The 144,179-nt window shown below is 37.4% G+C and overlaps 4 protein-coding genes and 1 long non-coding RNA gene across 5 annotated transcripts in view; 2 read left to right on the top strand and 3 right to left on the bottom strand.

Annotated features, from left to right (window-relative positions):
* Positions 1-13,366: 13,366 nt before the first annotated feature.
* LOC129259069 (uncharacterized) lies at positions 13,367-29,913 on the top strand. Its single transcript, XR_008584338.2, has 3 exons — positions 13,367-14,059; positions 16,542-16,767; positions 23,231-29,913. It is a non-coding gene; the product is annotated as an uncharacterized LOC129259069 (long non-coding RNA).
* Positions 29,914-38,433: 8,520 nt separating this feature from the next.
* LOC129259068 (uncharacterized) lies at positions 38,434-47,788 on the bottom strand. Its single transcript, XM_054897337.2, has 3 exons — positions 47,404-47,788; positions 45,646-45,815; positions 38,434-44,937 (listed from the first exon to the last, which is right to left on the bottom strand). Exons 2-3 carry the CDS (start codon positions 45,805-45,807, stop codon positions 42,097-42,099), a joined length of 3,003 nt encoding a protein of 1,000 aa, XP_054753312.2. The 5' UTR covers positions 45,808-45,815; positions 47,404-47,788; the 3' UTR covers positions 38,434-42,096.
* A 539-nt stretch (positions 47,789-48,327) lies between these two features.
* LOC129259067 (coiled-coil domain-containing protein 81-like) lies at positions 48,328-63,484 on the bottom strand. The gene is made up of 12 exons (XM_054897336.2): positions 63,160-63,484; positions 61,903-61,964; positions 61,067-61,223; positions 60,120-60,376; positions 58,930-59,009; positions 58,068-58,234; positions 57,312-57,751; positions 56,399-56,506; positions 55,598-55,767; positions 55,144-55,222; positions 53,001-53,227; positions 48,328-52,002 (listed from the first exon to the last, which is right to left on the bottom strand). The coding sequence occupies exons 1-12, from the start codon at positions 63,236-63,238 to the stop codon at positions 51,738-51,740; spliced, it is 2,091 nt and encodes a 696-aa protein (XP_054753311.2). The 5' UTR covers positions 63,239-63,484; the 3' UTR covers positions 48,328-51,737.
* Positions 63,485-88,088: 24,604 nt separating this feature from the next.
* The window catches only part of LOC129259066 (RING finger protein 17-like), a 59,797-nt gene continuing 3,706 nt past the window's right edge, over positions 88,089-144,179 (top strand). The window contains exons 1-25 of the mRNA XM_064098319.1: positions 88,089-88,334; positions 90,452-90,561; positions 91,874-91,983; positions 93,072-93,136; positions 93,767-93,917; positions 94,771-94,906; positions 95,577-95,657; positions 96,109-96,209; positions 99,548-99,663; positions 100,422-100,623; positions 101,193-101,314; positions 102,222-102,395; positions 103,608-103,769; positions 105,952-106,144; positions 110,084-110,168; positions 111,097-111,171; positions 131,562-131,709; positions 132,462-132,577; positions 133,259-133,418; positions 134,387-134,502; positions 135,635-135,755; positions 136,857-136,968; positions 137,689-138,141; positions 138,517-138,670; positions 143,568-143,777. Of these exons, the coding sequence (XP_063954389.1) occupies positions 88,274-88,334; positions 90,452-90,561; positions 91,874-91,983; positions 93,072-93,136; positions 93,767-93,917; positions 94,771-94,906; positions 95,577-95,657; positions 96,109-96,209; positions 99,548-99,663; positions 100,422-100,623; positions 101,193-101,314; positions 102,222-102,395; positions 103,608-103,769; positions 105,952-106,144; positions 110,084-110,168; positions 111,097-111,171; positions 131,562-131,709; positions 132,462-132,577; positions 133,259-133,418; positions 134,387-134,502; positions 135,635-135,755; positions 136,857-136,968; positions 137,689-138,141; positions 138,517-138,670; positions 143,568-143,777 (3,534 nt within the window). The 5' untranslated portion in view covers positions 88,089-88,273. The remainder of the gene's footprint in view (positions 88,335-90,451; positions 90,562-91,873; positions 91,984-93,071; positions 93,137-93,766; positions 93,918-94,770; positions 94,907-95,576; positions 95,658-96,108; positions 96,210-99,547; positions 99,664-100,421; positions 100,624-101,192; positions 101,315-102,221; positions 102,396-103,607; positions 103,770-105,951; positions 106,145-110,083; positions 110,169-111,096; positions 111,172-131,561; positions 131,710-132,461; positions 132,578-133,258; positions 133,419-134,386; positions 134,503-135,634; positions 135,756-136,856; positions 136,969-137,688; positions 138,142-138,516; positions 138,671-143,567; positions 143,778-144,179) is intronic.
* On the bottom strand, positions 127,874-130,831 carry LOC135153870 (uncharacterized). Its single transcript, XM_064098320.1, has 2 exons — positions 130,659-130,831; positions 127,874-130,327 (listed from the first exon to the last, which is right to left on the bottom strand). The coding sequence occupies exon 2, from the start codon at positions 129,761-129,763 to the stop codon at positions 128,768-128,770; it is 996 nt and encodes a 331-aa protein (XP_063954390.1). The 5' UTR covers positions 129,764-130,327; positions 130,659-130,831; the 3' UTR covers positions 127,874-128,767.

Here is a 144,179-nt window from a genome sequence, read left to right on the forward strand (position 1 = left end):
GTGCCCCTTTTCAATACATAAATTGCGTGATTTTACATATTTCCTTCCATCTCATACCAAAATTTAGCAAAAACTGTTGAAGATCTGTTAATTTTTGTTAATTATTTGTTTTTACCCTTATTTATGGTGTTTTAAATTGAACGCGTCAGGAGGTTGCGTGGTATATCATCAGGAAATCGCTCTGTTTTATCCGACACGTAGTTTTTGCTGTTTGTGTGGGGGAGGGGGGCAGGGGCGTCGATCCGTTTTTCAGATTGGGGGTGCAAAATCATAAATCAAAGGCGTTCGATCACACAAAATGAACAAACCACCCCCCCACACACACATAGGCCTATATATATATATATATATAGGCCTACATATATATACATATATATGTACATGATTCATGAGAAAGAGACACATATCTCACCAACAAATTAATATGCGAGCGCGAAGCGCGAGCTGAAATTTTTTAGTATACTGACCTGGAAACGGGAAAAAGGTACCTGTTTAGGACTTTTTGTAGTAACTCATGAGGACGACATGTATCTCACTAACAGATAATGAGAGTGCCGAGAGCGAGCTGAAATTTATTTATATTCTGACCTGAAAGCTTGATATTCTAAGCGTTTTGAGTACCAATAATTAAGATGGGTATTTAAATGAACAATAGATGCGAAGCGCGAGCTGAAAATTTTGACATTTCTAACTGAAAAAATGACAGTTTAATGGACGTTTTTAATAAAGAACAAGATATATATCCAACAAAAGATTGTTGCAAATCGAAGCAGGAGTTCTTTTGAGGTTAAGAACTGAAAAGGGGACAATTTCACCTATTTAATAACGAAAAGTATGGGTTTTTGCTACAAAAATGATGCGAGCGCGAAGCGCGAGCTGAAAAATTTTATATTCCAATTTGAAAAGCAGACATTTTGAGCACGATTTTAGATAAAGAACGAGTTGTGTATTTCAATCTCGCTTGCTGTTTTCTGTGTAACATTATAATCTCATTATTTTATTTTTGCACATGCGGAATTATTGGGGGGGGGGGGGCAAAACGATATGTTTGCCCCCCCAATATTTTCATTGGTGGGGCGATCGCCCCCCTGCCCCCCCAGGATCGACGCCTCTGGAGGGGGGTAAACGCATGGTGATATACAAAATTTACTAATTTTGATAAAGAGATTCTAAAATAAATAAAAAAGGGAAACCGCGGCTTCGCAACATATTACAGCGATTATGTAAACCAATAAAGGAAAGTTTGACTGAGCACAACAAGGCCAGGTTTTACGCGACCACAAATGAGAAGGAAAAATATACAAGGGAAATGAAAAAAAAAAAAAAGATTAAACCATAATGAAGGAAACCACACAGTTATATACATATAAAGATCCATATAGTCATACAAGTTTAACGACGTACGGGCAGAACGTAAAATGCCATCGTAAAACAAATTAATCATAGTGAAAGCGAAGACAATAAAAGAAGACAATATTGCATGCGCGGTGAAGTAAACAAAATAGAGAGAAATATATACTAGTACGTGACAGAAGCAATAAAATATGCATGCAGAAATGGATTTATAATGCCTAAAATAATTTCGAATATTCAGCATGCCTAAAGGAAATGTCGATACGATTAGAAAATCAGTGAGTAAACGGTCATTATGAAGAAATGTATATGCTCACCTTTTTCCAAAAAAAGTCGTATGGGAACTGTTGTACAAGATTAATAACCTTCAGAAAATAATGTGCAATGGATGTTGGATCAACTGGTGGTATATTTGCTACAAGAAGAGGGGGGGGGGTGAGGGGAGTCCTCGGTATGTGATTCCGGGTAGGTCTTCTGGATGACTTGACGTTTTGTTGGACAGCATTGGATAATTGCTATACAGATAATTTAAAAAATATTCTTAAAGGACAGTCCATCCCAGAGAAATATTGATTTGAATAAATAGAGAAAAATCAAACAAGCAGTATGCTGAAAATTTCATCAAAATCAGATGTAAAATAAAAAAGTTATGACATTTTAAAGTTTCGCTTATTTTTTACAAAACAGTGATATGCACATCTCAGTGACATGCAAATGAGACAGTCGATGATGTCCCTCACTCACTATTTCTTTTGTTTTTTATTGTTTGAATTATACAATATTTCATTTTTTACAGATTTGACAATTATAATAAGGACCAACTTGACTGAAACATATAGAATTAAACAATGCTAATTGCACATGTTCAGGGAGGAATTAATCTTTGTTTCACACGACAACAGGGAGAAAATTTGAATATTTCATATAATAAAATACAAAAGAAATAGTGAGTGAGTGATGTCATCACACTGGCGTACCTAGGATTTTCAACCTCGTCAGGGGGGGGGGCAATAAAGGTCTTCAAGCTCGTCAGGGGGGGGGGGGCAAAAAGGTATTTTAAGCTCGTCAGGGGGGGGGGGCAGGTATATGTCTTTTGTATGGGTTGTGGCTCGTCAGGGGGGCAGAGTGCCCCCCTGCCCCCCCCCCCCCGTAGGTACGCTAGTGTGTCATCAGTCTCCTCATTTGCATACCAACAAGGACGTGAATATAACTGTTTTGTGAAATCAAGCGAAACTTTAAAATGTCATAACTTTCTTATTTTACATCCGATTTTGATGAAATTTTCAGTGTTATGCTTGTTGGATTTTTCTCTTTTTATTCGAATCATTTTTTTGTTGGGGTGGACATGTCCTTTAAATTATATTTTTGAACAGTTCAATGTGCCCAACCATATATTGCCAAAGAGTTGGGCAGATACATTATTTACGTACAAACACCATTGCTTAACATGCCAAATATCATGAATATACTACACAGGTCAACAAATTTCCAAAATTGTTAGACGACGAGCAAGCTGCAACACGTTTTAAAGTAATCGTTACTTACAAAATCCCAAGACGTCTTATTTCACATCACTCAGACTTGATAAACAGTTTTTCCCCCCGCCGAGGTAATTCTTTTCTCAATATTTCGCATCGTGTCATAATTACATCAGAACTTTTGAAATATATTTTTAAAATATTTATTTGCCGGGGTATTTCATTTTGTCATATACCCTCAACAAACTTCAGAACTCGGTTTGACGGTTTGGCATAGGGAAATGCGAAATATGTTCAAACTCTTAAACATGTGGAAATTATTACACAAAGATGTTAAACACAGATTAACAAGAACTGTAATTAAGAGCAATTGGATTTCATCGACGGGGGGGGGGGGGGGGTGTCAGGAAGGTGAAAATTAAAAAAATATGTAATTTCATACAAATTCAACATATGGGCAGCACCTGCTTCAATAATGAATTCATAAACCAAACCGGTATTACGTTTCTAAGAATTTCCTGTCTTTCTTCATTAAATTTCACTTGTTTCCTGTAATATAAACAAACACTCTTAATAACCTGAATGTCAAGAACTTTGAAGGGATTTTTCTTGAAGGCTGACATAAGATATATCCATCCTTGGCAATGAACGGAAAGAAGGCCAAGGTTAAGCGCCATGACGTACCAACGCGTCATCTGTGTATGCTAACTGCTTCTTTTCATTTGTAACCCAATTATCGTTTATCAAGTGCAGCCATTCAGGAAATTACACATCTGCACACTGCCACGCATGTCACACACACAAAACAGCACGAATGGCGTGTACTGGCGCTATGCGATGTGTGCAGTACTTGCACGAGTGTAAATATCGCCGTGCATGATGCACACGAATGAGCACGAAAAAGTAGGACACTCGAGATAGAGTGCACATCTGACAGTGCACGACAAGGAGCTCGGATGCCACGGATTTGCAACCAGGCATGTCAGATGTAAAGAAAAGCCTCTCAATAGACTTGGGCTATCTATTTTCTGCTACATTTGAATCCCTCCAATATCCCCAACAATGCATATAAGGACAAAATCCACGATGGTAAGAAATTGGGGGTAGACCACTCTTTGTCAATAGTATGTTCACAGTGTGAAACGGGTTATATCAAATCATTCATACTTTCTATCATGTCTTTATTTCATTCCAATGGCCCTTTTTAGCAACGGGCAAACATTGTGAATCACACCATTATTTCATAAAATTGCGAAAAAAATTACCACCAAGACCACTGAATAAGTGATGTACGTTGTAAAAACTCTGTGCACAGTACAATTTACGGTGGAACTGTGGTAGGCCTGTCATAATTACAATTTGAAGTCTGTGAATAATATGTCTGCACTGACATCGTTCAAAAGTCGATCATGACCATAATGTTTTTATTTGTACTTTCATCCCTGCTGAAAAAAGACCACCACACTGGGTTCACAAGTCTAAAACACAATGTGAAACCATTGCCACACCCTGTTAGATTTGAGCATTTCATAACAGCTTGACACATAAATTTGCATAGTCCACTATATTATGTGAACACACCCAGGGAACACTGAACATTCACACTGTAGAGATGTCTGAAGTGTGAAATTTTTCTCGCATTTTTGCTAAGTTTTTAAAGCAATTTCAGTGCGAATCACTAATTCATCCCTTTTATTCACATAGGCTATACTGTGTGCACACCGTGACTGTGGTTCGTATCCACAGTGTGGAGTGATCTCCGGACTGTTAACAATTATCACATCTTCACATGGTCAACTATGTGGGCAGACTGTGAAAACAATATGTGACACTGTGTTCTCTACATATCAAAACAATTTAGAATTATCTGTAATTTTAGCCCATACGGACGAGACTTGTGGTTACAAAAATGCCCCTTATAATTAACAATCAATTAATTATATGGAACGCCAAAATGACAAGGAATTGCAATGGATGCTCTCGAATAAAACATGTCTGTGTTATTAATCTACACAGCCAGCAATTGTAATACGTCATTGATTAAGTGGAGTGTAGAATCCAATCGCAATGAATAATCTTTCAAGTGATCAATTCGTGCTGGTGAACTTCCGATGTAAATAATAACAGTCACTTCGCTGAACCTACGATCGACGTATTGATATTGGCAGGATTGGTTTTGATATTGAGGGATCAGCGAATTTGATATGAACTCGCTCTGCTTTTACTTAATGAGCTTTGCGTGTTCGTCCCAATCAATGACCTTGGCATTGGGGTATAACGTGTAATTTAAGTTTGATTGATTGTCCGTGTATCTAGGGCGAATGTGCGTCATTTATTGTGAATATATTATGGTGCCACTACTTATTTTAGGCAGAATAGATTCCATTAATGCATGATTGCAGATTGGTATACAGCAACTTTGTCTACTGCCCGACAGTCGGGCCGACAGTGCTTAATTTATTGTACCTTTAGAATATCATTTCACAACCTCTTATGGACGTAGTAAACATTTGAGTCATCGCGAACCATTAAAAGTTTGAAATTTATACATTTTACATTTGATAACAGATGGGGCAGCTGCTCGTATATCATGTATATAGGACGTCACAAATCAAAAACTCTATCATCCCTATATTTTTCTTATTCCATCGATGGATTTTTCTCAAATTTTCACCGACATTTTTTAATAATTTTTTTTTTGCTATTTTTTTTTCGTCATGGTGAACTTCCTCTTTAATTAAAGGGGACATTATCATTTATCACACAAAAAACGGGTAGTATGAAGTTGCAACGACCCAGACTTCTAGTTGTGGTATCATTCGGTTTTCTTTCTTCCGGGTCTTGCGCCCCCCCCCCCCCCCCATTTGTGAAATATATTATTTCGCTTGTAAATTTTGCCATACTTTGCTCCACTAATAAAAAAAAGCCCCCCCCCCCGTAGCACCACCACTGCCGACAAGCATTCGAAATGAAAAACTTCCTAAACGAGGGAAATCCCAATTTCTAACGTTACTAATCACCACCCGGATATATTCGAGAACCAGGTCACAAATTCATGACATAAGATTTTTTTTAAAGGTCTGGCTCCTATCAAAATAGAAAGTAACATCAGGAGGGCGGGGAGGGGATAACATCAATTAGGAAAAGAGGTCATTCTTTCAATGGGTTTAGAGCAAGAATGCGGGTGAAGTGCAAGGCTGTGGACTTGTGACCCGATCGACATATACGTAACAATAGAGCAGATCGGTCAAGTACCGCGAAAAATGAAATATGGAGCTGCTTGGCTCGCCGCCAAGAAATGAAAACTAGTCTACAGAGGAAGGCCTTTTGAAAAAAAATCATGAAAACAAAGGATTGATTGTAATATTTTTATTTTCAGGTTGAAAGGTGCGTTGTGTTCGTTTTATCGTAGTTTTATCCATGTTTCTTCCTTCATAAATTTGTCATTTATAGAAATGTAGTTCAATTGTTGTTCCATTTTGTGTAGTTTTCTATTTATACTCGTCCATTTATTCACTGTAATCTGTTTAATTCATTAATATAATTATCGATTCATTTATGAATCGATTACCTGACAGGGGGGGGGGGTCCTTTACTGTTATGTCGAGTTCAATAGGTCTATATATGCTTTACCGGGCGTTTGCGCATAAAAAATAATTAACATAACATACTTAAAATCACGTTTTTATGTTTCCTTGTCTCTTACTACATTTTTTTTTACAATGATCAGCAAATGTCCAAATGAATTTCTACAATATCAATTCTCCATTTCTGCTATAGGCCTACCTATCTGTTTCAATTGTTTGTTCGTATTCTGGGGTTTTCATACGCTGAGGTTTTGTATTATACTGTTTTTATTCATCGTTGTGTGTGGCCGAGACAATAAACATTCATTTCATCGTAATAACAGGCAGTCCTAATCATACTCAAATAAATACGCAAACAATAACCGATTAGTACATAGGGATATTTTAAGGATTAAAAAGTCTGGCAGTCGAGACTAATGGCGTTGGCAATGGTCAGTTGAATAATTTACGATGACCAGTCACCTACTTTTTTTCCCTGTGACGTCGTTAAGGTGTCGCTTGACCAGTAGATTTCTGAGTATCTCTCTTTTTTCAGCTCATCATTCCCTAACCCGAGGGCTGAATGGGCGATGAGTAATATATCTAGGCCAAGTTTGAGGACGTGAACTTGCGACCCCTGGAACCTATTTGTAAAGCTGCACGAATGGATTGAAGTGGGCAAGATAAGTTTCCGTGTGTGCGCAACTTGCGTGCGAGCGGTGCGGGTGTGGGCTTGTGCATGTGCGTTTAATGTTTTTTTTCTCCGGTTGAGGCGGAAAAACGAGGGCGGAGTTTATTGCTTGGAGTGCAGTGCACACAATCTGGGTCATGCGTACATGCGTGTTGATTTCTTGGCGGAGGGATATCATCGTCTTGAGACAGAGCTTGAAGAAGGGGTCATGTAGAGGACAGCTGAGGACACAATGAGGACATCTCGGCTTCCCCTTCTCTCTCACCAAAACCCTCGATCCTTGTTTTTCCGATATGTGGAAATTGTAGATGTCGGCAAAAGATAGCATCGCTTACTGGTTGATTCACTGTCGATATGCACTGACTATAGAGTCAGATTTTCTAAGATATGCCCGACGTATTTTATTCATAATGAATAATTTCAAAGTGGTGTAGGAGATTAAGGAAAAACATAGGTATAGGCCTATAGATAGATAAATTAACAAACTTTCATCAGACGTAGAAAGAGGGTGAGAGGCATTGGCCGTGTGTTTTCAAAGTGTGAGCAGTATGGGGTGTATTAAAACGGCGTTCTTTTTCTTTTACTTTCGGCTTGCCGTTTTTAAGGGCTTATATTAATGATGTTGATATGTATTCATTGTAGTTGCTTTTGTGTGCGCGTGTGTGTATGTGCATTTGCGTGCGTGTATTCATGTACAAAAAGTAAACATCGCTCCAAAAGGGGACCCAGGCCCGTGTGTATAGTAAAATGGAGATGAGAAAGCGAGAAAAGATGAGAGGCAATGGGTTTAACAATGTCCAGATAACCAAAGGGGGTCTTTCAGACCCTTCCAGAAGACTAAATGCCTGTAAAATAAAATTGTTTCAAGTCTTTCAATGATAAATAAAGTCAAAAGCCCGCGAGCGGATCCAGAGGGATGGTTCTTGACTCGTCCCTTCGAATAAAATGTGTAATATAAAATCTAATCGCAAGCACAAAATAATGTTTTGAGTTACGAGTCAATGTATTTTAATTACAGTATGGATTCTTTGATGATGTTCTTTATATTGATTTGTTTTGGAAAAGGTCATTGACAACATTGTCGGTTAAGTATTCCCAGTATCTTTTGCTTATATACGAATCGGTTCAGAATGATCCTGCGATGTCCGGTGTGTATAGTTTGTTGTCTATCATGTTTTCTGTGTGCAGTTTGGGAGAAGGATTTTGCCCATGTTTTATTTCATTCTTTTCGCCTCGATGGGTCAGTTGAGTGCAGATTTCAAACACCCGCCCTTCATCGACTTCTGAAACAAAAAATTATGCCATATTCGACCTCCTTTTCTTCGCTTTCTTTTCATTTTAACCCATTTCATTATCCGCTTTCCCCCCGAAAGAACTCAATCAATATTTATAAACACTATTGACCGTTCGGTTATTTTAGCCTCAAGCAAATAACCTGCTGACCATCAGAGAAGGTGACCGACAAACTGGGCTAAGTTCGAGGCCGTGGACCTACGAACTTTTGAAGTGACCTCCACTGTAGTTCTGGGTCAAGTTTGATGACTTGACATTCCGGAGTAATCCCTTATTGTCCGGAGAATGAACAGTCAGCCCGATGGTCAGATGAACTTTTGACGCCCACGCACTGTTTTCATCGCTGGCCACCGACAAGCTGACCAATGGTCTAATTCCATTTCCTCAATGCATGGATTTTTTTTCGTTCTCTCTCTCCCTCTCTTTCTTTCTTCCCAATCTCCTAGTGTAAAAATTCAGACCCTTGTTTGGAAATGTTAACAAATACAACAACAAAAAATGCACTCTCAAGACAATCAGTCAAATCAAATTGACTAGATCAGTAGTCAGCTGAGTGCAACTGATATTTCTAGTCACAATACTGATGAATATTCTAGTCATAAATAACTCTGTCCTAGTAATATACGACTAGAAAATAGTCAATTAATATGACTGGAATAACAGTTGCACGCAGCTGAACCGATTAACTAGTAATTTTTTACTGATTTGTTTTAAGGGTGTTATGCGTGCCTGCTTGCGGCAGAAAATCGGAACCCTAGCTGGTGCATATTATGTATGTGCTTGAATTCTCTTAAATGAAAATATTGTGTTGATTCGGGTTTGTATACTTGCACGATGCAGACTATACATCCCACCGGCGAACTTGATGCGTATAGTCTGACTGAACAAACCCTTTTATGACACCAAGAAGAACATGTCTTATGAACAAATCACATCCCATGTAAGCTGCTTTAAGTTATAAATTGTGGTATGTATCAAGACAGATGAGTAAATATTGGCAATCACATTATGTGCTCAAACCCAACTCCTTATCCCGCTACTCACTCTATTTTCCAGTTTTCATACAACATTCTCTTCCTAATCGTGTTTCTCGCAGGGGCCACGGAAGCGGGAGGGGGGGGGGGGGGCTTCAGCCCCCCCACTTTTTTCCAAAGCCGTGTATAAAAACGTAAAATGACCATATGATTGTGATTTTTTTACATGGTCAGCCCCCCCCCCCCACTTTGACAACCATTCCGCGGCCCCTGTCTCGATCCATCTGTCGAACTATACATTTTTCCGTTTTGACCACAATCGTTGGGGCAAACATATTACTTTCTATTCCGTTTCTAGAAAACACTAATGGGATATTCAATTCAAAATAATTAATTATTACATGAAATGCAGTACAAAGTAGACGAAAATCCCAGCGTCGTCACTGCATACCCCCAGGTTGTAGCTGAAACTAATAATGCTAATGACCGATAGCTTCAAGAATCACACACGATACAAAACAATCAAAGTAATGCTGAATCATATTGCATGTTTAATCATGTTAATGAGATTCTATCCATGAGGATCCGACAAGGGGTTTTAAATGACTTTTTAAAATCAATATATACACCATTGTACACACAAATATATTTAGCTTGCACTCCCACACTTCTGTGGTTTTGTTTAAAAGGATATGCATCCTGTTCCTGAGTGTTAAAAATGCTTAAAATACTCCGTTTTCAGGTCAAAATATTCATTGAAAAAAAAAACTCGATTCACATCGAACAATGGGAGCGCGAAGCATAAGCTGAAATTCGAGTTTATATACTGACCTGAAAAAGGAACATTTTAAGCTTGACTTTCTAGTACAGTAATCGTGAAAACGATAGTGCCTACATTTGTTACTAACTCGAACTCGAGCTGGATTTTGTGTATGCTAGTTCTAAAACAGTATCATTATGATTTGTAGATGCCATGTATCAAGTGATATGTATTTTACAGCGTTATCTTCTATTTTATCACAATAAATCCAAATTTTGAAACATACATTTGTAGATTTACCAAAACTATAACCCAATTTTAAAATGCCCCGTATTCATTCCAACTCAAGGACCCCGGGGGGGGGGGTAAAATATATTGCTGTACACATGCGTGACAAAAAAAAACGCGTTTCAAGTGGTGTTTTTTCAGTTTTGGAAGCGGGCCGCGCGTGCACTCGTTAAGGATATAAAAAAAAAACAGATTTTCATTTAAAAAAGGGTGGTTTTGAAAGACTGGTCAATCAGGGGGTCAAACGTATTTAGGCCTATATATTTTTTCCAAAGCTTTTTTTTAAGACTAGCCAACCGTGTTTATGGTATGTTTTTTCCCCAAGCTTTTTCCCCGGGGTCATATTCTGGTGACAACTTGTTTAGGGGCAAAAATAGGTAAATAAAGCCCGCGAAAAACTTGTTTAGGGGGTTATTTTGCACACAGAGAAAAACTCGTTTAGGGGGGTGTTTGGAAATAATTTGGACACGCATGTGTACAGCAATACAGTTGACTGCCCCCCCCCCCCCCGGGCTCAAGGAAATGATATGCTATTCATATATTTGTGTTGTTTGTATCGTTCTTACTGAATAACAAATTTCGGATGCAAATATTATCGAAAGTAATAGAATGGTTTTAGTGTTATGTCAGAGCATGGAAAACATTCCTTTAAAGGTCAAGTCCACCCTATAAAAAACAAATATAGATTTGAATCAGTAGAGAAAAATCAAACATGATTCAGTTGAAAATGGGGAGAAATTAAGAATATTTCATATTCCATGTAATAAAATACAAAAGGAATAGTGAGTGGGTGACGTCGTCAGTCCCCTCATTTGCATAACCAAGATATGCATATATATCTGTTTCGTGAAATTAAGCGAAACTTTACAATTTCATAATTTCATTCATACTTGTTGGATTTTGTCTTTTTATTCAAACCAATTTTTTGTTGGGATGGACTTGTCCTTTAAGAATGTCAGGGTATCTGGGCAATATTGCCCGATCTGAACAAAGGACTGTTTAGATTTCAATACTATACCCCTCCTTTCCCGTCCGTCGACCCCCGTCGACTGTCGATTGACAGCGGTATTTCAACAGCTATCGTGGGCACCGGTCAGTCTTATTCTAGTGGTCATATAGTTCCCTTTGTCCGGCGAGTAACAACATAATTGAGATCACCCTGATTTACATATATGTTGGTCAAATTCAACGGTTCTCTCTTTTTACGAGCGCGCTCATATTTCAAAATCAATTTTTCATGCCTTTGTTCGAAGACCATTTTTGTTTTGGAGCGAGAGCGCTATAGGGGTCTCACCTCTCTACCTGATTGATTGTGATGTTCCCTTTATGACGTCTGTACCCCCCCCCCCCTCCCCGACTCCCCTCCCACTCTCTCTCTCCCTATCTCTTTCTCCTTATTCTCTAGCTCACTCTTCATTTTTTTCAAACTCCCAAATTCTCAACTTCTGTCTATTGCAGTGTTTCCAGTCTCTATTTCATATACCATCTGCCCCAGTCCGACCCCCTCTCCATCGTATACCTTCCTTCATCCCTTTGTCATGATTGTTCTTCAAATCAGGAAATTGCTCTTTTGTGGAAGGGTCCATGTTATAAACCAAGTAAAAATCATTTGGTGTTATTGTCATCATATTTTTCTTGCTTGTTAATTGCTCTAAAAGAAACATTTATGAGCGATCGAGATACATATTCGATCTCTAAATTAGTATACCTAACCATTTTTTGTGGAAAATATATTAGAAGATGGCCAGCCGTGTGGGATACCAGTTTCATTATCTCATAGATTATGGCTGCTCCAAGATTTGTCAACTTTAATCAGAAGTTGAGCAATAATGCATTTCTGTTTCTGCCTTTTATTTTGAGAAGGGTATACCTAGACTCTTTTCCAAATAAGCCTGCATGTTGAACGTCGTCCTTTTTAATTCTTCATAAATAATGTTTATCAGGCATTTGTATAGTTACACCATCCAACCCCCCCCCCCTGCCTCCCCCCCCCCCCTTCTCTCTCTCTCTCTCATCCGGGTCTCTCATCCACATTTGTATGTCCATAGACAATGCCCATCTATCGAGAAATGACCTGAAGAGACCTTGGCCTCACGTGAACCTGCACTGTGCTGCGCAGTTACACTCCGCTCCGCTCCCCTCCCCCATCCAACCCGCCTCCTCATCTCTTCTCGGGAAAATAAAAATGTATTAAAAGACCCATCATGAATATTTTGGGGATGTGGCAAAAGATGAAACGAAACTGCGTAACAAAAGCCTGGGGGTCTCGATCTTGACTCGACCAGCCGGGGTGCGGCTTGACCAACTTATTGTACATATGGTCAGCTGTGATAGCGGTAAATTCACAATGTGTAGATGTATGTTAAAAAAAAGGGAGAGAGTTCACAGGAGACAGAAAGAAGTCAAGAAAGATCGATATTTAGAAATATAGAGAGAAAGAAAGAAATGGAGTATGGTAGAAAAGATGAGGAGGTGGAAAGCATAATCAGGCCAACCAGGTAGAAAAAGGGGTAGAAGACAGTTATTGTCGTACACCAACTAAGCGAATATTCATGACCTGGCTGGCAAGAGTCTTTCGATGAAGAAATAATTGGGGGGGGGGGGGAGTCGGAGGCGATGGGGGGAGGTCTGAAGAAATAAAAGACCATAGTACGGATAAAGGGAGCACGAATGGGTGTTGCGAATAATGCAACAAGCTGAGCGTTAAATTGCATAGATTGGTCTAGTATCGAGACCACGATATCGTATGCAAATCACTGTTAAAACAGTTCCTAATTCTTATCAGGTCTTCGTACAGATTTCTATTTGGTTTGGGAACCAGGAGTAGTGGTATATTCATACATGGTAAGAAATGTTGAGGGAGGTAAGAAAATGAGATTAAGAAAGATATAAATCCACAGTCGTGATTGCGAGGTCTGTGTCGACAGACTAATAAGTTGACCTCGAACTCATACGGCCATTTCGGCCACGGTCATTCAACAGTAGGAGAGAGAGAGAGAGAGGTTGTGCGTACCCAGTCGCACTCGCACGCACTCAAATGAATGGTCAATAACAATACTTCCGGGCAGTTTGTTCATGTTCGCCGTGCGCGATTTCGAAATTATCGCCTCGATGACCTAGCTAGATGACCGCAGAATGGTTATAAATATGGACATTCGTGCGAGCAACGAGTCAGACAATCTACCTCACACGCTGGGATACAAACGCTCTTGACCGTGCGCTTGACCATTCACCAGCCAGCCGGGCGCTTGACCATTCTGTTTCAGTGGTCAGCTGCCCGGCCAGTCGGCTTGGTTGGAGTACGGCCGATGGAGGGGTCACTGTATGCCCGGTGCTTGGACTTCTTCGCGGAAAAAAAATGTTATTGTCTCCTGCAGATCCGCAAACGATTCTCATGCAGTCTTCCATATCTCGATCTTCCAGAAGTGAACAATCGTAAATGTCTTTCCGCCAAATAACATGGATTGATACCGCATCAACTAGATTCAAACCGCAGACATTTCTTCCGTGTAAACATGACTTTGTTCAGCCAGTGTGGTCGCTTATGTGGTGATGTACGTTGTTCATCTATGGTACGACTCTGCCATGGGAAGGAGGATGACATCATTTTGGCCACCACCAAATTCTTTGTGGACCCTTGTCCCATGCACCTCCTGGTAAGTTCGTTCAACTTTCACTTTCCCTTGTTATGGACTTCAGAAAATTATTTTATCCCCCCCCCCCTTTAATAAAGTAATATTGGAGGCCAAATATGTCAACTTTTTTCGAATTTATTTTTCTTATGTTTATTGTGTTCTTTCCCCATATGCTTGAATGGTGGGAAATAATTATATTTTAGTTTTCTAAACTATATATTTTAGTTACCTGAACTTGAACCTAATTCCCAGATAGTTATAAAAGAATTTAGCACAAATTGTACTGATATAATTTAATTATTGAAGATCAATATTCTGAGATTATTTGTAACCATTGGCTATCACAGTTAAAGGCCAAGTCCACTCCCGAAAAATGTTGTTTTGAATCAATAGAGAAAAATCAAACAAGCATAATGCTGAAAATTTCATCAAAATTGGATGTAAAATTAAATAAGAAAGTTATGACATTTTAAAGTTTCGCTTATTTTTCACAAAACAGTTATATGCACATCTCAGTGTGACATGCAAATGAGAGAGGCAATGATGTCCATCACTCACTATTTCTCTTGTTTTTTACAGATTTGAGGACCAACTGTAATGATTCATAAAATGTTTAAACAATGGTAATACCACATGTTCAGGGAGGAATAGAACTTTGTTTCTTAGGACAATAAAGAGAAAATTAGAACATTTCATATTTCACATAATAAAATACAAAAGAAATAATGACTGGATGACATCACTCTCTTCATTATTTTGTAATGTGCATATAAATTTTTTGTGAAATTAAGCGAAACTTTAAAATTTCACAACTTTCTTATTTTACATCCGATTTGGATGAAATTTTCAGTGTTATGCTTGTTAGTTTGTTTCTCTTTATATTCAAATCAACCTTATGTTGGGGTGGACTTGTCCTTTAAACAACAATTAAGTTTCAACCAAAGTTTGAATTAAACGCAGGTCCAGAACACAGGCCAATATCAAACAGCTTTCATGATTATTCTTTTTTTTTTTTGCTATTTCAAAACCATGGGTTTATTTTTATCACTGGTCCAATATCGTGGACCGACCATGGTTGCCAGGGCTTTAAATGTGCTTTATACACGTGCATCTTGGCAAAACTAGCAATAGAAATTTAGTATTGTGGTGTTGGACCTAGGTATATCGGCGTCCAATTAAAACAATAAAAATTGATAACCTTACAGAATCGCAAATCGCTTGAAAAAAGACTTCATGATGTCCTCCCTGATCCTTGCCCATCGAAATATTATTGCGCCCCTGCCTGTAGTGTAGGCCATTACTGAGAACATTTCATATAGGCCTACCTGTAGTAGTTAGCATTAGTATCCTATAATTCATGTGATAAAAATAATTATCTCAGATATTATTATTCATTCATTTTTTTATTTAATATCACATTTGAATATGAACAAAATATATATCAGGCATCAGTTTAACCAAAGCGGAGGTTAATAAAACCTTCTTCGTGTTTGTATTGACTGTTTGCATTAAATCAGTGGGACATATATATCATATTCCGTCATTATCTTTTTTACTATTAAAAAATCAAACATATAGCTTTCCCATTGATTGTTTGTTTTGGAAATTCAAGAGAAACTTTTGCTTCAGTCAAATCAATCAGGCTTCGTCACCCCACTCAGTGAAATCGCCATTCAGTGGCCTGGATATGACTGCAATAATATGCCTTCTCTGAATATACATACACAGAGCGACAACATTGACAGTGTCTTTTGAAAATGAACAAAGCGGCGTTTGCTCTAGCTTTTCTTGTCACGCGACGCTTCTCGTCCTCTCTCAATCAATCTGATAATGAAATCCAAGTGTGTGCGTTTTAGACTGACTTCTGCGATCCAAAAACTTGTTTCGATCTCGTCGTCGACGAGGGTCGCATTATCCTTTTCTCGATGATGCTTTGGTTTTAGTGGGAGTGGCCAGAGAAGCACTTTGCCCGCCCTGCGCCGCAGTCTTTGCCCACATGTACTTTGTGCTAGATCTGCACGGTTTCAAATCCAAACCCTCCGTGCGTGCTCGCGCGGTCGGAGTCGCACACTGCTGCCGCAAAGCATGTTTATCCATTTTAGCTGGTGACTCGCTGTGGTCGGCTGGAGTCTGTGATTTCTCGGAAACCTCTGCGCTCGTTGGAAGACTGAGAAATACTTTGTGGTATAAAGAGGATATTAAGAATAGTTGAGTCAGACTCTGGCAGGCTTTGGTAAAGGTGGGCCACAATTTTTTAGTCGGCGGAGGAATTAAACTGAATATTACTTTGTTGGATTGACTGACTGTGATCAGGCGGATTAAGCCATAATGCCGTCGAAGGTCATATTTTCACGATTGTAGGAAATTAGTTTCTATATCATTTATGCCATTTATGTACCTCGCTCAAATGTTATTTCCGTGGGTTCTAGTCCAAGTATTGTTCATTTCCATGTGCACCGCAACCATAGCAGTAATCCTTTGTTTCTCATCTTTTCTTGGACAGAAACCGATGCGCCTCCACAGTTCTGTAATTCAGGATATCTGAAGTCAAAGCCAGGGGCTTTAGGCTCATCGTCAACGACATCCTAACAGGACGATCTCCCTCGACTGCTGGGCCGGGTTAGCTACACGACATTGTTCCGTCATCAGTCCAATGACGAAATGTTCGTTGAAGGGCGTGTAGAAGGTCGGTGACGAAGGGTTCTTTGAACAAAAGGATGACCAAATTGGTGAGTTGAATTTTCACTTGTTGATTCTGAAGTCATTCTCTAAATTAGGTTCTGTGCAGGAACATCATCACATGAACATAATCTATTATCTTCCTATTTTTAGTATTATTAATCAATACCATGCACGACTATGGATCTTGACTGGTACGAATGAAATTTCAAGTTATTGATATTCCAGTTTTGTAGGAATAGGTAATTGATGAAATCATAAACACTTGGTAAAGACCGATATTCGAAAGCCGTGCAAATTTGTAGAGATTTGTATTGGTAACTATCAGACGTATATATGATATCGCCTTATCAGTTCGTATTATCATTGTAGTTGTGTATCGTTGAACTTCGATTCAAGAATACCATGAACATAATAAACTCAGTTTGAAATTACTCTTTGAAAGACGAAGATTTGTATTCATGTTGGACTTTTATAAGAAAATTCATCATTGATTTTGACTCAGCTGGAGTTGTAGTATTAGAGAGAATTAGGTTCTGGTATTATCTCTGGACAAGGGATATACCAGAAAATGTAAATGATATCACCTTTGGTCCGCCCATACCTAGAATCGGAAAGCCTGCGGTTCCTCGCTCAAAACTCGTGCGTCAAACAGTGCTTCTTTCCCCGGCCAATAATGCATTCAACAGACTCTATAAACTGCAAGCCAGTATAGGAGATGAACGGCTTTTTGCACGCAAATTCCCCGTGCCTATCTGGATGAAATGAATACAAAATAGGACGGTTCAAACAGAGTTCATGCGGCCATTGGCAATGCAGCGCCAGTCAGCGAGATGGGGGTCATGCAGTCACTTATTCTACCCCATAACTCTCGGGGACGAAGCATTCTGGTGCAGCCTTTATTTATTTACCCCTTGCCCGAACCCGCCGAAAATTCCGGCAGGTCCGTTGCATTTAAAAGCAATGAGCTGGATGTTTGCATGTATACACTAGTCCCCATCGTAATCCAGTTGTCATTCTACAAATTTACGATTGTATTTCAATATTTGTATGATAAATAATACAGCAGCTATAAACAACGTACTGTTCCGAGTTTTTAATGTTTCAGCAGCAGAGCTTGGAAATTTTCCCTCTTTTCAAGCTCCTCTTCGGCAATGGACGAGACCGCCATGCTCTTTGTCTTTGTTTCCTCAGTGGGAGAGAATGACGTCACAAGTTCACATACAGTTCAACTGTCTGACTAGTCATGAAGGTTTCGGAATAGTTTCTATGCTGCCTGCGTGTATATTTCAGTCTGGGTGAATCTGTTGAAGTCATGTACTCTAATGTCATGCAACATTTTGTGCAAAGCGAGTCGAGACTTGTTTTGCACGTCGGGTTGCATAATTTGAGGTTTTCGAGAAATATGCAAATTTGAAGCGGTTGCTTGCATGGAGAGAATCTCCGGTCGAGAACTAAGAAATGTTATTTCGGAAGAATTTTCACGTTTCCATAAAACAAACAGGTACCCGAGGAGATTTTCGTATTTGCATCATCCCGATAATGATGCCGGGACGCGATTATCATGATTATGAAAGTCTTTCTCTTTTTCAATAAGCATCCTAAATCAAACTGTTTGAGGTTTGTCTTGTCCTGTTTGCACAGAACGGGGAAATACACACCCACAATACTGGGGAGCTCATTGTCAATGCCATTGTTTTCTTCCCGTGGATCTCTGTAGCCTACACTTGTTCTGGAGCCCTGCTACGGATAGGGTAGTTGGTGGATATCAAAAGTATGTCGAATTCATAAGGTCACCTCCTGGCTAGCTATATCGAGCTGGACGAATTTGACCCGTCCGAGTTAGCAATGTATCTTCATTAAACGCTCTCCGTGATTTGGCAGTGCGGATGCAGTTCCGATGCTATGGCAACGGAAGCATATACAGCTGGGTACCCATTCAATATTATGGGTCTCTGTCAGTCAATTCTTATTTATGATATTTCTATGAAGCAATAAACACACGAGGAGTGAAATGGGCGTGTTTTGCCTGTTTCGTTGACCAATGAGCTGAGCAGCTAGCCCCGACCAACGTTGAACCCTGCTTGGTGACCTGCATTCGAGCCTCCACTCCTCTCCGAGTGACCCCTTATCAAGTAACCCACTTGTGCCATATCAAAGGATCCGAACAGAATCTGCCAGTTATTGGTCAACATGCGTGATGCATATTCACGATAGTGAACTGTGTAGAGTGACCTACATCACAATCTCACACGCATGTCCACCCTTCTTTGGCCATGCACTCAACTCAACAAGCATCACATTTGCATATTCATAAATATGAACTGACCCAGTTGTTAACCGTGTTGTATATATACTATAAACTGACCTACATTGCCCATCCTGGTTTGGAAACCAACTTTTGGCCATTCACTAATTACGAAAGCTCTGGGATGGGCGGCTTTATCTCTAGGTGATCTTCTTGATGCTTGACACGGAAAATATATGCAATTTAATTTCTGGACAGATCCTAGAAGACTGCTGCGACATCCGTCAGGTGAATGTTTATGTCACGAGCAACCTCAATTACTGAAATCAGTTAAGTGATTATTTAGAATATTCTGGAAACGATATGTGGGTCCAGTATTATCATGGAGATTGTGTTTCTCGCCCCCTTCTTTACCAGGGCTTTGCTCTCAACTTGGTAAACCGGTAGCGATGATGACTGAAACTTAAAAAGCGAAGCAAAAAACTAAGCAACCAGTGCCATAACACGTAAATCTTTGACAATATTATATAAGGGATTAAATTTTCCGTTTTAATTGACCTAGCAGTGAATTTGTACGCCAAGAGTTGACATCGAGGACTTTTGAAAGGAGGATGCATTGAATCGAATTGGAACTGACCTGCTTTTCGTTTCATTGACATCGATCGCGTTGAAATGCCCTACTTCCCAAGCAACTAGCTAGATTTTGTTTTTGGCCCTGCTCGATGACTGCTGTTAACAATTGTTTTCTTTCACAGGAAATAACTAATACAAAAAAATACCGCAGCAAGCGCAAACTGTGGGGTTGTACATCCAGTCCTCCAAGAATAAACCTTTCCATCCAACGTCTTGTGCGATTCTAAGGGGTTGGGACATCAGATTATACATAACGCAATTGGTCTATACTAAGACAGTCTTCATCTTCTTCATCTTTTTACGGATGTGTGCCCCCGCCCCCGCAAAAATTGAAATAAAAAATAATGCATCGTGTCTTCTTTTATTCTGCTCGGTTAGAGGTGTTTTCTTTTTCGTATTCTCGTGTCCATGAATTGCAACACATATAAATATCGTGACAGAAGAGTTGTGTAAATTTACTTTTCAACCAAGACCTTCATGGCTTCATTGCAATGCGACATACTCCACGTGAACCTGACAATATATCGATTTTTATCGCGGTTAGGTATGGGTATTATGAGTACGGTGAATCATCGCTTAGTCATAGTCTATGTTAAACCAAAATGAAAGTACCATCTATGTTATCTTTTCGTCTTTAAGAAAAACCGAAACGTTTTTGTGTCCGACAATCAGGATTGGTCCATGAAATCTTTAAATTTGACAGAATTAGCAAGGGTCGGTAAACCCAAATAACATTTGGCTTTGGGCTCGATCGCTCTTCTGCATTATTTATGTCGATAACCTGACGATTGAAGCGCGATAGTTGCTTGAATGTTGCCATGTCGTCTGTGAGATGCATGATTTGGCGGGAAAATAGGGTTCAACTGAAGTTCATTATTCCGCACTGCCCCTGCTGATAATGCGTCAATTCGCTGATAGTGCTACCTACATATAGCTGCTTCGATCTATCATAGAGTTCTTGTGTGGCGTGATAACACACATAAACATAAGTTGTTTTATTTTTGTATTGGGCATGTCCGAATTCTAAACAGCAATTCATCATATTCATGGTTATGTTGGTTGGTTAAGTGCAGTTATGATCTGTATACCGTTTTGAATAGATTTTGCGATGTAAAATCGTGAGATGCTGTCCATTTTCTGTTGGTACTCGACAACTTACAACCAATTACCTATTTAATTACTTCATGTGAAGATAAAGCAAGATTGTGGCCAGCCACACCAACTGAATCGATCTGTATCGACTGAATCCATTCGTAGTAAGTCAAATAGCGATCATGTTGTTTTTATTTAGTCTAACTCCAAGTCAGTTTCGTTGATTAACCTACTGCATTGAGTAATTCGTTCAAGTAGCATATTTCATCACAAATCTCCTGATAAATCCACCGACCGTATCGACGGTCTTTTGTGAACCCTATTGCCCTTTTATTCTCGTTACGTCACACTTTTCCACTGACTAATGCTACTATTGATTACGACTTAACCTAGAAGCTGGTATAGATCGGAGGTTGTAGCATTTGTTGTGGTCATGGCCCGGTTCGTTTGTAAATTCAATGCACTTCGGATTTGGACAGCCCATTTTATCCCCTGAACAATGAACACTGCCCATTGATTCTGTGAAATAATAGGGTGGAGGCGTTAGGGGTATTTGACGCCTTGCTTTCGGTTTAAAATAGAAAGATATGAAGACAGAAATTGCGTTACTACGTACTTACTTCGCCTTTTCGGGGACTATTCTAGGCCAATATTCTCTACTTCCTACTGATTTCATAGACCCAATGATTGCAAAAGTATTAACATTATTTTGAACAGTACATTGATGTAGTATAATATAGTGGTGTACTGTTTTAACATGTTTCATGTTCATTGGCATCTTTCTCGTAATTAAATTTTAAGCATACTTGACCTGAAGACAATGTTCGGTTCATACTTGTGCAAGTCACCCCCCCCCCTTCATACTTCCTCTCAATCTTGTATCACAAATCTTTGTTTTTCTTCTGCGACTCGGGGGGGGGGGGAACCCGTCTTTGCTTGAAATCAAATTCCGATTTCATTCATTTATTTTTGTTGGGCATGTCACCTCGAGCATTCGTTATGTCGTACGGACGCCATCAATCGGTGTCGTGCGAAGCACATTGTTCGCATCAATTACCCAAATTACCATCCATAGGTAGGATGAGTCATGAATGAGTCGACCACGAGATCTCCGCCTCCTCCAAACTCTCGTTGGTCGTGTCTACTCACCCAAGCCCAGGTAGAGTTCATGAATGAAGTCATCATCATGATCATGCAGTGTTAATTGTACATTCATCGTCAGAAGTGTATTGTCCGCACTCATGTACACTGTGGTTGCAGTGGCAACATTCTACTCTGTGTCTCATCATGGACCTACTACATGGTCTCATGAACCTCAAGAGATTGGATGACTTAGATGGGTGCCAGCCACACCCTTATTTTCTTCAAATACAATCATGAACTGGGAACTTTGGGTATATATATATACACAACAGACTTCTGTTTGTTTTTTTTAAGATTTTTTTATTGAGAAACTTGCTGAAAGTCGCAGATCATTTTCATGGACAGCGATTGCGAGAAATTGTGAAAAAAGTGAGCGAAACATCAAGGATACTGCCTTTCATGTATCACGGTTGCTTGTTTTCGAATATTGTTGCTTTCTTACCTCCCGGCAAGTTTGAAGCTCGCATCTTTTACCGGAGTTCCGTGAATCTCGGAGGGATATTCAGTTGTCTCAAAACGTATTGTGCTAAAACTGGGCTTATCTTCCTTTGTTAGTTATTAAGACTGATTTCTAAAAATGCGAACTGTGGAACACCCTCAGCGTATACGGCCAAGTAAAAACACAGCACTATTGATTGTCTACACAAAGGGTCACAAATGCCTAATTCCTAGAAGCGCTGCACTTCATGGTCCCCACTGTTTGTCAAGGACCACTGTTTTACTTCAACAATGATGTGGAGCTTGAATGATTTGCTAGGTTTAAAGTTTTGTACATTCATTATTCCATCAATGCGTGCATTTGAGTGATTCCATTCGAGATTACATTTTCCCGCTATTTCTGTATAATACAATGCTAATTGACAATGTGATAATATAATATCGCCTTCGACTTGTTTTTCGAAATAGATTAAGGGATTTTTTGTTATCTCGACAACCCACCAGGACCTGATGATCGGATGCCGCGGAACGGTTTTGACAGTACATTCCTGGTGGCCGTTTCATAAAGCTGTTCGTAAGTTAAGAGCGACTTTAAGAACGACTGGTGATCCTTTCTTGTGTTAAATGGTTATTCATCATTAATTATTTAGCGCGTAAGAAAGGTTCACCAGTCGTTCTTAAAGCCGCTCTTAACTTACGAACAGCTTTATGAAACGGGCCCCCGGTCTGATATTCTAGAAAAATTCAAGTTGTATTGACCATGTTGATACCAAAGAAAGTAGTGAGCGAAGTATCCCTCCGCCTCCCCCAGCAACGCCCACTCACGCACGCAATTGACCTATCAATTTATCATACATTCTGAATAATTGAAAACAGTGATGTAAGGTAAATAGCGAATAGTTGACAGCATTTTTATCGCATTGTTATCATTTATTTGATCGTTTTGTCTTGTGCATTAGGTTGACATTCACGGAGGCAACATGACCAAGCAACTTCGACAGAAGGTGGGACACCAGCTTCGTAAATCGTTGCGTCGGCCATCGCCTCACTACCAAGATGTCGCCATGCCCCGATGTCATCCTCCGTAGCATCGCCGAAGTGGTCTAGAATATCACACCACGTGTGGTGATATTCGTCGAGCCATGAATTCCTCGTCAGCTGTGTATGCGCTCTGCCAAAGGTGCTTGTACGCCAGGGTACTGCTACATAAGGCAAGCATCCCGAAACCTCAGTCAGCTTATACACCATCCCCAAGTCCGTTCCTGGAGGAGCTCATACCCGCTTCGGGAAAATGCTGCTGTGTCGTGCGATTTTTTTTTCAGGTGAGGCCCAGTCATGCGGTTATTTTAAGGCGTCAGGAAGAACAGATGCCTTTTCTACTTTTGCGGTTCAATGATATTTGGCGGGAAAGGATAAGGAGATGTAACACTTCGGAGGTCAGCTGCGGTAACGACGTGAGTTTTACAGTGCTTTCTATCTAGACTGATTAGCTACGACCCTTTCACCCTGTGGATTGGATCACCATCGGAAGGTCTTCTGCCTTGAAAGATGTCGGATCAGATTCCACTGGAAGAAGAAGGTTGTCGAAGTTTAATGCTGTCTGGAGAGAAGTCTGTTGTCCGCGTTGGAGTCCACCTTTGTAGTTTAGTTGTTTTCCTCTGTCCTCTATATTTTTATCTCTCTCTCTCTCTCTCGCTCTCCCTCTCTGTATATCTCCATCACACTCTCTACCCCATCACACTGTCTTGACTCTTTAGTAATCACATTATACACTCCCTTCTCTGCACGTAGTTTATTAGAATATTTCTGACAATTTATCTTTATAACCAATTAAAAAAGCAGCTTTGTAATTAATGATTAAACTATAAGCTATTAAATAATGGACTTACATCTATTGTGACGTTGTGTTTCCTCTATAAGAGGTTTGTATTCGCAGTTTTAGTAAAATTGTTAAGTGATATTTGTATTTCCTTTTAAAATCTTTTCTATAAACTGTTTCTAAAACGTGCATGGATGTCATGCCTCCCAGTCCCAGCTATGGTCACAGTTACGTGAAAAGTATTGCCAAAACTATTTAACTGATGTTGTTTTCTTTGTAAAGGAATCATTGTTAAATATTTTACTATAGAAATTTCTTTGAAGTAGTTGTTAGTGTTGACATGGTTTTTGAGACAGGCGGTTGCTCCTGTGTCAGCTTCTCGACCCCATCAACCACTAGTATTATGTTTGAGTTCATATTTTGCATGAAAACCTAAATATTGATCTTTGTAAATTCGCATTAACTCCTAAGTAAGGTACCGTAATCATCCAGTGCAGATAGAACTGTGCACAGCATCCACCTTTTTTATAGTTTCTTTTTTACCTTCGAAGTGCTCGTATCTCTTGCTCGCTTTTCTTTTCTTTCTTTTCCTTCTTTCTTACAGGGTTTTCGTAGATGATTTTATCTATGAATACCTCGCAGCCAATTGAAATGCAAAAGGACATCTCAGGTATACATTCTTAATGTAGAAACGGCTCTGACAAGTCCAAATATGGCGCGACAGTATCTTTCGATGTCTGTGTTTTGGGCAAGTTTCCCCTTGTGCGCGATGTATGCAAGTGCTTAATTTTAATATACTAATTCGCTTTTCTCATAATGCTAGCTTCACAAATATGTGTATCATTATAATGGCTTATTTCAAAATTCATTTTCTCATATCAGTGTTGGTCGAGGTAGGGGCATCTATTTGTAATAACACACATAGCATTTTGGTATAGCGCATGCGCAAGCTGACGTCAGTAGCTAATTAGAACTAGGTTAAAGTAGTAGTATAGGTCTGGAAACTTTGTTTTCATTCATTGACGGTGTTTGTTCAGAAATGCATCACCATTAATGTTTATTGAATGAAAGCATAGTTTCAGAAGACCTAGTATTTTTTGCAATTCTTTGTAAACTATACAGGTAGAGTAGAGTTAGATCGTAGGATATAGCACCGAAACACTGGATCTGAAATATGAATGTAAAGTTATGTATTGTATGTAATGCTGAATCAGAGTAACGTTTATATATTTGTACTGAATATTGTTAGGAGGTGTAGGAAGGGAGTTATGTACGCCTTATGACGGTTAGAAGAAGCCGGAATGTAAAGCCACACGAAATTGCTGCAAAAAACTGTCGTAGATTTAGAAATGAACTTTTTTATGTATATTGATATTTGAGTGTGTTGTAGTGTACGAGAAATGACGCGTCGGTTGTTTTGCCTGCGTGCGCGTCAGTGAGTATTAAAGAATTAGGGTGAGGTGTATGAGAGTGTGCGTGCGTTGTGTGTTGATATTTCCGTTAGACATAGCGTGTTCAAAAAAACGGATGACGAATTCAGATATGATAGCCCGTATTGTACATAAATGTAGGATAAGACAGTCTTTTGTCTAAATGATTTTGGTCCTATATTATATACTAGTATCGATGCTGAAATAGTCGTGGTTTATTTGGATATGTTTATACGTATGCTGAAATGTCTTATGTAAAAATCTGCTTCTTAAAGAAGCTTGTTTTATTAATCTAAAAACCGTTTTTAACTTTCTTTTTAGAAGCGGATTTTATTTTGCAAAACTGTTGACAATGGTGCTGATTTGAAATATTTTTAGTAGATTTTCATCATTTTTTCCCGTTTCTCTACCTGCTATTAGTGCGCGTATCAGGCTGGAGTTGAGACAACTTCCTACGCCGCATTACCGGTGACGTCATCATTTACCATGGCAACCCTGATAAACTTTTAGCCAATCACAGGGACTAGTCATTGCTGTAGAAACACATTTTCTTTTCTTTGCACTTTCACTGTGTCTTTTGTTCATTTTAGAAACATTCTAGATCTCATTTGTAATATAAATATATCCATAATAGTTTATGTTCGCAATTTCCACTGAAATATTTTTTTAAAGAAACGTTAATTGTCGATTATTTATATTATTTTTATTATTTTATTTTGAGGTAAGTCCGTCATTATACCCTGCTATTTTCATGTAACGGGGGGGGGGGGGTTGACCACTGTCCACATATTTGATTAATGAAAATAAGACGATTCGTTCAATAACATAATCGGTAAATCAACAGATCTAGGTCCGTGGAATAGGAGGTTTAATACCATAACATGATATGCTGCTTTGATATAGAAATGCTGTTGTACCTACTTAGTTTGCTGCGAAGGGTTTAGAATTGGATGATTTGAAAAATGACTGACATTGTATTAGACTCTTGTTAGTAATCATTGAAACTGAATGTGATATCGTATGATAGATTATGCTGCATTAGTTGTTAAGATGACAAATTATTGTTTTGCATAAATTGTACGGTATGTTAGCTGCAGAATGAATGCTCGGAAAATTTTTGTGATATCCAACATTGAACAACAAATCAGATTATCGTTTTCGAAAGTCAGATTGCTTCGGGCACGAATGTGAATTGTCCCATGTGATTAGGCCATGAGATACCTAAGTTCCAAATTTAACGGTATTTACAAAAAATTCTGAACGGGGCTTGGTGGGTGTAATGATCTAAGTAACATAAATTAAGTATGGCTCTAACCAAAGTATAGTTCAGTCATACCACGAATAATATGCTGCTATGGAGACCGTTTCAGATGTAACTTTTGGTGTAGACGGTCCCCTATACACCACGTTATTGCTGCATGAAGGAATGATATTTTATATGTTACATCCTTCATAAATGTATAATGTCACATATGAGTTCCTTTCGGTTAAGTGCAGTTCCTAAACTCCAAAGTTTTTTTAAAAACAGTTGTGATTTAATTTAAGCCTCACAAAAGCATGCTGCATAAATTACAAATATTTGGATGATATGAATATCATGGTTACCTGTCTTAGCTTTAAGGAAAACGCGTCCGATTGCCAAATGAAATTATGAAGAAAGCCATCCTCAGAAATTTATTTTTTCTTGATGGCTCTTAAATGTTATTGTTGGGTTGAAACTTATGTTTCAAAGGCAATTATCTCGCCTAACCAGTTTTCATCAAAAGTAGATTAACTCTTTGTAGGGCAAGCTATTTATCAAACTTATTATTTTCCAAAATGATTATGCTGATGATTATGCTCCATACACAATGCTGCGCATGCTCTTTATTACATTCTATATTTTTATCGAGTCCTATATAATGTAAACGAGCTTCATTAATATGCTACTTTATATGCTTGCATTAATTTAAATTTAAACTAGCTAATAAGTATTTAACATGAAGGTGGAGAGATACAAGTTCTACGTACTGCTGCAAACTGTGTCTACGCGCTGAATACGCAAAATGACCAGTTATACACCACAGATCTGCTGCAATGTAACTTAAAGTAGTTTGCTGAGAGGCCGTTGTCATATCGACTTCAAGCAAATAGATATTAAACGCGATGGACATTCGTATACGTGTATGGTAGCTTTAAATCTACTAATTGCTGCAACAAAATATTGTCTAAATTGGTTGTGTCCGACACGCTATATAGACAAAGATTACACCACATCAGTGCTGCGTAAAACCGTAGATATAGATAACATGAAAATCGTTAAAGCGGATCGCAGACCTACTAAAAAATTGTACATATTCGTTCCTGATCATGAACAATTAATATTGTTTGTTTTCCGGTTTGTAAACCGAGATTCTTCATTTTGATAGGGCTGAAATTTGAGGAAAAAGCACCGTTTCACCCATAAGGCGAAATCCTCCCTTTCTCCAGCGAATGTATGCATGCACTCTTTGTATTTTATAACTTTTATTGCCATATTTCACCTAGTACCATTATGTTGAAGTTGTCATCTTTTAGATAATGCCTATATATATTTTGTGCCATTGTAAAGTCCAATTTGATAATGTATATAATGTTGTTTGCATATAATACACTCATATATTTGTGTGACTTGTGAACAAATGTGAACGTCAAAAGTGACTTTACTGTACAAAATGGAATTCACTATCCTATCTAATTCAGTTGTACTGAAACGAACTTGAAAACAAATTATTTCGTGTTATGAACAATGAACATACATTCTGCAAATATTCTTCCGAAAGTGTGGATTTTCTACAAATCTTTCTTCTTAAATGTTACGATTATTTCCCGAGTATTGAAATACTAAGTATTTCAATACCTCATCTCGTAAGTGTCAAATCTGCAAATGATTTATCCATTGTCTTAGGGATAATCTTGCATTTTATTCGTAAATGTGGGGTTGTTGTTTTTTCTCAGAAATTGACAATTCTATAATACGTAGGAAATAATGAACGAGGATGGGATTTAAGTGTGGGTGTGTATGCGTAAGCTCGTCCCCGTTGTTGTGTTTTTATACATATATCATCCAGGGTACTTTTATATTACCCCCCCCCCCCCCCACAGAAAAAAAAACCGTCTCCAAATTGGCTAATACACATGTTTCTCTCAAATGAAAATTGCATTTAGATGTGTGACTCACTATTATTATTATGTATACATTAGCTTTGGTATGCAACAATTATTATTGTATTCAGGGTAATTTTCTAAGCCAACTAAAAGTATATGTTTCTTAATGTGAACTATCATCATGTAAGTGCTGTAGAAACGTGAGAAAAAATCGTCTTTTTAAGACAAATATTGTTGATAAAAGGAAAATGTGAAATGTGCCATTGAAAGTGAACGTAGAATTAGCGTTATCACACTTTTTTTGTTTCATGCTGGTGTTCTATATCCTTTATCTCTTTATAATTTTTGTTATAGTTGATGTAATAGAAAAACTACCAATTAGCATGTGTCGTGATGTCTGATACAATTTTCCCCATCACTTGAGGTTTTGCGTCCACGATTTGGGGGTTTCTCAGGATGTTTAAATTGAGAGAAGATTATTTTTGGTTTTTATCTCTTTTTGTATATCTTATTTTAGAATTAATATTCATCTTGTAGATTGGCGATATAGGAATAGGTATAGTTGTGATATAGTCATGGTAGTGATAGTGTATGTTTAGTGTATATTTAGTTTAGTGTATTATTTACATTTTGTTTTATTCTCGTGTGAAATAATGGTACAAGTTTCAAATTTTATACGAAATTTGCATCTTCGTATTATGATTATTCACAAACTGCTCCGTCGATATATCTGTAATTTTCTTTCAGAAATGTATTTCATTTTCGGGTGATGCATATTGGGAATGCTGGGCATTTTCTCATGGTATTATTGTATAATTTGTCTATGCTGTTACCATGGTTACTGTATAAAAAAAAACTGCGGATATCCCAAAATTTAAGCCTATTGGTATTTGAGTAGGAAATAGTCGCCAAGGCTGTGGTTGCAAGTCTGTCTTGAACTGAACTTCTGGCCAAATGCAAAATTGTTTTTTTACAAATCCGTATAACGATTTATCACGATTTGTTATTGTATATAAAATTGAGCTCTTGTCACAATATTGCCGTGATGAGAATTCTGCGTGTCCGAGCACTTGATTTGCTCATTGCTCTCAGAATTAATGAATTACATTGATTTTATGAATATTGGTGTTTATACAATTATCCCCCTTTCATAAAGTAACAATGTTGAAAATGCCAAATTGGAAAGGGGAAACTTTTATTGCACCGACTGTAATTAGCATCTGTAAATTCTTTATTTTGATGTAAATAAAATGATTTGAAAGCTTAATCAGTTAATCGTGTATCTCACGTCCCCATTTTTACACGAGCATGTCGAGAGAAAATGGGAGAGATAGGATGATAAATGGATGATATGTGGGTTTGTGTGGGAAGAGAGTGAGTGAGGCTATGTGTGGGTGGGTGTGTCTGGCTGTTTTTGAGTGAATGAGAGAGGGGGAGAGAGAGAGAACATTGGGAATCAGGTGAGATAGAGCAGAGAGAGGTGTGTGTAAGGCAGGGAGAAATAAAACGATCCAAAAAACAAACATTTAGCAGATTAAAGTGATTGGTTAACATTGGTTTGACTTTTAAAAAATCTGAGCTAGAAGGTCACATTTGTCACCTGTGTGTGTGATATGTTACAAAAATGAAGCCCAGAAAAAATTGCGTTCGAAAATAATTATTTAGTGCTTCAAAAATTGAAATATAAAGTGACCGAAAACACCATCTTAATTTCATCCCATACACTTATGTGTACTATTTAGGCGTCTTGTAGACGCCTTTTTACAAAATCGGGGTTTGCCTTGTAGTTTTAGCTTTTCATTCTCAATAATGGTTGTTTTCAGGGTTTATTAGTTCTAATACATGCACTTGTACACATTTTTCATCTTGGTTTGAGAATTTTTTTAATCGGCTGCTCACAAAGTTAAACAATACCTTTAAAGGATCGAAAATAAGAGTATGTTTATCATGAAGTAAATTAAATACGTGTGCCTGAAAACTACCTCATCCCCTCCCCTCAAGGAAAACATGACTTCTCATGAGATTATTGCTCTCTCATATTTTGGACAGAAAAGAAAACCCAAAACGTGTATGTTGTTCCAGTTTGTCTTCAATTCTATGAAACCCCCTCCTTCGCACTGTCCGATAATCTACCTGGCTACTCCCCCCCCCCTCTCTCTCTCGGTTCCGTCTGTTTTACTCTTTTATTCTCACTCGCTCTGCTCACTCGCAATGCCTAACTTGAGGTTAATTCGGAAGCAGGTAATGTCCTCAAAAGCTATATAGAAAGCGGATTGACGCCCCTGGCCATGGTATTTTTGAAGCGCTGCGAGGAACAGTTATGTGTGTGAGTGACGTGCGTGTGTGGTGAGTGCGTGTGGGTGAGTGAGAGAGAGAGAGGGGGGTAGCCAGGGAGATAATTATCAGACAGTACGGATGAGGGGGTTTTAAAGAATAGAAGACAACAACATAGTAACAACATACATTTTTTCTGAGCAAAATATGAGAGAGCGAATATTCTACCATATTCTCATGAGAGGCCATTTTTTTCAGTGAGGATGGGCGGGGATGAGGTAGTCTGCAGGCACAGACCCTGACTGAAATTGATCAACGAAAGTGCCTCCACGCAAAGACTAGCGCATATAAATCTTGCTGTTTCAATTCACGAGTAGGGTGCCCATTCAGACCCTTAACTCGAGTTTGGAGTTTGCACAGCAGACTCGGGATGAGGGTCCGGTCGTCTCATTGCACGAAAATGTTTTCCGGTGAGAATTGCCCTTATTTTCAGTTCTTGGAAATTGGGCGTTTGCAACTTGTACAATCTGCAAATTGGAATAGTATGCGGAGTTTGGAGAAGGAGGGACGGGGGAGTGTTTTAAATCAGATTATGATAATAAGTATTGCGTTTCGACTACAATAATCACGCAATCATGATGAGGAACAGTCATTGTCATCTTCATCAACGGCATGAATGAGAATCTACCAACCTACAATCTATTTTAGGCCAGAAACGATGTAACATTTCTTCTCTCTCTGTTTTGTTCAAAATAAATTATTTAACTTCGTTATTTTTCTTGTTGCTGCTGTTCCTCTGTTGCGCACTGGAAATCTTGACGTCCCTGACCTAGAAACTTGTCCGTTCAATAGCTGTAATATTGCCTCATTATATCCGCGTCTGTCTGGTCGTCTTACGCACGTGATCAAGAGCCTTCGTGACCCAAATATCCAGGGCAAAACCAGGTGAAATAGAACGATCGAGGAGCACAAGCCAGGGACATACCCCGTCATTGCCGTTTCACAGTCATGTTGTAAGCGTCAACTGATCGGTGGTTTGAAAGAACAATGGATTTATAACAAAGGCTCAGGCATACTCATGGAGGGGGGGGGGGGAGGGATGTATTGACTTGTGGTTTTGGGGGGATTAATTTTGTACTTTAAATGTTTTTCAACATGATATCACTGAATATCTGGTTACTTGCTGGTTTTATCCCTGGTATGCCGAATCAACATGATCAAAGACAGAAAAACATTTCACTCCATGATAACATCAGCCCTATTTGTTTTCTTTTAATTTATTTTCAGTAATGTTTTTCGCCTCACCCATTGCACTACATGATAAGGATGCCTGTCCCGCCTCTCAATTTCGACGAAGTACACTCTTAAAGTCATATGCATTCATATACGATCCCTTTATCTATCTAAACTCTCGACATGCAGTAGACATTATACCGCCACGCCCCCTAGTCTGCTGGGCAAACCCTTCATTCGAGTAAAGGGTCTGAATTGCAGCCTACTCATGCCTTGTGTACAGAATTTAAACAGCAAGTTTTGTATGTGCTAGTCTTTAAGTGGAGACATGCACACTTGTTGATCAAGGTCAAGTTCTGTACCTGGAGACTACACGCCCCCTTCTGTTACCTGTTAAATATCTAGTAAAATTAATGTAGAATTTTTTTTTGCGAATTCATTTTTTTACACTAGATTATAGCTAGGGAAAAATACATGTCTATAAATTATCATCGAGAGCGAGTCATTTAGCCTCCGATGCGCGCAACCGGATGGGAGGCATTGGGATGGAGTGATGAGGAGTTTTCGCTTTTCATTTATTTTCCGAGAGAAGAAAAAGTCAACGCCTTTCTCAGCATGCCTGACACCCCGATTCCACCAAGTCGCCAACAATCAACATGATCAACTAATATTTCCATTTCCCTTTTTAAACATGTTTTATGTCTCTTGAAAGTCCACAAAAATTTACCATGCAATTATACAATCATGTACTATAGAGATGTTCGTCGACTGATGCAAATTCGAAGGGAAGGAATACGAAATACAAACGCGATGAATTCCTGTAAGCAATAGACAAGCCACACATAGGAGGAATATTAATGCGTCCATGTTAAATAGAGTTGTAGTTTGTTTTTGTGTTATGTGTCTGGATGAGTATTCGTGTGTTTACTTATATTTCACCTCGTCAGTGGTGTATCTTGGGGGCAGGGGGCACCTACATGCCCCCGGCGCCATTTCCCAAGGGGTGCAAAAAGGGACAAAGCGAGGAACAGGAGGGAAGGACAAGAGGAAGAAAATGGAAAGAAAGATGAAACACCAATTTGAAAATTTAAGTTTACAAACCACCAATTAACTGCTGTCGCCAAAAATAATTATGGAAGAGTCGGCCTCTCAATGCTTCGACGTCAGATGGGGGAATCGGTGCCATTTCAGTGACTGCCTCCTTGAGGGGGGAAGGAGCCCCATTTAAATATTGCTTGAGCGTTTTTTACCCCTAGATTGGCAATTGTACCTCATGGACATGATGGAAGTTTTCCAAATGGCCTTGTTTACTTTTTTACAAATGAATTAAAATTAATGAAGAAATGTGCGTTAAATATACTACTAGCATAGTGCTCGTCGTCAACCCCGTCATTGGACTTTTCGCAGAACTCCGGGGAAACTCTCTACAACGCCCCAATTCCTTTGAAATGCAATTCAAATGAAGAGCTGAAAGTCTATGTCGAAAGTTGGTGGACCAGGATAGCATTGGAATATCTTGACTCTGGACAACAACATATTTGCAATTGTTCATCCGGTGCAAATCTCCAGATGATCTGCTGTCCCAGTCCACCAAAGCTCTCCAGTGTGATTTTAATTGCATTTTCAAAGGAATCGATGGCATTGTAGAGAGTTTCCCCGTACTAAATGAGAAAACTACCTATTGTCAACACCATCATCATCGTCATCTTCAATTTATGATTGGGGCAATTCTTGGAAGGGCACGTGTCGGATGTTTTATCTGACAGCTTATAGACAATGCTAAAACAGCCAATCAAAATCGAAAAAAGTTGCCGGATCTGACAACTTTTCAGACGGCAAATGTTAATGAAATACTCCTCTGGTTTCAATTTTACCTTGTTCTATAGATCACCATGATCATCCGAAGATAGTTGTTTCTGTTTCTTTTTGTGGCAACTCCCGTAGGATCTCGGCAGGACATCGTTTTGCTGGCAAACGCCAAGCTGGTATATAACCAGTTACCTATAAGAAACCTTTTACGTCTAGGTTAATCAGTCATAGTGGCTGACGTTATAGACGACAGATATCACTCTCGGGACTTTTTATCAAAGTGGAGACAATGGCAGATTTGGATTCGAACTCACAACCTTGCGATTATAATAATAATAATCCGCTTTCATATAGCGCTTAATACATCGGAACGACGTGCCTTAGCGCTTTACAGATATATTATTACAACGGTCATCGGATTCAATCAGTCATTCCCGCACACAATGTGTGCACATCCTCCACTCCCTGTGGAGTATTCAAGTCAGTCGCCGGTGAGGCGCACACAAGCTACACTGGACAAGCTACAATGACTTTCACATCCTACCGGGTACTCATTTAGCACCTGGGTCGAGAGTGGCAAAGTGTGGATTAACGCCTTGCCAATGGACGCGAGACCGCGGTGGGATTCGAACACACGACCCTCCGTTTACAAGGCGAGAGTCAGAACCACTACACCACGGCTCCTCCACATTATGAGTCCAATGCTCTAACCACTGGAACACACGACCCGTTTGCTTTCAAAGAACTGGAAATAAAGAACAACTATCTGCACAATTTATATGTTTGCTGGAAATGATAAATAATATATGTAAACTGAACTGCAACCATGGTAACTAGAAACTGAAACAGTATAACCCTGTCTTGCAAACTTTTGAATGAGTGCATATCCGTTATGTGTTGGTCGTGAAGGCTTGCAAATTGTTGAATGTTAATACCATATCAGGCAAGATTTATTACGTTAGCAAAAATGTATTGATTCACCGGGGGAGGGGGGGGGGGGCGAGGTGGACATATTATAGGCATAGCGGTGAATTGCCAGTAAAGTTTCTCACGAGTATGGTTCTAAGATATCAATGATACTAGTATCCGATATAGGAAGTAAATATGATAAATGTAAATACAGTAAATGAGAAAGTATGAATAACATAACAATAAATTATTAATTACAAAGGTCCTGGACCTAATAGATAATGAAGAAATTTTAGATATTAAAGATATACAGTGATGATGAGGATGGCAATGACGATGTGGTGATGATGGTGATGGTAGTGGTGGTGATGATGGTGATGATGATGATGATAATGATGCTGATGATGATCTTGTGATGATGACGCTTGTTTGCATGATGATGATCATGTTGATGTGGATGATGAAAATAGTAAGACTGATAATGGGCATGTTCCCCTTCATTTATTTACCCTCTTGAATTCATCTTCTTTCATCTCTTCGTTAAGATGGGCATCCCCTAAAATACAAATGTATACTGAGAAGCCCCTGTTAACGAGTTACATTATAGGGGGTTCTACGCGTTCTTCTTCGTTAATGGAATGAATGAAATAATTGAAAGGGTCAATGTCAAAGACCCATATAAGGTGTCAAAACACCAATAGGAAGGGGTAATATTTAATTGGATAATTACTTGAAATGGGGTAACCGTCTGGTGTAAATGGAAAGTACGTGACACGGTAAAAAATAATGATCTGATGATAGCATTTCTTGCTTGATGACTGGCTGATCGCAAGGGAGGGGGTTATGTTGATTGGATCCGATGTAAAGCAGATCTGCATATGTGTGTGCACGAACAGACACAACACATCTTCTACAATTTACACAAATATGCATATATACAAAATAAAAGCCCTTGCAAAGTCTATCTATTTTTCTTGATTGATTTAGCGTATGGATTTATTTTGATCAGTTGGGCCCTGTCTTTTTTGTAGTTGTCTTTTTTTCTCTTTGGCAATGAAGTATTCCCGTACACTGTTAGAAAATTTATCCTTAAAATAAAAAAAATTCCTGCAGCAGAGTCTCGAGAACACCTTTAATCTTACAGGAAATTGGTATTTGGTATGGAATCTTACAAATTTCCTATAATAAAACACCCTTTTCCCCTTTTTAAACAGATATGTTCTGTTAAATTGCAGAAAAAATCCTGTTTTATGAATTTACAGAATGATTCTGTTATTGCTTTCTGCAAAATCTTTTTTTTCCTGTAAAATCACGGTTTTTTTAACAGTGTATAAAATAGGAAAATTGTCATGAATTAATATATTCAATTTATTGGGGGAGGGGGGGGGTCAAAAAACTAAGGCCCGTTTCGTCAGGCTAAAATTGTATGGCATCTTATCCATTTTAATCATATCCCTCACCCCCCTGTGAATTATTATTATCAGTCAAGACAATAATTTTGTCATGATTATACTAATACGTTTAGGTCCACATGCTCTCATGCAGGCAGGATATGGCCGCACCCAGAAAAAAAAATCGAAAATGAGAGAGCGAATCGACCGATCTTGTCATGGATGCGCTTTTGGATCTTCTAAAGTGAATTTGAAGGATTTCTGCACACTTTTCAAAAAAATTATTGGGGGGGGGGCAATTAGGCTTAGAGGAAGGCGAGTGGCGATATTCATCTTGAAGTTTTATTCGACAAATCAACATCTCGAGTCACCGGTATTGACAGATGAAGAAAGTTTGTATTGATGACCTTGCCCTATTCATAAATATTGGTACATCCGAGACACAAAGTGCATTGACACGACAAGTAGAAGCAGTGGCGTACCTAGGATTTTCCACAGGGGGGGGGGGGGGCAAAACCGTCCACCAAAAAATTTGACAAGGAAAAAAAAAAAAAAAAAAAAAAAAAAAGGTCTTCGATCACAAATAAAGGATTTCGTACCAGAAAAAAATTGACAAGCAAAAAAAAAAAAAAAAAAAAAAAAAAAAAAGGTCTTCGATAAAGTATTTCGTACCAGAAAAAAATTGACAAGCCAAAAAAAAAAAAAAGGGGGGCATTAAAGGTCTTAAAGCTCGTCAGGGGGGGGGCAAAAAGGTTTCTCAAGATACGGGCAAAGATACGTTTTTGCATGGGTTGTGACTCGTCAGGGGGGGCAGAGTGCCCCCCCTGCCCCCCCCCCCCCGTAGGTACGCTAGTGAGTAGAAGATAAAGTCATTCCTATTTCATATTTGACAATGTCTGGTGTATACTATTGCGGGCTTATTGGCTGCCTTTTTCTTTTTACATTTTACACAATGTTTTGGGCCTATTTTACCCATCAATGCGCATAGAGTCTTCCGATTGTTATGGGCTATAAATTATAATAGTATATATTTCAATTATTATTATTGTTTTGTTGAATCGTGTTTTTTTTTTTTTTGTTACCATCGAATTTGCTTATATCTCACCCGTTCGATGTTTTTTTCTCACTTAACTGGTAAGGCCTCACACAATACTTAATCTATGTTTTTCTTTCTCGCTCGCTCCGCTTACTTACAATGTATCCAACAGACTGCGCCTTATTAGGGCAAGAATTTTCTGCAAATGGATATAATGCTAATGAAACAATCATCAAGTGGAAAAAACAAATGAAATAAATTCCGTTAAGAAATTGAATTGAAATCAAATAATGGAGAAAAGTAAATCGCCAATCTTGTTATTTTTGCCACAAAAAGGTATTCATAGAGTTGAGTTCATGGGGTGCAATCAATTGACCTGACTAACTTGTAGACATAGGACCATGTCCTAACAATAAATATCTCTTTAAATTGATATTTATGGTTCTAACAAGTTGGGTTTATTTTAAGCGGATACTATAGCACTGTCCAAATGTTAACGAAAGAGGGCTGTTTATTATTACGAGAGTTGTGTCACATTGTACAAGGAAGAAGGGAATATGAAGAGGAAGGAGGGGAGGAGGAGGAAGAAGAAAAAGAAGAGGAGGAAGGAGGAGGAGCAGAAGAAGAAGAGGAGGAGGTATGAGAAGAAGAATGAGGAGAAAGAAGATGAAGGGAGAGGAGTAGGAGGAGGTGTGGAAAAGAAGAATGAGGAGAAAGAAGAAGGAAGAGGAGTACGAGAAGAAGAAGAAAAAGAAGGAAAGAAAGAAAGAAGAGGAAGCAGGAGAAGTAGAAAGAACAGGAAGAAAGATAGGATGATATGAAGGAAGTTAGTTATGATCTCGGAACCCATCTTTTTTTTCAGAGAAGTATCCAGTACACATCGTTTCCTCAAAAATCCAGGCCAATCTCAATTTCTTCTCTCATTCTATCCCTCAATCCTCTCCCTTCTGTCTTTTCCTTTTTCTCTCCCACCCTCCACATCACCTCTCTCTATATCCCTCTATCCCTATATCTCTCTCTTTTCCCCTCCATTCTATTATAGATTCTATTTTCTACATCAAACCACCCCTGGCCCATTATCACTGCCAGTATCATAATCCTCACTCCAGCTCCACATTTGCACGAAGTCAAATAGTTATTACATTCAGATATGAATATTTTATTATAAGAATTTTCCACCAGACAAATTGATCTGTTCCCTCAAAGAAACTCATCTACACTTCTAGCATCGTATGAAAGAAACCGCTATAGCATATTAGATATACAGAGAGAAAAAAAAATCAGAAAGGAAGCAAATAACAATATGATTCATATTTACATTATGGCAAGATAAAACATATAACAATAAATATAATAATTTCTGAGATTATGATTGTCTTCATGAAAATGTAGGTCATGCTCTCTTAAGGCTGTATTAAATGTACAATGGTTGCGTAACTAGCCAAATATTTTGTGGGGCAAAATAAGGCATATGGGACAAACTTGAGTAGGGAGAGAGAAAATATTATTCTTTTTATGAGAATCAATTTTTTCAAAGTATGAGATCATATTTCACCCTTTTCTCTTTCTTTTCCTTTTTTTCCCTTGGTTTTAAATAAAATTTGATTGGTCTTGGCCCATATTGCCGCCCATTACTTGAAAGAAATGTGTGATCATTACAAGGATAGGAACAGACCTCTTTTCATAAATAAAAAAATAACAATTCAAGAAAAATATTAATGTATCATTTATGACCTTGAACAACTCATTATTTCAATCAGTCCTCTCTTGATAGAGTTTGTTCTTGTTTAAGAATTCGAACCCGAGTACTTGAATCAAGCAATGCAACAATTCCTTATCTTGAAATCATTTGCACCCTCATTCGTACACAGAGATAGGCAAGTTGATTGACTGTATAATGATTTACATAAAATATTATATTGATCTCGCACCTCGACGTTTGATCTTCTTGATGACATATTGTGCCATTACTGGCAACATTAATCATAATCTTGATAGGCAAATAAACCAGGGTTCCCACATTCCAGGTAATTATCTGGGCTCCTGGTAATATAAACATTGTTTCCATAAAACAATTTTCAATATTCATATTCATAGAAATGTTTGCTGCATTTTGTAGGTAAGAAAAAAAAAGTTAATGCTTTTCACTTGCATTATTGATTTTACTCCAGGAATTGTGTAGACAAAAGAAAAATATTTGACGATTCCAGAAAGTGCCTCTGAATTTCTTCATTTTTTTGGAACTTTGTTTTTGACCTATGGAAAGACCAATACAACTCTGTTTTCTTGTTTGTTAAATCGATGATTCACACACAGGCCTACGTGATACCTCAGGAGTATGATGCTCAGGCACGCCTCCTAGATGAACAAATTATGACATAACTGGCTTACCATAGCATCAATACACTCTCTAAAAAAATGTGTCCCTGATCTTCAAATATGCCTTTTCTAGGATGGCCTCCCATCCTCTATACAGGAAACAAGATTTTGAACTTTGGAGAAGTTTAACTGCCAAAGTTTTTTTTTTATGTTACCATGATGGTTGTCAGTGTAAAGACAACAATATGTTGGATTACTCTTAACATGTTCTCAAAGCAAATTTACATTCTGACTAAAATGTACACTGAATAATAAATGCTTTAAATTAACAGTGAATGAATCAAGAATATCATACAAAAGTGCAAAATGTGTAGAAAGAAAGCACATTCATACCTCTAGATATGCTCATTAATATTGCAACAGAAAAGTGAACTATCATGATGTACTGAGCATATATTTCAATATAAACCAAATTCATATAAAAACAGAGAAAGGTAGGAAAATTAAGACAATGTCCCTTCATAGAAAATGAACTTCAAAATAATAAATGTAAGATTTTGTTTTTGAATAAGGTAAATATACTCAGTTCTGTGACAAACAGTATCATAATGCATGACACAATTTTGAGATGGTTAGAACATAGAATTAAAAATGTTAAGAAGAAGGCTTCAAATTAATTGCAGTTTCTCATAATTCAAATGAATAAAGGGCAAGAATGATGTTAAAATTTGGCACAATCAGCGAAGACTCGCGACAGGAACTATTTGTTTATAACTTTATACATTGCTACCTTAACAGATATTTACATGCATTCTTAAAATAAAAATAAATCATTCCCCTACCCATCTTGGCCTGATCTATTGGTCACATGTTGGTATGGTCAATTGTAAAACTCAGCCCAAATCTAATTGCTCAGCTTTATGAACTAGCAATGCCATGGAAATATCGATATCACTTGAAAATTGGTTTTGTGATTTTCATGACTTCAATTTAGCAAATTATTGATGTCTGTCAACAACTAAAATAGTCTTCTTCCCTAATGGTGCATGGGGTAAATACCCCACGAACACACACACAAACCATACAGGTAGACCGGGTTCTAAGTAAAAATGAACTTTAGAATTCGGGCCATTCTCTTCCTAGCTCCAGATATGAACTTGATGAATTGCCTTCAAAAAAGAACAAGTGGAACGCCTCTGGCAGTCTCGCCTGCATTACGCGATTTTAATATCGCAGCAGTGCTAACTTTGAAAACTACTATAAAATAATCATTCACAAAAACACCATTCATATAATGACATAATACCACGTTCATTGACCATAAATGACATTTGAATGGTGACTTAAGACTTGTCAACTACACCCATGTCCACATTTCATTCACTCTATCTATAAACTTTCAAAGTTATGATGGTAATTCAACAAATACCCCCAACTTGGCCAAAGTTCATTGACCCTTAATGACCTTTGACCTTGGTCATGTGACCTGAAACTCAGGCAGGATGTTCACCAATACTTGATTAACCTTATGTCCAAGTTTCATGAACTAGATCCATAAATTTTCAAAGTTATGATAGTAATTCAACAAATACCCCCAACTTGACCAAAGTTCATTGACCCTAAATGACCTTTGACATTGGTCACGTGACCTGAAACTCGAGCAGGATGTTCACTTATACTTGATTTACCTTATGCCCAAGTTTCATGAACTAGGTCTATATACTTTCTAAGTTATGATGTCATTTCTAAAACTTAACCTTCGGTTAAGATTTTGAAAATAATTCTCCCAACATGGTCAAAGTTCATTGACCCTAAATGACCTTTGACCTTGGTCATGTGACCTAAAACTCAGGCAGGATGTTCAGTAATACTTGATTAACCTTATGTCCAAGTTTCATGAACTAGGTCCATAGACTTTCTAAGTTATGATGTCATTTCAAAAACTTAACCTTAGGTTAAGATTTGATGTTGACGCCGCCGCTGCCGTCGCCGCCGCCGTCGGAAAAGCGGCGCCTATAGTCTCGCTCTGCTATGCAGGCGAGACAAAAATCAACTGATGGAAAAAAATACTGTTGCCAAAGTTGGAGACTTGGAAATAACATAAACTTTTATACTAATTCATTCCCACCATTTTATTAAAAAGACAAAAGATATAGTAGTTTACCCCAACATCAAGTTGGTTTTATTTTTAGCCGAAAATACAAGAAGCATAAAATTTGACGAAAATCCAACTATTTGTAGTCACATGCAACCAGATGCCATAAAAAAAAAGCTTCCATGGCCTTAGTCAGAGTGTAATTGCATGTAGAAATTGTCTGATCTCCCAATGAATAATTGGTTTTAGGAATTTGACCATTAATGACTGTTGACATGATATTTCATAGCATTAGCTTTTCAGAGAGCAATATCTCACCTCAATAACCTGTCAAATGACATAGCAGAGTCATTCTCTGAACACATCTGACAGAAGAATTTATGATTAAGACATATTCGATGTAGGGATTAGAAGCAGATGGGAAAGTACATCTCTAAAACTACTATCTGCATTATTTGTAGATGCAGGAGTTGGTTCACTTGGCACTGGAGCAAGAGGGGCTGGATCAGGAAGAGAGACTGGATCAGATGGATCAAAAGGGGGAATCTCAACATCCTGGAGAAGCCGTTCTTTCTGCTTTCTCAGGGATACAATGGCAAATTTCTGGCTGATTCCAAGTGTGTTCAGAAAGAAAAGTTTGCAAACATTCTCCTGCCAGTCTCCCAACTTGAGTGTGTATTTCATGTGCACCTTGCGAGTCAGCTTCATCTGAGAAGCTGGGAGTGTTCGCTTCTTGACAGCGGTCTCTTCAATGCAGTCTTCCATGTATTGACGCTTCTTCTCCCAGGGCATTTCTTTGCTCCAGAACATGTTGAAGATCTTTTCCCGCATCTCCTGAGGCACACGTTCCATGCATTGTTTGCGACAGTTTGTGCAGGGTTCCTTGATCTTTCGGGCTGGGATGACGTTGCCTTTGTCATTGACATAGGTCTGACCGGCACAACGCATGTCGGCTGTGTCACTAGGACGATACCTTGGTTTGGTATGACCAACCTGCCCAGAGGTTGAAGGAAAATCTTCAAGCTGTTCATCCTTCTCCTCTGCACAGTCCTCTTCCCCATCATATGTTCCTGGCATCTGTTCGAGAGGCATTATGGGCACAGAGCAGTGAGGACCAGCAGAAACCTGAGCCTTCCTTTTTGGTGGTGTGTAATCTTCATCATCATCATCATCATCTTCATCATAATCTTCTTCACTTGACGGTTGATAGTCTTTATCATTTTCTGCATCTGTAGGTTCCATAGACACTTCATCTTGATCATCCAGAATGTCACCCTCTGGACCATCAGCAGAAGAAGTAGTGGCAGGTGATTCCTGAGCTGTTGCTTGCATTGAAGAACCTGAGGCTGCCTTCCCAGACTTACTCTCTGCCTGTTTCTTCCCAGCAAGCCTGGTGGATGAACTCGGATTGCTTGCTGTCAACATTTTACATTCCTCAAAAATTTTCATTTCCTCGCAGAACACCCTCCTGTACATGTAAGTGCTTGCAGGCTTTGTGCCTCGCATCCAACAACACTGACGATAAGCAGCATACATCTTGGAGACGTTCCATGACCATCCTCTGGTTGAAGAATGGGTCTGATACTCTCTACCCTTATTTGGATCTGCCCAGCAGTTGTAGATGATGTGCTGTCTGATATCTTTGGCTGCAGCAGGGGGTAACTTGGCAAGAGTTCCAGACTTCTTCCTCTTGGCTGGATCAAAATCACCATTTTCATCCTGCTTTGCAATGCAAGAAGCTATGAAATTATGACTAAGGCCAAGGGTGTTGACAAAATACTTGCGACAAACGGGTACTTTCTTACCATCCACCTCAAAGAAATAAGTGAATCTGTGAGGCCTGCCGAACCTTGTTGCAGCCCTACCCCTCTTAAGTCTTATCCTAGATTTGATGACAGGCCTTGATTCTGTACAGCTGAGGACATACTTCTTCTTTTCTGTCCAGTCTTTATTAGGATCCCAGAAGTTGTTAAATAGGCTTTGTCTTTGCTCTTCTGTGATATGCTCTGTGCAAGCTTTCTGGCAATTCTCACAAGGCTCTTTCATCTTCCGTGATGGCCTAACTTGCCCTTTGAAGTTCACATACTCCTTTCCCCCAAATCTCAAGGCATGGTACTCTTTCAACTTATCTTTCAGGCTGCATTTTGGTTTGGTATTGCGGATACGTTCTTGTTCTTTCTGCCAGAGCTCTTTGATTAGGCACTCAAGAGCACTGACTTGTGGCGTAGGAGTGTAGTCCAGAGGGCGCTCTTCATTTCGCACTTCATCTGGTCCCTCTAATCTCTGCTGAGATATCCTAAGCTCTTCATTCATGAGCTTACGATAGAAGTGCTTCTTAACCGTTGTTCTCTGTTGCATCCCGCACTCCTGAACATACGAGTCATACATCTTGGGAAGGCTGACCTGTTCCTGCGGTCTGTTCAAGATATTCAGCTGGATATGCCTCCTTGCCTCTTGCTTCATGTCGTAGGGGATTTGGTTCGCAGCTGGATGCCTTCCTCGTCTATCAGGTATCACTTTCCCATCAACTGTCTTTTTATGCAGTGATATGATGACAAACTTTTCTCCAACAGCAAGGGTGTTGAGAAAGAATCTCTTGCAAACCTTCTCCATGATGCCATCGCAAGTCAAATGGTAATGGAAGCTGATTCTGCGAGCTTTCTGATCCATATCCCTCTTGGATCGCCTCCTCTGAATAGGCTGAGGCAAAGCATGCTCGATGATGTACATTCGTCTGTAGGTCCAGTCCTTGTTACTATGCCAATAATCATCAAAGATCTCCTGCCTCTGCTCCTCGCTGATCCTCTCAGGACATCGCTGCCTGCAGTTCTTACACGACTCCTTCATCTTCCGAGCTGGCATGACGCATCCATTCGAATTGATATACGGCTGCCCTGAATTACGCAACCTCTTGTTGGTGTTCCTCTTCCAGGCCCCTGGGTTCCGAGCCCTCTTCTTAGGCTGCCCACCTTTGCTTTTCTTGGACCTTTCCTTAGGTTTAGGCTCAGCTGGCAGAGGGGCGGTCGTCTTTGGGAGGTACTGCGGTTGGTTGAATGTCACCAGCCCTCCCCTGTTATCATCAAAGCTATGCAAGTTGATGTCATCTGTAGCACTGGTACTGCTGCCTGCTCCTCCTGGTCCTCCAATCCCTGGAGGTCCTATGTACATGCCTTGCATCCGATCATGGGGATGGTGGTGGTGGTGAGGATACCCATCTCCCGGGACCTGAACAATTCATCAAGAAGGAAAAAACAAGCAAGGAAATTATACATCATGCAAACTGTGTTTTTATGAAAGGAATAAGATTAAATGATGAAATACATGATAATGCATCAGGAGTTGAAGGTTTAATGAAAATATGTGGGAGGTGGGGGATTCTTCAGAAATAAATCTAATTTACAATTAACATTTAAAGTTTTTAAACTCTATAGTTCAAAATATAAAACACTTGTACAGTATAGTGCTCTTTATGTATCATGCATCATCTACTTTGTAAATGCAACACAATTGGCAAAGACCTATTTACACTTAAAAAGAAAAATTGTATCAAGTACATGTATATCATTTATCAAGACTTCTGAATAAATTAAGAATTTGAATAAATTTATGAAAGTGCAAGCCTATCTGTAAAGACCTTTCAAGTCTACAAGTTTATCAATTATAACAATATAGCAAAATATGTATTCCAATTCTTCATCAAGGTTATGAAATATTGGTACTGATCCTGGTTGACACAGGTCTCACACATGCTGTAGGCTCATCAGATTTTCTAAGACTCAAGGATTTATCCGTAATTAACTAATAATGCAACAGCTACAGCAGAGAAATAAGACTCTGGACCGGCCAACACTATTACCTTATTCCAACAGCATACCATCAGTCGGATACGAGTCTGTTTTGATGGAGCGACCATATCAATATTCAACCACTCACCTGATAGTGGGGCATGTAATGCTGCTGGGCTGAGGTCTGCGGCTGGTGATAGTCGTCCGGAGGGAGGTGGACACTGCCCTGGTAGCTGTTGACTACTTTCAAGCCTTCCTCGGCTAGCAGGGGCAAGTAGCCCATGTTCTGGTGGATATGCTGAGGATTCATCTCTTGGTCTGCAGAAAGACAAAAAAATATATATAAATGAATCACGAAAAGTAAATTCTTTGGGAAGCACAGAGAAATTGATTTTTTTTTGTGTCAGTTCTAAATCCAATTGGAATTTCTGCAGGTATTGGCTTATTCTCCAAAAAAACATGGACATCTTGGGAATTTTGGAGATTTCCATCTACCGGTTTATGCACATTTGTCATTGTGATCTGGTGATAGTAGACTTCTTGTATTATTGGTCCTTAATGTATTCCATAAAACTTTGGCAATATCTGTTTACATGTTTTGGAAGAATGGATGCCAAATTCCAGATTTCGTACATTTTTAAATAGGTCCTACCATATTGGGAGTTCATAAACAATAAGTAATTTCACCCAAAGAAGTTAATCACTAATTTAACTAAAGAAAAAAAAAATCATTAGACAATTCACCCTGCTGACAAGCCTTCGTCATTGTGTGCATCTGTTACCACACGTGGCAACTTTCTACAGAATATACCCGTCATAATAACAATCTCCTAGTCAGGTGATTGGTTAAACCCTATCATGTGACCAAACTAGTTCCAACCAAAGTCACAAAATTGGCAAAAATGCCATGAATCCCGACATGTCACAAGCCGGATATAGTATCCAGAGGCATAGTTTTCTTAACTATTTATGCCTTGATAGGTGGGGCTTAAAGGACAGGTCCATCCCAACAAAAAGTTTGTTTTAATAAAAAAGAGAAAAATCCAACAAGCATAACATTAAAAATGTCATCAAAATCTGATGTAAAGTAAGAAAGTTATTACATTTTAAAGTTTCGCTTTTCACAAAACAGTTATATGCACATCCTGGTTGGTATGCAAATGAGGAGACTGATGATTACGTCATCCACTCACTATTTCTTTTGTATTTTATCATTATGAAATATTATTTCTCTGCTCATTGTCAATGTCATGTGAAAACAACGATGAATTCCTCACTGAACATGTGGAAATTGTTTATTTATTAATATGGTTCAGTCAAGTAGGCCTAGGTCTTTATTGTTAAATCTGCCAAAAATGAAATATTGTAGAATTCAAACAATAAAAAACAAAGAAATAGTGAATGACATCATCGTCTGTCTCATTTGCGTGTCAAAGAGTTGTGCATATCTTAATAAATCTTATCACTGTTTTGTGAAAAATAAGCGTAACTTTAAAATGTCATAACTTTCTTTTTTTACATCTGAAAATTCTGATTTTGATCAAGATTAAAGTTTTGAGTGTTATTAATATTATGCTAGTTTGATTTTTCTCTATTTATTCAAATCAACAGCTCCCTGGGTTATCCCAACACCAGCCTGATTTCAAACACGGTGTTGTGGCTGGTGTTGTCACAACACCAACACCAGATTTCAACACCATACTTTTACTTGATCTTGAATTGAAATCCCAGTGCATACCACACACTTTTCAACATGTCGGACTAAACAACAACAGCATTCTAACATTTTTCAGTTATCACTCAAATTCTGCACGAAAATACCTCAAAATATCTCCTATTCCCTCGCAATGATCAATTCAATGGTGTCTTTGATATATTATCGTTCTATTTTCTCGTTTATACTTACGATAAGGATGCAATCCTCGGCTCAAAAGCGGTTAATTTGACCTTTTGTCAAAACCTAGTATACGCCCTTTGTGTAGTTAACAGCCCATACACTTTGTACGTCGGATTTGTGTGTAGCAATACGCATTACATGCTACAACGTATTATCTCCTTCCAATATGTTTTGAGCGCACGGGTGTGGCTAGATGTGGCCTTTTACTCACACTATGATAGTCTTTGCAACTAGACAACTTTTATTGGTCTTCAAAATCTTCCTCGTATATGCTGGTATTGCAGAGCCCGGTGCGGAGCCTGCGAGATGCAGGTCGGGGAGGGGGTCGATCGGTGGCGGATCCAGGAAGGAAGGGGGGAGAGGCCCGCCCTTGGAGGATTTTCTTTTATTTTGTAAAAAGACATGCACTAGAAAATGTGTAAACATGGGAAACATGGGCTACCTATTTGGCGGAAAGGGTGTAGGGGTACATAGGTGCATATGCACCTTAGACCTTTTTTAAAAGAAAAAGTGGGCCCGAGTGGGGTACCCTTTAGGAGAGGCCATCAGGCTGTTTAAACACTCCTCTCAGTTGACAAGTAACTCTCATCCATAAAAGTGAGTGCACCAAGTGCAATATACTGGCTAGCCAGTTTAGCCCATTGGAGTTGTGCAGGTTTATCTTCTTCTTTCTCTCTCCTCGGCCTTCACCTAGCTCCCCCTCTATTAATCTCCCACTCCCTCCCCCTCTCTCTCTCTCCTCAGCCTTCACCCCCCTCTATACTTTATCCAGGCTCCCCCTCCACCATCTCCCTCTCTCTCCCCCTCCCCGCTCTCTCTCCCCCTCTGCCTCCCCATCTTATCTGTGTCTCTGTCTCTCCCTCTCTCCTATACAAAACTTTTTTTTTTTCAAGATCCATTTGTTTAAAGAAGATAGAGTGGAAATTGCAACAATTATAGTGACACAAGTCCATAGGCATTTAATAGCGACATAAATATTAACAGTGATAAACATAAGTAAAGAAATATGATATTTACAAGAAAATAATATCATTGCAACTAAAATGCAGATATAGATTTGATCTTTTGTGTTCTTATCATAGCTCGCTTCTGTATTTGAAATATTACTCAAGGAAAATATACAATAATTAGAATGTATGTTTACTTTCCCAATTAAAAATACATATTATACATAAATGCATACATTTTTGGGGCGGGTCAAATTCTGAATGCTCCATATTTTGTGTAAACCTGTCATTTTTGAAGCAATAGTAAAAGCACAGTAAAAATAACACTGGAATGTAAAAACAATAGAATATATATGTGGAATTTTCTGCACACGTGTAGTCTAGTGAGTTGTTAAATAGGAAAAAGTGCAACCAAAAGAAAGAAAAATAAATTGGAATCAAATATCATCTGTTTAATGCGCAGATCCAATGGAAATTAACGAATGATATATCTACTGCTTTTTCACTTACGATATTGAATGCACTGAAATGGACGGAAAAACACTTTTTTCAAATGCAGCAACATTAGACACAACATCTAAATTTACCATATTCCAATTTAGAATTTGAGTCATTATTTCACATTTTAGAAAATAAATGTACTTATGTGTTGACAATCTATTTACTGGATAACATTGTTTCTCACCGTCATGATCACAATCTTCTAATCATTAGTATGAATAATACATGATGTGTACATTACAAAAGTACAATAAATCATTCCCAACCTGCCTGGGAACCTATATTCAATGCCAAAAAGGCATAAGTACTATGCCCAGATTCTATTTCTAAATCCCTTTCAGTGTTGTAACATAGGTGATTAATATTGCTCCACATGAAAAACGTTACAAGTGGGTGTAGCGCGATTACGTTTGGCATTTTTCCAAATGATGTAAAGGCTTATCCGTGACGTTATTAATGACCCACTATCCTGAACACAACAACACATAAATGCTAATAACTTGATGAGCTTTTCGGATGCAAGAAAGGACAAAAAAACCTTCAAATACCACTCCCAGAACAATATGAGGAGAGTGCAGTTTCAGGATGCTTTGTTCTTCTACCAATTATGCTGCCAAGGAGATACACTTTCACAAATACCCGAGCCGCAGTGTATCAACCTTTCTTGAAACAGATTCATATACAACTTAAATATATGTAACATATATTGCAAAGTGAAATGTTGATAATTTTCAATCAACAAAATATTCCTAAGTGTACAAGTACATATCAAGTAAAGCTGACAGATTAAAAGACACCAAACTTTAATTATTTGAAAAATAGGTCATTTCATCTAGTGAAAATTTTCCAAAGATTTATATGTAAATCCATTACAGGAACCCAGTAATATGAGATCATGTAAGAACAAAATCAGAAAGAATGTTGGAATCTGTGAGATTTGAACCGGTGATCTCCTGTACCACTAGAACCCAACCACCAAGCCACTCCTGGTCCAAAGCTGTAAAACAAATACCTCAGCTCCTCTGATTTTATTCTGATTTGTTAATTATTTATTTGTCCATCATGGACAATAGAATGTAATGTTAAAGACTTCCTGGAAATAGTTGAAATTTTTGATAAAAACTTTAACATAACTTTGCAAAGAGCTATATATTCAACCCATTGAATACATGCCCCATTTCTAGTACTATACAGAAGTAAAGAAATTTCTGGAGCCATTGTTTAACAGATTCAACAAGATATAGCAAAGTTCCAAAATAATAAGAGGTATCCTCCATATGAATTGAATAATAGCATGTGCACTGGATCTTCACAACTCAAAGTTTTATACTGAACATACAAAATAGATAGTAGTATTTTTTTTACATCAATGTCCTAACAAGACTACTGGAGCGTTGCAAGAGACTTGCAATCGATTGCAAGTCAATTTGGATCAATATCAATCACAAGTCTGGCAATTAATTGCAAATGTTGCACTTGATTGCTAGTCTGCTTCTTGCATCAAGCAGTAAAAAACAATTTGCTCTGGTTACAACTGATAATATCAATTGTAAATTGGCATCAGAAATGTAAAATTTGATAGCAAATATTTCTTGCAACACCCCCAGCGACCCTGTTATGAAACTAATGCAATTGATGTATGATCAAATCTAAATTTAAGGCAAAGGAAAACCATGTACTATAAGTTACAATTGATTGCAAATATTGATCGTATCTCTTTGTATTCAAGAAACATGCCAGTTATATTCACTTCTTCAGAAATATATTTTCTTACACTATACTGACCAGATAAAAGAAGCCTCTTTTTACAAAAAATCTATAAGGTGAAGAAAAAAAAATTGCCTCATTTTCCTTAAATAAATGTTACCAATAACAATTACAATCTGAATGCATGATTTTGTAGCCAAGATGAACACTCTTTCCATTCATAATCAAATTTATAAGAAGCATACTTTCAAATACACACTACTATGGATAATTAATTTATTACTGCATAATTTCATATAATATCACATAATAACTCATATATATATATTTCATTTCAATGTTTCATCTGAAAATAACCACTCTAATTTGTTTAAAGATGGCACACACTCTTTGTTCACATTTTATTTGTTCTGTGAAAGTATTGGCTTTCTATCCATATATATGCATAGTCCAACAATATCAACCATTTCAGTTTTTTTTAAGACACTTGGAAGTTATTTTGCATAGAACTGCCATCTCTATCCAGGCATCTAGCAAAATTCAACGCCAGCATTTTGAAAGGTACCTTTCAAGGTACAAGAAAAAAGACTGACCATGGAAACAGATCAAGGCATGTTGATATTCAAATCTAAATATTTGTTTTCCTAATTCATAACTACTTGCATAGAAGAACATATCTCATACTCAATAAGGAATGAGAGTTCCAGCTCTACATTTGTACAATTTAACATTTTATTCATATTTATATAGCACTTCTATTTCAATGTAATATGTCCAATTCAAATTAAGAGAATATAAACACTTAACTTAATGTGAAATCACAACAAATATTGATACAAAATATGGTGTGCATGATCCCGAAATGTGCTACATCCAACTTTCCCTCTTTTTTAAATAAAAATCTGTGACAAAACTTTACCTTTTACTTTTTATATTCATATCACTAAAGAATTAATCTATCATTTTCAAATTATAAATTTTAGCATTATTCATATCACTGTATTATCAATTTATCATTTCCTGATTATCCCATTATCAGTTCAATTCACTATGATCTTTATATTGTGTGTGTGTGCTTATAAATCAAATCATTTAGATGTGCTTTTTTTTTTTTATGGAATGAGTATCATTACACAGCAATAAAGAGGATCATTTCATTATTTTTGTTACGGAATCTACCAAATATTACTACATAATTAGCCGAGAGCCAGGGATGTATCTGGATTCACTCCATATGTTAGATTCGCCGCAGTTCTTGAGCGTTCGTAGGCACTGTTCACATCGGTGGTACTGGTCGCACTGCTCGTGGAGAAGGATGCCGGGGCTCTGGAGTTTGAGCATCTGCTCCTCCTCCCGACTCTTCTTGAGGGCCGTCGCCTCCTTCCACGTATCCTCCAGGGATTTCCTCGTCTGGAAAGCCTGATCAAAGCGAGCCGCACGGTCAGCGATCAATCTACACAAAAGAAGAAAAAAAATGTATCAAATATGATTCAGTGGCAGGGACCGTATAAAAATCCAGTTAAAAGATATACTCAGCCTTCCAACCTGAAAGATTGGAAAACGGCTGATTTTGCTCAAAAATAGGGAAAGAAATTGCATTTCCTGTGGATTGCACAGGAAAACTATTCTTAAACAATAAGAAAATTCTATCTACACAAGAGCTTAGAATGGTAAAAATTCAGATTATTTTCTTGCAAAGTCAAAATGAATTAGAAGCCTACATACATGCATGCGTGGGACTTCTCAATAAAAGAATATCTTGATTGGTAATTCAAAAAGTTCCAAGTCAATGCTAATATTACAAGAAGCCAAAATTGTCAACATTTTGTAAACATTTGTACGCTTCATATATTTTCTGTGTTTCTTTTCAAAGTGACGAAAACTATTTCAATTACCTGTCCCACAAAGTTACAAATAAATTGAGCACCAAATGTGCAATCAAATTGAATCTCTACTGTTTAAGATTTAGATACAGCTGGCTATCCATAGCTAAGCCACAACTTAAAGCTAAATGATAGTAGTTGCAGTAAAACACTAATTTCGTGAGAAAGTCTGTAAAACCAAGGTTAAGTAAGACTATATCATCGTGGATCTAGATCTGGTACAGTTACAAAAACTGAACTTTGTGAAATCATAAAATCTAAGCTGAAATACGATCACACTGAAAATCGCCAACACAGATAGGCACACGTGGGACAGTGTATTATTATTGCTGGAATAAAGACCCGACGGAAGTGACCAAATCCGCGCTTATTTTGCTTATTTCTCAGCAATTACACAATTTCTTCCAGAATCCTTTGGTACATATTTTTTATTCATACAAACAGACACTTGGGTGGTCATTATATTAGATTCTGTAAAAAGTCATTTTGAGATAGTTACCAGAACTGGAATTTATCTTTAAACCAAATTAAATTAAACCAAAGTTCAGAAAACAGGCCAGTAACTTACTCTCTACGAGTCTTCTCCAGCATGTCAGTCTCTTCATTCTGGGTCTTGACGTGGTTAGACAGGCCGGTCTTTCGCCTATTCTCTACCGCCGAGATCTGCTCCTGAAAGACCTCAATGGCTCGCCGCCTCCGCTCGGCAAGCTGCTCGTTGGTGGCGTCAAACTTGCCAAAGATAGGCTCCTTAGAGTCGGGTACTGCCCCTGGCAATGGTAGAGGCTTGAAACGCACCTACAGAGAGAGAGAGAGATAAAGGTTTTTTATAGAAATGATAATCATATCTTTATTGAAGATGAAACCTGGTATTCAATGATAAATGTGGACAAAAAATTGTTAGTCGGAGTCAAACTGGAGGTAATTTGTACACGATCGTCAAATATTTTGTCAGCACTTTAACCCTAATAGTATAATTTTGATTTGTTACAATTTTTTGAAGGATGTACGGCGAGGTCCCTTCATACTGAAATTTTCTTAAGCAAGAATATTTCCTACATAATCTATTAAATAAAAAAGATTCATATCATTTGGATATTCATTAAAATAGTGAATAGAAATTGGGCAAAATTTGAAACTTCCCTTGAATGGAAAAAGCATATTGGTCAATGATGTTTAGAAAATGAATTGAATTGAAATTTAGGATCATTTATTACTTTGATTGGTGGATAATTTGAAGAAAATATGGAACAGTTAATATACCTACTTGAACAAATCATACAATACAGACACACAAATGAAAGTGTTACATGGTTGCATAGAAAATTGAAGGATATGAGAAGCATGAAATTAGAAGAAATATTAACAGTGTAATGTTAGATATTAATGGACATTTTTTAAATATTCTACCATGCGATGGTTGGGCATCTTCAGCCGCAGGGGCTCCGTCTTGGAGAACGGCCGGATAGTCTTGGGCGTCGGCAATGTTAGAGGGCTCATCTTGCCCGTCTGAAGGCGTGGGTCCGCGCTGCAGCACACCCTTGGAGGAATGCCCTCTTCCTTAGAATGAACCCCTTCCCCGTACCCCTCGCAGCAGGCCTCCTCCGGAGGGCTGAGACATCCCTCCGGGACCGCTTCTACCACAAGGGTGTAGTTCGCTTCCTCTAGCATTTCCAAGGCACGTTTGATTTTGATCTGATATATTCACGTTACCATTTTTTTGCATTTCCAGTGTTGGATAGTTTATTGTAGATAAGGGTTCCATAAATGGATGGGATATTGAAAACACCAAGCACCCCAAATGTGTTTGAGTGCATGTGTGTCCAAAATAATTGTATTGATGTTATGCGATGGATTTGTCATTATATTTGACATAAGTTGGTTAAAGATTGAAGGGTATATAAGTCAGAATTGACCAATGGAATTGTAATGTAGTGTATTATGGAATGACAGTGATTTTTATTTTGGAGGGGTGGGGTGACACACACACAATTATAAATAAACGATTCAGCAAGGAATGAATTAGTTTTAGAAGGGTGCAATGAGAAAAGAGAAGAAACAGAGAAAAGGGGAAAATAGGAAAAACATGAGACATGAGTTTAACAAATACAATGTAACTTTGTGCAGTGATGTTCAAGATAAGAGTAAACAGAAATCTAAATTGCATTTTTTTAGGGTAATGTAAAAAGAAGAAGATATAAAATTAAAGATTTTAATAAGCTGCAAATATCAACATAGGGATGGATTGGGCTGACAGTTAAGAAAAGGAGATGTTGGATTACAGCTCAACATAACAATCAAACAACAAAAGAAAAAAAACAGTTCATGGGATTGATGATTATAAGATGCCAGAGTTATTACAAAAAGAGATTAAGATATTGGTTATATTGACAGGAAAATGAAAATGAATTATGAAAAACACACATTTTTGACAACTTGAAATACAAGTTCCTAAGAAAGAATTAGCATGGTTGATGAAGGGGGACGGGGGGGGGGGGGGATAAGGTACAAAAGACAGAAAGAGGATATATATCAGAGAAAAAGAAAAGGTGTATCAGCGTAAAACTTCAAATGAAATCAAATGAAATATACATACAAATTAAAAGTTATTACACTGATCATGGAAAATGACAAGAAAGATCCAGGAGAAAGACAACGATACAGTGAAGAGATGAAGGTGTATGCATGAGTTATGCATGAGGTTGATTACATACCTGAGCTGAAAGTGCCCTCTTGTACATATCGGTTTGTTCCATCTTATCTCTGAGGTATCTTTCTCTCTGTGCTGAAAGCCTGTTAAGATTAAGCATGAATATTTCAAAAAATATGAATTACCGTCAATTTGTTCACCTTTCATGACTGATCGAGAGCTGTGTAGTATATGGCCCCAGTTCACAAATAATGGTTTTGGAAGCAAGGTTTTGAAACAATGATTTATTCAAATTTCATGCAGTAGATTTTGAGCATACATTGGAAAAGATCGAAAAGTGAATGTGATTTTGTCGAAGAGTGCAAGACAGTGCTGCGATTTGAGACGATTTATTCAAATAAATTTACAAAAAATACAGGCTCATTTGCATAAACTGCAGTATCCTTATGAAGTTAGAACACTTCAAATTCCCCTGTAACTGGCGAGGGAATATCAGGAATGAGAAACTGTTCACTTACTCCTCTGCCAGTTGCACTTGTTCTAGCCTCTCCAGGAAGTCTGTGTCTTGCTTGCGCTTGACCCTGTCCACGGCTTTAGCTTCTACCTGAGATCCAAGATGGGTGGCATACTCCTCCTGCTTCAGGAAGCGGGGCGGAGTGCGGGCGCGGTTCTGGAATACGTATGATCTCTGTAGGGTACACACAGAGGAAGGGAGATGAAAGATTAATGTAGATCAATTTAGAAAAAAGATAATAATACTGAGGATAACATAAGTGATGCTTTGATGACAAAGGAAAAGGATTGTCGCTGATGATTTATACTCATAAAAAAATTGCATAGCTCTTACTTATATATATAAAACAGCAATGTCACCTCTTCCAACTCAAACAAATTTCCAAACTGGCATTGATAAATCTATGATATCACAGCCATTTCATTGTGATGTCACAAGTTGTGATTCATATAATGCAATGTGATGAGTAGCTTTAGACAATCATTTTGAAGTAACTTCTTACAGTCTCTGATTGGTCATGAATGTTTCCGGACTGGACAAGATTTAACAAAATTTGTGGCAGCTGTCATATTTTTGATGCCTCATAATATATGATTAACTAGTTAAAATACTGGTGAGCCACTTAATACTACTGTTTCTAAAGATATATATAGCATACTTTAAGTGTGGACAATAATGTTTACGCGCTTTGTTTAGCCTTTAATCATGTTCCACACAATCTTAACAATTCATCAAAGCTTTCTTTCTAGGTACATGAACATAAACTATAATACATACCAATATTGACATAAGAGGTGCAACTTACATGAAATTCAGTGGATCTTTCCTTCTGCTTGTTCTTAATTGCCTCACTAACACCAAGGTTAAAGGCTGCTATCTTCTGGGAATGATGCTTGTTAGACATATTCTGAGCCTAAAGAATGGAAAAAAAAGTGATGATAATATTACTCTGCCTTCACATCACGATTGATTGATGTCCTCTAGATCATATCGGTCATCATCTTCTGGTCTGTCCAAATACTTTTCCACTCCCTGAGGAGCACTGCTACAACAGTATCTAAGCTGAAGTGACGGACGTCAATTATTACCTCGGTTATCAGATTCTGGCCTGCCAGCACAAGATGTATGCACTTTCTTCACTCCCTGAGGAGCATTATAGCATTAGCTTCCAGGTTCAAGAGATTGGATTTGACTGGAAAAGTTGTTGAACTGATTATACTTATAGCTGCCATTACCAAACCACTCAATTATCTTTGCTATTCAACCGGGAGTAATGATATCATTATCATGAGGTCATATCATTTGTTTGGTGAAATCATTTCTACATAACATAAATCAATCATTAGAAGAATGAAACTTGTACCAAAAGTAAGCTTCATTCTCATATTATTGTTTATACATTACGTAATTTCTACTAAGTTGGTTCATGCATCTCACTTTTGTATGATTCTTGCTTGACGATTGGACATTTCCGACCTGTGACTAGCTTGTTTGATGTGATTCTTTTTTATGATTCTATCTACCTGATCTGTTTCAAATACAAAGTACATTTACTCTGAATTCATTTAATTTATGAGGTACATGTAATTACTAAGTACAACTCTTAAAATTTATCAATAGCTAAATATTGAGAGAAAGCAACTGCATATTCTTTGTGCTCCAAAGGCACAGTCCAACTTCTGAGTTTGGTTTTGATTACATCTATCACAGATTCTTACCTGATCTCTAAGAATAGACTCTGTGTCTTTCAAATGCTGAAACTGTTGCAACAATCGATCTTGCTCCTGTTCCTTCCTCTTCCTCTCAACCTCAAACGATACAGGTACATTGCGCACCGCCCTCTGGTGGCAGAGATAGCACAGTTCCTGCCCTGCTTTCTCATGGGCATGCGAGCAAGTGGCGGATCTTGACCTCTCCATCGCCTCTGCTTCATTTGCGAGGGATTCACGGATCTCTGCAGGGGAGCGTGGAGGGGGGAGTTCCCCCTTGGGGGATGGGGGCTTGCCTGGAGGGGGTGACGGGGTGCTTTTTAGCCCTCTGGGTTGAGGGGGTGGGGACGGGGCAAGGTCATCTAGGAGGCTTAAGCTGGTTGCCTTGGCCGTGGGGATTAGTTGCCGGGATGAGGGCCGCACCAGTGTGGCCGGTTTCTTGGGAGCTTCTACGGATAAAAAGGATAAATAAATGAGTTAAGAGTGAACATTTGTTTAAAGTCGATCTCATGGATCAGTTCAATTGTCTAGAAAGTAAACTATGACACATTTCAAGAAAAAAAGATAAAAGCATAGACAGTAAAGGTCTAGAAGGAATGGTTGCATGCATTGTAAAACCGATATTTAATTATTACTTTTATAGAGATATATGTAGGGCTTATAACAATGTTTCTAAATGCTGCAAAATATTTCCCAAGCATTAGCATGGCCACCCTGATCAGACAGTCAAGCAAGGAAGGAATTATTGCTTTGCCATAATCTTACCATCTTCTAGTTCTCTCCCAAGCCCCTCATCTTCCTGTTCCGGGGCGTCACCAAGGCGCGACTCTCCACGTTCTTCAACCTCTCTGACCTCTTCAATGGCGGGCATCTGACGCTCTTTATCCTCATTCTCAAAACTGAATCCATCCTTGCCTGCACCCTGGGTGATTCTGGTAAGAAGAGAAGCACACATGGCCATACAGGTTATTCAAGAGATCGGAGAAAAAGATACAAGGGGGCTATAGGGGCGATTTCGCCCCCGAAATGCTCAAAGTAGCCCCGGAAAGTTGAATAAGGAGCCCTAGAAATCCCCATTCATTGCACTGTAAAGCTTATCCAATGTTGCAGATTTAGACAGGAATTACTGAAAAGTAGCCCTTGAGAATTAAAAAAATAATAATATTTTTTTTTTTACACTGCAAGAGAAGCAAGAATTTAGGAACCTTTAAAAATCAAAAGGCATGTCTTTCAGCAGAAATCTCATGGATGCTAACCTCATGAGAATTGTACATGAAGTCTTTTGGGGATGGAAAAAAAACAACAGTGAATTCAATTTTCTGCATGTTTATAATATAAATTTGAGAGGAAAATATTCTTTATTTTAAAAAATGCAGCCCCCCCAAATACCAATGATGAATCATTAAAGAAATGTAGATTAATGAATAAAATAATTTAAAAGAATAAAGACATATTTTTTTATAAATAGAGTGGTGGGTATAATTTTTCCTTTTTTTTTTGCTCCGTAAAAGATATAATCAATTTTACATTTAATCCTAACTTTACATGTACGTCTAAGACCATCCATGTAAGAAAAGTTACCATCATTAATCAATGTAAACTTAAATTGATGAAGCAATAAACTTACTTTGGTAGAACAACTGTACCACCTGTGGCTGGTCTGAAAACACTGGCCCTCGATAGCACAGAGTCTGCTGTATCAGGCCGCTGGAACAAAGAAAAAGAAAACAAATTTATTTAACATGTGTTTGTGCAACATCCTTAATTAAAGCCTTACTACACAAGTGATAATTGAGGAACAGAAACATGCCCCCCCCCAAAAAAAAAAAAATTGCTCCAAACATATTCTGCAAATACATGTTCATGTACATGTACATATCATACCTCAATTTTTTTTTCAATATAAGAATTTCAAGATGGCTCAGAAAAAGATGTATTTTCGAAATGGCAACAATTGCAACCTCATACTGTCTAAAAACTGTCTACTACTTCCTGTAGACAATCCTTTTTAGACATACATGTAATTGGAAAGTCTAGCTTTTTCTCCAAAATTTTTTATAATTCCAGAAACAACAAATGTGTACAAGGTTTTAATACCCCAGCAATGATATGACACATTAACCATATTTTACGTAATTTAAGGAGAGACAGATTAAATGCCATGGACAGTATCAATGATTTATACTGGATGTATAGGTACCAACAATACTGTATTAACCTCAAGACTAATTTGTAGATTGCAGTGAAAAGAGAAATGCCATTGTATGGATGTCAATGCAATAATGCAAGTCAGAGCTGTGGATCATATTAGTAAATGACAATGAAATAACTCAATGCCAACATTTTATTAATTCAGGCCTTCTGCTCCAGCTGCCATGGCAACCGCATCAATTCATCAATGCCATTGATTATCATTATACCCCCATTGCTCTCTTGACAACAATCGATACGGTTGAGGAAAATGACCTTCAATTACTCTTATTTCATTTGACAATGGACTTTTTAATGAGGATGATGCTTGTCGCAGGTTTGAATTCATAATATACAATTGATAATTGGCAAATGCTGGTCCTTAGCAGCATTCTGGTCTTGTTGTAGTAACGTGCACTCAGAGCGACATTTCCATAGTTACTTCTTCCCAATTGTTGTGTATATGATATGAATTTTATTTCCTATACTACACATCATAACTTTTTGAGGGTATGCGCATCATAATCAAGTAATGAACTGATGGCATGCATACATGTACAGATTGGGGGATTTACTAAAACTTTTAATTAAACTTTAAATTTAAGTTATTAATTTTCTGTTACTTACATTTCTGAGAGCTTCAACTAGACGGCCTGAACCATCCATCATATTGAGGAAATCCTTATAAAACTTCATCTTGACTTTGCTATCACGAATAGTCAGACGTCCGATACCGGTAAAGGTGAATTCTACATTCTTCTTAGACTGAACGCAACGAGAAAGCGCCTGAAGAACTTCGCGAACACATCCCTCTACAGTGTCGCGATCAAAGGGGCTCTCGTTGGAAAGTGTTGCAAAGTTGAGTTGAACGATAGGGACTTGACCTAAACATGACAAGGAACATGAATCAAATTATTTTCATTTGTTTTCATCTTGCAAGACAAATTAGAACAGTATATTACATAACATATATCATAATTACAAACATAATACATAATAGAAACATATAAATAAACTTGATTCAAACATGTTTTTAATCTGTACTTCAATTCACATTCAGAATCATTTGTTTAATTCAAGACATTATACATCACAGATTCATGTGCGGTAAAAAAAAAAATAATAATAAAATTATGCCACAGTGCACTTTGATTTTTTTTCATAAAATATTAATAATGATAATTTTTTTTTTCAGTGATTCTATTTTGTTTTCCTTGAAACTTTATTGACATGTAACTCCTTTTTTCTGAAGTGTTAGCCTCAAGTGGTACATGTATCATTTCCATATCAAGTTTTGGACAACATTTCCAAATTTCTTAAAGTTTACACAAATGCGTAACATAATCAGATTTTAAGAAATACTGATAGCTTGCATTGCTCCAGCAAATGATACCTCCACCAAATAAAAATTAATACAAAAAACAGTATACAATATTTCTTTTCCATCATCATCACCATCCCAAAATGCAGATCTAAAAAAGAAAACATCTCATAAAACCTTCGAGTAAAGTTATGTATGGATGTAAGCATGTTGCAATATATGACTATCATAAAGACAGAACTATCATGTGTACCTGAGGTGAAATGTTTAGTGTAGCTGAGTCCATGTGTCTGGGCAAACTTCTCTGAGAGTACAAAGACAGGCCTCTGGATGAGGATAAATTTATTATTTCCAATATCGATCTTCTTCTGGGTAAAGGTGAATGTTCCAAGAGCATGGATTTGAACTCCCTGTAAATGAAGTGTGGGGGGAAAAAAAGATAGAGACAAGTGAAAACTGATTTCGTCTAAAGGAATGGTATAGGCTACATGTACCACCCATTCCATCCAAAGCACTTTTTTTTTCTACTTTCAACAAAGATATAGTTTACTTCAATATATCTGTGTAAACATACATGTATCAATTCAGATAAAATATGTCAATTCATTTAGACTTAAACAGTTTGTTCTTATTTTTAAGGTAGAACTCTATACCTCAGCAAACACAATATTACTAGGCCTAATAGAAAATTAATTTGAGATTTTTATTTTAAAAAATCAGGATGTTTTGTATCTTTCCAAGAACATACAAAGATTTAACAGTAAACCTTGGATATTGTTACCCTGGCAGCATTTTACAGCGAGGAAGCATTTCAAGGAATGAATTCCTGCCAGGCACAGCCACTCACTTTAAATCATTTACCTCGCCTGAGTTAAGTGCAGCAAAATGTGGATCAATTTCTTGCTGAAGGAAATTATGACATGTCTGCATGGGATTTGGTGCCACTGCCCTTTGTTTCAAAGTCAGGATATTAATCCACTGGGCGACAATGCTCCACAATAATAGACTATTAATTTTATATGTTAGGCCTACAACATTCACATCACTTGTTTATAATGTATACAGATAAATATGAACAAAAACACTCACCTTTTGTTGGGCCATGTGCCGTTCCACAAAGTTCGCAACATTTTCCCAAACACTCACAATATCTACAGGAAAGATAAAAAATACATTTCATTTCATAAAATTATATCGAAATCAGGTCATGAAAAAGTCTATCCTGCTTTAATCATGTATCCTGATTTAGCACTATCCTGGTTCAGCTAACTTAGTCAGTGCCATGCCAGCATACTAATACTTTTAATGATGATGTTTAAATCAGCACATTATATCTAGGGTGAACATGTACAGTACTACTTCTACTTCTATCACAATACTCAGTAGGACAAGGACAAAAGGGAAGAGAGAACAAGAACAAGGACGTCAAATGAGTGCTTAAAGAGAGGTGACTTTACAATTTCGTCTAGATCTAAGTCAAGAACATGTAGGACTAACGTTAGGTCTAAGACATTACCCATGCCATGACCTGGTTTAAATCATCACTCCATTCAGTGCCAGTGAGTGGGGTGACACTCAGAATTATGCAACGACCACAAACCTTACAAAGTATGCAAGACTGTATGTACATGTAGAATGACATTAAAAAGCTGATTCAAGATGGTGAAAACATATTGAATTTCCGACAGACTCAAAATGCAGCCTTCCACATCAAAATCCCTGAATCGTGTGTAAAGTGAATGGGTGCACATACATGGGGCACCATTTTTTTTTGTTCAATCTGAAAATAATGTTAAAATGGCTGAGGTTTTTTAACAAAATAATTATTTCTCCCAGATTTTTATGAGATTTTCGGCACATTTACTAATTAGAATATTATTAGGAACATTATTAAATATTAAATGAAATTTTCTGTGGAATAAAAAGAAATTTAGCTTTAATCTTAAGTTAAATTATTAGGTGCGCAGACATGGCCATGCCGCCGCCCATGGCCATGCCCATGGGCCCCCATCATACACAAAAGTTTGCTTTCAGACTTTCATTTCACTTTCAAAGTTCCAGTTTCACAGACACACAGTGACAAGTCATCACATTCACAAGCCTCAATTTTCACTTCATCATCACTTTCACTCAGCCTGACCTTTATCTTAATAAAGAACAATAAACTAAGGGGCAAAAAGGGGATTTTTTCAATTTTCTAAAGAAAAACATCCCCCATCATCGAGTATCAGTATATCACATTAAAATCCCTGACTGGTTTTCCTCAGGCACACTCACATATTACACACACAGCGACTGACAGAGATCCACCCGCCCAACCACTCCCCGCGAAATATCGCGACTTACCATCATCGGAGAGTTTGGGAATCGTTGAAAACTTGTGTCGTTTGGCATCTGAAACCAGTTCTGAAAGTACCTCCGTCATTTTGGTTATTTTCCTTCTTGTTTCCTCGGTTCATATATTGCCCATGAAGTATGATATTCCTATGTTACTCGTAGTTTGCCCGGTTTAAATTCACGTTGAATTGAGTTTCGTGCATATGTAAATTCACGGGATCGTGTACATTCGCATAGCCGCAATCTGCATGCAGTTTACGTGTACTGCTATAACAATAGAGCGTTACCATGGTCGCCCAAGCAGCCGACACACACCAACACACACGAGTGACATGTAAACATTGTTTTGGAGCCTGCCTACAGTTGGCGCTGTGTTCATTTCATTCGGCATAGCATAGCACTCACTGCACTCGGGGAGTACTGTTGTGTCAAGAATTTTCAAGAATTTTACTTTTACATCATGAATAATATACATCAGTTAGATTTCAAGAATTTTAGAGGGAGACAACTTTTCTATAGGGCCTTTTACTTTATCATAGCACAAATATTAAGATTTGAATAGAACACAAAAAATTGAAGCAACTAATAACAAAAAATAATAAAAAAAGTAAAAATTACATTGATAATTAAATAAATTAACTAATTAATTAACTGATAAATAAGGAAATGAATAAATAAATAGATACACGTACATAAAAAAAAGAAAGTTTGCTGCATCTGTATCAAACTTCGCTACACGTATGCCTATGTAAGATATCAAATATTCCGTAAGCCTATTTATAAGGGCGCCCGACCCCCAATTCACAACAGGGCGGAGAGGGGGGGGGGTGGTCAGGTGGCTAAAGCTTATATTTGCTTTGGCATTTTTCTACATTGCAATTGTGTCAGATTTGTTAAAATACAATTATGATTTCACTTTTTATAAGCCAAATAGCGAATTTTAGATCCTATTGTGAAAATGCAACTTTCAGGACCCACTCGCCGTTGACAATTTGCACTTATTAATTTCGGTGTGTACTTGCAGGTGTGGGTGTTCTTTTTTTCTTTCTTTTTCCTTATTTCAACTGAACACGAAATAAACATTTTTGACGACACATTGGCAATTTAGATTTCCCATTTTATACTTTTTTTTTAAATCCTAAACTGCATTCCTATCACATAACTACTGAAAATACGTGGCATCAAAGTTATATATATCTCATTATATTTACTTTATCTAAAACTTATAATGGATTACATACTTCATTTGGCACTATACCAATGTTCATCTGAAGGGGGGGGGGGCATTTTGATGAGAGGATCGTTGGGGGCATATATGCTCGATTGAATCAGGAGCAATAATAGAATTACACGACTATAATACATCCACTATCGGAATGAGCCAAAAATAGTTGAGGGGGGGGGGGGGAGGGCAGACAGGGCATGGAGGAAAAACTTCTTTGATTTTTTTTTTCTGGGGGGGGTCGATCGACCATCCCCCTCCCCTCCCTGGTTAAGGGCATGTTCTGGACATGGCGTCGACCTTGGACCTTTTTTTTCTACCCCACCTGTTTTTTTTTTCAGGTACGCCATGGATGCGTTTCCAAACGGATGGCAAAACAAATGACTCATACATTTCTCATAATGTTATGTGTGTTTTTATTATCAAGAATCACAACATTTACAATAGATTGGCACAATAACAATGTAAAAACACAAAATACTAAAGGGGCTTGTCGTTCTGGGAAACTGTACTATAGGATAGCTATTTGATTTACATAAAACCTTTAAAACATCTGAGAAAGTAACTAGGCCAATATACGTTTACTGTCCATGTACTAAGCAAAATTACATAAGCATGTTATTATCATCATAAAAGTTCAACAAAATTAAGAGTTAAATATTATTTGAAACATCAAGGTATAAAAATCGATAATCTGGTTGATGAAACTTTCGAATAACTCGGATCTAGTTACCGATGTCATGAGCAGAGTCGAAAATGCACAAATATTTAAATTAAATAAAAAATATTCCTCGATAATACTTAATATAAACTTGGGGATTCTATAATAGCAAATCTGTTTGATCGTTGTCAGTGTGCTTTTTTGAACACCAACATCATGCTCCGATAATTTCATTGCATACAAGTCATGTAAGGAATTATGTACCAAGTTAGAATTTCATGATTTATATAGGGAGGAAGTGCTATGTTCTTTTTCGTTCAGTTTTTAATTCAGACCACAAGTTTGCTTCGCCCACCCATTTGAATGATACAAAAAAATGTGCGTTGCCCCCAGTATTCTGTTGGATTGCAAAGAAAGGTAAAATGGATCCCCGCATTAGTTGTTAATGACTTCCAATGAATATGGATTATTTTTTCTATTGTAAATTGACAATCCAATCCAATATTTTTTTTTATCACATCCTAATAAGGCATGGAATGTCGAACATGACATGTTTGTTCCCATATTAGGAAATAATAAATTTCAGGACTGGGTGTGTCATACCGTACATTTACCCATCCGAGTTATCCGAATACAAAGTCTGGTATACGGGAGAGCAACCTTTCAGGGTACCCTTTTTGTGAAACGCCGAATATCAAATTAACATTCTTACCGTCGGAAAGGAACTTTGGAAATATATATTTAATGTTCGCTTGTTTTGCTCCCTGTATTTTGCGTAATTTTTCTCCTGCTTTTTGCTTTTGCTGAATAGCTGAGAGAAAGCGGTGCCAGCAACAAAATAATTGACCGTTTCCGCTAAAAACGTTTCTAAACTGAAGGTTTTTATGTTATTGATTTCTGGTTAAAAAAAAATCATTCAAAATGAGTAAACATTTATATTATTCTTCCATGACTCAGTTTGCTGCAGCTTTAATTACTGCATTTTAAGTGATTTTTTGTTTATATATATATATATATATGAAGAGTTTAGTTGCAAAGAGGGTTAGGTCCACTTTTTACTATTCCGAGAAAAAAACATGTTTCTTATTCTCACTTACTGCAATATTCTTATGGACATTCATAATTTTGGATCACCCATTAAGGCAAAAGGGCGTTTCTACTATATAGTACAGCCAATTTTATTTTCTTGTAATGACTTGGAGAGGAAAGAGTAGGCTTTGCTCTATTAGCTCCATCACCCATTTCATTTTCTTGAAACCACTTGGAGAGGAAAGAGTAGGTTCCCCTCTTTCAGCTATATATGTCGAATTGCTGTCATATCGAAGCCTGACCCACTTCAGGGGACTATAAATGTTACCCCACATTTTTTACGATTTTTGCCAATTCATTGGAAAACTCGCCATTTTGGAGCCCCCATTGAGGCAAAAAAGGTGTTTCTGGTATATAGTAGAGCCACTTCTTTATATATAGCTGATAGAGGAAAGCCCACTCTTTCCTCTCCAAGTAGTTTCAAGAAGGTAATAGTGGCGGAACTATATATCAGAACCGCCTTTTTGCCTCAATGGGGGCTCCAAAATGGTGAATTTCAAGGAGGGGGGGGGGTAATTTCGACAGTCCCCTGAAGGGAGTAGGCTTTTATTTGCCAGTACTTCTTTATATGTAGCTGATAGAGCAAAGCCTATTCTCCAAGTGGTTTCAAGGTAGTAAAAAGGCAGAATTATAATCAGAAATGACTTTATGCCTCAATGGGGGCTTCAAAATGGTGAATTTTTCAATAAATAGGCAATAATGCAAAAGGGATGGGGTAATTTCGACAGCCTCTCGGAGGGGGTAGGCTTTCATTTGCCATCACTTCTTTATAATATATGTGGCTGATAAGGAAAAACCTATTCTTTCCTCCCTAAGTGGTTTCAAGGCAGTAAAAGTGGTAGAACTATATATCAGAACGCCTTTTTGCATAAATGGGGGCTCCAAATTGGTGAATTTTCCAATAAATAGGCGATAATGCAAAAGGGATGGGGGTGATTTCAACAGCCTTCCGGAGGGGGTAGGCTTTTATTTGCCAGCACTTCTTTATATGTGGCTGATAAAACAAAACCTATTCTTTCCTCCCTAAGTGGTTTCAAGGTAGTAAAAGTGGAAAAACTATATACCACAAACGCTTTTTTGCCTCAATGTTGTGTCCAAAATGGTGAAATTCCAAATAAATTAACAATAAGCAAAAGGGGAGGGATGACTTCCACAGCCCACCCCCCCCCCCCCTCCAAGAGGGGTAGGCTTCGATGTGCTAATTCTTTTGATGTAGCTGGTAGAACAAAGCCTCCTCTTTTCCTCTTCAAGTGGTTTTAAAGTAATTAAAGTGGCTGTACTGTATAACAGAAATGCCTTTTGCCTCAATGGGTGCTTCAAAAAATAGTGATTTTCAAATTTTCCAATAAATAGGCAATATACAACAACATGATAATAGCCACGGGGGGGGGGGGGGACTTTGACACCCCCACCCCCTAAGAATGTTAGGCTTCGATAATGCATACAAAAAGCGACATTTCTGAAATTGAAGTATTCAAGTTTGATACCTTATAAATGTGCTAAAAAGAATGATACAGAGTTAGAATTTCATCCACATGTTAATAGTATATTAATAAAGTTTTCAAAAACATTTCAAGGTAATTGATTCATTTTTCTTAGAATTATGTAAAATCATGTATTTGCAAATTTTTAATTTTTGGGAAAAAATTACAAAAAATGCATTTTCTACTTAAAATCTCTGCCAAATGACTTACTTATCCCCTATAAATAGTATCAAATTGTAGGGAATTTAATTGGCTTTCATATGACACTAATTTTATGGCAATTGGATGCTTATGTCAAAATCTATGTACGAAAATTCAAATTTTCGGAAAATATGGCGGCCATTTTGAAAAAAGCGCCCTCACAGGTTAATTTTCAGGATACAGCCTGTTTACCTCATATATTCATATTCGGCGTAAAAAACTGGTCCAGAAGCACTATATGAAAATTTCTCATTCTCCTAGTGGCACCTTGCTCAATTATAACCCGGTCTAAAGCTTTAATTTCGATCCTAGCAGAATCTTCGTCGGAGGCAAAATTGTCATTTTGCCTCCGACGAAGATTCTGCTAGGATCGAAAGCTTAGGCCCCTTTTGACTCTCTAATTTACTCAATTGGCTCTCTTTTATTAGATAAGCAGTTTTCAGCAGCTTTTTTCTGCCATATATAAATAACGATATTACGATTATATTACATTATAAAAGAGGCGAAGTGGTAATGCATTGTACTTAGTTCCAACAGAGTTTATTTTGAAGTCCAAATTTTCGACGTTAAACACACGTCTTCTTCAGGGATATATATATATATGTATATATACAGGACACTGCAGAGTAGCAATGAACATTGTGTAAAAATATAATCAATGAATAAAGGGAAAAAACACGATAATGATATAAACAAATGCAAAAAGGATAATGAAAATCAACAAGTGAAAAATAGTTATTGTAGACAGTTATTACAAAGGATATTTATTTACAGAAATGTAAGCTATATGCTTAGAAAAAAAGGAAAAGAAGTATTTCATATGCTTTTCGGCTATAAATTCAATTAAAATAGAATATATTATTTACATACAAGTTTCTATAAGTATACTTTATTTCCTCGTGATGACTTTTCTTCTATATACACGAACGAACTGGATTTTTTTTTTGTTTAGTGGCCCTGTATTTCTGGGGTTTTTTTTAATGGAGGAAAGGGGGTTCGAATCCCAGCCTTGCCGCTAATTTATGAATACCTATATAGTTCCCTGTCACGATTTGCGCCGCGATCAAACGGCGGTCGTAATCATTTAGTAATCGTTGTGAGAGATCGTATCAGATCAGTCGTGCCAATCGTATTTATCATAGCAATTTTCTGAAAGGTTCCAAAATATTTTCTTGATCAGTTACGAAAGGCCAATCGCGGCGTTGTAAAGGATCACATGATAGTGGGAACGAGGTATTAGCAATAAGAAATTGGGGGTAGAGGGAACTTTACTCATATCTTTGTCACGACCTGCCGTTGTTTGTGAAAAGGGTCTGATAAAAGGGGTCTATACTGATGGGGAAACACTGGCCTGCTAGCTTCGGAGTAACACTTCGAGCGCAGCAAGGTGGCCTTTTGCATCTCGATACTACTTCTGCCTCCATAATTATAGCAAGTCTACGAAAGAAGTGAATTTTGGGGAGTGTTTCATGAACATCACCGGAATAGACGTGTCTGATATTTCATCCCACACGCCCTGTACGCCCTGTACGCCCTGGGAACGCGGTTGGGACCCCTTATTTTCTTGGCCCTCGTCACGATGCACTTGAAAATTCTCGGCTACCTCGATGATCTGACCACCGCAGAAAACCGTCAGATCACAATCATCGATCACCCAGCTCAATTCCGGATCCTGAGGTAGTCATTTGCGATCGCCCCTGAAGATGTGAAAGAACCAATATGAGACTTAACCCAACGAAGTGCCAGGTCATGACAGTGTGCCTTGGTCGCAACCAAGAAGCTTCAAGCTCCTTGGTCGTAACCATGGTAACCCATCCTCTCCTGTCAAGTCAGTGCGAAACAGCATGGACCTATAGGTCCATGGAAACAGCAAGGAGCTTCAGATACAGGAATGTGATAATGTAAAACTCCTCGGAGTAATCGTCCAGAATGAGATGGAATGATCACATATACATAATATTCAAGGCTGCACGAAAACTATGTTTTCCACTCGTTGAAATTAACTATTCGGTGCTTCAAACGACGATCTCCTGACTGTTTATCAATATATTAGGCCTCTTCTGAAGTATTGTGTAGGCCTACAGTTGTGGCACTCTACCTCAACCCTAAATATGACTTGGATGTTATTACCCGTTTACAGCGCTGTGGCATTTCAAGGAATAAATCCTGCCGCGGGTACCTATTCATCTCACCTGGGTTGAGTGCAGCACAATTATGTTAATTTCATTCATTTCATTTATTTTATCTCAACACGGTAAACGAACTTCAGCTAATGGCTGTTCTTCTGAACGTCCGTGCGTACATATTAAAATCACATTACATGTATATATATATACAATTAAGATACATAATACGAAATAAATATACAATTAAAATATCATCAATATTACAAAGAAAAAAAAAACAGAACAAACAATTAAGTTTACATCACTCTGGCGTCCAATCTAAATTATGTGGAAAACTAGTTACTTTTAAGTCATTAGGTAGTGCGTTCCAGCTTCTGCCCCCCCCCCCCCCTGTACTGTAAACTTCTTTTCTTATAATTGCTTTTAACTAAGGGTAATTTGATTTTTAGAGACGATGATCTTAGCATGTAGTTTCAATCACTTAAAATAAATTGTTTACGAATACTCTCCGGTAGCATACCATGCATTATCTTGTACATTGTTTGTAAGGTGCGTACATATCTTCTTTCTAACAATCTTTTAATTTCTAATTCTTGAAATATATGTTCGGATGGGTACATCCAATCCACGTCTAATACACAACGGAGGGTTCTATTTTGAATTCTTTGTAAATTATCACTCAAAACTTTTCCTAAGTTGCCCCAAATTATATCACAGTAATCAAATTTGCTTTGTATTAAACTCTTATACAATATCAGTGCTGTATGTTTAGTTATGAATGGTAAAGTTATTTTGAGTAGGTACATATTTTTATTGACGTCTTGTTTCAGTTTTTCTATTTGTTTGCTCCAGTCAATGGCTGGGATTACAACCTACGCCCCTCTGTTTCAAAGTCAGAAGACTAATCCACTGGGCCATGCACAACGTACACTCCACATTGTAGAGCGTTGTGGATTCAGCCCCCCACCTTATGATCTCGGCCGTCAGCTCCCCCCAGTCTTATTAGGGTTAACTCTTCAACAATTAAGCTTATTCGCTAGAGCCAGAAACGCACTATCCGGATAATCCTCCAACCTGTCCAAGGGTAGTAGGTACCTTTGGGCAGTACCATTCTTATGACAGTCCGAGTGATATAATTCGCGACTTCTCTGACAATCCGATCAGAATTGTTTCGACGGAATAATGCACATCTTTAAAATGCCATACCTTGTCCGATTTTGATCAACATTTTCAGTGTTTTGTTTATCTGATTTTTCTTTATCTGCATTTTCAAATCATATTATTTTCAGCCTGGAGTACCCCTTTAAACTGTACATTTGTTGAAAAAATATGCTACACGGAAAGATTTTTCCCTTTATGGGCATTGTGGGTGAACCATTCGATCTCTATTGGATGTTATACAGGCTCATCACCTCTAGGCAACAAGTAGGTTATTATTTCACCTTGTGATATTTTCCCTTTGTGTATCGGCGAATGGAAACCCTTTCTGGGTAAAACTTTAGCTCGCGTTAACCAAATTACACAAGCAAGAAAACATAGCAAAATTCCAACAAAGAGGACAATGAGGACAATGATCGATAACGGATGAAGCCGCTGAGTTACAGTCGCAATTGTTTCAAGACTGGCGGCATTGTCTTCTGTAAGTTCTGTTTCATCTTTCCTTTGATTGGGGAAAGTCGTGAGACTGGCCAATGTTTTGATGACAATCTGGGTGGAAGTCGGACAAGGATCTCCTTGGGAATCAATCTGGTTATCAGATAATGGATCAAAAACAAAGTCTTTACAATCACACCTATCTTTGGGCTGTATCAATTGGCTGGAGCAGCAGTACACACGCTGGCGATTGTGTTGTATCAGAATCGTGTGTTTCAGAGTTCTATCGTCTTCAAGAGGAGCGATCAAGTAGGGCATCCTAATACCCCCTTGGAAGCATTCAATCTGCCCAAGCATGCTCCCAACATCAGCTTTGCAGTGCAATCTGCTCCAATCGTGTAGGAGGTCGTGACTACCACCGGAACGACAGTGTGCCACTCCCGGCATGAAGCCAACGTAAAGACTAACTCGTGTGACATGGCCGTGAGTATTATATGCATAGAGACTGTAGATTCCTCCATCTAGTCTCTTCACCAAATTTATATCTAACATGAGAACACAGCCATTGTCTCCTGTCGTGTTCTCAACTTTGAATCTTTTAGATTGGTCAGGATTCAGAACAACGTTATCTGGGTCCGACGAATTGTAAAATGGAAGTCTACTTCCGTATTGTAATGTTACATTAAGACTGTCACATGGATAAGGGAAACGAAGCTGAACTGATTCTCCCTCTATGGCATTTACAAATGTTTCACAACTTGCTAACGTTATTAAAGTACCAAAGGTGATAACAATACAGTGATATTTCACGATCCAGCGCATGGTATTTGCAATTTGATTTACAAGTTCTAAAATAAGAAATTAACATAATACTTGTAACCTGTTTCATACAAATGGGGGGGGGGGGGGGAACCCTTGAGGAAATCCCACTTTCTTCAGCAGTTACGACTTTGCTGATAATTGTGTTGGTGAAGTATATGCCCATGCAGTGTGACAGTAACTGGAATGTTTGGTAAACTGTTCGTAGCTCTATATCTGTCAAAGAAGTCTATATTATGGCTAACAGGTTGGCTGTTAGCCGGATGGTCCTTAGGCAAAACCAACAGGAATGATATACTTCAGTAGTCACCAGGTTAATACGATCGTCAGAGATTGATATCAAACATTACTATCCTTTAATAAGTTTTGGTGAGTTTCCTGTTTCCTTTCATCCTGTGGTAGAAGGTTGACGATAAAACATTATCAAAAGATGCATCATATGTTGCAATTAAGCTGATTGTCTCTGATCGGTTTGAACTTGAAGTGATGTTGGAATATTGAGATGTCAATTTTCTGGCAGAGGAATGCTTGTTTCCAACGCTGATTACTTGCACTCATCTGTTCATCTGAAAAGACAAATTAGATTTTAAACATGTTATATTATAGGAAGATTGAACTGATCTCATTAAACAGAGTATCTCATATCAGCTTTTGCATGCTTGGGTAAATGTGTGTGTTGTGAGGATGTGGGTGTGTGTATGTGTATGGGGTGGTGTATGTGAATGTTAGTTATAAGCAAAAATTTGTTTTTATTTCATTGTAATGTTTAAGGCCTGGGGATGTGGGCCTAAAAGAATACCCCCCCCCCCACATGTGAACTCTGTGTATCTTAAAAGGCGACTAAAGAGGACAATGGTAAAGGCGAGTTCTGGCCGTCTATTAACTTAGCCAGTTGCCCTGAATTAGGCATCAGTGATGCAGTACGAGGGTACTGGCAGAAGATCTGATCCTCAGACAATGGTAGACCTCAAGTTTACTGATGGACGTGATGGTGATCCCATTACTGGCCGTAAGACTGCGCTAAAGAAGTCAACGGAAAACCGCTTCACTATATACTTCCAAGAACAATCATGGATAATTAATAGTCACAATTGGTGGCAGGCCGTGATCTCGCCTATACGTCTCGTCTCGGGATATTGCACTCGAAGAGAGAGAATATTTAATCTTAAATATATGTACATGTGTAATTATAAATGTATTTGTTTGCATGAGGATTAGCCCGATAAAAACTTTTGTTATCCCCTCTGTTTGATATTTACATGATACTGTAGGGAGATTTGCACATTTAAAAAAAAAATCTAAATGACAGTGAAACACACTTGGATCAAAAGAAATTTGACTACAATAAAGGGCAAAGAAATAAGAATAAGTTACAAGTATGGTTGACGTAATGTTTAGAATAACATCTTGAAATTTTCTTTCACCGTATCTAAAAAAAGACCCAACACATTTTATTGTTCTTTTTTATTTGCATTATTTTGTTGCCAGCAAAAATCCCCCACCTCAAACAATGCGCAAAATATTGCGAAATTCTGTCACGAGATACTGTATTTTTCTTCTTTTTTTTTTTCGCTTTTGAAGACTGATACCGCGTGATCAACCATGTTTACCATAATTGCTATTGATCCATACAAAGAGAGAGAGAGGTGCGTGATTACATTTTTGTGTCAAAGTATTTTTATAAGAATGGTCTTGAAATTCATTGGATTGTATGTTTACTAGTCAACCAAATGCAGGCAAGACAAAAAAAAAATAATTAGATGTCATAAGCATTCTATGCCGTCATGATTTTCATTTAATTTTCTTTTATATTGTTTCTAAATGCGCGTTTCTATAAACACTTTTGGGCGATTAAGGGCAATTTGGTCACGAAGAAAAGGCAAATGCTAGTATATAGGAGAGGATGTGACAATTACTGTCACCTGTGATAAGCAACTATGTAAACCCTTCACTCGAGTTAAGGGTCTGAATGTGCAGCCTACTCCCGGGAGCCTACTCGTGCCTTATGTACCGAAGGCCCTCTGGCTCAGAATTGAAACAGCAAGTTTTGTATGTGCTAGACTTTGCGTGGAGACACACTTGCTGATCAAAGTTTCAATCAGGGTCTGTGCCTGCAGACTATATGTGACACTTTATATCTGTTATTTTTGCTTAGAAATAGTTTGGGTTTTACTAGTGAGAGAAGCGAGCGACCATAGAAATGCTTATCGCTATGCTAATAAGATATTCAGAAATATTGCAAATTTTGTATGCTCTCCGTCATCACAATTCCGTTTACATCATTCTGTGTTCACAGTGTGGAACACAATGTTAAATCATCTCCACACTGTTAAATTTGAACATTTCAACCGTGTGAATCACATGAAAACGCTGTGAACAGTCACACTGTCAAGGTGTCCACAGTGTGACCATATCTTCCACACTGTTGAATCTGAGCATTGCAGCGCGAATGATATTTTCGCATACAATGTAAAAAATTATTGCATACCGGGTAAAATTTAAACCAGCACGAGGGTTATTATGTGCCTAACAAATTTGGTGCAGTAGTTTACCCAATGCGGGAAGCATATTGTCCAGTAATAAGCAGCAATTACTTTAGAATGCGCAAAATTTTCATCACACTGGATAAATAAAAATGCCCAATGTTGGTTGGACACATTATTACCCTCATGGAGCACTTTTACCCAATGAAGCCCACTATGTGATCACACTGTGTAACACTGACACAGTGTTCAATAGACAGAGAAGGGTACCACAAACACTACCTCAATTATTAATTGATGGTGTTCCAATCTCACAATTACATGATGTAACATTTTTAGGTGTTATAATTAATGAATATCTTGATTGGACTCCACATCTATCTGTAATATCTAAATCTATAGCTAGGGGTGCTGGTATTCTACGAAAATTAAAATTTGTACTACCTTGTGATGTGTTGAAAATTATTTATTATGCTATTGTTCATCCATATATCAATTATTGTAATCATATCTGGGGGAATACATATACATCCCACATGGGCAAATTACATATTTTACAAAAGAAATCAGTAAGAGTTATTACTAAATCTAATATTAACTCGAGCTCTACCCCTTTATTTAAAGAACTAAATATTTTGCCTATTCAGAAAATAACTATTCTTCATTCATTAACATTTGTGTATCTAATTAAAAACAAAATGTTTCCTCTAAAGTTTTGCAAGATATTCATTCATAATTATAATGTCCATTTCTATTCAACTCGCCAGAAAAATCAATTTCATCTTCCCAAATTACGTTTAACCTCGTCATTAATATCTCTTTCCTACAATGGTATCAAATATTGGAATAATTTACATAACTCAATCCAGGAAAGTACTACTTTATCTAGATTTAAAAAACTGAAAAACAATTACTTGATGAAATATAGGATCCTCTTGTTTGTATGTGTGTGTCACTGTGTGGGTGTTTCTATGTTGTGTATGTATGTAAGTATTTCTTAATCGATTACTTGTTAATTTATTTTGTTGACATTGTTTTCATAATGTATTTTATATATTTTATGTAAAGGGCCAATATTCACAAGCTTCGGCTTCATTTTGGTCCTAACCATCTTATGATATATGTTTTGTAATGGATTTTATATTGTATATTGGTTTTAATAAATGAACTTGAACTTGAACTTTCCAGCACAGATGTCCCTTACAACTGTACAATGGAACAGCTTTCTGTCGATACTCCTGGCTTCATGTTATAGTTAGATTTCCTTGCTCTTTTGGGATATTTTTAATATATTTCTGATAAAGATCTATGGTATACAAACGCAAGCACAATTAACAGCTTTCACGACAAGTACAGCGAACGAGAAAACAAGAATATTATCCACTGATAAAAATCCGAATTATGGTAACTTTTATTTGATTAAGATATTTATGATTCCCAGATAAAATTGCGATTATGAATAAGTATAATTCGTTTGCTTCTAATAGGGTTAACAGCTTGGGCGAAACACATATGCATGAAATTTAAAGAAAAACATAGACAGGAATGCAGTAGCCAACTTTTCAGACATCATCTGGTAATAAATCTTTAATAACTTACTATTCTATAATCGTCAATTTCCACTCTCTTTCCGTCCTTGATATATATCGAAACAGCTGACAAAACAGTAACTGTGTATATGACCAGCTATTTTGTTTCCTCAGAAACGATTTGAAGTGGCTAATTCAAATTTTTACTTCCATGCGAGTCTGAAACCTACTGTATGTCGACCAACTCCTAATCATGGCAAACGTTCCAGACTCATTTCTCATGACAGGGGCAAAATAATACGGGATTATTTCTATAATGAGTACTTGATTTTTATTTATTTATTAGTAACAAGGTAACCATGGAAATGAAAAAAAGGCCTGGTCTGTAACTTATGAATATTGATGCCACTCCATTAATGCAGGTGTGTAGTGGGATGTAACTAAGTGATGAAAAGGAGACAATGATATGGGAGAAAGAAATAAAAGAAAACATGACATGAAATGAAAACATTGATTATGCGTGAGGGAATATGTTTCGTTTGTCCTTCGTCAGTTCGTGTTTGCAGAAGGCGGGCGTTGAAAATGTTCTTTTGTCAATCAATGCATAACTGTACAATCACTTTTATTGCTTTAAAAGGAAAGAAATGTAGTTTTCAAATACGCCAAATTCATGGATTATCTCAAATACTTGCGGGCCTGGGAATTGAATACAGTGTGGAGACATTTGATATCAAATTGGCCAGTTACGGTATTGCCTTACTGGAAATTAAACTATTTTTTTTTCATGCGTCATGTTTATTGCCACTGGCAATTAAACCAAATGTGGCAATTAGACCAAATGGTTAGAGGACGAACAGGCTGTAGACGAACTGGGAATACACTAAGGGTAGATAGCTCTGGGGAACCTTGATTTAAGCTACGCCTACCATTGTTCTCTTCATCCATTTCTTTACAATATTTAAATAAAAGAGTTGCCAAAGCTGTTGTACATGTATAACTTCACATATATATATGATTAATTGAGTATATGTGAAGAAAAAAAACGATTGTGTGTTAAAACGCTGGTCCCTAGAACACGTAAATTGTATAAAAAAGAGAAATTAATGAAATAAAGCAAATATTCACAAGATTAAAAGAATGTATCACTATATATACAGGGGAGAGGAGGGATAGAGCAAACCAGGAAATTGATTTCTGGGAAGACAGATGCATGGTTATGTATTATATTACATGGACAGACGAAGCTGAATATTAAGCATTTGGGGGGGGGGGGGGGGTAAAGAAGAAAAATAAGAAATAACAGAATGAGAAATGTGGAAGGGCAGTTGACACAGGTATAGACACTCAATGACAATTTAATCTCATTACCCACTTGCTCACATATTTTTATATCTTTTAATGGGTAATTTATGTCCTGCCCCTCGTCATAGCTCTTTGTTGAATATGCAGTAACTATCGGTTTGATGATATCACCGCCCTTTACCACGCACACCTTTACAAATACTTCATTTATGTTGTTTTGAGACTGTGGACAGAAACAGGGCCGATTCCTTATTTTAAGTGTGAATTTATTATTGCTGTATATTATTCTAATTTAAGGGAAGATAATTCTTAATCATGAACACATGGAACAATTAAGATATCATTTGACAGAATAGGATAAATGGTGATGTGACGTCATTAACTCGCTCATTGCATACATCCCATGCTTACATGTATTTTGCTTATTTCAAATAATATAAACTTACAAGTGGAACACAGTTGTCTCTCCTACAGCATTTGCATTTAGGGCAAGACAACTTTTCAAAATTGCATATTTTCATTTCAAAGCACAGTTAGGGGGGGGGAATAAAAGTGCGCAAACGGGTCCCAGGGAACGATTCTTTAAAAGGGGGTGCTCAGTGTTGAAAGTTGAAATTGAAGCAAAAAAAAAGAAGAAGAAGAAGAAAAACAGATTTCGCTACAAAAATGAAGGTAATTTTGGTATACAGTAAAAATTGACAAACAAAAAAGGGGGTTTTCACCAAAAAAAGTAGGTCACTTTGGTTACATTTTCCAGTACCCCCGCTTCCCAGGGCCATGGGCACAAAAATACCCAAACGAGCGTGAAGAGGACCTACCTCTCACTTCCCTGGTCCAACCAAAAGATCCTCCTTGGACACACCCTTTGATAGCATTGGATTAAGATATAGGCCCTGCTCCTGTCATACGTAACTCAAACTCAAAATAACAGCAGTGTAGTTATGCTGACATTGAAATGAAAAACCTTATATTCATATGTGAAAATATACATGAACGCTTTAATTGATTGATCGATACCTATTATTTCATCAGATAAAGGTTTACAGTGTAATATAAACAAATTTAATGTATAAAAAATTAATGTTATACTTGTATGTATAATATATATATATATATGTACATCTCTCTCTTTTTAATACCCGTATAGTACCCAGTTGAAATTATTGCGTGGGTGGGATGCTAAAGAATAAAAATAGGATCCTACAACACAAAAAAATGATGAAGATGCAACAATTTGGAATAGGTAATCTTGAATAGTTTTCCAATTTGCATTGTAAAAATGCAGATAATAATTATTGAAAAGATACCCCCTAACCATTCCAGCTATAATATGATTGTAACAAGTCAGATGATTAAATGTGATCTGCTCATATAATGCAACAGCACAAAAGTTTAAATCATGTCGAGGTATATAAACATGAAGTTCAATTACATTTCCCAATGTGTATGTTATGACAATTTAGGCAAACTTCAAGACTCTACATGGACTGAAACAATTGACCATACTATTATTATACCACATGCAGCTTAACTGCATAGGCCTTAGTTATTCCTCATAATATGAGACATAGGCCTAACCCAATATGAGTATTGCTAGAAACTTGTTGAACGTTGTTCATTTTCAGTTGAAATGTTGGTTTGGTTCTACAGGAATTACAGATTGATTTGCCAGAAACAATTAAGTAGTCAACAGATATAATAATAATAATTACACTTGTTTGTATAGCGCATAACACTTGATTTATCAGAAGCACTCTACAGTAATGCAGCAATAATTACAATGGCTTTAGCAGTGCAGGTGTTACGCGCACTGCGTTTTGACAAGGAATACGTTCCTACACTGTAAAAACTGTGGTGTTAAAACTGACACCAGTGGGTGTTAATAGAGGACCACACCCTCTGGTGTTAAAATTACACCCTAGAGATTGAATATAACACCAAAGAGCGTACATGTAACAATCAAAGGTGTTGCAATAACACCTATAGGTGCTAAACTAACACTGTCAATTTAACACCCAGGGGCCGCGGAACGGTTTTCAAAGTGGGGGGGGGGGCTGACCATGCTAAAAATCACAATCATATGGTAATTTTTACGTTTTTGTACACGGTTTTGGAAAAAAGTGGGGGGGGGGGGCTTCAGCCCCCCCCCCCAGCCCCCCCCCCCCCGGTTCCGCGGCCCCTGACACCGGTGTAAGATCACTGGTGTGGTCCTCTATGTACACCGGTTAACACTGCAGTTTCTGCTGTGTACCAACTAGGTACCCATTACCTCACCTGGGTTGAGTACATCACAATGTGGGTATATTTCTTGCTGAAGGAAAACACGACATGGTTTGGAATAGAACCTACGTCCTTCAGATTGAAAAGACGAAAGTCATAACTATACTAGACAACGACTCCCCCACTAGTAACTTTTTTATTTGGATGTAGGCCTATGAGCCTACTCCAACAGACCTTCTCATATAACCATGAGAACGAAGAATAAGTAAACTTTGGCTTTTAATAAGCCGTGTAATCCAAACTGAGTAAGCAAGAAACGTTACTAGTATTGCAAAGAACATGACTGTCAGCACTAATGTGAATGCATAATTACGATATTTTATCTTTGTTGTTGGTTTTCCTACTCTACTGGTAGTCATGTTTGTTACAAGAATGGTGCTTTGCCTGGGCCTACTCTGTACCGTTGCGGATTGCATTTGACGGAAGGAATTAGACGTGAATGTTTGAGCAGGAGTAGATACTGAACAAGGGTCTCCGGGGGACTTCACCTTGTCTCTGGCAAAAGGGTCCCACACAAAATCTTTGCAATCACATCTCTCTTTGGAGCATGGGTGTCGATCACGGGGGATGGGGGGGGGGGGGGGATATACCCCCCAATATTTCAAGTGGGGGGGGGGGGTGGCCTGTATTATCATCCCCCAATAATTTAGGGTAGAAAAATTGTAATAATGATGATGAAAAAATGAAAAGTTTGATAATGATGATTATAGTGATGATTATAGTATGCCATCAATCAGTTTGTTTCCCTCGCAATTTGTGTATATTGTTATTAAATAAAAACATTCTTTTCCAGGACTTTTAAACAGATGGGTGGAGGTTCAAGAGGAAAAAAATGAAATGTTTATGTACCGGTATATGATATTTTTTTAACACATGACATAAAAGGACCCCGACGAAAAACAACTTTTGTTGATAGGGTGTTCCATCCCACCAGTGGTGAATAAATTAATTTTAAGAAATCAATTAATTCAAAAGGGTGGCAAGATAAACAGGGAAACCCCATGGACGTAAATCCTATAGGGGTAGATCTTGAAAAAGTACAAATACCTTTTTTCAGATTTACCCCTCCCCACATCCAAGTGCATGGTGTTTTGTCCCATTTAATCTACAACCCTTTTGAATATTAAACATTTTATCATTTGACCCATCATATACCTCACATGAAAGTATTGAGGTTTAGTGAGCTCAATATAATATGATAATATTTTTACAAATTTTTAATAAGTGAAATCAATTAATGGTTTCAGAAAGAATAACCATTCATTTCTCTCTAAAGCGTATCTTCGGATATGAACATCGGAGGTTTTTTTTTCCATGTTATTCTTGTTATTGTTATGGACTTGAATAACTAAACTTGGTTGATTTTTTCTTATTTTGGCAAAAAGAAATCTTTTTTTAGTTTGGAAAGGGATGACAGTTTTGTATTCTATACGAGCACACTCATGCGGTATGTTAATTTCATTTTAACACATATATTAGCTGATATTACACACTGATGATTCAAGAAGATGTTGGAGAAATATCATAACATGACAGTTGAGTTTTGATTGTTTTTATATTTGTTTTTGTTTCATGCACTTATAAAGCATTTAAAACATGTTAAAATCCAGGGTTAAAATCGTCTAAGGAATGACGGTAAGCCCGATGGTGCACGAAATGAAAAATAATTTGATTAGGGCCCATGTCTTCATTGTTCCTGGTGCTCACATTGTCTGTTTAACTTTAACGAGATATATAATCCTGTGGTACTAAAACCTCCTGTTTTCAATACACTTCCTCGCACTTCGAATTATTATTTTATGTGCAATAGTATGCTTCTTTTCATGACTACTTAAAGTGATTGCCACATTTTAAGGTGTTAATATAAAACATTTCCTGTCCGTGCTTATGTTCGCATTAGTGGATTGGTGAGATATGTCTGCTCTCCATGAATTCCGAGAATCAGTCCTTAAAATGTCCCTTTTTCTGATCTCAATATCAAAAATTTTCAGGTCGCGCTTCGTATGGTCTTAGTGAATTCCTACAAACAAGCTTTAGAATGCCCCTTTTCAGGTCTGAATTTCCTAAATTTTCAACTCGCGCTTCGCGCTCGCAATATTTGATTATTGAGATGCGTATGTTAATAATCATGATTACAATGACTTCAAGTGCTTCATGTGTAATTCTAACAAAATCAGCAAGCGCTTAGCACTCGCATTAGATGACTGTGGTGAGATATGTAGTGGATTCCTTAAATATAGTCCTAAAAATCTCTGTTTGGGGTCAATATATACAAAAATTTCAGCTCGCGCTTCGCGCTCGCATTGTTTAGCGAGACAGGTACGTATCATGATTACAAAAAGTTGATTATAATGTCCCTTTTTACGTCCGAATATCAAAAATTTTAAGCTCGCGCTTCGCGCATGCATTATTTCATCAGTGAGATACATATCTGTTTAATATATGGCACTGTCCTTAAAGTGTGTCTATTAGGTCAGTATACCTGGCAACTGTGTGCTTCGCGCGCTCACTAAGTGACTCAGAATTTTTGCTGGTGCCCCCAATGCCATGACCCACGGTACGCCACTGGGTTTACTTTTAACACAAATTGAATTTAAAAAAAAAATTATATAAATACAGTACATTGCAACAATGAAGGAATTTCCTAGAACACCATGCATATCAACCACTCGTACTCCCAAATGTCCTAACATGTGATTTTAGTGGGGGTAATATTGAAAGATCCCCATCCACAAGAATATTTGTGTCAATCATCCCCCCAACCAAGAATACCGATCGACACCCATGCTTTGGAGGAAGATAACTGGGAAGAGCAACAGTATACAAGATAATGGTTCCATTGTACAAGAATGTTCTGTTTTATGATTTGATCATTTTCTGTCGGGGCTACCAGAGGTGGCATCCTCATACCTCCTTGGTAACACTGGATCTGTCCAAGCATAGTCCCAACATGAGCTTTGCAGTGCAACCTTTCCCAATTTCCCGCATCGTAATGGGTACCACCGAATTTACAATGGGCAATCCCAGGGACATAGTCGATCGTGAGACCTATTCTCGTGATGTAGTCTGCAGAGACAGTCAAGAGAATGTAAGTTCCTCCATCACCCCTCTTAATTGGGTATACACCTAACAGGAGAAAACACAGATTTCCTTCGATCCTATCCTCAACTGTCACTGTGAGTCTGGGTCCTCAGACCAGTAAAACGGACGTCGATGTCCATACTGTAATGTAATCGGACTGTTGCATGGATATGGAAAATGAAGTTCGACTCCTTCTCCCTCCATCGCACTAACAAACATATCACATTTTGCTGATGCAATAAAAAAGATTATTAGGCCTATTTGATAAGCTCCGATGACGCAGAAATTTCCTTTAAACGACGACATTGCCTTATTTTCCCAAATGAAGAACAAATCGCTATGCAGTGACTTTATGTTCTGAAAAGACAAATCGACATGCAGTGCCTATGTTCTGAAGTCTCTCAAGATAATGATGATAAATGATGATGACCTTGATCAGTGGCGTACCGTGGGTCACGGCATTGGGGGGGGGGGGCACCAGCAAAAAAATTGAGTCACTTAGTGAGCGCGCGAAGCGCGCCCAGTTGCCAGGTATACTGACCTAATAGAGACATTTTAAGGACAGTGCCATTAAACGGATATGTATCTCACTGGTAAAATAATGCGAGCGCGAAGCGCGAGCTTAAAATTTTTGATATTCAGACCTAAAAAGGGACATTATAATCAATCTTTTGTAATCATGGTACGTACCTGTCTCGCTAAATAATGCGAGCGCGAAGCGCGAGCTGAAATTTTTGTAAATATTGACCCCCAAACAGGAAGATTTTAAGGACTATATTTTAGGAATTCATTCAATTCTTCAATTCAATTCAATTCTTTTATTTCATTTCCATTCAAAAAAACATAATACAAAGTAATATAAAGTAATACAAATCAAGTACAATTTTACAGAAGGGCATTCTTACTTCGTAAAAAAACAAAACAGAAAAAACAGTATAATATAGAGCATAAATGGAAATTAAGAGTATACACATCTCATCATAGTCATCTGATGCAAAGTGCCAATTAGCGCTTGCTGATTTTGTTAGAATTACATCTAAACATGCACATAAAGCACTTGTAATCATGATTAACATACCCATCTCACTAATCAAATCTTGCGAGCGCGAAGCGCGAGCTGAAAATTTAGGAAATTCAGACCTGAAGAGGGGCATTTTAAGGCTTGTTTGTAGGAATTCACGAAGACCATACGAAGTTCACTAACCAAGTGATGCGAGCGCGATCGAAGCGCGAGCTGAAAATTTTTGATATTCAGATCAGAAAAAGGGACATCTTAAGGACTGATTCTAGGAATTCATGGAGAGCAGACATATTTCACCAATTCACTACTGCGAACGTAAGCACGGACAGGAAATGTTTTATATTAAGACCTTAAAATGGGGCAAAGTAGTCATGAAAAAGAAGCATACTATTGTACAAAAAACTATAATAACTGCGAGGAAATATATTTGGCAGTTTGGTGTATATTGACTTGGAAACGGGAGGTTTTAGTATAACAGGATTATATATCTCGATAAACAGACAATGCGAGCACCAGGAACAATGACGACATAGGCCCTGAGCAAATTATGCTTCATAAAGTTATGAAAAAAAAAATTTCTTATGTAATATAACATAACATAATTATGATATAATATAACTTTAGAATGAACAATAATGTCTTCTTTCCACTACGTTTCTCTTCCTTTCTCCCTCTTTTTCTCCTTTTCCCCGTTTTTTTTTGTCAGCCGATTGGGGGGGGGGGGGGGGGGCACGTGCCCCCCATGCCCCCCGTAGTTACGCCACTGACCTTGATGATGAAGACCTTAATGATATATTTCTTCTGGTACCGTCACTGCAGGTTCGGTGCTCTAATGCTCTACATGTAGGCCTATATGGTAAATAAAAGTAATCTGATTACGTTCTGCAATTTTCTTTTTGTTTGTGTCAGTCTATTAATCAAATGCAACATCGGCTGTGCATGTGGCTGTTTTCAAGATGTAATTGTGATCCAGATAAACTTACATTGGCAATCCGTTTCACAGTCAGAGGTAGGTATATAGCGGGCTGAAGCATGCAGGTCCACTCTCCTATGTACACTTGGTTTAAAAATTGACACCTAATTATCCCTTCGTCGAAAGTTGCTTTCATGCTTATTATTATTGCAGTTTCATCGTCGCTTCATTTTTTGCTGAAAGATATATCAGAGGTTTATGTCTTCTTACCTTGGTGAACGTAATAAAGATTGAACTGACTCACAAATATTTTTAACCCACCTCCCTTCTTTATCCCCGTCTAGATCTCCCCCTCTTTTCTCTCGCTTTAATCTCTTTTCATCGATCCGCGTCGATTCGTCGATCTTTGCATCCAGTCGTTGCATAAATTCTTTTTGAAATTTGCTCATACAATTATTATTGCATATTCAGCTCTATTGGAGAATGAATTCACGTCATGTTTGCCACATATTTTCATGGATTCATGAAAAGCAGGTATTTGACACAACTTTAAATTGAATATTATTATGGAATTGGCATATGGGCTAAGTGCACAATCATGCATGCCCGCATCGATTCGTATATAACACTTAGATATTCAATAAGGTCACTTAAGGTGTGTTAAACAATGTTTTTGTTAATTCTTTGTCCAAAATAATGAATAAATAAAAGACAAAAAAAAATCATAATAAATACAATAGAATGAAGATTATAATTTTAGGAGGCGCTAGAGCTCAGTGACTGTCGGTAGAGCGGGGGTTTCGGATTCCTGTGACCCGGGTTCGATTCGATTCCCAAGTGGTGCGCTAGTGCCCTTTGGTAAGGCATTTATCCTCATTACCAGGTCCCTCGGAGAGGACCTTAAGCCGTCGCACAGTGGGCCGGGGCGAAACAAAAGTGCGCCAAAAGTCATTTTGGGCAATTTCAGATTTTTAATTTTTGTCATGCCCAGCTGAAAGACAACACTTTGAAGAATACTTCAGCAAAATATTTCATTCGGGAATTTGCATAAAGGTTGTTAATTTCCTACCCCGAATCGTAAAATGTGACATTTTGCGAAATGCCGCGTATATGATAACTTAGTTGAAAAACAAACCATTTCACAGGAGGTTTTTCATGTAGGAATCGGAAATGGCACCCACATAATCCTGATATATTCTTTTTTCGTGTGAAAGGGTTCAAAGTAGATAAAAGACACATTTCAGGAGGTTTATAGGATGATTATTCCTCGAAATAGGCTGAAAATCCATGTTTTTTACATTTACATTAGAAACGTTTGAATTTCCGTAGATTTCCGTCTAAATTCTGTCGGCATCATTTTTCCAGATGTCTAAGCTTTAAGTCGATACCAAATTTAGCTGCCCGTTTTTGCCCGTTTTCAGGTTAGAGCTGATTTTACTTGACACAACACCCAAAAACCTGTTCAAAAACGGTCATTTTTTATACCGCGCAGTCGTCGTAGCGCACCGTATGGGTGTACATTGCCGGTCGCTTTTGCACGGCGAGGACGATTCCCCTCCCATTCCATGAAAATGACATGAATTCCGGGCATAATGTAAACAAAATAAAGGTTGCTAACGCAAATAAGGGCTATACCCACAACTCTTCCAGAGATAAAACTTACTTGTAGAATAATTTCAGCCAAAAACCCTCCTCATAGTGATACATTCGTGGTGTTATATACTCTGCGTTTTACACAAGTCAACACAGCTTGATAAAGCACGGTTAATATTTTTCAGATTTTAAAGTTTTTTTTTTTATAAATCTATTAATGATCATTTTGATGCCATAAAATCATTTTCGGCATCTCATACACACTTTTTAGGCATGTGAGAAGCATAAACCAACATTCACTCTGGTCAATCTGAAAGTAGCACACAACACAAAGTTTATATACTACACATTGTTTAGCGTAATTTTGTCTTTTCACAGATAGGTTTTAAGTAGCCAATCAAAATTTGGTATCAAGGTGACGTCACATCGGCTTTAAATTATGTTCAGTCGATTCTACGCCCAAAATTACCCTTAATCAACATGTTAAAGTAAAAATATAACTCGGAATATAATTTTGGCGCACTTTCAACCCATTCTGGCCCACTGTGCGTCGGTCCCCTGGTTGCTTGCTCACAGGCATTCGTGCTTTCTTAGCAGTCAGGTAAAAAACCTCGGTATAATAATTATAACCTCATTTTGTTCAACAGCTTGTATCCATGTTCAGAGTCTCATTTTCCACTAAATCATGTAAAATTCCACTAAATGTCGTCAATTTTGTTATTTTTTAATTCGATTTTAACTACATTAGCAATTTATTCGTTTGCTTGAATGATAGTGTTTGACAACAATATTAAAAGCTTGTTATAAGGATTTATGATAAATTCAGACTATAAATTGATATTAAAACTGGAATTTATATGAACCATATAAATGGATATAATATTATGTAATCATAAGTTCATATCTCGGGCCCTATATATGTGCCGATTCCAGCCCAATTTGGGTTGCGGAGGTATTTCATCATGCTCATAGCGAAATTAAAAAAAAATTTGTTTTTTTTTTGTGACGTCACAAAATGTTTGTTTTCATCACTTCGGTATTTTTTAGTCTAAAATAAAGTTGAACAATTAATGCTAATGCACAAATTTCCGTGCCTACTCAACGTAAACAACGTCAATTATTGAAAAATCTTTGCCAATTAAACAAGCTTAATTACTTTCAATCACCGAGCATTGCAGGGGCCTCGGAATTAACGGTTTTGAAAGTGGGGGCTGACCGTGCAAAAAATCATAATCAGATGGTAATTGTTTACGTTTTGTACACGGTTTTGGAAAAGAGTGCGGGGGATGGAGCCCCCGCAGCCCTCCGTTTCCGCGCCCCCTGCCATGGAGTCACGGGGTCGAGAGAGCGTAGACTCCCCATGAATTAATCTGATGAATTTTCAATCACTGAAGTGCCTCTAGATTTTGTTTTCTCTCATCTTTTTTTCAGGGATTCAGTTTCGGGAAAATTGTTTTGGATCTGTTGAAACACTGGTTGAAATTAAAGACATTTTCAGGGCATTTCATTTGGAAAATACACAGAGTATTAAATCCCCCCCCCCCCCACTTCGCGTACCATATACTATATACCGTCAAATTTCGTTAACGTGAACAGTTTCGTCGTCAAATCGTTGCTTTTTACCATAATCGTTGACCAAACATTGGGCTTTAATGAGAATTATAGCTGTATGAGGCGTCATCTATGCTAAATTAGTAGCTTATAAAGACCCTTACATTTTGACACAATGTATCGAGCTCCAAAATGCCCGAATTGCCGTCGAAATTATGCCGGACCCCATGTGCAAGGTAATGTATGGACTTCACCGCTTTACTAGTTTCGTCCTTTCGCCGGGGGAGGTACGGGGAGCGCGGAGCTCCCCCGCAGCTCAGTCGCTCTGCCGTGTTGGTATATAGTCTTTAGATACAACAACAATACCCGTCTGTCCAAGCCCAAGGCCAATTCCAGGGCCAGGGGCCGATTGCACGAGTCGAAAGGGTATTTCCGACCCAGGGCCAGGTCCGTCTTTCGTGTCGCCCATCTTCTATGCGTTGTATGTGGGATGTTTCTGAAATTATTATGATAAACAAATAAATTTGTTACTTGTCTTAGCTAGCTTTACTTTAAATTTAATTAAAATCAATTTTCATACAATTTCATGACACCATTGATTTTATAAACATGATAGTAGTACTGACTACTGAGTACTTCAATGCCATCATAGGCCTATAAACATGATAAACAATGATTTTGTTTATTTAACAGACAATTTATTGAAAACGTGTGCCACATGTCGCATCATAATAAATAGGCGACATGAAAGCCGGTCTTTGGAAAGACCTTTTCGTGCAATTGGCCTAGCCAGCTTGTGGACTCGGTGATGATATTTTATATTATTTTTGTCTCACCTGCATAGCACCAGCAGAGCCAGAATGAGTATATGTATAGGCGTGCTTTTCCGACGGCGGCGTCCGCGGCGTCAACATCAAATCTTAACCGAAGCAGGTTAAGTTTTTGAAATGACAGCATAACTTGAAACTTGGCCATAGGGGTAATCTAATATTACTGAACATCCTGCCGGAGTTTCAAGTCACTGACCTATGACCAAGGTCAAAGGTCATTTAAGGTCAATGAACTTTGGCAAAGTTGGGGGTATTTATTGAATTACCATGATAACTTTGAATCATTGAATGTTTATGGATCTGATTCATAAAACTTGGACATGAGAGTAATCAAGTATCACTGAACATCCTGTGCGAGTTTCAGGTCACATGACCAAGGTCAAAGGTCAATGAATTTTGGCCATTTTGTGGGTATTTGTTTGTCAAATTACCATCATAACTCTGAAATTGTATTGGTCTAGTTCATAAAACCTGGACATAAGAGTTAATCAAGTATCACTGAACATCCTGTGCGAGTTTCAGGTCAAATGACCAAGGTCATTAAGGTCAACAAACTTTGGCCATGTTGGAGGTAGTTATTAAATTGCTATCATAACTTTCAAAGTTCATGGATATAGTTTATGAATTGTGGACAAAGGGTAATCAAGTATCACTGCACTGATAAGTCTTAGGTCACATGATCAAGGTCAAATGTCATTTAGGGTCAATGAACGTAATATTGTATCATTATAAAGAGAGGTCTTATACCACTTTAAGGAGGAACAGTTTTAGTCAGAGGGTTGTAGACCTATGGAATAATCTTCCTCCATCTGTTGTGTCGGCACCCTCTATTGACTCTTTCAAACATAGGCTGGACAAACATTGGTCTTGCCATCATCAAATTCTTCCCTAAAAAAAATAAAAAGAATCCGTCCACCCTCCACGCAACATGCATGCATGTAATTTTACAAGACATTTAAAATAGTCAAGTTGGAACAAGTACTATCAGAAGGAACGACCGGAAGTCTCAACAGGCTTGCCTTCTTCTTCCGTACACTGATGATGATGATGATGATATGAATGGTGTTTTTTGTGAATAATTATTTTATAGTATTCAAAGTTAGCACTGCTGATATATTGCATCGCGTAATGCAGGTGAGACTGCCAGAGGCGCTCCACTTGTTACATATTACATTGTCTTTACATCACATAGACAGTTGGCAGCCATCTGTTTCAAGGAGTTTTTAAACATTTTTTTGTAAATTCCAAGTTTTATCAGAAAAATTATGTTTATGAATCATCAGCCAGTGTTTTGCTGTTAGGCCTCACCCTCAAGCATTCACTTATGTTGCCTTTTTTTTTTACAGGAGGTGGCTCATTATTCTTATGTAGTATCACTGCAATTGTAAATTTTTTTGGACGTTGATTTTTAATGTTGCCCCCCCCAAAAAAAAAAAAAAATTAAACTTAAGTAATTTCAATTTTTACCATCATTTTTTTTTTGGTTGAGTTTTTTGTTTGATGTTTTTGGATTGTCTGTTCAGGTGGGAGCTTTCAGCCCCTGATTCTGAAGTGTGGACATACATTTTGTCAGGCTTGCCTTGCCAGGATCTACAAATACCTGAAGCATGAATTGGTCTGTCCACAGTGTAAGGTTAGTATCACTTTCCATAGTAAAGGTGACCCACCGTCACCAGCACTTGCTTGCTTCTGTTAATCAAGGTCATTGTTAAAAATGAGTAGACAAAATAATGCCTATAGATTCCATTGCATGAACCAATAACACACTTTGATCCTCATAGAAAACATATTTGCTTCATTGATATTTAATTCGGATTTACATTGGATTCCTGTAGTAAATTATCATTGCTTCATGGTTGGTCGCATCACCTATGGAAATAATACAGCAGCCCAATATTTCGTATTGCACAGAGCAAATAATGAATTGACTCTTGATTTCCAGAGATTTTGAAGGTATTTCAGAATGTTGATAATAACATATTATGTTATGCTGGGCTGCTTGAAAATGAACTAATAGTCTTAGTGGCCATCTTGGGTAAATAATAGTATTTGTTATAAACCTCTCTTTAAGAATGTCGAATAATCCGTTCCTCTGATTGGTCAAAACTGAGGTCATGTAAACGACCATGCCTTCAAAACAAAAAACTAAGGTGGTAACCAAGGGCAACGGGCATAGTTAACAAGATTTCTGCCCGTTGCCCCCTGATCCGCCCCTTAACGACGGGCATAGCAAAATTTGGCTGAAATCCCCATTTGATTGCATGCAAAATGTTGCTTTCTGCGGTGATTACGGATACCATAAATATCCGCGCGATTTGATCGAAAGTTTTAGACAATTCGCGCATTTACGCGCTTATTGCGCAAGTGCGCGCAACGGATATGACATATCGATGGAACGATGCCGATCTTTGACTTTTGCTTGTTAATTCCTATTAAAATATATGGCATTTATTGAAAATAAAACTAGCTTATTAAGGACATAACGGATGTATATCAATCATCAAGTCTTGGGGAAGTTCGCTAAAATGCATGCTCGCAAAAGGTGAGTCAGGTGAAAAGATTAGACGGTCACTGCACTTTCTAACAATAAACGTTTAACTCGTTCATGTCGTTACTTAACCTTAGCCTGGGACAGTTAGGTATTGACAAACGACAACGTTAGGACGGGTAGATCTAATGTTAATTGTCGTTAGCTTTGTTTAATAATTCGGTTCATAAAATATATATGGACTGCTTTTATATTCGAGACATGGTTGTTTCTATTCGGCTCGCGGGTACCGCATCGGCCAGACCATGCCCTCGGGCAAAGCCCTCGGGCATAGTCGCGTTGCGGTCCCCTTGAGCCTCTAGAAACAACCATGCCTCTCAAAGCAGTCCATATATCTATACTATTATTATAATACTTATTCCATTCCTCTGGCAATACACCCACATCCTTCCTCCAGGTATCCACTCCTTTACCAGCGGGCGAGGTCAGCTTCAAGGAACTACCACCTGATTTCTATGCTTTGGGTCAAGCAGCTTGGACGTACAACAACAAAACGCCAGATTTCTTGTGAGTATTCTAGTTTGGGTATTTCTTTTTAAGAATTATGATGTTGAAGTCCATCGCAAATATATTTTGAGTGAATTACAGGAATTACCTGTGTAACTTGATGTACAGTATTTGTGTCTCACTCAACATAATGTAGGAAGAAACTTTGATTTTATTGGGGATGTACATTGGTCTGGGCTTTGTTGTGTGTTCAGTTTTGTGTGCTATTTTTGCAAACCATGATGAATATTCAACTAGGTTTCTTTAAAGGACAAGTCCACCCCAACAAAAAGTTGATTTGAATAAAAAGAGAAAAATCCAACGAGCATAACACTGAAAATTTCATCAAAATCGGATGTAAAATAAGAAAGTTATGACATTTTAAAGTTTCGCTTAATTTCACAAAACAGTTCTATGCACATCCTGGTCGGTATGCAAATGAGGAGACTGATGATGTCATCCACTCACTATTTCTTTTGTATTTCATTATCTGAAAAATGGTTTATTCCCATTTTCTCCTCATTGTCCTTGAAACAAAGTTTCATTCCTCCCTGATATGTGGAATTACCATCGCCTTAACATTTTATGGTTCAGTCAAGTTGGTCCTTATTGTCAAATCTGTAAAAATTGAAATATTCTATATTTCAAACAATAAAAAACAGAAGAAATAGTGAGTGAGGGACATCATCAACTCTCTCATTTGCATGTCATTGAGTTGTGCATATAACTGTTTTGTGAAAAATAAGCGAAATTTTAAAATGTCATAAATTTTGATGAAATTTTCAGCATTATGCTAGTTGGATTTTTCTTTATTTATTAAAATCAACATTTTTCTGAGGTGGACTTGATCTTTAAGCAAGCATTTCCCCAGTCATTCAGTGGATGGTACTAAAAGAATAGTAGTCAAACTCTTCTCCAAATATCAATGGGCAAGAGATAAATCAATACAATGGTTCCAGTAGCTGCAATATAATGCATAAAATATGTTTGCCTTGTTTGCTAAAGTATGTTATGCCTTGCCTCGCTCATTATTTCATAATTTTTACCTGCTTCATCTTATTTGCTCTTCTGATACTCTCTTTTAACTTGCTCTCTCTTCATGATTCAAGTGCACACAAGGTTGAGTTTCAGACCAGACAAGAGAAAACAAAGTTTAAGGGAAAGGCACTCAAAGGTACTTCTTCTTTGTACACTTCATTCTTCTGTGCATTTCTGCCCAACTTTGGCAAAAGGAAACAAGTGAAACATCAGTCAAATTTGAGTTATTGTTTTTGAAATGCCCTTTGTGTGTTGCACGTTCAGGCAAAATTTGGGGAAGAAATGGTCATTCTATGGAAAGATATTGAAGAAAATATGCTGTTAAATTGCATTGATGCCTATGTAAATGATGAACACACATTGCTCATTTACAACAAATGATAGTTTGTAACTTGCTTCCTTTTGCCAAAGTATGGCAGATTTATTTCAAGGAGGGGATGAGGAAGAGGGAGAGAAAGAAGGAGAGTGAGAAGGAGAAAGACATGGAGAGGGAGGAGGTTTGGGAGGATAAGGGTGGAGGGAAGAGTAAGACAAGGATGAACAAGACAAGGGAAAAGGGGAAGAAGGAATGAGCAGTTTTTGTCGGTGAAAGAGGAGGGAGAGGAGGAGGAGAAAATGGATTTAGGTTATTTGTGTATTTTTTTCAATAACGAGACCCTGTTAGTGATACCACAGACAAAAGAAAGAAAAATGCTTCTGTGAAAATTTTCAACTTGCCTTTCTCTGGTGTAAAATGATGTCTCCCTCTCTACCTGTTTCTCTTTAGGAGGCCGAGCCCTTTGTGAAGAATGCAGCCAGGAATCTGCTTCCTGTCGGTGTGAGCAGTGTGACGAGGAGCTCTGTGATAAATGCTGGAGCAAGCTACACAAAAACAACTCCAAGAGCAAGAACCCTCATCACAGGATCCAAATACAGATGTAAGTTTTTTTTTTCTTCTATTTTTGTATTTTTGACCTGCCACTAAATAAAACAACAATAAGTCGCCATGGAACGGTCTCTGTAGATATACAAAATAGTAATATGGTACTCTAAAAGTGAACATTAAAAAATGAGCTTATCTTTAAATAGTAATGAAATAGAAGACAAGATACAAGAGTTTTTTTGGCACCAATTGTTCTTGACTGTTCGGAAGTTTCACTGAGATTGCACAGTGTGCACCTCTGGTCCTTGAGTGAACCTCAAACTTCAAACCTTGTTTTCTTCTTAGTCTTTAAATCTCTCACCAAATTCCTTTTACATTAAATTTTGTCAAGTTATATACCATTTTAAAGCTTAAAATGTGCCCTTTTCAAGCTCAATAGAGATCTCAAATTGTCATTTTCATCATATATACTTGTTTTTTGGGGAGGCAGGTCACATTTAGAAATTTGGCCTGATGTTTCTATCATGATATGATGAAAAATGACCTATATTTACCAAGACAATGAGAAAAAGATGGAATGGGTAGTCAACCCAGACCAAGTATACATGTACATGTAACTAGGGACTGGAACCGCTTTTTCCTGGGACTGAAAAAGGGTAACCCCCTTCACAGCCTGTTCAAGTGCAAGCTACACATAGGGTTGTCATCATTTACATGTAAATACCTTACCAAAGGGCACTAGTGCACCAATTGGGAATCGAACCTGGGTCACCGGAATACAAAACCTCCGCTCTACTGACTGAGCTATCATATTACGCTGAGCTATCATATTACATTCACATTATATGTTTCCATGTGAAGCATTCTACATGTTCAAATGATAAATCCCTCTCTCTTCATATTAACAGAGGGGTGTACGGATGTGAAGAGCATGACAATATGCCAAGAGAGTTCTACTGTAAAGATGACGACAAGCCGATCTGTGCATACTGTGGCCTGACGGGAGAGCATAAAGGACATCAAATCATATCAATAGGAGACCAGGTAGGCTAAAAAGGGTATTGTGGATTTGTCAACGCCTGCATTTAGCAACTTTCCTGCTTTAACTTTGTGTGCAGTGTGATCCAGCTCAATCCTCTAGTTCGAGTAAATAAAAGTATTCACAAGGGTCCCGTAACAAAAGTTAGCAATTTATTGTGAGCTTGATTTTCACGTATGATTGTACAATGTAGTCAGTGGAATCAATCGAGGAAAAATGTTCTACGATCATTGCTATGCTTTGTGTTACGGGCCCCTGAAAGCAAAATTTCCTTTGAAGGATCCTGAGTCAGCAACAGAAATTGGTTCTTTTAGAAATGCCGAACAAGATGTTGAATGATGGTTACGATCCAAGTGAAGGAAATACTAGCCGTTTCTCCAAATCAAATGAAATGGATATTCATCAGTAAGTATATTTCCTTTCAAAAAAAATCCCGACTATAAATTGAACCGTTTCAACTGATCCATCATAAAGCAGATTGAGGTAATCATCCAGACCACATTTACAGCTGTGAACTTTGGAACCGATACTTTATAAACTTCCTGCCTTCTGAAAATCAATTGTACAGTAAGCCTTGTGTGAAAGAAATTTGTTCTTGTTCAGAAAAATTGGGATTCGTCATTGTGTACAGATTATTGCAGATTTTGTTTATTAAGATTTTTTTTCCCAACACAGAATGCCAACGTTCAAGACCTTTTGAAGCCTGCATTTGATATAGCAAAAGATGTCCTCAAGAAATTGTATTACTCTAATGTGGTAAGTAGACATTCTTGGATAATTTACTCCTAAGAAGCATTTCATGAAGTAGTTTGTGATTTTCATCCGCGAATTTTGTTTTAGCCAATCAGATGTAAAGATTTTCTTTTTACATTTCTCATTTTAAATCATTAGCAAGACACTTCATGACTTCATTTCAAAGCTCTATGAAACAAACTGACTGTAATCTTTTTGTATTCTTACATTACATTGTTGTATATTGGTTGGTGCGTTTTGAGCTCTCTATTAGTTGATTGACTTCTGCTGGTGCATCTTTATGAGAAAATGAAAAAAAAAAATTATGGTACTGATATGGTTGAGTTGTAATACAACTCCTATGGATATATCAAAGATTTAGAAAATTGAAATAGAAGTCAGTTTTATGGATGTTCATGTATTTTGTAATTTACTTGTACGTGTACTTGAGATATTTCCCCCCTTTTTGAAACAGTCCATTGACAAGGCAATTACCAAAGTGAAGAGAGAATCCAGCCCTGCGTCCGAGGAAATAAGATCAAGGTTCTTAAACCTCCATGCCCTGCTCCAAAGAAGGTAATATAGCAATGTGATACTGTTATGAGGAGCATTGATCAGTTGACTTAATCACTAAGGCCATCTTCTAAGGTCTGGTCTAGCACTGTGCTAAGATAATGGGAAACCAAAAATATCAAAAATTTGTTTACGTTGTATATTTCCAATGTTTATTGTGGTCATTCGTCATACTTTGATAATGAAGAAAGCTTTTTAGTTACTACTTCCAGATTGTTTTGAATTATTTGAGTGTCAGTTGAGCTGATGAATTGAACCTGTGGCTATCCATAGTTAAACTACAATGTTAAACCTATGGCTATCCATCTTTAAATCGTCTTGGTTTAGTGGTTACAAATCTCGTCTTTCAATGAGAGGGACGTGGGTTCGAATCTAAGCCACGGCGTGTTTTCCTTCAGCAAGAAATTTATCCACATTGTGCTGCACTCAACCCAGGTGAAGTGAATAGGTACCCGGCAGGATTAATTCCTTGAATGCACCAAGCACCTTTAGCAGCTAGAGCTACATCCGGGGTAATATATAGTGTGCCATTGAATAGGAAATTGGATAAATCGGCGCCTCATAAATGCTATATATTATTGTTATTAAGTTTGCTTTGCCTTACTTTATGGTGTATGGACAGGCTTTTTTGTGACTAGAATTGGCTCTGGCTTGAGAAACTCCAAGGCATAGACAAAACCTTTCCAACACATTTGAAGTTGGAAGGAGCTTCAAGTACTCCATTTGACTTTTAGGCCCATGCTTTAAAATGTTTCATAAATTCAAGCGAGTCTTAACCATGGAAGCCATAGATATCATAATTGATTGTCTTTATGGCATATGTATTGTGCTTTCTCATAGATAATGACATATCATGCCTACATGAGTCAGATAATTGGACTTAGACACTCAAGATGATAAATTTTGGTATTGATTACTTTCCATAGTCAAGATTGATTTAAAATACTTTCAGGTCCAAGTCCCTGTCGGCTGTAATATTGAAACAGAGCGACAGTGTTCACAAAAGGCCACAATATCTGTAAACAAAAATAACAAAAGAATAATGTTGCTCAAAGTTTTTTGCCATCCATGCATATGAGCCATGAACACATTTTGCACCATACAAGTACACTGCAGTTCTGGGTCCCATTTCATTAAGACTTGTTATAATGATTAACAAATGCACAATTTCTATAACAATTTTACTATCAGGCAATCAGATTGAAGGATTTGAGTAGCTATTAACTTTTGTCTTGCAAATTTGGTATTATAACAAGTTTTATAAAATGGTCCCTGTCGTGAAATTTCTACATAAACTATGAGGTCTACTCCAGACTGAAAGGTGGTACTTCACAAAGCTTTCGTCGAGAAGGAAACCGCTCATGTTGGTTTTGGAATGCAATAGCCTTCTTCATACATTTGGGTCTACAAAGAATATTTTCATACAAATTTTGTCCCTAATATAGTTTTCATGCTACTATTTGGGTGTAATTTAACATTCTCAACAATTTGCTACTTTATAATATTAATCAGGATCTAGTCAATGAAAAGTTCCAGGAAGCAAAGACAATGGGACAGTTTATAGCCCTGTGTGCTTGATTGTTGAAACAGGAAGTAATTACAATAAAGGTACCCATCTCCTTTATAATAAAACCCTTCCTTTCTCTGTGCCTTAATGTTTATAAGAAGCTGCTTAATACATTCACAAGACCAATATGTTGCCTCAGTATTTAGGTAGACTTTGATCAACATTTACAATGATATTATTGAGAAAAAAATCGTGTTTTGTGGTCCATTAAAAGCATATTTTTCATATTTTTTATCTTATTTTTAGTAACTAAATTCCCATTTGATGGTCATTGAAATTCAGATTTATTGGACAGTAACAAACCTGGGATTGGTGTAGTGAAAAAATAAGCTTGATAATATTGGCAAGCTGATGTTTTAAAGCAAATATGTACATGTGACCTTAATGGCACCACCTCATGTCTTCAACTACTCAAATATAGCCAGGTTCCTGACCCATCATGCATCATTCTGAAAAGTGTAGTCTTGTAATATAGGCGCACTCAAATAATACTAATTCACTACTCAATACAGTCATATGCTGTAATGATTGTGTTACCAGGGCCCCGTAACAAAAAGCTTAGCGATGAATAGCAAATATGAAAGAACACTTCTGATTGTTTACTGGTCAGTATTTCGAGCCAAATGCGCATGTAACAATGATCTTGATTGGTCGGTTCATCAAGCGATTGATCGCTAATCTTTGCGTTACAGTCGCCAGGTTGCAAAACAAGCACTAATCCCTCAAAAACTTTTTTGTTTTCTCTAAAGAAGTAAAACCGATGGCTAATTAATTCTCTATATTATGAAGAGTTTTCTGAAAAGGTAGTTTTTATTATTGTCTCACCTGCATAGCAGAGTGAGACTATAGGCGCCGCTTTTCCGACGGCGGCGGCGACGGCGGCGGCGGCGTCAACACCAAATCGTAACCTGAGGTTAAGTTTTTGAAATGACAGCATAACTTAGAAAGTATATGGACCTAGTTCATGAAACTTGGCCATAAGGTTAATCAAGTATTACTGAACATCCTGCCTGAGTTTCATGTCACATGACCAAGGTCAAAGGTCATTTAGGGTCAATGAACTTAGACCATGTTGGGGGAATCAACATCAAAATCTTAACCTAAGGTTAAGTTTTTGAATTACCATCATAACTTTGAAAGTTTATGGATCTGATTCATGAAACTTGGACATAATAGTAATCAAGTATCACTGAACATCCTGTGCAAGTTTCAGGTCATATGATCAAGGTCAAAGGTCATTTAGGGTCAATGAACTTTGGCCAAATTGGGGTATTTGTTGAATTACAGCCATAAATTTGAAAGTGTTGGTCTAGTTCATAAAACTTGGACATAATAGTAATCAAGTATCACTGAACATCCTGTGCGAGTTTCAGGTCACATGATCAAGGTCAAAGGTCATGTAAGGTCAAAGAACTTTGGCCACGTTGGGGGTATTTGTTGAATTGCCATCATATCTCTATAAGTGTATTGGTCTAGTTCATAAAACGTGGAAATAAGAGTAACCAAGTATCACTGAACATCTTGTGCGAGTTATAGTAGTTTTCAAAATCAGCACTGCTGCTATATTGAATCGCGTGATGCAGGTGAGACGGCCAGAGGCATTCCACTTGTTTACATGTATAACACACTGTCAATGAGGGACTATACACAGCATTGACTAGTTCGCTCCTCTAAGTTTGTAGTTGATTTATGTGTGTTCAAGCATACAGTGACTGGTAACTTTACCATTCACAGCAGTCCATAATATATGTTGCGTTTCTTTACCAATTTGCAGAGAAACCATGCTTCTTCAAGAACTGAGTGACAGTGAGGCTGATAGACTTCACCATCTTGGTCAGATGGAACGAAGTCTGAAAAACAACATCAGCAGACTGGAAACAGTCATGTCAGGTAATACGATAAAAGGAGGAGGAGGATGCTGGTGATGATGGTCATAGCCATGATTTTTATTATGATGATTACTAATACAATGATGATGATGATCATACGAGGATGAGAATGATAATGATGATGAATTTGATGATGATGATGGTTATAGGGATGATGGTTATGGTGATGGTGATGATGATGGTGATGATGATTTTGATGATGATGATGGTTAAAGGGAAGATGATTGATGATTATGGTGATGGCGACGATTATTGTGATGATGATGATGATGAGGATAATAACTTTGATCATTACAACAGCTTTAAAAGATATAATGATATAGCTTTCTTTTATTTACCCAGGATTGCTGCATCATTAAAGGAACTATTCTACCTGCAGTGGGCTTCCATAATATATTATTATTGTCCTTCTCTAATCTTGCATGCTCATTGCCTTAGTTATTTTATTTCCCTTTAAATATCAATTTTTAATTATGAACTCTTGTGTTATGGAAAAGAAAAGTAAAAAGATCCTAACCCTAACCTTGCTGGACTCTTTGGGGCTGTTGGTCGGGGAGTGGGTGGGGGGGGGGGGGGGGGGGGCTATACGTCATCCTCATAAATATCATCATCATTCTTTTGATCTAATATTTTGTTCAAATTCAGTATTGTATGTGAATTGAATAAGCTAATTATTTGACGGACTCTATTGTAAAACGCCATCACTGTCATACTTATGAATTTGAAATGATAAATCCATTAATTTTTCTTTGTGATTAGATGTAGCCAATTCACTGCAAGATTCATCGGATACATCCCCAAACCTGACAGAGATGATCAGTATCCTCAACTCGGCCGCGGAGCTGCCTTGTCATGTGATTCAAGATGGCGGTCAGGATGAACCGATTGGATTCAAGTCCGGTAATGAGATTGTTCAGCACGTCATGGCACATGGTTCGATTGATACTACAGGCAGAACAAGGTATGTTCGTTGGCATCTTTTACAATATTTACTTAATACGTTACTAGTTAAGGTTTATTGTCTGAGCCACATCTTTCATGCTGGAATCCTACAAGCGGCTTTTCATTAACAATCAGGTTTCTCATAGAGAGAGCAATGGGTAGTGAGGGAAAGCTGCAATGAAAAGGTTTCTATGACATTTTCTCCAGCGAGCATTGCTCTGCTGTAAATTCTGCACACTAAAGGAATAACTTCAACCCTGGATTTAACACTTATATCTTGTATGTATCCTAAACCTAACCGTAAACCTAACATAAAACCATATATATTAGACCAAATAAAGCCCTGAGCATTCGTCATCAGAGCAAATGTCATTTAACCGTTTTAATCTATACATGAATTTACAAATGCTTGCTCTCTGAACTTTCATTTATTAGCTTACAGCCTGCAGCATTGACACTGTGGCTCTCGTTTACCATTTCTGAAATACCTTGATTTTCTTCAAAAATCTATTTTGTTTTTTAAGATACTGTGCCTTAGCTCAGTCTTTAATACTAACTTCATTTTCTTTTCTGATGTGTAATCCTTAGCTGGGATCTGAAGACAAAAGATGAGCTACCTGCTGATTATGTGCAACCAAAGATTGCAGATGCAATCCTTAACAACTCAAAGCTTTTCTCCATCTCCTCCGCTGGAAAAAGTGAATTAAAAAGTAAGTATTTAATTTCTTTTAGTGATGTATACCTTTCATTGCTCAAGTTAGCAATTGATAATGTTCTTTGAATTCATTCTGAACTCTGGCTTATTTCTACTCTGTAGTAATAATGTAATAATAGCTAGTTTTTATATAGCACTTTTCCCATATTGGCCCAAAGCGCTTTACAGCATATTACGACCCCGGTCATTTGATTAATTTCAATCCCGCACGAAATGTGCACAATTTCCACTCCCTGGGGAGCATTCCTTGCATTCATCGCAAATTCAAACATACAATAACTTTCACATCCTACGGGGTACCCATTTAACACCTGGGTCGAGAGTGGCAAAGTGTGGATTAATGCCTTGCCAAAGGACGCGAGACTGCGGTGGGATTCGAATACACGACCCTCTGTTTACAAGGCGATAGTCAGAACCACTACACCATGGCTCTTCCACTTAGGTGCAGTTTAAGTATTGTTAGCCAAATGTTATGATCAATTACAAACTATCTGGAAATGATAAATACAACAACATTTTCTTTGAATCATGGGAATTTAGCTTGGTTAGCATAATCATAATATTGTGAAAACTAAGTTTTGCTTGTACATTCCCACGATTTATTCTAGTCTTAGACCATGGTTCAAGGCGCCTTTGCAAAGGTTGTTCCATCCTGATGTAGAATCTGTTTCAATAAAAATAAGATATTGAGAGAACCATATTAAATGTTAATTGAGAAAAAAAAATCCATCATTTTTCATACACAAGTATCTTTTTTGATAGGGAAATGAAAGAAGCATATTGAATGTTTACATGGGAAAAAATCCATCATTCTTTATACACACAGACACAAGTATATTGCAATAGGGGATCATCACTTAAACTCTTTCTACCTCTCTCTCTCTCATTCTTTGATGTTGAAGCTACCAGTGCCAAGGGTAAGGGAGAACAGAAGAAAGCACCCAAAACCAAGAACCATATAGCATCTCAGAATGGGACCACATCTCCATCACAACTTCAGACCAGTACAACAACAACAGCAACCAGGAGGACACCATCACAAGCTGCATCCAAGATCATGGCTTCTTGTTCAGCAGGTTGGTTGCAGGGGGACGGGTCATTATGTCTCTAAATCATTTTTACAGTTCTAAAATAGATTGAAGGATGTAGCTTATAGCCAGTGTGTATGCAAGTTGCGTGATCATGTTTTGATTTTACGTTATACAAATAATTCAGGCTTGCCAACTACTGCTTAAAGGAGTTATTCCTTTTTTGGGGAAATTTTAAAGAAAACTCATTTTTTGACCAGATATTTTGTACAGTCATCTATTGGAAATATGCTGTGACTCCTATTTTGTGAATGAATAACTCCTATTTTGTTTGTTTACTGGTTGGTAGGCCTGATAATTAATGTTTATGAGTGCAATGGACAGAATACTTCATAAGGTGAAAGATGAAATGAATGATCCATTCAACGAGGTGTAGCCGAGTTGAACTGATCATTCATGTAATCTTTCATTGAATTTAGTATTCTGTCCATTGTACAAACATAAAATATTATTTGGATTATATGACACCTAAATACCTAAATATAGATCTTCGGTCATTTGAAATTTATGAATTTTGGAAATATGCTCATGCAGTGCAAGCACGGTCTGTTGATTTTTGTGTACATACATGTAATACAACACATGCGCTTGCGTCTGGGTGCACGCATGCAATGTACAAATCATATGGATCCAAAATTGCACAGATGATGATGTCATTGTAAAATAGGTGGAATGATCGATATTAAACAACCAATCATATGACAAGGATCTATCTTGGTGTCATATAAAAACTTCTAGATGTGCATTTAGGGTGATGAACTGTGTATTTGGGTGAATGATTTTACCCCTAGTGCATAAAAACCGAGGTGCCAGCTGAAATATGTGTTCTTCCAAAGAAAAAGCTATGGCAAGGATTTTTATGTGCAAACTGGGGCACTTCTACCGCATATTCTTGAGATCTCCATCTCTGCTATCCTAGAAAACACGGAGGGATTTGAACAAACTTTTCATGACAAATTCTTATTGCAGACCCATTTATTACAATGGAGTGTGAAAGCATAGGACCTCAGTAATTCACTCTCAATATGCATCTCAATGTTTTATCAGGTTGGTTAGGGGTTATTGGTTGAAATTCCAACAAGTCCTCTCTACCTTTACTTCTAGGAGGGTGGGGGAGGGTTAATGGCGTAATTTTGCAATGACTAATGCTCAAAGTATTTATGTATAAAAACATCCTCATACATGTACTCTTCCCACCAGCTGCTCAAAACCTAGTTTATGTGGTCCACATCCGATCGCCAGCTCGCTTCTACATCCAGCGGAAATCAGACCGCCCACGCTTGGCGAGGATGATGAAGACACTGTACAAGGTGTGCGAGAGTGAGGACAAGAAGAAGAGGATCCCAGACCCACTTGTAGTTGGTAAGTCATTTGGATAAGCTTTGAAATGGAGAGTAGGAGGTAGTAGCCGAAAATAGCTCAGAATTTTGTTAAGGTGTCTTGGTTAATGTGACTTTGTAACGAATGGTGGCAGAAAATGTCAGTAGGCCTATTATTTAGATGTCTACGGAATTGTGCATCTAGGAAAGATGTAGCTTCCTCCACCCTCCATTGAGAGTGTGATTCTTAAAGAAAGGCTTTAGATGGCCACATACATGTACATGCAGACCCCCTCCAACCATTTGCAAATTATGCAGTTGATGAACTTTTGTCTTAAACGGATTTTCCAGTAAATTTCCCCATTCCCTCTTATCTGCCACTTTGATCCATCTCTGTTACCATTATCAAATAATATTGTCTGTAAAGGTGATTAAATTCGATTGGAATGTAAGAGGTTTTCTACTCAATTCTCCCTTTCATTTTGACCCCAACTGACCACCTTATTCATTACCGTATCCAACAATTCTCAAAATATACTGTTTCTCCAGTTGATGAAATTTGATATTTGTGTTCAGCAGGCTTTTTACACATTTTTCTCATTCCCATTGATCTGCCACATAAATATTCCTCTCCAACCATTATCAAAATAATATTGTAAATCCAGTTGAAAATATTTAATATTAGTATTTTGATTGGTTGAAAAAATAATTCCCATAAATTTTATGAAGTTACCACCCAGTTGTCAACAGGCAGCCTTTTTGTCTCACCTGCATAGCAGAGTGAGACTATAGGCGCCGCTTTTCCGACGGCGACGGCGGCGGCGGCGTCAACACCAAATCTTAACCTGAGGTTAAGTTTTTGAAATGACAGCATAACTTAGAAAGTATATGGACCTAGTTCATGAAACTTGGCCATAAGGTTAATCAAGTATTACTGAACATCCTGCCTGAGTTTCATGTCACATGACTAAGGTCAAAGGTCATTTAGGGTCAATGAACTTAGACCATGTTGGGGGAATCAACATCAAAATCTTAACCTAAGGTTAAGTTTTTGAAATGTCATCATAACTTAGAAAATATATGGACCTAGTTCATGAAACTTATACATAAGGTTAATCAAGTATCACTGAACATCCTGCATGAGTTTCACGTCACATGACCAAGGTCAAAGGTCATTCAGGGTCAATGAACTTTGGCCGAATTGGGGGTATCTGTTGAATTACCATCATAACTTTGAAAGTTTATGGATCTGATTCATGAAACTTGGACATAATAGTAATCAAGTATTACTGAACATCCTGTGCAAGTTTCAGGTCACATGATCAAGGTCAAAGGTCATTTAGGGTCAATGAACTTTGGCCAAATTGGGGTATTTGTTGAATTACAGCCATAAATTTGAAAGTGTGTTGGTCTAGTTCATAAAACTTGGACATAATAGTAATCAAGTATCACTGAACATCCTGTGCGAGTTTCAGGTCACATGATCAAGGTCAAAGGTCATGTAAGGTCAAAGAACTTTGGCCACGTTGGGGGTATTTTTTGAATTGCCATCATATCTCTATAAGTGTATTGGTCTAGTTCATAAAACGTGGAAATAAGAGTAACCAAGTATCACTGAACATCTTGTGCGAGTTATAGTAGTTTTCAAAATCAGCACTGCTGCTATATTGAATCGCGTGATGCAGGTGAGACGGCCAGAGGCATTCCACTTGTTTAATTAAAACCGACACGAATACTTCTTTCGTTCTCTCTAGGTCTTAGTTGCTGCTGTAAGTTCTCAGTGGTCAAGCAATGGTACCGTGCAATCATTAAGACCCTCCCCGATTCCCTCTGGAGAGGAGGATTGTAAATCTAATTGAAAAGATTTAATTGTGTTTTTACCAGTACAATATTAATTTCCATAAATCCCATTGATTTGTACTGTAACCAGCCATTTCTAGTACTCGTCAGCGGGCTATATTGATGAATAAAAACAGACACCAATACTCGCTTGTTCCCCTCTAGGGCTTCGCTGCTGTAAGTTCTCCGTTGACAAGCAATGGTACAGTGCATCTATGAAGACCCTCCCCGATTCCCTTTGGAGCAGAGGATTGCAAATCTAGTTGACAAAATTTGATTTGTGTTTTTACTGGTTAAATACCAAACTCCGCTGTATGCTTTGTAGAATGACCACCGAGTTCCAATAGTCAACAGCTAAACAAAATTAATTACTTTGTTGCTTCCAGGTCTTCGTTGCTGCTGTAAGTTTTCTGTGGACAAGCAATGGTACCGTGCAATCATCAAGACCCTCCCCGACTATCTACAGGGTGGGGGACAGAGCACCCTTGACCTGGATGATAAAGGTGACGAGGAGAAAGAGCCCAAGGTCGAGGTCACCTACATCGATTATGGCAATACGGAATGGGTGCCTGTTTCCAGGTAAGGTGTCTGTTCACGTTGAGGCATGTTTTTCGAACTAAATATTATGTTGACTGTGTATTTAGCTTTTGATACATTTTGTCTTTTCATTGTCATTATTTCTGATGGTTAATCCCACTTTGTCAACTAGCAGAGGGTCTGACATTCAGATTGTCTAACACCGTCATGGTTAACCCCACTTGGTGGGTGCTTTATAAAGCTGTTTGTAAGTTACGAACAACTTTCTGAACGGTTATCTTCTATTGGTCCATTGGTTTTTATTGGTTTTCTATTTTCCATTTGGTCTAACACCAGTTTGTCCACTATCTAATTGCCATTTCGTCCACTCACCATTTCATCTAATAACCAGTTGGACCAGTAGCCAATTACTCCATATACCATTTGGTCTAATCGGACTAAGTGTTAATTGGGCGAAATGAATGTAGGGACAGTGATTTTCCGCGATCGCGGAAAACGGACGGAATTCACGGAAAGGGCCTTTTGAAACGGAAAGTGGCATTTCAAACGGAAAATCACGAAAAACGTATTTTCCCTCAAAATACACAGAATAGCAACAGAAATTACTCCAAAATCACAACAAAATGAGAATATTAAATGGCCACAAAACCCCAGAAAACACGATCTCACTTCGCTACTATCATGACAATTCACACATCGTGACTGCACTCGACATCAGCACACTCGATTGTACCCCGCACCCGGCCGGCCGGCCGGGTTGGGCTTCACATGCACACATGTCATTCAACTACACGGTCGTGTGTTGCTGCCCTCTACGTTTGAACATGTAACAGCATGATATCGTGGTCTTAAAATCCAAGATGGCGGATTGGCAGAAGCCGTTGACTGATGATAACGATGTCCAAAAAACCCCAAAATTATCGATGAAATATCATTTCACTGTGAAATAATACTAATAATGTGAAAGGTGAGGATGTATGCATGCTAAATGGGTTTGTAAAAGTATTTTATGCACCCGCAAAGATCCGATTAGAATGGATTCTATTGTGTTGTTGGTACAGTAGCAGATACAAATTTTGACCAGTGCGAGTGTACGTGTTGTGATTTTGCTATTCAATGTGTAAACGGAATTGTTACTTTTTCGTGTGTACAATGTCTATGGGGAAACGGAATTTCCGTTTTCTGACATGCTGAAACGGAATTTGAGATTTTCTGAAACGGAAAAGGCAATTTTTTTTAAACGGAAAATCACTGTCCCTATGAATGAAAATAAAATGGATATTAGACCTATTGGTTATGAGACGAAATGGTCATAAAGGAACTGTTAGACAAAGTGATGATTGGACCAAATGGTTGTTAGACAAAATGTTGATGGATGAAATGGCATTAGAGTAAATGTAGTGAGTAGACGAGTTAGCAGAAGACGTATTGGCAATTTACCTTCTGAACAACTGGTGATCCTATCTTGTATAACTTATGTGCACTAAATTTCATTGGTGTTAAGCGCTTAAAAAGGATCACCAGTCGTTGTAAAGTCGCTCATAACTAACAAACAGCTTTGTGAAACACCCACCTGGATAGCATTTCATGAAAGGTCTTGTATGTTTTATCAAACAAATTTTGTTTCATCTGACAAGTTCTGTTTTATCTGACATTTACCATGGTAACAGCGCTTCTCAGCTAAATTCTACTCAAAATCGAGGAAAACCTTCACTTGGACTTATACTCCCCTAGTCTAAATAATATTGAGTCTAATGCTCAGATGGTCTAATTTCAACTTCATCTACATATCATTTTGTAGGTCTGCTTTGTCAAATGCAAATTTAGTTCATAAACAATTCATTTCTTTATATTATGTTTGAATCCTACTTGGTTCATTTTCATCTTCAATTGTGTGTGTATACTGTTTTGTAAATATTTGTAATGTTTTTATATTATTGTGGAAATAAATTATTTGAATGTGAATTTGATCTAATCATACAGACTACGAGGTGTTAGACAAAGTGGATATAAAAAAAATGTGTAAAGTCTAACTGGAAATTGACATAATTGTAAGTGGTGTAAACAGGGTGCGACAAACCCGCTTGCCCGGAGCAAGTGAAATTGATGTGCGGGCAAGCATTTTTCAAAGTCAATTGCCCGATCGGGCAAGTGGTTGTTTTGAAAATGAAAAAGATAAATTGACAGTAAAGTTTAATAATTTGTTGATAAATTGCAATTATTGGCCAATTATCTCTCATACCAGTCAAAAAACAGTGGAAACATGTCAAATCAGCGCCAATTTATCGCCAGCGGTCCCGTTCGATGGGGGCTGCCATCTTACTTTCTAAACTACACTGTGCGCATTCGCTACTAATCGACGAAGGAGCTAGCTGGGGAAACCCCTCTCTCGTCCTCTGAGCTCTAATACATCAACGCTACAGTACATTTACGGACGTACACGAGCGATCGCGAGCCAGTCGACTCTCGAGCTAGATCGCGCTGAATGCATGCAAGCTTCGGACTGACTCAGCCAGGACCAGGGTGACCAGACGTCCCGTATTTTATTCATTTCTAAAACATTTTAGTTTTTTTTTAATTTTAAAAATATATAAAAAAACCACCAAATATCATTAGGATTTTTGTTATATGATTGGATTGTTTTTCTTTTTATTTGCTTGAAGTTTGAACTTTTTCCTCTTTCTTTCTTTTCTATCCTTCTATCCTTCCTTCTTGCCCTTTTTTGTTACATATCTATTTTTATTTCCTGATCCTTTCTCTCTCTCTGTTCATTTTCTTTCTTTCCTTCTTTCTCTTACTTGCCTTCTTTATTACTTTTCCTTTTTTATTTCCTTCATTCCTTCTCCCTTCCACTCGTTTTTATTTTCGTTCTTTCTCTTGATCCTTCCATTATTTTCTTCTTTTTTTTTCATTGTGGCCTCCCTTCATTCTATCCTCCCTCTCTTTCCTCCTTTCTTTCTTTCATTATTTATTTCATTTTGTCCTTATTCTTTTCCCTTATACACTTGTACTTTCTTTCCCTTTCTTCCTTCATTCCTTCCCTCCTTCCTTCCTTCCTTCCTGTTTTCTTCTTTCTTTGTTTCTTTCTTTCCAAGAATGAAGGAATGAAGAAAACATCTTCTTTCCTTCATTCTTTCTTTCCTCCTTTTTTCTTACTTTCTTTTTGTCTTTCTCTTCTTTATTTTCACTTTCACACATTTATTCATCTTCCCTTCTTTTTTTTTTTTTTTCTTTCTATATTCAATTCAAAGAATGACAGAAACCTTTTTATCTATTTTTATTCTCTCTCTCATCCTTCTTTTATTAGAACTTTCTTATATTTTTTATTATTTCCTTCATTTTCCCCTTCATTTTTTCTTTCTTTCTTCTCAATTCATCTCTTTCTCTCCTTCATTCTTTCGTTCACCCTCCCTTCCAATTCTGTATATTTTTTTCACAAGTCTAACACTGTGTAGCCTTCTTTCTTGATCTTTTTTTTTTGTCGATTGTCCTGTATTTCATGTTGTGAAATCTGGTCACCCTGGCCAGGACTTGGCTTCAACTTCAAACCAAATAAACAATGAGTCGTCAGACTAAAATAGGTGACTTTTGTCGTCGTGATCGGCGACCAGAACAACTTGAACAAGAGTCAAGATAAAGAAATGCCAAGGGCAGCGCCAGTAAATCAAGTTCAGCCAGGACAGAAAATAATAATTAAGAGCAAAAGAATTTTTGAAAAAAAAATCGGGCAAGCAGTTTTTTCTATCGGGCAAGCAAATATTTTTATCACTTGCCCGACAGGGCAAGTGATGATTTTTATTTTGTAGAGGCCTGGGTGTAAATGGCAATGAGATGAACTAGGATTAGGCTTTTTGAGACAAAACCAAACAGAAAGTAGACAAAGTTGCTGTAGATCAAGTGGCAATTTACCTTATTTTGAATAGTAGCATTAAAACTAATTCTTCTTATTCATCATTCCTTGTTTTTGCTATCTCATTGCAGCTTATGTAAGATCCGTGCCAAGTATGAGCGGGAACCAGACATGGCTTTATGTTGTTCATTGGTTGACATTGTTTCAACACAGAAGGTAATTTTTCTCCTGTTTCATCTTATTCATTGAATATATTCTGGATGGATCAAGAAATTTACACATTCAACAGTAGACTGAGTTTTTGCTTCAACCCTTAGGTGGAGTTGTAGTTTATTCCAGTGCATATGAACATAGCAAGCATGTAATTACTAAGAAAGACAACAGAGTGTACCCAACAATCACAGCATTTACAACATGGAACAACTGTATTGAAACATCAAACTAGAAGCTTACAGTTTTGAAATTTGAGTCGAATTACATTAAAAAATCGTACACTTTATTTTACACTTAACAATGCCCTAAAGGAGACTGTTAAATTGTTTGATAATCATACAATCAGATCTCCCTTGTGAAATTGTATAATAAAGTACATGTAGATATGATGAGTTTACAGATTCTGTGTGGTCATCATAGATCAATATAAACAATGTCCCACTGCTTTATTTTCAAATCGGCCCGTATTAGGTACAGGTGCCAGTCCCAGTGTGGTGGGATGAACAAGGCCCAACTTTTTCACCGACTTAAAGTGATTTCACTAGTTGTAAGAAATATAACATTAAACTAAAATTTTTAGATATGTATAAATATGAATATGAATAAATATGAAGATAGATAAATGTGAATAGATATGAATATGAATAAATATGTATGGAATTATATGAATATAGATATTAATTGCACATATTCAATTTTTAGAGCCAGAGCAATGTCAAATTATATTATTTGCCTATTATTATTATTATTATTTGCAATACCCTGCTCGAAATAGATAATGCTAACTCAGACTACCACATGCAAATAATCAGTTGATAAATTCATGCAAATAGAATAAATACATTTTTGTAATAAAATTGTTTTCAATTGATGATATTCCAAATTATCAATCAATGTTTTCAATCCTTCATCATTGTCTTCACATCTTTAGGATGGTAGGTGGCCAAGAGAAGCATCTGAAGCCTTTCAAGCGATGGTGGAGGGCCAAGAAGCTGTACTCATGAGTGTAAGTTTTAATTATCATCCTAGGCCTGTTTGCTGAAATTGAATGTCTATCTTTGTTTTTCATTACCTTACTATAAATTGCCATAGTACTGGGAATTGAATATCACATTAATTTTCACCTGTTTATATGAACCATTATGAAAGTGAAACATGAGACAGGAAATTTTAGAAAGATTTTAAATGATGATTTGGATTAAAAAAAAAAAATCATAGGATAATAAAGTTTATGATTGATAGTACTAAAACTGCTCATATAACCAACTTTGTATGTGTTTTGAGTTTGGTGTTTGATTGAAACAGATAACCAATTCGTATCAATGTGTTGGTAGTTAGTCCAATATTCTGAGATAGATTAGAAAAACATAAATGATAAATGATCATAATACCCCTTTCCTTACTTTTAGTTTACTTAGATGCTAGAGGGACAGGTGTAAATTCAGTTTTGATCAATTTACTTATAAATTCTTCTTCATAGACCCGCATTTACGTACTAAAAAGAATAGCAAGCCACAGAGCTTCTTTTATTGTGTTGACACAAATTAGCAATTGAATAACTGACAGTTTATGGTAAGTATATAGCCTATAAATTTTACACAGTAGTAGCACAAGAGTTCTCTCCAAATAAATGATACATTTGAGCAGGTGGCCTATTATGTTTACACAAGAATAGCACAAGGGTAATCTTTAAACAAAACATATTTACATAAGATTGAATGGCATATAAATGATAAGATTATTAAATGATAAGATTATTAAATGATAATGTGAAATTTCTATCGGTTTTTGTTCGCTGTCAGTGGTATTTGATTTGGTTCATTTTGTTCTGATGAATTACAGTCTTCAGAGGTTTTTCGATTTTTATTCTTATACTTTATATACCCTGCAAGTACAATACATGTACATGTAGTTACTATACACACAAGAATTAATAGTGCTCTTTCAGGATTCATGGATGGAGTTGTAGAGTCACAGGCAATGGATATGTCTTCAAAAGTATCAGCAGTATTATTATCAGTGGTATTGTGAAACTCTGCAGGTTCTGACATTTTTTCAGGACAAGGATCTACTACAGTAATATTTGATGGTGGTGTCTTTGACAGATCTAGTCCGAAATCATTACAATCACACACATCTTTTTCATGATTGACCAAGTTGGTGCAACAGAATACTGTACCTGAGTGTTCATTCACCCAAAATTTTTGCATCATACGCTTATGATTTTGGATAGGGTTAGAAGCAGGAGGTGATCTTCTTCCATGCTGATAGCATAGTATTTGTCCTTGGAAACTCCCAATTTGAGCCTTGCATTGCAAGAACATCAACCCAGGTATGCTAGATTCTTCACCACTCAATTCACATGATGCTTTGCCTGGGGGGGAATTAACTTCCAAGTACTTTCTTTTGGTGTGTTCATCCATTATAATAGCATTGTAATAGACAATGAGGATGAATGTCCCTTGATCCTCTCTATCTACAGGATTTATTCTGAGCCTGATTGAACACCGCTGTATCCCCCCTGTACTTTCATTATACAAAGCAACTGTATATCTTTCAGGAACAGAATTTGTTGTATGATCTGTTGAGCTGTAAAAAGGTAGCTTGTTTGAAAGTCTCAACGTCACCTTTGAAGTAAAACATGGGTATTGAAAATTGATAAGAGTTTGTTCCCCTTCTTTTATTGCCAAAGCTTTTGAAACACTTTGAAAAATTGAAGCAGGTATGATATAATTTAAAAGAAGCATGGATGTCATACGTGTCAACAGATTTGACAAATCCATTTCACCTGATTTTGTTGCTAATTTTCAAGCAATAATTCCTGCAATCAAGAATGGATGGATGAATGTTATTATTTGAAATATACTATTTTGTGATACTCAAAGTTCAATGTTCGAAATGATTGCATTACAGCAGCCAGACACTTTGTTGGGTTCTATCCTTGATCCCTGGTACTTTGTCAAGCATAGTTAATAGAGCTGTCACTTCATATCAGTTCTTCAAGATCAGTTACACCTGAAATAGTAAGAATGATATATAATACTTAGTTTTTCTATAACATATATTACAATGAAGCATCTAAGGGTGTGTTTATGCTTCTACTTTTCAGGCTGAAATCAGCGTTTTCATACGTGATTCATTCAAAACACAGTTTCATTTATGCTTATCTTCATTTCGCTCACAAAAAGGTGCTTTTCAAAATGTTGATTCTCCAGAATGAGGGTTTGTGGGGAAGTATAAATTAGACCACGATCATAAACATGTTTAAATTACGTCATTTGGGACATACTTCTGGTACGAAGTAAATCTGCATGAAAATACAGTTTAATAGATGGTTCGACGGGAGTTACCTCCCAACTCATTTGCCAACAATTTACCTTCACTGTTGATTCTGCTAATACTCCTCTAATTTGTCCTCACAGTAAATGCTAAGGGATCAAACTAACAGAACATGAGTCATGATGAAGAGACATCGCTGAGCCAGTAGCACACACATAAAAAACTAACTGATGTCTTATATACTTTATTTGCAATTACTAAAAGATTGGAAGTTGTTCAAAGATGAATAAAAAGTTGACCATATACATGTAAGAACAAGATTGAAAAAGGATGTGCCCAATTGATCTTGCTTTCCTGGTCAATGAAAATTACACTGAAGCCGGATGCAGATTGTGACTTCTCTGAAAAATTAAGCTTAAAGAGCACTTCCAGAACCACCTTTGCCATCAGCATTCTGAAAATTTGTTCAAAAACGCTTATTCTGTCTTCGCAATGGAAGCATAAACGCACCCTTAATGCTCTAAAAAGGTGAAATGAGAATGAAAGAAAAGAAACAACTTACATTATTTTACAAATTTGAGACTGAATTGTAGCTTCTGTAGTTCTAAAATTTCTATGTTTGTCTCTATTCATTCCCATAGCTTTCTTTAATTTGTTTAGAATAGTGACAAGTTTCTTCTCATAATTAGGCATTGCATCTCTGATATGAAATTTCTTGTAAGAGTTAATAGTATCAATATTCTAAATTTTACCTTATATAAAGTTCTGATGTCCTAATAATTCATTCAAAGCTTCAACATTTTCTTGGTTAAGATCATGTTCAAATCTCCTTGGGCAGTAAAGTTTTCCAACAAGCTTTTACCTCAACTAAGTAGCAATATGTTCATTCAACTTTATACTGCATACGGATTCATAATGTTGACTACTGTCTACAGAAACCTCCATTACCACTCAGAATAATTCAAAAGATGATCCAGTTTTCAACCTTTACTGAGGCATTCTGATGCTTTGTTGTTTTGGAATATTTTTGCTCGTTGATTTGCGACTTCTCCACTTGCAATTTTACATCCTTTGTTAAAGAATGTCTTTGTTCAGGATAAGATGTTATTCACTTCATTAATGTTGACAGTGCCTGACAGATGCAAACTTGCAGGTGTAACACTGATGTTTACATTGCAAGATAACTAATGGTACTTGAACTTGTAGTTGCGATAAAAGGCAATCTTTTGCCCAGTTCTTTTCAATGTCTAATTTAATTGATGCAATCCTTGCTGTAATCATGTTAAATGCAGTCATGAAAGTTCATTGTTGATGGAAGATATTTGGATATTCAATGTTTGATTTAAAGAATACTACATTTACATGTACATCTAAATTTTCAGTTATCTACTGCAACGTCTATGGATGAAGTGACTCTGGCCGTGTTTATGCTTCCACTTTTCAGGCCAGAATCAGCGTTTCCAAACGTGATTAGTCCAAAACACGGTTGCGTCCATGCTTACTTTCATTTAAACGCTGTTTCAAAACGCCGATCGTTAACTCACAAAAAGGTGCGTTTGTAAACGTCGTTTGACCAGAATCAGGCTTTCTGGGGAAGTATAAACAGAACCACGATCGTAAACGTGTTTAAATTACGTCATTTGGTACATGCTTCCGGTGAGATGAAAATCCGCGGGCAAATACAATCGCATTGCTCCATGGTCGCATGTTACCTCCACGGAATTACCTCTCATCTCCCTTGTTTTGCATGTGTAGTACTATTACTGGTATTACTCTTCCAATTTGTCATCACGATGAACGTTGAGGGATTTACACCAAAAAAACCCAGAACATGAGTTATAATGAGGAGACATCGCCAGATGCCCCAGTAGCATAAACAAATTGATTATTTTGTATACTTAATATTTATTTTTTCTTACTATTATCCTCACCATGGTGGAAATTATATGGCTATATCAAGAAGCTCCATGCAATGACTAAAATATCGGAAATTGTTCGATGTTTATATAACAGTCGACATACCTTCCCCATAACAACACTCCGAAAAAAAACTTTCGAAAAAGGGCGCGCCCAATTTGACCTCGCTTTCCTGCTCAACGAAAATTACGATGCGAAGCCAGCTGGAGATCGTGATTTCGCCTCTGAAAAGTTAAGCATAAACAGCACTCCCAGAACCACGTTTACGATCGGCGTTTTGAATCGACCTTGGAAAACGCTGATTCCGTCCTCGCAATGGAAGCATAGACACACCCTCTGTTCTATCCATGATGAGGTTCTAGACATGTTAAAACTTATTAACATCTGTCATTGTAGTCAGGTTGAACACCTGCTGGCTGCACATGTGCCTCTTGTCAAATGTAAAATTTTATCTTTGGTATCCTTTTTTGCACACATATGGGACATTTTCCTTTGTTTGCATGTTTTATTTGTTCATACTGTACATTTTACAACACCTGTTTCTGATAATCAATACTAGCATGGAAGTAAAATGTATTTGAATTGTTAATTTCAGGAATGCCTTCAAATTTGTCATGAAGAAAATGTGGATGAAATGCCCTGGGTTGGGTGGAGTTGGGTTAGCACTCGAAGAAAGACTCATTCGGTCTGATGTACAGATAACATTGATCATCATTTAATGTCAACAAACAAGAGAGAGAGAAATATCAAAGCAAAGCAGAGCCCTGGAAATATAAAAATGCAAGGAGTCATTTAACATCAAAGCATCACAAAATCAAAATTTGTTTCTCCATCTTGCAGATTATTAAGAAATAGATATTTTGCTTGCGAGAACGTCACTAACTCCTAGCAGCAGCAACACATTGAATATGCTTTAACATTCTAATCATTAAACATTGTAAAAATATTGTAACATCATTGATCAATATGATTTGTGGGTCACAAAAATATAGGATAAAGCTTAGATTATTCACATTCAAATTTGAGTTTGCGATAATATGATTGAGTAGAGGGAATCATACTGTATATTAAATCCAGAACCATTAACTTTCCAATCTGCAATAAGTCAATTTACATATGTAATCATACATGGAACAATTTATTTATGTTACTATCCCATACCATAATCTATTTGAATACTTGAGTTATTAAGGAATCAAAAATCAAATCTATCTTCTTCAAATCTTTCCCATTTGATGATGATGAAATTTGTTTATTACCCTTAAAATAAATTTCTCTCCAATCATCTAAAAAAGGCAGAAAAATATCATACTAAAAACTAATGTTCCACTTATAGAAAAAAAAACTCTTCCGTTTATATTTAAACAATTTTACATGATTGATATTATTAACAGGTACAGGAAAAAATTGTACTATAATCTGATAATTTCATTTAATAATTCCGTAAGACCAAATCATTCTTTTTCATACATCAAGAGTTCAAATAACTGTTATACGTTTTTTTTTATACAACTACTCGCCAACATGTACTATAAGGATGCTACCTAAAGGTCAACAAAGAAAGTGCACCAACATCACTGACTACTGGAAAATCACTGACAGGACATTATGAAACTGTTCATCAGGGTTGCTATATTAAGCTAAATGAATCAAATAACCTACATGTACATGTATTTGCTAACTTTGTACCTGTGTTATAAGTACATATATCATTACATCAACCAAAATGGTTATTCAACCAACATTGCTTATTCAATCAATCCAAAGACACTTTATACGTCCTTAGCTCTCCTATAAAAAATCTCCAATAAAAATCTTAAATTATTCACATTGCATAATTAAGACCGAGTTTAAATTAGAATTAAACCTCATGTTACTTTATATCTTATGTGAAATCGTATCACCTAATCTTCTTTGAAATATCTTTGAAATTCAATGTTAAATGACTACTTTGTTGCTGGCACCCTTAATTGACTACAATATGGCACCCTCTGGTACAGGTATAAACCTAACAAACTTGCATCCCTACATACAAAATTCAGCTTTGATTTCTTCGATATAATGCAGACATTACATACAACAATCTCAAACTTGTAATGGCATACTGAAACAAGTGTTGCCTACATGTATAGTCTAATCTTGTATAAAAAGACCTTACTCAATAAAATGAATAAGATTACTCCGCTCAACTATTTAGCATTTCTTGGAGATTCCTATCTGCAATTGCCTTTAATATAAAGCAGGTGCTACTCTTCATGTCTCCAATATAAGATAGAACACCTTTTTATCAAATTTTAAATTGTACAAACATCATATTTCACCTACATGTACATGTAAACATTATTTGACTCAACATTATGCCATCGATACTAATAAAACAAAAGACAAGTTTCAAAACTCTTTAATATATATAGCATCACTCACAGGTTACAAGCATAGCTGTACACTGACACAATACCTAATTTCCTATCTATCCTAATGCATCTGGCAAGCTGCTATTAAAGATGTTACAATTCTCTGCATGACCAATTTTAAAGTATAAAGAGGTCAGAGACAACTTAAAAGAAACACAGATTCCATGTTATGAAATTCACCTGGCTTCCAAGTAATGACCTCTGAAAAAATGAACTCTGTCAGATAGTATCACATACAGTTTTGCGATAACAGGCTTGTCATGGAACTATAAACCAACTTGTATCAAAACTTTTGTATGTTATAAGCCACCACTCTATTAAATGTCTTGTTTAGATTGAAATTCTAAATAATAAGTGATGAAGAGGGACAGGTCTGGATATGGTATACTATAGATCTACATTAATCCCTCTTTGTAAACCAGATTTTCTATACTCTACAAGAATTATAAGCCAGTTGATTTACAGGCATAGTGTCAAGCCTAATATCTCAGGATATATTTGATAAATGTCTCGTAATCCCGGAAGGGGGCTTTATGGCCAGTTATAAAATGTAATAATGAAATATGACTTTCAACTAGAAATAAAATTTGCATTGGATTTGTACATGAAAGGATGTTTTTGAACATTTGGGGGTCTGACATGCATAATATTTGGTATCATCAAAGTTGGTGTAGACTTACAAGAACCAGCTTTTAACTTGAGGTACCTGACAACTTCCTTAATTTTGATTGGCTGAGAAGCATACAATGTAGGTGTCAAACTGTTACCATGGTGACTGCACTCAGCATAAGACAACTGACAAATCCTTACATGTACATGTAACAATCCCCAGATTTATAAATCTTGCAGGTCATTTTACTCTTTTGGTGCTATTTGAGTCAGTTCTTCTTCTTCCTCCATTGGATTCTGTTCATTTGTTGTTTCCCGAATCCCTCTTTTATACTTGAAAGAAATGACAGCTACATGTACACGATGTACATGTACATGTAAAAGTACAAGAACAAAAAGTATCAAAATTGCAATACACATGATGGTGAGGAGTACTGGAACCATCACAGGATACATGTACATGTTCACCAATGGCATTGCTGTAATATTGGAATTAGGGGCAATAGACTCGTTTAGAAAGTTGTCAGTAGTATTTATTTGAATTTCAATAGGTTTTGACCATGTCTGAGGACAGGTTTCTGTAGTTATGTTAGGAAATGTTGTTGACATATCTAGTTCAAAATCATTACAGTCACACATACCTTTTGGACGATCAACCACCACAGTGCAACAAGATATGGGATAAGAGTGTTCAATAACCCAAAACTCCTGCTCCAGAATCTTGGCATTTGTGGTACCTTTGGCCACAGGTGGTGATCTTGTGCCTCGTTGGTAGCATTCAATCTTACCTGTCAGAGTCCCTGAGGAAGCAGAACAGTACAACGGTCTCCAGTCACCCACGTTTTTTTCTTCATTCAATACGCATGATGCTTTACCCGGTGGATGGCTTATTCGTAAGCCAATTCTTTGGGTGTATTCACCAAGTATCTTGTCCCCCTCGTATACCAGTAGGATGCAAGTACCTTCTTCTTCCCCCGTGATGGGATTTATCACCAGTCGTATGTCGCACGTTCCATTTTCGTTGGCATTCAGAATCTCAAGACTGTACCGCTGGGGCAGGGAACTTGTCTCTGCATTTGAGCTGTAAAATGGGACTTGGTTTCCCATCTGTAGGGTTACATGTACATTTGTGCTGGAACATGGATAGTTGAAATCCAGATGTGCTTCCTCACCTTCGATCAATCTCAGTATCTTGGCTTCACATTGGATCAATGTGATTATCAAGGCAGTTGCTGCAAGAAGTTTGAGTATTTTCATATTCATTCTTGATTCTGGATGGGGTGTTACTGTACTTTGTCTTAATATTTTGTACCTCAAAAATTATGTGGTAAAAGCTGAAATATTTGCAGATGAATATGTGACCTGCCACCCCAAAGCCAACAATAAGTCAATCAAAATGAATATTGAGATTTTATTGAGCTTGAAGATTCACTTCCTAAGCTTTAAAGTGATATATATCATGTTAAAATTGACCAACAATAACCATTACAAGTACTTGATTGAAGGCAAAGGAAATTCAGCAAGAGCTTCAAAAAGGAGAAAACAATGTTTGAAATTTGGGTTCACTCAAGCATGAGATGTGCATACATGTAATCTCAGTGAAACTTCCAAGCAGTCCGAAAATCTTGTGTCCTAGAAACTCTTGTATCTTGTCTCGTATTCAACTTCAAATTTTCACAGTATCAAGAAGAAGAATTGCTCTTTGAGATACTGTATGCTATTTTTGTTTATTTTTGGTTTTGGAGACTACATTACTGTTTCAGTTGGCTTTTTACAGAGAACCTTACCTGGCAACTTATTGATGGTATTGGGGTATTAGGTCACATACATGTATATGATATCTGCTTCTTAAGTTGCCCAGTATTAATATTCACAAGAAAATACAAAACATTTACACCATTTTAAGGAATTATATCGTCAATTTTTTCAGTTCTATTTTTTTTCCTGTGCACATCAATTAAATATCAACTAAAATATTTGATTTAATTATGATCATGATTTTCTTGAATGTAGTTTTCAGTGTTACATTGAACAGGTGGAGGTCATGTGTATCTGCAAGTGCTCTATGGATATGATTGCAAAACAGAATCTATTGGAGCTTTAGGTACTTCTCTGTCAGCAGAAATTGATTGAAATTGTTGCACATTGGTGTCTGGTACTTCTGGATTCAAGCCTAAAAATGAAGAGAGAAAAGGATACTAGTAATTACACATTTTTGAAAATTGTAGTTTGATATTTTTCTAGAATCTGCAGTGATAAGCTTCACATCACAAATAATTTTTAAGAAAGTGTTTACTACGCTACATTGTATTTCAAAAACTATTTTGTTTAGATAAAACAAGTAGATTTAAAAGAATTTAAAGCCAAGAATCTCCTCTAAATATAAAGTTTGAATTTATTTCATTTTGTAGTGACATTAGCTCTATCATTTACTCACAGCTTCTTAAGCCAGGTAGTAGGTTATTCATCAAGATATTTATAAAAATGATGTTATAAGGGCACTACCTCACTTTTAGGAATTCTTTCAGCAGCCAAAGTTTCTTTGTGTCACACTGCATGAGCCTTCCAGGCAGCCTGCTGGTTTAGTGCTCTCTTCCATGGTACTGTATATAGAAAACCTCAATTATTTGTCACCGTTTTAAGATAAATTAAGACTTCCATTTTGTACTTTAAGATCACATATTCCGTCAGGAGCAAAGTGTTGTACACATGACAAATCTATCCCTTTAAACACCCCTTCACCATTTGAGTCTACGTTCTGCTTTCTGCACATTAGGGTCAAGGGTATAAATGCATGTACATGTGGGTCTAAACCACTGATATGATTGAATTGTATTAGTATATCAACCAAACTAGCGTTTTTGTCAATAGTTTCACTATGGATGCGTGCTGAACATTATCATGCACATGTTCTCTTGCTCTATTTATTTATTCTTGGAACGAAGCAAACTTGCTCGTAACACCTACTTTTATCTTCAGTTGATACTTTTGTCATTTACATGTAAGGAGGACATATGATAATTTATTTGCATACTTTATCTTTATCGATATGTCAATACAAACAGCTGTTTCTGATAATACATCAGTTTGACTATGACTGCATGTAAATGATTTCAACTGCCAGTCACGTGATACAATATTAAATTTCAAGCAATTAAAAACAAAATATACTTACTTTCCGGCAGGTGTTTTTTAAAACAAGTTGTGACTCTTAACATTTATTCCCTACGACGTGACATCAGGACTGTAACATGGTATACAAATCATGCATGCACATGAGTTCATTATGCGATCTACATGTACATATATCCTCACTAGAGTTGAGGCTCTGTTCAATCCATTGCACGAAGCCGTTAGGCTGAGTGCAATAGGGTGGACACAGCTGCAACATGAGTGGATAGGTCGCATAATGGACGAATGGAGACATGCATGGAAATAAGAGCTATCAAGTATCACTATACATCCTGTGCGAGTTTCAGGTCACATGACCATTATCAAAGGTCATTTAGGGTCAAAGAACTATGGCCATGTTTGGGTATTTACTGTTCTTGACATCATAACTTAGAAAGTTTATAGATCTAGATCATGAAACTTAGAAATAAGAGTTTCAAGTATCATTGAAATCCTACATGAGTTTCAGATCACATGACCAAGGTGAAAAGTCATTTAGGGTCAGTGAATATAGTTTTTTTAATTATATTATGGTGTTTATCGTGAATTATTGTTCAATAGTTGTTTTCAAAGTCAGCACTGCTGCTATATTGAATCGAGTAATGCAAGCGAGACTGCCAGCGGCGTTCCACTTGTTCCATTTTGATGAAATTTCCAGTGTTATGCTCCTTTATTTTTCTCTTGATTCAAATCAACATTTTTCTGAAGTGGACTTGACCTTTTAGGCAATTGTTGGTTTAACATGCATTTACAAAATGATGGGTAATTTCAGTTTGATCAAAAGTTGTACAAGATTTAAAAGACTGAACTTTTTAAGTTAACCGACATCTTCCTCAATTTTGATTGACCGAGAAGCACAGGGGCCTGTTCCTAAAAACCGTGGACAAGTTACATGTAGTTGTAGCCTTATTTGCCAACGACAGATTTAGCTCCAATATTACTTAACCTGTTTCACGAAAGGCTTCCTAACTAGAATCCCTTGATATCAATACTATTGGCAGTAAAAGTAGAAGAGACCTAGTCTTAGTCACAAAATAGCCTAATTTTCAAAAAGCAAATTTATGACGCAATTATTGTGATGATTTTAGTAGGAGGTAAACATACATGTGATACAAATAATAGAAGCACAATAGGCATAAAACCACAAAGACTAGAGCATTCAAATACTAAGAAAATTAATTGATGAATAATTCATTTCATGACTCAGAAGTTACAAATGGACATTGAGATGGTACCTCTGGGATATGAAATTTCCATATTTTACAGATTATAGCAAACCATAAAGGTTTTCTGAGTATTAAAACTAATGATAATTATATACGCCACTTTTTTGTGATTCGAAACATAACCAAATTAGTGCATCATTGTGTAATCTTCAACCCATTATGAGCATACAATCTATTAAAATTACAAGTGATTACAAGCAGGTGCAACATTACATTTGCTTACACAAAGACTGTATTACATAAAGGAATATAGAGCTGGCAACTGGTAAAACAAAATGTTTGCTTAGAAAATATTAATAAGTCAACATTACATTGTTGACCATACAAATTGACCATACAAATGACATCAATTCCAGAGGAAAAAAGGAGAGGAAGGGGGGGGGGGGGAGGTAAGGAGGGGAGAGAGAGATGATTATATTAGAATTGGATATTGCATATAAATGTACTTTTCATTACAAAAAGCAATTAGAGCTTTATACAATGTACAAGCAAGTATAAAAATGTCTGAAGGTACACCTCTGAAAAGGATTGGTCAACACAACCAATGCGCTGGTGAGCATGCGTCTAGCCCACAAAGATGGTCAATATTCAACCAATTTAATGGTTAGGTTTCTTTAAATTATGCACGATAGTGATTTTGGTCTCATCTAGCACCACCTTATTCCATCCTTACTCCACTGTGCCAATTCACTTTAACCCTAAGAAGACTGGGGGGGGGGCTGATTCAGCGCCCCCTCGACATTTTTCGCGATAAATCCGCCGCTCGAAATTTTTGACCGCGTCGCTCGCTGACTTTTTACTTTCAAGTCTCGCGCAACTTTTGAGACCAAAATTGTGACCCCCAGGTACGCGGTTCCAAAATTACGTAACATTTTGTAAGTGCATGCAGACCCAAAATTACTCAAAAACATGAATTTGTGTACAAATCCAATGCAAATAGTGTTTTTTTAGCCAAAATTCATAAAATGTATCATTTTTTTCTTTTACTGATTAAAATCAATTAATTTTATCTTGCTCATGGTCAAAATAAAGTCCTTGACAATTTCCATTGAAAAAAAACAATAGAATAAATAAGAAAATAAATGTGATGTTGAAATTTTGAAAAATAAATTTGATCAGATGCCTATCTAGAGTATGTGAAACAAAAATTAGCATTTTAGTCTTCTTAGGCGTCGAAATAGCCCAGTCTATTTAGGGTTAAGCCTACACCAATGGCAGAGCCAATTTTTGCATAATTTCTATGGGTTATCATGCATTGTCAGTGGTATTTGATTTGATTCTTCTTGCTCTGGTGGATTCTGTTCTTGTTGGGTATGCCGATTAACCCTTTTATATTTGATATAAGTTACAACTACAATTACCATATAAACAACAAGTACAAGTATTACACTTTCTACACAAATTGTGACAAAGAATACCTGACTCATCAAAGTGCAATTATCTTTAGGATAAACTGATGGAGTCATTGTAATATTAAAATTAGGGGCAGTAGACTGGTTCAGAAAGTGGCCAGTGGTATTTATTTGAATTCCAACAGGTTCTGACAATGTCTGAGGACAAGTTTCTATTGTATTGTTAGGCAATTCTGTTGACAGATCTACATGTAGTTCAAAATCATTACAATCACACATATCTCTTAGATGTTTGGCCGCAACAGTGCAACAAGATATGGGATAAGAGTGTCTATAAACCCAAAACTCTTGCTCCAAAATCTTGTAATCTTCTATGCCTTTGGCCACAGGTGGTGACCTTGTGCCTAGTTGGTAGCATTCAATCTTACCTGCCACAGTTCCTGAGGAAGCAGAACAATACAACGACCTCCAGTCACCCACCTTGTTTTCTTCTCTCAATACGCATGATGCTCTGCCTGGGGGATAGCTTATACGTAAACCAATTCTTCGGGTGTATTCACCAAGTATCTTGTCTCCCTCGTACACCAGTAGGATGCAAGTACCTTCTTCTTCCCCCGTGATAGGATTTATCACCAGTCGTATGTCGCACGTTCCATTTTCGTTGGCATTCAGAATCTCAAGACTGTACCGCTGGGGCAGGGAACTTGTCTCTGCATTTGAGCTGTAAAATGGGACTTGGTTTCCCATCTGTAGGGTTACATGTACATTTGTGCTGGAACATGGATAGTTGAAATCCAGATGTGCTTCCTCACCTTCGATCAATCTCAGTATCTTGGCTTCACATTGGATCAATGTGATTATCAAGGCAGTTGCTGCAAGAAGTTTGAGTATTTTCATATTCATTCTTGATTCTGGATGGGGTGTTGTTATTGTCTTGGTACCTCAAAAATCATGTGGTGAAAGCTGAAATATTTGCAGATGAAAATACAATGTACATTATGTTAACCACTTCTTCTGTTGCCTAGTAGTCTTCGTAAGAAAGAACAAAACATTTACATTTTATGTAAATTTTATCATCAATGTTTTCAGTTCAACTTTTTGTTCTCCTCTGGCATATCAACTGAATGTGAATTTTAGTTACCATATTCAATACCATTTTGTTTTTCTTATTAAGTGTAGTTTTCAGTATTACACCGAAAGATGTATCTGGAAGTACAATATTTTAACTGCAAACCAAAAGCTACCGGTATGTAAATTGTAGGTACTTCCCTGTCAGCATAACTTCAATGAATCTGTTACACATCTAGGCATCCGATGCTTCTGGATTTAAGCCTAAAAATGAAAGAGGAAATGATATGTACACATTTTTAAAAATTGTTTTTGCCTTGCCTGCATAGCAGAGATTATAGGCGCCGCTTTTCCGACGGCAGCGGCGGCGTCGTCAACATTGAAATCTTAACCAAGGTTAAGTTTTGGAAATGTCATCGTAACTTAGAAAGTGTATGGACCTAGTTCATGAAACTTGGACATAAGGGTAATAAAGTATTACTGATTAGTCTGCCTGAGTTTTAGGTCACATGACCAAGGTCAAAGGTCCTTTAGGGTCAATGAACTAAGACCATGTTGGGGGAATCAATATCGAAATCTTAACCAAGGTTAAGTTTTTGAAATATTGTCCTAACTTTGAAAGTATATGGACCTAGTTCATGAAACTTGGACATAAGGGTAATCAAAGTATTACTGAACATTCTGCCTGAGTTTTAGGTCACATGACCAAGGTCAAAGGTCATTTAGGGTCAATGAACTTTGACCATGTTAGGGGCATTTGTTGAATTGTCATAACTTTTTTCATGAAATTTAAACATAAGAACAATTAAGTATCCCTGAACATCCTGTGTGAGTTTCAGGTCACATGACCAAGGACAAAGGTCATTTCAGGTCAACGAACTTTGCTAATGTTGGGGTATTTGTGGAATGGTCATCATAACTTTGAATTTTTATGGATCTAGTTCATGAAACTTAGACATAAGAGCAATTAAGTATCCCTGAACAACCTGTGCGAGTTTCAGGTCACATGACCAAGGTCAAAGGTCATTAAGGGTCAAAGAACTTTGAAAATGTTGGGGGTATTTGTGGAATTGTCATTATAACTTTAAAAGTTTATAGATCTAGTTCATGAAACTTTGAAATAAGAGTAACCATGTATCCCTGAATATCTTGTGCTTGTTTCAGGTCACATCACAAAAATCAAAGGTCATTTAGGGTCAATGAACTTTGGCCTTTTTGGGGGTATTTGTTGAATTGGCATCATAACTTAATAGAAAGTTCATGGATCTACACATGTAGTTCATGAAACATAGACATAAGGGTAATCATGATTGTGTTGCACATGTCTTAGGTCACATAATCATGGTCAGTGGTCATGTTGGGTCAGTGGACATAGTATTTTATTATCATATGAGTGTTTTCTTTTGTGAATAATTATTTAATAGCTGTTTTCAAATTCAGCACTGCTGCTATATTGAATCGCGTATTAATGCAGGCGAGACTGCCAGAGGCGTTCCACTTGTTTATCATTGGTGGGTACCTAATGCTTTTCAAAGAATCTTCAGTTTTATGCTATACATGTACCAAAGAGAAACATGCTCTATGGGTTATTTCAAAGAGTTTTCTTCATCAAAATGAAATATATTACACATATGTTTAAATTTAATTATCTGTTCTTTACAACCCAGGTTAAAGTTTAAAATGAAAAAATTGTTTGATAAAATAAAACAGACTGTGACAATTTCGCTTATTGGAAACTGCCATCAATTTCTATTTTGGTTTTGATGATATTTTATTTTTGATTATGGATTTTCTGTATCAATTCAAATCAACATGTTTCTGTGAAGGACTACATGATGTCTTTAGTGAATGATGCAGTAATGTATGGATGGAGGGAAGAATGGAATGAAGATGGATCAAGGGAGGGAGGGGATGGAAGAGATGGAGAGAGAAAGGATACACACAGAGAGTAAATGAAAGAGACAGTCACTATTATTAAATTATACATACCACAGTTATACCTACCATGATCATAAAAGAGGTTAATCATATGCAATCCAAAGATGAAACATAGTTCAGTGGTTTGCATGCAGAGTGCATTGAACTTCAACTTTTGCAATGTTGAATTCGACCATGTGTATCTCTTTCTGTTAAAAGCCCTGTATACTAGTGTAGAAGATTTTGCAATTTTTAGATAATTTGTATACACTAAAAGTACATGCACATGTAGCAACTGTTGAAACTGAAGTACATGTATATTTGAATTTATGTTCCTCTGTATACTTTAAATATACCTTAATAAACTATTATGCTTACCTTCCAGCAGATGTTTTTGATGCCGCTAAAGGGTGATTTAAACATATTGGTGATATTGGCAAAAGAACGTTGTCTCCATTGATAAATGGCAAGTAGGCACGTACACACATTTGATAGGTCAACCCTGCAACAGTAGCTCTTTCCAATGAGCAGGGTGAGGTGGTAATCATTAACATTTGAATGCGACTTGAGTGGTCGAGATCTCCTGCTAATAATTTTCTTTTTCTTATACGCTGGTAATCATTAACATTTTGGTTTATGCGACTTCACTGGTTGAGGTCTCCTGCTTCTTATTTTCTCTTTTTATACACTTAGATGTATATTTATACTCACTGTAACAATACAGAAAACTCATGAATATTCTGAGACATTCAATTAGCTTGTGAAGTGCAACATGTATGTTGCTTTACTTTAATGAGCAGAGTGAATTTACAATTTATATAATAGCAATAGCCAATCGCAGGATATGGAAAGAATGAGCTTCTCCACATAAAAGAAGAAAAAAGGAATGGGACAAAGTATGTAAGAAAAAGTTTGTCATTGATGGAGGATTTCACATTGGAGACACCCCTTTTAGTTTAGGAATGGTGGTAATCACTTTTGCAGAAATTAACCTTTCATGCCTGTATATCCGTCTGAATGACATGGCAAAGCTGTCTTTAAAATACATTTGGTACATTGTATCAAGATTATTTGACTTGAACATCCATTATTTATATTATGTTTGTTTAAGATATATTTTCCAGTTCTTGATATCCATTTTTCAGAACGCTGCATGCTGATTAGTTTATTGGCAGTTTATTTTAATCAGTGCAGATCTGATATCAGCCTTCAAATTAATGTTAAAGTTGAAATAATCACTGTGACTTGCAAAATTAATTCAGTAATATTTAGGAACAAGATCATGACAATTTTAAATTCAACAAATTCAACAGTTTTGGGTGGTCCCATACGCGAAACTGTGTGCAGGTTACCACATATTATTTAATAATTTGTTTAATATCATTCTGGTATAATCCAGACTTTACAACAAACAACAGTGCTTTGGTGTGTAAACATCCTTTCACAATCATTTATAGACAATTGACTCCATTATCCAAATTCATAACCATAACTGAAATTAATCTTTACTGCTCATGTGGATCTTTGTCTTACTCATTTTGTATTGCACTAAAATTTCTTTGCTGCTCAAGCTTAAATACACCTGTGATTGCTGAAGTTATTGAAAATGATGTACATACACGTATACACAGCATATGACTTGTTTGTCTTTATGCAGTTGGAACCTTCATGTAAACCACCTTATCTTGGCTAACAGAACTTTTCTTCTTCTTGAGTTGATTAATTTTCCAATTTTGACGTTTACTCTTGTATACAATGACTCCACTAATCACAACAAATACCAGCACAATGACGATTACTGGTAGAAACATGCAAACAATAGTCAGGATATAGCTTTTCTTTGAAGAATGCATTGCTTGTGTGTATGCGATTGCTTCCATTGTTGAGTTATTTGAAATTGGAGAGCTAGATGGAACCGTGTATATCTTTGGGCACGGGTCTTTGGTATTGTTTGACTGCTCCGCATTTGATGGCTCCCATACCGAGTCCTTACACTCGCACATATCCACAGGCTCTTCTTGCGTGGAAGTGCAGCAGAATGTTGGATGCGATCTCTTGACCACCCAGAATGTCTGCTCCAGAACCTGGTTAGTTTGAAACGGGGTACCCACTGGTGGGATTCTCATCCCGCTTTGGAAGCATTTGATCTCACCTGGTAGTGTTCCAACGGGAGCAGTGCAGTGCAGTGACACCCAGTCCCCGAGCTTGTACTCCTGGCTCAACTTGCAGGATGCCTTTCCTGGAGGAAAGTCCACCTGCAGGTCAATGCTCTTGGTGTATTCCTTTAGAACATCATCTCCTTGATAGACATTAAGGATGCAAGCACCCTCATCATTCCTGCTAACAGGATTTATCATGACATGGAGGGAACAACTTCCGTTTCCTGTGGCATTCTGTTCCTGGACACTGTATCTCATGGGAAGTGATGCAGTTCCAAGAATTGAGTTGTAATACGGGGTCTGGTTCCCCATCCTAAGAGTCACCTTCGAGTTGGAACATGGATAGGGGAAGTCCATCTCTGCCTTGTCCCCTTCTAATAATTTGAGTGTCTTAGAATCACCTTGTGCAAGTGATATAGTAGTCATAACCAAGATAAGAGTGTTGATATTGAAAAGGAAATCCACTGGAACTTGTAGCAATTCCATCCTCTATGTTAGTAGATGTGAGATACAAGAAAACTACTTGGCATTCTTCAATAATTTCTGAACAGGAACTGTTGTCAGTTATTCCTTTAACAAAATCAGTCACTTCAAAATAATTTACCAGACCATAGACAAATGTACTACCCAGTCATCTGCTGGATATTTAGCTGGAAAAAGCATGCTGAATAAATAATTTCAGAGTTAGAAATAATACTTCCATATTTCGTCAGTTACTCTTCCCAGAAATCTTTGAAAGAAATGGTAATTCCTTTGACACTATGTACAGGTTTCTATAAGGGTATAAAGGAACTAGATGTTTTCAGCTTGTTCTTGTATACCAAGTTGTGTACCAAACTTTGATTCAGATCTTCAGGAAAACATGTATGTGATATTAAATGCTTGGCATCAGCAACCTGATATTAGCACCAAAGTTCCTTAGTTTTTCCCTTTCCACACATTTATTGAAGGTTGACTGAAAGCATTAAGGTTTATCCATGAATTCTTCCAACTATCTGCCATGCTTAGATATCCCTGCACCATTGGCATTCATATAGAGTTTGGATAGATCTGCAAAATAGAAACAGCAAAATACTGTGTATGATGTATCATGTCATGTTGGAACATGAACAACAACATGCAAATGGATTATTGAAACTATTCAAATTCAGTTGGACTTTTTAATTTATTCTTACATCGTTACATGTGCTTACACTGATAATCAAATTCTGTTCATCATGTACAAATGTTAAACAACAATTGAAAAAGAGAAAGAAGATGGAGGGAGAAAGGAGAGAAAGAGGGGGGGGGGGGCAAGAGTTGGTCTTCTGAAAATATACTATGTATGTAGTTTAACAAACATTTCTACATAATTTGAAATTAAAATAAATGATATACTTACGTTTACTGAAAAGGTCGGGAAAAGTTTTACCATCAAACCCATTAAAGATCCTGTCAAGTATAGAATACCTGTACTAGCAAGTTAAAGTCGATTTAAACATCACATTGAATTGCATAAAATCACAATATGTGTAATGTACGTCTGTCCATTAGTACTATGCAGCTAATAATTTCAATATGAAATGACAGTTTTACAGTTGTGAATTTTGTGAGACAGCTGTCACTTTTCTCATGTATTTCTATTCACTATTCTAACACAGCCTATTGATTGTCAAACTGTTGAACCTGCAATAGAAAATAAATGAGGGATAAAATGGAAACAAGTGATAACAGTTCTTGGTTTTTAATTGTTCAATACAATTTGTATCAACATTACTTTAAAACAGGTTGTATTATCCTTTTTTCTACATTTAATATTACTCCATCAGGAAAGTTACATGTAAATATGCTTTTCTTGGTTTTCCAAGTATTAAAGAGAAATATCAAATATATTACACTATTACTGATTTGTTTTTGTTTTTTTGAGTGATGTATCAACTTATCAGAGTTGTTTTAATCTTTCCATATTTCCCAATATTTATCATTACAGCAAAGAGACCAGGGCTCCGTAACACAAAGCTTAGCGATGAATGGCAAATATGAAAGAATACTTCTTATTGGTTCCTGGTCAGTATTTTGAACCAAATGCGCGTGTAACATTGATCTTGATTGGTCAGTCCATTGATCACTAATCTTTGTGTTACGGAGCCCAGGTTGACATTGTGCTATGTGGTAATCTTCATCAACAATCAATCAATCCATGATTTTAAACATAAAACCGAACCTCATTTTAGATTTTATTCTTAAGTGTTTCATAACATCATATTGGTCTAATTTTTCATTTGCCCAATATTTATCATTACAGCAAAGAGGCCAGGTTGGTAATGTGCTATATGTAGATCTCCATCAACAACCTAACAATGATATCAAAGATGATATGCCCATCTCACTCAGGGATGCTCTGGTCTTCCTGGAACTCGCTTGCTTCATCTCGCCAGAATCTGTGCCAAAATGTAAGTTTGATTTTTTTAATGACATTTGGCTTGGCCGCAAATGCTCTGATAGGAAATTTGTGCATTCAAAAGCAACTCCTTGGCCATTTTTTACAAAGCGATATTCACATCAAACTCTATTTGAGATTGATTTAAATTCATCTCCCTGTTAAAGAAACAAATGAGGCAATCTCATTATAAGTTTGATTGAATTGTTTGCAGCTCTGTGATCCTGTCTTCCAGATTCTTATAGATTCAGATTATGCCCAAATTGAGATTGATCTTTAGAATTTCCTCTTGTTTAGATCAATCACATTTTGAATGTATCACAACTCAAACTCAAACCTAATCTTGACCTGAATCATAATCTGCATATTTGGAATGAAAAGTCCTATCACAACCCTCACATTTATAAAAAGTTAAGTCAGGAGCAAATTTCTTATACAATGATGAGTTCTCCCTTCTCTTATATTCGAACCATAGCCAAACCAGATCAATCTTCAGATGATAGATACTCGGATTTAGTACCCCAAAACTATTTCTAATCATTTGTTAAGTTGCAGTTACATTTAACTTTATGAATAGCTTGATGAAACGACCCCTCAGACGATGAAGATAAATCTTTCTGTGATACCATTGTATCCAGTGGCTTAGCCTCCCATTTACTGTGTCAGTGTGGCAGCGTTTTCCAAAACTGAAATTTGTTTTTTGGACAGGATAACATTGCATTGCAAAATAAGTTCATCTATTTTGTTCTTTTCTCATGTTTGCAGCTCATCTCATAGTTCCTCCCAAGAAGTACTTGCCACCTACAATACCCAGCAGTGGGGATGATCTGATTGTACAAGTCAGTCATATCACAGATCCACAATGCTTCTCAGTGCAAGAGGTATGCCATATTAACCCAATAGGACAATGAGTTATTTGTTGTCTACATGTATTTGATCATTTTTTTATCTTCAAATGGGCAATATTTATATTGTTTTATTACTTTTTTTTTCTTCAAATTTTATGCATAAGGAATGAATGAGGAATAGTAAAGAATGTTAATCTAAAATTTGCCTATGAAAATAGGGGGTTTTCAGGTTACAATTGCAAAGGCAATCTAGAGAGTATAATGATTATTTTCATTTATATTTTACCATGGAATTATTTATACTGTTGCATTAAAATTACTTGGGGGTTCCGTATCATAGGCAGGGTAGGAGCAGGAGACTGGGTGATTTCAAGCACCGTTTTAAAATTTGGTGTTGGTGTTGTGACAACACCAATACTAGACACAACTTAATTTCTACCAAATTTAACTTTTGTTGTGAAGAATTCTTGCGTCAGGTTGAGATTGGCAGCCAAAGATGTAACATCATGAGCTGTTGATAATATGCTCAGTATCGTAATGCTAAACCCAGCGCTCGGTTAAGTAGCCTTTTCAAGCTCTCAACACCAAACTCGGAATCACCCACTGAGTGCTTGCACTGCTTATGAAGAAAGTATGCTGTCATATTTCTTAATATATTAACCTGAGACTGATATGCCACAGTCATAATGAAATACTTCCCAAATTTAACTTTAGATGGAGATTGTGCCATACCTCGATGAGATGATGGAAAACATCCAAGAGGCTTACACCAAGAGGATTGGTCATGAGTGGCAGGTTCTATGCCCTCATCCTGGTCTGGTCTGCATGGCATTCTTCCAAGAAGACAAGAGATGGTACAGGGGAGAAGTCCTCAGTAAGTACTTTTACAGTTTAATAGAGAACCACTCCAGAGGGATTCGGGGAGTGTCTTCTGGACAATATGTCCTTCTATTCGGGAAGAGCAAGTCTTGGAAACACACACATAGACAGTATACAAATAATGCACGTAAGCGCTTGCATGCAGGGCCAAATAAGGAACAATGTGCGAGAAGAGCCAATGGATGTACCGCACCGAGGTCCGCAGTACTGAGTGCGGTATATCCATTTGGCGAGTCGAGAACAGAGTTCATTATTTATATCCTGTATGCACAAGAATGCGTGCATTGTTTGTTTTATACAACCCACCCCTTCTCCCCCATGTTACTGAGTTGCCCCGAATGTTATATTTGATCTAAATTCTAGATAATTCCAGACCTCGCACTACCCTGCACTCTGACGTCAGAGTGCAGGATAGTGCATTTTGGATGCAATAGTGCAATTTGCTGAATATCATGTGATCCAATTTGGTCCAATCAGATTACAGAACATTCTTGGGACTTGTATACTAGCCATCTACATTGTCTCCCCAATTCATACAAAAGATAATATTCAAAGTGATAAAAGAAATCCTTTTAGAAGAGGTGTAGAGTCTCATGCCTCAGGAAGGAAACTCGCTTTTCGAGAGTCTTGTTCTTCCTTCAAATCTCTCAAGCTTGTATCACAGCCTATCTTCATACACATTATACTCAATGTCTTGTCATCTCATGCAGCATCACAGTTCCCTGCCTGAAATCTCATGCATCACTGGTCTTTGAATTTGGCGTTTCTGAATGTGCACAAATATGTGCATTTATCATTAGACTTTTCTTTGTATAAATCACTCATTTGCAGCTTTTGTGGACCCAGGCTGATAACTTGGTCTTTGAGATTACTCAAAATTATCATTGTAGATTTGAAATAGGATCAGACTTCCCTCTAACCGTTTTGACCTTGGCATGTTTGATGGTTTCTTTGTTCTTTCAGGAGCAGCCGGTAAACAGCAAGTGGAGGTCCTGTATGTTGACTATGGTAACACTGCTATCATACACTATACACACCTGAAGAAGATGACTGATGACTTCCTCAAGTTATATCGACTGGTAAGATATAATATATATAGAGATATACTATTTACCAATTGGAACTATTACAGTCAGTAAGAAGTTCAATTTTTTTAATGTATATGTGGTTTTGTCCGGATTCACCTCGCACCCGCAACTACATGTACCTTTCCCCCCACTCTCCAATTTCTTCGATTCACTGCATCTTCCATCTTGAGCCAGCCCTTCTACTATCCTCCACTCCCTTTGACCATCATCTTCCTTGGCCTTCCCTTCCTTCTCCAACCACCCACTTTGAACTCAAAAGCCCTTCTTAAAACATGCTTGTCATCCCTCAGCACATGCCCATGCCGACATATCCGATTGTCTTTGCCGACTGGTCCACTGCTTCCAAATGCTACATCTGCATTGAGTCCTCAGCCATCTTTCTATCCATCATCTTCACACCACACATAACTCTCACTAGTGCTCTTGCTGTCCTTAAAGAGAAATTCCAGTAGTTGCAGTAAACACTGATTTCATGAGAAAGTCTGTAAAACCAGGCTTAATTGTCAGTATATCATCGAGGATCTAGATCTGGTACAGTTACATAAACTGAACTTTGTGAAATCTTGAAATCTACGCTGAAAAATGTTCAGACTGAACTTCCCCAACACAGATAAGCGCACGTGGGACTGTGTATAATTATTGCTTTGAGCGTCGGGCCCGACGCTCTACCCGAATCCTGTGCTTATTTGCTGATTTCTCAGCAATTACACAATTTCTTCCAGAATCCTTTGGCACATGCGTTTTATTTATACAAACAGACACTTTGGTGGTAATTTCATTGGATTCTGTACGAACTCATTTTGATATCGTTACCAAAACTAGCATTTACCTTTAAGATTCCCATCTAATTTTCTCTCAGACACAAATTAGAATTACCCAGTGTTCTTTGTCATTGAGCACAAAATTTTCTCCATGTACATGTATTATCAAATGAATGATTGTCGTTTGCCCCCCTAAAAGGAATATTGATAGGAAATCTCTTTCTTTCCTTTTTATTTACGACACATGCTCCTTTGCTTCACTGTAGTATTGAATAAAGTATCTTTACTGGTGAAAATAGACCCCTTTGCAATGTTAAGCCTTGTAATCAGTCTCTTGTTCATTTCTCTTGTCCAATGTGCAGTCCTTACCATGTGGTTTGGTGGATGTTGCACCTAAAGATGAAGATAAAGGCTGGACAGATGAGGCTAAGTTAGTCTTCTCTCAGTGTGTGAGCTTCAAGCCATTAGATGTTTCTGTTATGGGTAAGATTCATGTATATAGCAATATTACTGAAAACAACTGGATACTCAGCCTAAGTACCTTGCAGTTGGCGAATTGTTATTAGTTGTATTCATCAAAGAAAGCTGCATCACTTTATGTTGCATGTCATAGATTTGACTCCAGTGCCCCATCTTAACAAAGAGTTATCATTGATCCAATCACCCTCAACTATATGCAAATCCATCAATGTCATTTTTTTTTTCTACAGGAAATTTGCACAATGTCATTTGTAACCAAAAAGAAGCACACTGAATTTTCAAGAAAACAATAAATGTGTGAAAATAAATGTACGGATAAAGTTCAAAAAATATTTTGAACAGACATATGTTTTAATTGTTGATGTTGTTTGCTTTCCATAGTTGTGGTTGATTGGAACAATCGCAACTCTTAGTAAGACGGGGCCCATTCTGAGAATAAAACTGTGATGTGACTTTAGGGAACTAATAATGAAGTGCCGCAACAGAATTCAATGAAATCTTTTTCCTAATTTTGTTCTGTATTTTGAATATTCAAGTACTCTTTCAGCTAGAAACTTTCCTTTGGTTCCATTCATAAAAGAAATCACAAAGTTTGCGGATCCAACATCACAAACAACTCCACTTTTTAAAATTATGGCCAAGAAATTAAATCAAACCCATATTTTGAATAGAACAATTGAAAAATTATTCAGAGTGTCCCAGAAGAAATGAAACATCAAATTGATGAATCTTTGTAATACAACTTGATCGCAATTGAAATTGATAAATATAAAATTTTACAAAGCTTTGATTATAATAGTTACATTTATATAGTGCTTATTACACTTTGTTTTTAAGTGCTTTACATTATTACATTACATTATTTGGTGTAAATGATGATAATGTATTGTACATCACTAAAGTAAGAAATTTTCTATATGCACATGTATCATAACTCTCTCTAAACTTAGTTTAAGATATAATGCAGTCATTTCCCTATGATACTCAGACATGTACTTTTTTTTAAAGAGAATATTGTAACTATTTAAAAAAAAATCTCCATCTATATATATTGCTTGAAAGTGTGTAGACATCTTTTTGAAAATATTCTCATTGCTTGTCTAGATTTGAAGGAAGGAGTGATCCACGTGATAGCGTACGATGAGGTCGAAGAACAACGGGTCAGTGTAAACGCACTCCTTGTCAAGAAAGGTCTTGCAGAAACAACAGGTCCTGGGTATGTACTGTATAGTCGTGTATTTTGACTATAGTTCGTTCGTGTATATGTGTTACTCATGGTTTTAGTGTTTATAGCGATGATTGGGTGCTAGATCGAACACTAACAACAATAGTTTGAATTTTGGTGGCAAGAGCATGGAAAGGATGCCAGATCAAGCACTGACAGTCAATGCCAGATGTTTGGTGTTGGTGTTGCAGATGTTAGGTCAACAGTAATAGCAATGGGCAGAAGTTAGGTGTTAATGTCTAATTGCTGGATAAAGCTCTAACAACAAAGGGTAGAAGTTTTGCATTGGTGTTGATAGGATGCTAGATCAAGCATAAAAGCAATGGTCAGAAGTTTGGTGTTGGTGTTGAATGCATGTTAATGATAATTACGAGCTAGTGCAAGCAAGGATAGTAAAGGTCAGAAGTTTGGGGGTGCACAGAGCAACAGTAGTAAAGTAGTTTAGACTGGTGTGTCACATGTGTGTTTGATGTTGAGAGTGTGGACAAGCTGCAGGACAAAGAAATTACACCAGGGGCCAGGCAGTGAGGGTGTATCTATCATGTTGTTGATAACTCAACAACAAAATAGGTTGTTTCAACAACATTGACACCAGCTTTCTACATTGTACCTGACATCAACCCGATCTTATTGTATTGGAAAAAGGTACACAGTTCACAAGATGAAAACTCCATGAGTTTTTCAGTAGCTAACTCCACCCTTTGTTTACAGCTCTGTCAGCGCAGAGATCCTCAGGGGACCTTCTCCCAAGCCGACGCCAGTCTTGCCCAGCACCACTGATACCACCATGCCATCAGAAAACACCCATAATGTTGATTCCAGTGGGGACAAGGTCACTGCTGAATTGGTACCTGCTGAAACCGATGAAACACCTCAAAAGGCACCAGAGCCCAAACAGGAGTTGCCGTCACCAGAGACGAAACAGGAGGTGAAGTCACCAGAGACGGTTAAGGTGCCGGAGAAGAAGCCAGCCAGATCTGCAGCCTCTGCAGGGAGGTCGTCCAGAGGCTCTTCTTTGACTGTAGGATGCAGTGGAGCTCCAGGTCACTCATCACAGCTCTCTGGGAAATACAGTGCCTACACTGCTGTTCATGTAAGCCATGCTGAAGCACCCTCCTGCATTTATGTTCAGCTCTCCACAGCTGGCAAAGATGGACTAGACAGGTGACTACATACAATTTGAACCCTTCTGAAATTTCTTTCATGGGATGTGATTTGATTAGGTACCTGAGCAAAATCCTGAACCAAATTTAGCCAGGGTTGATAACTAGAGTCCTCCTGAGTATGTTTTGCCTTCTAATCCTTCAGTTTAGAAAAGACACAATAATCACAGATATGAAATCTGTTCTGCAGATGTAGCGAGTACATGTTAGTGTTATATCACCGTGAGGAAATCAAATGTGTAGTACCCTGGTAAACCAGATTTTAAATTATTTTGTTCATGCAAGTCAGATTTTAACCAAGTAAAAGCTATTAAGTCATTCTTCAGTTAATTCCACTGCTGATGATTTGACTATTTTTCCTATTGTTTGTTGACAGTTTACTGGAGGCAATGACACTGTTCTACAAGGAGCAAACGAAATGTGAGAAGACCAAATGGAAGGAAGGGGAGATCTGTGGTGCTCTGTTGGTCAGGGAAGGTGTCTGGTGCCGAGGTCAGATACAGTGTATTCTACCTGATGAGAATGCTGTGGTAAGTCTCTTTGGGGCCTGGGGAGCATGATATAGTGATTTTCACTGACAAATGTTATTAGCTATTGAAATCCTTGCATCTGTTTGGCTGGGAACAAAATAGTCAGTGGAAATCACAAAATGCTTAATGAAACACTCCCCTGATGAACCTTGGGGATGATTCAGTAAGAGTTAAGATCAAATTTAATTGACATGCAAGATATATTTTTCAAAATGTACCATTTCATGGTTTAATAGGTGATGTCACAAAACGGTTCAGTTCTAACTTACTAAAATAAATATTGAGAGGGAATTTAGATTGCAGTTTCATATCTGTAGTATCAGTCAGAGACCATTAATTCTAAGCCAATAAAGCCCCTTCATTTCGCTCTTGGCAGTAATTCAATGAAGTGTATTTCTTAGCTGCTCTCTCGCATTCCTTATTGTTTGCATGTGCTGAAATAGGAGGATAAGTGATGAAATTATGTTATTGAGGCTTTGCTTAGGTGCTTTCAAATACTTTATTAGCCTACATGTAGCCATTTAGTTCCGATACTGATAAAGATTATGGAATCAACCCATTTGTAATTCTACTGCCAAGAGAGAAACAACGAAATCTAAAACCAATGTCAAGAACCTACTGACAAAAAATTGTGCTTAACCCTAACTAGGCCGGGCTTTTTTGGCTGTTCTGTGGCCGGGGGGGGGGGGGTTGATTCAACCCCCCCCCCCCCTGAGATCTCGGCCGCCGATCGTGTGAGCGCCGCAAAAATTTGCACGCTGGTAGTGTGCAATGTAATCTACAAGGCTGTATGGTAAAATTTTCCAAAATAATGAGATTTTATTTTATATGAATTAATTATGCTAATTTATGCATAAATCATACATTTTGCTCTAATTCACTAAATAAAGCTCCTAGAATGCTAATTTTTGGTAAAAATATTCTTTGTAGGATTCTTAAGAATGGCAATTGAAAAAAACTTCGGTTTGGAAATCAATTTCTTATGTATTTTATTGTTTTATGAATTTCTTATGTATTTCTTTGTTTTTCAACCTTTTGTTTTTCTTTGTTTTTTTCACCAGATTTATTGCACAACCTTTTTGAAGCATAATTATGCTAAAATCAATTGCTTTCAGCTGTTAAAAGTAAAAATAATCATATCTTTATGAATAAGATGAGAAAACTCAATTTGCATTGACTTTGTACACAAAATCACGTTTTGGAACAATATTTGGTCAGACATGCACTTACAAAATGTTGCGTAATTTCGGAATCGTGCACCCAGGCGTCGTAAATTTGGTCTCAAAAGATGCGCGAGACCTAAAAGTATAAACTCTGCGAGTGGCGCGGTCAAAAAATTTCGTGCGGCGGAATGATCGCAGAAAATGTTGAGGGGGGGGTTGATTCAACCCCCCCGGCCATGTTTGGGTTAATACAGTATTGTACCAAAGTGGGACATTAACTTCATATTTGTACTTTTCAGCATTTTCATGACCATATATTGGTAGAGCATGATAAGAAAAACCTCCATACACCAAATTTACATGAATTTCTCCCATTGTATCCCAAGGGTATGGCCCAAGGAATACCTAATAGTAGAGGTGGGCTATAGAGGGTCAAATTTAGGTCACATTTTCAGAACATGCTCATCACACCCTAGTTTGATGACTTTGTGCCTACTGATACCACTTTTGAAAAAAAAAATGAAAAAAATGCGAAATCCGGGGTGCCCTGACCGAAATCGTAAAAAAATCCAAGATGGCCGCCGTTTTGCCCCAAAAAAGACATTTTTGGCTGTAACTCAGTCATATTTTTGTCTATTGTAATAGTTTTGGTGTCTAACCCTATGTTTTAGGGGTCAAAGAAACTGAATATAATGATATTTTTGGTGTAAAACCTATTCTTCTACATTATACTCACATTTTCCCCATATTTAATGTTAAATTTTCCTTCTCCTTCACCCCTACCCCAACTGCAAATGTACTTTATTTTCTGTATTTTCTTCAAATCATGCTAGCTATGATACTCTTAATAATAAACTCTAGCAACGAAAAGTGTTTTTTTTTTACTTTAAACAGTACAGCGAGAAATATACAAATAACCTATATACATGACTGTGTCGCGCACCCATAAACCTATATGTGGCTGGTGAATTCCGAGTCGGCAGGCATGGTAACTGGAGCCAGTACTAATACTGTATCTGCTTTAAAGTACCAATTATTTGATCATCAGACCTCTAGTAAGAGAGTACTATACAATTCCACTGTGTTTTTATTAGGAAAATGACTTGAATAAGCCTTCCATGATGTGCCAATTGTCAAGCACAAATGTAATGTTTCTGCTGGAAGATGTATCCCATGAGCCAATTACATTACATGGAAGAATCTGCATCGGCAGTACTGTCTGTACATGAGCGTGCTTTGGCCATCTCCAGTGCTAATGCTGATCTGTCCCTTTCACTCTTAGAAGTCTCTTTCCATGTGCTCGATCTCACATCCGTCATGTTGGTCTCGACACATACCGAGGTACCAGTTTTGTTCATCGTCGTACTCCCATATCACACTGCAAAACTCACTGATGCCCACTTCTTTGTCAGTATTTTCTTCAAGGTTGGAATGGGCAGTTGGCTGTGTGATCTCATTGGGTGGCTTTAGATTGAATGCATGTCATCTTCAGTAGGCAGATCAGGGGCTTGGAGATTATCAGACTCTCTTCCAGTCAATAGAAGAGTCAAAGTTCACCTTCATTTCTGTTTCACATAGTTGTTTGACCTTATACAAGTGTGGGCGCACCAAGTTATCTAGATGGGATATGTGTCTGTGATATGACAGCTCTGCATGTAACATAGTGTTAAGCTTGGTTGGATCTTGGGTATCCAGGCAATCCTGAAGCCCATCAACGTTTGTTAATTGACCTCCCCATTTTTTACATTTCTGTATTAGCCTATGCACACACCCGGTACTCTACCGCTTGTTATGCTTGGGCCACATTCCGCTGAAGCTTTTCCTGAGAGATGATGTTTTGCTCTTCCACCCATTTCTGCTCACTCTTATCCAACACTTCTGCACTGTTATGGGTCACTTTTTCCAGTTACTACACCAGCCTTGTTCAAGGTCATATCATCACAAATACCCTTGGCAGTGAAGTTTCTATTGGAAGCAGCAGCAGACCGCTTTGCTAGTTTGTTAAAATTTGACAGATCCCGCTCACACTGCAAATTGTTTGAAGGTAGATTGGTGAGATCTTCTGGTGTGAGTTTGTGGAGTTCAGTTGCTCTAGGTTCTGCCATAGAACCTATTTCTGCCGTTTGCTGAAATCCATACTCACGTCCTCTCTGAGTGGCTAAGTCTTCGGCAGCTTGCTGACACATTTGCTGCAAATACACGCCTACAGTGTATCAGGTTTTTCCACTTGGAAAGAGTATGATACCTTGTATTAAGACAGCGTGTCTTGTTATTCAGCAGATCATCACGAAGACGTGGGAGGATGGTCACTAGATCATTCTGTGAGCTGACTTCTACCATGTTAAGGGAGGCTTTTGCAGTATGTGAACCAGGCCAATACCTTCAATACTATCATGATTAAGTCACACTCAAGTTACAGATGGCAGGCATGAACAAGTAGGTTGTTGGATTTGGTGTTCTGCAATGTTGCCTCGTACTCCGGGATGTGATATAGAATGGCTGCAGCAGTGTATGCCATAAGAGCAAATCGGCGTTCATTGAAGAGGCTGTTCTTCTTGTTTTGCCTGCAGATGCAACCTCACACTCGAAGGTCTCCCACATGGATGACTTGTGTCCGGCATAACTTACTAGTTTTGTCAGTGCCTGTAATGCTGCTATGACCACACTCTTCTTGAGGAAGGATTTCAGGGTCGGCATGTATGCAATTAACTTTTCACGAAGCCCTAACTTGACTTCATGCTGAACAAGGGTAGAGATATTACCTGCGTCAAATACCTCACATGTGTGGCTCACACACAACAAGTGTAGAAGGATGTGCTGACTGTAATAAGGGATGCTGCTATTTGATGCTTGTAGTAATGAGTAGATCGAGTGGTAATAGTGATACATGTACATTACATGCGGTGATGAAGGGAGCTGTGCTGTAACTACTTGTCCATACTTTCAAACAAAGCAAAGTGGATGTAAAATTTGGGATAATGGGCATGAGACAAGGAGAAGGGAAAAAAAGAAGGCTTAAACTGTTGATTGTGATGCACACGTCATCTATAGGAATCAATATTGTAAGAATTCGCATTTTGGAGAAAATAAGTAGAAATTTGATTAAATAATGATATAACATGAATTTTAACACTAATATATGAAAATGAATACTATAAATGGGTTCAGTGACCCCCAAAACATAGGTTTAGACACCAAAACTAGGCTAAGGGATGAAAAAATGACTGAGTTATGGCCCAAAACATGTTTTTTTAGGCAATCCGGCGGCCATCTTGGATTTTCGGGTTTTTCGGCCAGGGCACCCTGGATTTCGCATTTTTTTCATTTTTTTTTCTGATTATGGTGTCAGTGTGCAATAATTCATCAAACTAAGGTGTGATGAGCATGATCTGAAAATATCACCCTCTATAGCCCACCTCTACTAATAGGCCCCATTGCATTGAAATGAGTGTAAATTGGCCTGGATCATACTGTACAATGTACATGTAACTGTTTGGAATCTGTCCATGTCAATTTCCATTGATTTCAATGGGGCTAAGTTAGTATCCATACGGCCACATCGCCCCCATTGACCAATTGCCACCAAATTTTAGTTTTGAATGATTTTGATCATGCTCTGCACACATGTGGTATCAGAAATGCTGAAATTGAAATTTTTTGTCATTTCATCGATTTGATACTCTGATAACATATTCATTGATTTTGATTTTTGTCATTTCCCTCTTTTTATCAAGGTCCTTTTCACCGACTACGGTAACGAGGAAGTGGTTTCCATCGCCAACATCCGTCCTCTTGAAGAGCGCTTCCAGAAGGAAGCTCCCTTTGCCATCCGATGTCACCTTGTGGACATCCTACCTGCCGGAGGCACTCCGGAATGGACCAAGACATCTTGTGACTTCTTGGAAGAAAGGCTGAATGATCTTGAGTGTTACATCTATAAAAAGGTATGTTGAAATTAGTCTGCTGTGCAAAACCTTCACTCAGGTAAAGTAGTCTGAATATGCAGCCCACAGTCCCTGCCAATGACGTGTGTAAAGAAGGTTCTTCTTGCAAGTTGTATTTGTGCTAGTCTTGTGTGAAGACCCACTTGTTGCTCAAAGTATAAATCAGGGTCTGTGCCTGCAGTATTGTAATTGTTCATGGTTTGAAAGTTTTCTGTTAGTTTGTGATAATTATCTAATATTTGATTGACCTGTGATAGATTATTATATCATTTGTGATATAGGATAGGGATACACGAGATAAGGATGATATGAATTTGTAGAACACTATCATTTAGTTTTATTTTATTCTGAGGTGCAAAAGAAAAAAAAAAATGAGAGAGTCGGGATGGGTGCCATAATCCC

This window comes from Lytechinus pictus, chromosome 4, assembly GCF_037042905.1.
Source record: "Lytechinus pictus isolate F3 Inbred chromosome 4, Lp3.0, whole genome shotgun sequence".
NCBI lineage: Eukaryota > Metazoa > Echinodermata > Echinoidea > Temnopleuroida > Toxopneustidae > Lytechinus > Lytechinus pictus.

Excerpts from the sequence above, each read along its gene's own strand:
- LOC135153870 (XM_064098320.1), bottom strand. The coding sequence starts at position 129,763 with ATGGAATTGCTACAAGTTCCAGTGGATTTCCTTTTCAATATCAACACT.
- LOC129259067 (XM_054897336.2), bottom strand. The coding sequence starts at position 63,238 with ATGACGGAGGTACTTTCAGAACTGGTTTCAGATGCCAAACGACACAAG. Across the intron at positions 55,223-55,597 it reads CAAGTGCAACTGGCAGAGGA|GCTTTCAGCACAGAGAGAAA; the intron begins GTAAGTGAACAG and ends TAATCTTAACAG. Across the intron at positions 53,228-55,143 it reads AGAGGGCACTTTCAGCTCAG|GTGCGTTTCAAGCCTCTACC; the intron begins GTATGTAATCAA and ends CTCTCTCTGTAG.
- LOC129259068 (XM_054897337.2), bottom strand. The coding sequence starts at position 45,807 with ATGAATCCTCAGCATATCCACCAGAACATGGGCTACTTGCCCCTGCTA. Across the intron at positions 44,938-45,645 it reads ATTACATGCCCCACTATCAG|GTCCCGGGAGATGGGTATCC; the intron begins GTGAGTGGTTGA and ends TGAATTGTTCAG.